This window comes from Saccopteryx leptura, chromosome 5 (assembly GCF_036850995.1).
Source record: "Saccopteryx leptura isolate mSacLep1 chromosome 5, mSacLep1_pri_phased_curated, whole genome shotgun sequence".
In the NCBI taxonomy this organism is placed as follows: domain Eukaryota; kingdom Metazoa; phylum Chordata; class Mammalia; order Chiroptera; family Emballonuridae; genus Saccopteryx; species Saccopteryx leptura.
In genome coordinates this window covers 213,271,031-213,410,936 of record NC_089507.1, presented here as the reverse complement: position 1 = coordinate 213,410,936, position 139,906 = coordinate 213,271,031, and the positions used below count along the sequence as shown (strand labels likewise).

At 51.3% G+C, this 139,906-nt stretch overlaps 5 protein-coding genes and 1 pseudogene across 9 annotated transcripts; 2 read left to right on the top strand and 4 right to left on the bottom strand.

Annotated features, from left to right (window-relative positions):
* Positions 1-20,513: 20,513 nt before the first annotated feature.
* NECAB3 (N-terminal EF-hand calcium binding protein 3) lies at positions 20,514-38,927 on the bottom strand. 3 transcript variants are annotated; one of them, XM_066384038.1, is made up of 13 exons: positions 38,751-38,927; positions 36,833-36,857; positions 33,425-33,533; positions 31,923-31,948; positions 31,630-31,727; positions 23,075-23,211; positions 22,667-22,785; positions 22,500-22,579; positions 22,341-22,394; positions 21,693-21,805; positions 21,448-21,525; positions 20,862-20,953; positions 20,514-20,766 (listed from the first exon to the last, which is right to left on the bottom strand). In XM_066384038.1, exons 1-13 carry the CDS (start codon positions 38,859-38,861, stop codon positions 20,738-20,740), a joined length of 1,071 nt encoding a protein of 356 aa, XP_066240135.1. In that variant the 5' UTR covers positions 38,862-38,927; the 3' UTR covers positions 20,514-20,737. The 3 variants fall into 3 exon arrangements, with proteins under 3 accessions (XP_066240135.1, XP_066240136.1, XP_066240134.1); XM_066384039.1 differs by lacking the exon at positions 20,862-20,953; XM_066384037.1 differs by lacking the exon at positions 20,514-20,766 and having other exon boundaries at positions 20,788-20,953.
* ACTL10 (actin like 10) lies at positions 28,820-29,693 on the top strand. Its single transcript, XM_066384040.1, has one exon. It carries the CDS (start codon positions 28,912-28,914, stop codon positions 29,647-29,649), a length of 738 nt encoding a protein of 245 aa, XP_066240137.1. The 5' UTR covers positions 28,820-28,911; the 3' UTR covers positions 29,650-29,693.
* A 1,572-nt stretch (positions 38,928-40,499) lies between the features above and the next one.
* On the bottom strand, positions 40,500-52,217 carry E2F1 (E2F transcription factor 1). The gene is made up of 7 exons (XM_066386220.1): positions 51,720-52,217; positions 44,916-45,006; positions 44,340-44,559; positions 43,345-43,497; positions 42,408-42,522; positions 42,088-42,313; positions 40,500-41,995 (listed from the first exon to the last, which is right to left on the bottom strand). Exons 1-7 carry the CDS (start codon positions 52,215-52,217, stop codon positions 41,748-41,750), a joined length of 1,551 nt encoding a protein of 516 aa, XP_066242317.1. The 3' UTR covers positions 40,500-41,747.
* A 15,576-nt stretch (positions 52,218-67,793) lies between these two features.
* On the bottom strand, positions 67,794-81,470 carry PXMP4 (peroxisomal membrane protein 4). Its single transcript, XM_066386217.1, has 4 exons — positions 81,248-81,470; positions 75,665-75,727; positions 73,753-73,951; positions 67,794-68,604 (listed from the first exon to the last, which is right to left on the bottom strand). The coding sequence occupies exons 1-4, from the start codon at positions 81,358-81,360 to the stop codon at positions 68,341-68,343; spliced, it is 639 nt and encodes a 212-aa protein (XP_066242314.1). The 5' UTR covers positions 81,361-81,470; the 3' UTR covers positions 67,794-68,340.
* Positions 81,471-90,506: 9,036 nt separating this feature from the next.
* Positions 90,507-137,408, top strand: ZNF341 (zinc finger protein 341). Of its 3 annotated transcripts, none has more exons than XM_066384035.1 (15): positions 90,507-90,563; positions 97,113-97,223; positions 98,987-99,183; positions 101,764-101,913; positions 103,739-103,987; positions 107,783-107,978; positions 109,696-109,786; positions 111,817-112,010; positions 115,535-115,725; positions 121,278-121,486; positions 125,375-125,471; positions 128,327-128,459; positions 133,748-133,859; positions 134,116-134,186; positions 135,795-137,408. In XM_066384035.1, exons 1-15 carry the CDS (start codon positions 90,533-90,535, stop codon positions 136,319-136,321), a joined length of 2,559 nt encoding a protein of 852 aa, XP_066240132.1. In that variant the 5' UTR covers positions 90,507-90,532; the 3' UTR covers positions 136,322-137,408. The 3 variants fall into 3 exon arrangements, with proteins under 3 accessions (XP_066240132.1, XP_066240133.1, XP_066240131.1); XM_066384034.1 differs by lacking the exon at positions 90,507-90,563 and adding an exon at positions 92,298-92,575; XM_066384036.1 differs by lacking the exon at positions 98,987-99,183.
* On the bottom strand, positions 116,239-119,049 carry LOC136405669 (large ribosomal subunit protein eL8 pseudogene; annotated as a pseudogene).
* Positions 137,409-139,906: the final 2,498 nt, after the last annotated feature.

Sequence of the window (139,906 nt, the reverse complement as noted above, 5' to 3'; positions counted from 1 at the left end):
GGGTCCTCCACATCCCAGTCCGACGGTCTATCCACTGTGCCACCGCCTGGTCAGGCTAATTGGTTGATTCTTGTATGTGCTTTGATCCCTCGGGGATCAAACCTGCAACCTTGATGTATGAGGACGATGCTCAAACCAACTGAGCTACCTGGGCCAGGTTCTCCCCACACTTCATTTTAATTCTTTTCCTTCATCTAAGAGCCTAGATCTTGGACTCAGATGAGTCCTCTGTTGTAGGGAGAGAGGCACAGTGAGGAAGGGGAGAGGCACTCGCCTTTCCATAATGAATTGGAGCATTGAGTGAGACAGAGTATGCTAGAGAAAGTAGTGGATAGGTTGGTACTCACTATTTTAAAAATGATTAGACCTGTGGTGGCGCAGTGGATAAAGCGTCGACCTGGAAATGCTGAGGTCGCCGGTTCGAAACCCTGGGCTTACCTGGTCAAGGCACATATGGGAGTTGATGCTTCCTGCTCCTCCCCCCTTCTCTCTCTCTCTCTCTCTCTCTCCCTCTCTCCTTTCTAAAATGAATAAATAAAATAAATTTTTTTAAATGATTATACGGTACCTTTATATATTGCAAGTTTTCATTCTGCAATGCATTCATTTATAAATATTCCACAAATATTTATTGACTATCTCCTGTGTGACAGGCACTGTCCCAGCCCTGGGGATACAGTAGTGAACAAGGCTGATAAAAATCCTTCCCTTAGAGTTGATGCTTCCTGCTCCTCTCTCCCCCTTCTCTCCCCCCCCCCTCACTCTCTCTCCTCTCTAAAAATTAATAAAAGAAAAATTTAAAAAAAAATCCTTCCCTTAGCCTGACCTGTGGTGGCCCAGTGGATAAAGCGTTGACCTGGAAGGCTGAGGTCACTCGCTGGTTTGAAAACCCCCGACTTGATGGGTCCACACAAGAGAAACAACCACCACCAGTTGATGCTTCCTGCTCCTCATCCCCATTTCTCTTTCTCTCTCTCCTCTCTCTCAAATCAATAAATAAAATCTTTAAAAATAAATAAATAAAAAGAAAAGAAAGAAAAAGAGAAGGAAAAAAAACTCGAAAAAATAAAAAAAATTCGGCCCCAGTGAAACTTCTTACATTCTAGTGCAGAAAGCAGTCAATAAGTAATGTATTTGATATGAAGTGGTGATAACCACCATGGAGAAAAAATAAAGCAGGAGCAGGTGGCAGACAGACCAACTGAAATAGGGAGGTGACAGTGAGAAAGTGACAATTTAACAGAGAGCTGAGTGACCTGCTGGCTGTCTGGGGAGGCCTGCATTGCTGGAACACTAAGATGCTATGAAATTCAAATCGATAGCATTCTCAAGTCATAAAATTCTAAGTAATAGAACTCTGGGGCCATGTAATGCTAATCAATACTTCTCTGGTACCATAAAAATCTAATCAATAGAATTCTCTGGTTGTGAATTCTAACTAATAGAACTCTGAAGCCATGAATTTCAAATGAATCAGGAACCTTTCCTATCAATGCCCCTAGGGAGCAAAATTCTCAGTGCTCCGTGGGAGTTAACCAGGTAAGGGAGGAAGAAAGCCCTGGGGAGGGGGAGACAAGTAGCACGTGCGAGGATCCTGTGGCAGGAAGGTGGAAAGGTTAGGAGCTAGGACCTGTCTTTCACCAAGCCATTTAATTGGTAAGACAGTCTATTGCAAAAGGATCTATTTCCCTACCTTTTTTTTTTTTTTTTTTTTTTCTGAAGCTGGAAACGGGGAGAGACAGACAGACTCCGGCATGCGCCCGACCGGGATCCACCCGGCACGCCCACCAGGGGCAACGCTCTGCCCACCAGGGGGCGATGCGACGCCCCGGTGGGGCTTCGCTCTGCAGCGACCAGAGCCACTCTAGCGCCTGGGGCAGAGGCCAAGGAGCCATCCCCAGCGCCCGGGCTATCTTTGCTCCAATGGAGCCTTGGCTGCGGGAGGGGAAGAGAGAGACAGAGAGGAAGGGGGGGGGGTGGTGGAGAGGCAAATGGGCGCTTCTCCTATGTGCCCTGGCCGGGAATCGAACCCGGGTCCCCCACACGCCAGGCCGACGCTCTACCGCTGAGCCAACCGGCCAGGGCCTATTTCCCTACCTTTGAGTGATAACACCAGGGTTTCCACAGCAGAGAGGCTGGTGAAAATAGAATATTCGGAGGCACACCTGGGCTGAGCCAGGCCCCATTTCCAGGTCTCCCTCCAACCAGGCCTGTGGCCTCTATAGTCCTCTCCTGCCGCAATGACTCAGAGGACTCGGACTCGGGAGTGACTGTGTTAGGGCCTCAGTTCTACCTCTTCTTAATCGTAGCTATAAAGTGGCATTGTCCTAGACTCCTCCTTCCCTCCTCCCCTCCTCCACATTTATTATTCGTTTCTTCTTTCAATATTATTATTAATAATAACAGTGGCTGCCATTGATGGTATTAGCCATAAAACCAAGTGTCAACATACAAAATGTCCAAAACTGCCTGGTGGAGTAGCTCATTTGGTTAGAACGTTGTTCCGATATGCCAAGGTTGCAGGTACCATCCCTGGTTAGGGCACACACAAGAAGCAACCAATGAATGTATAAACAGGTAAAAACAACCTGTCATTAGCCTAGCTAGATGTGGCTATTGAACACTTGAAATGTTGCTAATGTGAGGAACTGAATTGTTAATTTTTTTTTTTTTAGATTTTATTTATTGATTTTACAAAGAGGGGGGAGGTGGTGGAATGAGCAGTTGCTTCACTCTAGCTGTTCATTGGTTGTTTGTCATATGTGCCTTGACCGGGCAAATCCAGGGTTTCCAAATCCGTGACATCAGTGTTCCAGGTCAATGCTCTATCCACTGTGCCACCACAGGCCAGGCTGAACTGTTAATTTTCTTTAACTACAAATAACTACCCATAGAAAATGGCTACTGTATTGACTAGTGAAGATCTAGAGAGAAAAAGTCTGTCAAATGAACACAAAGAGAGTCTGGAGAGGCTTTGGTTAGAAATAAATGACAAAGATTTATGCCTGACCTGTGGTGACACAGTGGATAAAGCATCGACCTGGAACGCTGAGGTCGCTGGTTCAAAACCCCGGGCTTGCCTGGTCAAGGCACATATGGGAGTTGATGCTTCCTGCTCCCCCACCTTCCCCTCTCTGTCTCTCTCTCTCCCCTCTCTAAAACGAATAAATAAAATCTTAAAAAAGAAAAAAATTTATTCAAGGGTTTTAGAATTTGCAAATTCAGAACACAGCTAGACAGAAATCTTTGAAACAAGAAAGAAAAGTTAACAGTTCTTATAGTAAAAAATACATTCTGGAGACTGTAATCAGTTTTGTGTTCTTAGCCCAAGGGTTGGTCCAGGATGGTTATCAGTCAGATGTCAGCTGGTCTAGATGACAGATGCCAGGTGGTCTAGAGAATGGGTGCCGGGAGGTCTGGTCAGGTCTGGGGGTCTGGATAATGGACGTTAGGTAGATGTCAGGTGGTCTGGATACACAAGTCCTTCAGGGGGCAACCCGAGAGTTATCTGGAGGTCTGGTGTTTGTCCAGATACTGACACGACGAAATGATGTATATCTAAGCATCGATGCAGGGCCGAAAGGTTCAAATGTTTCTCCAGGAGAGTTAAAACAAGAATAGAATTATTTCCTCATGCTTCACCCTACTTGATTCTAGTAATTTAGCAGTTTGACTATAGTGACTCCATTTTATTTCTTCACTCTGTTCCTAAATCCAAACTTCTCACAGCATTCAAGACCTTAGGTTTTGGATCAAGAACTTGCAGACTGACCTCTGGTGTAACAGACACAGAATGAGGGCTTTGGAGTCGGACAGATCTGGACGCACATCTGTGTCTAGCAGCTGTGTGGCTTTGGGCACGTTACTGAACCTCTCTACACCGCCAAGTCCTGTCCTTACTAGTGGAATGAGACTAAGAAGATTTTCTACTTCATAGGCTTCATTAGATTCTACATTCAGTCCCTTAGGATACTGCTTGCACTCCGTACTCCAGGCTTCTTTGCTGCTGTTCCATCCCCTCTGTCTTTCCCTTCCCTCTGCATCTGTGCAAACGGAGTTCTTGGGAGGGTTTAACTTGCCCGAATTCCCTCAGGAAGCATCAGGCAGACTAATGTCTAAGTTGCCAGGTCTCTTTACTCTTTAGGCTCCACCGCCTGACAGCTATATGACCTTGGGCAAGTTCCCCAACCTCTCTGAGCTTGGTTTTCGCTTCTTCAAGATGGAAAGGAGAACCATCAATCTTATCTCACAGCATTATATGGTTAAATGAGACAGTGTGTGTGTGTTTAAGATAATGAGAAGTTCTCAAGGTTAGCTGTTACTGTTGTTCTCTTTTTTTTTCTTCCTGAAGTTGGAAACAGGGAGGCAGTCAGACAGACTCCCGCATGCGCCTGACTGGGATCCACCTGGCACGCCCACCAGGGAGCGATGCTCTGCCCCTCTGGGGTGTCACTCTGTTACAACCAGAGCCATTCTAATGCCTGGGGCAGAGGCCACAAAGCCATCCTCAGCGCCCGGGCCAACTTTGCTCCAATGGAGCCTTGGCTGCGGCAGGGGAAGAGAGAGACAGAGAGGAAGGAGAGGGGGAGGGGTGGAGAAGCAATGGATGCTTCTCCTGTGTGCCCTGGCTGGGAATCGAACCCAGGACTTCTGCACGCCAGGCCGACGCTCTACCACTGAGCCAACCGGCCAGGACCTGTTGTTCTCTTGTTATTAGAAATACAGGGTTCTTTCCTCTGCATTTAAAGAATGGTTTGTAGCCCTGGCCAGGTAACTCAGTTGGTTAGAGCATCTTCCTGATATGTCACAGTTGTGGGTTTGATCCCCGGTCAGGGCACATATAAGAAACAACCAATGAATGCATAGGTAGGTAGAACAATAAAATTAGTCTCTCTCTCTCTCTCTCTTTCTCCCTTTCTTTCTCTCAAATCCATTAAAGTAAAATTTAAAAAAGAATATTTTGTGGTCTGAGGCTTAATTCTAAGATCTAAACTGGCCTTCATTTCTCTCTGGTGGCCTGGAGTCTGGAGGAGGTGATAAATGGGTAGGAGACTTGAGCAGATGCCGGGAGTCCAGAGGTGGGATGTCCTGGGGCCACTTCTTGGTGTGTGTGTATGTGTGTGTGTGTGTGTGTGTGTGATGTGTGTGTGATGTGTGTGTGTGTAGGGGTGGGGACAACAAATACGGCTCTTTTATTTTATTTTTAAAATTTTTATTCATTGATTTTTAGAGAGAGAGAGAGGAAGGGAAAAAGAGAAATATGAATTTTTCATTCCACTTATTTATACATTAAATGGTCAATTCTTGTATGTGTCCTGACCAGAGATCAAACCCACAAGCTCGACGTGTTGGGATAAAGCTCTAACCAACTGAGCTACCAGGGCAGGCTCTTCTATGGACTCACCCGGGTTATCTGGTGCCTGGGCAAGGGTCTACCCGGCTTGGGGCTGGATGGGCCTGGGAGGAGGCTTTGGGGGCCCAGAAGGCCAAGGTGTAGGTCACACAGGAACACCTGGGGAAGCAAACTGGGGAAGGGGCCTCTGATGATCTCAGAGATGGCCTGCAAGTCACAACCCTGAGAGTCCCCCAACATGGTGCCTAAGGACTGGGGACAGGTCAGCGTCCAAGTCAAATGGGAATCCCTGCCCTGGGTTCTGCCCAGACTGGAAGGAAGGAGGGTTTACATGAAGGACAGCAGAAAAGACAGCCTGCTGAGAGGCAGCGCATGTCCAGAATGTGCACTGGTTCGGAGTCCGGCTCTGTTCTGGGTTTGAATCCCGAGTCTTCCACACTTAGGTAGGTGGTTGCAACTCTCCAGACACAGAGACCAGACGCTATTATTAGTCTTGTGACTTTGGGCAAATCCCCTGACTTATCTGAGACTCTTGCCAAATCTGTGAGCAAGAAGTATACCTACTCATCCACAGTGCTGCAATGACTCCTTGAGCCTACGCACGAACATTTCTGTGGAGTCCCCCCCCCCCAGAAGCGGAATCACTAGGTAGCGAGACGGGAGCATCTGCAATTTTCCTCGAGCCCTGTGCTCTTTCTAGACCACCTCCCTGCCTCCCAGCAGGGGAGAATTTCCCTCCAGGGCCACCAGAGCAGACAGCAGGAACTGCCCGGGCTTTGCCCACACCGGCTGCCTGCCCACCCGCCCACTCTCTCTTGTTCTGGCAGATTAACAGTGACCTGTGACCCTGACAGGCTGGCCACACTCCTGGCCAATTTCAGCCTATCGAAAGGAGTCCCCAGGGGCGGTCAGGGCTCAGGGATGTGTTGGCCAGATGGGCCTGGGAGGTCTTGGGTTGGCTTATCCCAGGAGGCAGAGCAGGTGGGCAGCCTCTAGCGCCCCCCTCCTCTTCCCCATCATGCATCACTGGCTGGAGCTGGAGCCAGATGGTGGGGATAGGGCGGCCTTGCAGCTTCTGGCCTGACAATGGATCCTCTATACTGCCTCCCCACCCTGACCAGCTTGGCTGGTCTAGTCTCCGACTGCCTAATCAACTCAGCCCTGGCCTGTCTAACCCTGGGCAGACTTTCTGCCAGACTGTCCCTTCCCCCATCCTAGGCTTTCTTGGAAAGCCTTAGACTTGGAAACTCACTTATCCACCTGAGAGTGGGCAGGTATGACGAAGGCAGTGTCACTCCACGGTTATCATGGGTCATAGAGCAAATGCAATGGGCCAGGAGGGACTGTGGCAAACAGTCAGACCTCATCACTGACTGGTCCCTGTGATTACTGCAGGGAGGGAAACTGAGGCCTAGAGAAGAGAGTGCTTGCAGAAGAGACTCATAGTTAGGAGAAAAGCCTTGGGAGTCAGGCCACATGAATTAATTGCAGATCTGCTACGGAGAGGAAGTCCTTGGGCGGATCTCCTAACTCATTCCTGATTTGAAATGGGGTTGGGGAGGGGAGGGTCCCTGGGCGTCAGCAGTTGATTGGGTCAGGCCTGGAGTTCTCCCTAAGGATTCCACCAGTTACAATCGTGTAACATTCTTGGCTGTGATTCAGTTTTCTTTTGTGTGTGTGTGTGTGTGTGGTGACAGAGAGACAGAGAGAGGGACAGATAGGGACAGGAAGGGAGAGATGCAAAGCATCATTTCTTCGTTGCAGCTCCTTAGTTGTCCATTGATTGCTATGAGTCCAGGTGAGTCCATAGAAGAGCCTGCCCTGGTAGCTCAGTTGGTTAGAGCTTTATCCCAACATGCCGAGCTTGTGGGTTTGATCTCTGGTCAGGGCACATACAAGAATTGACCATTTAATGTCTAAAGAAGTGGAACGACAAGTTGTTCTTATATGTGCTATGTGTTTTGAGTGGGGGTGCTACAGCAGAGCGAGTGACCTTGGGCTCAAGCCAGTGATCATGGGTCGTGTCTATGACCCCACGCTCAAGCCAGCGATCATGGGTCATGTCTATGACCCCACGCTCAAGCCAGCGACGGGCTCAAGCCAGCGATCATGGGTCATGTCTATGACCCCACGCTCAAGCCAGCGACGGGCTCAAGCCAGCGATCATGGGTCATGTCTATGACCCCACGCTCAAGCCAGCGACGGGCTCAAGCCAGCGATCATGGGTCATGTCTATGACCCCACGCTCAAGCCAGCGACGGGCTCAAGCCAGCGATCATGGGTCATGTCTATGACCCCACGCTCAAGCCAGCGACGGGCTCAAGCCAGCGATCATGGGTCATGTCTATGACCCCACGCTCAAGCCAGCGACGGGCTCAAGCCAGCGATCATGGGTCATGTCTATGACCCCACGCTCAAGCCAGCGACGGGCTCAAGCCAGCGATCATGGGTCATGTCTATGACCCCACGCTCAAGCCAGCGACGGGCTCAAGCCAGCGATCATGGGTCATGTCTATGACCCCACGCTCAAGCCAGCGACGGGCTCAAGCCAGCGATCATGGGTCATGTCTATGACCCCACGCTCAAGCCAGCGACGGGCTCAAGCCAGCGATCATGGGTCATGTCTATGACCCCACGCTCAAGCCAGCGACGGGCTCAAGCCAGCGATCATGGGTCATGTCTATGACCCCACGCTCAAGCCAGCGACGGGCTCAAGCCAGCGATCATGGGTCATGTCTATGACCCCACGCTCAAGCCAGCGACGGGCTCAAGCCAGCGATCATGGGTCATGTCTATGACCCCACGCTCAAGCCAGCGACGGGCTCAAGCCAGTGATCATGGGTCATGTCTATGACCCCACGTTCAAGCCAGCGACCCTGTGCTCAAGCTGGTGAGCCTGTGCTCAAGTCGGTGACCTCAGGGTTTCGAATCTGAGTCCTCTGTATCCTAGTCTGATGCTTTATCCACTGCGCCACCGCCTGGTCAGGCTCAGTCTTCTTACCTATAAAATGGGTTCAATAATAGTAGTTACTTCATAGGATGCTATGAGGACTGACTAAGTTATCTCCTGGAAAGTTTATGGACCATATTCAGTAAGTATTAGTTATTTTTGGGAGGGTAGGGGAGGAGTTTGGGGAAGGTCACTGCCAAGGACTTATTGGAGTGGGCCCTGGACGCACCTCTTTTTTTTTTTTTTAGAATTTATTTATTTTTTTTAGATTTTATTTATTCTTTTTTTTTTTTTTAGATTTTATTTATTCATTTTAGAGAGAGAAGACAGAGAGAGAGAAAGAGGGAAGAGCAGAAAGCATCAACTCCCATATGTGCCTTGACTAGGCAAGCCTGGGGTTTTGAACCAGCAACCTCAGCATTCCAGGTCGATGCTTTACCCATTGCGCCACCACAGGTCAGACTCCTAACTCTGGTTATGTGAGTCTCTCCTTGTCTCGGCTAGGCTTTGAAGTGTCTCCAAATCAGATGTCTTGAAGTATAGCTGAGGGGAGAAAGGGGGAAGGGAGGCCCTGGGTGGCCAGGAGCCCTGGGTCCCCTTCCAGGTGCTGCCTCTAGTTTGCTTGTGACTCTCGGGCTCTGGAGAGTGGACAGTTTGGTTCCAGCATTTCTCAGGATCAAGCTTCTCTCTGACATGGGCAAGAGCATGTGCCAGGGGAGGTGGGTGGGGCAGAAGTGGACTGTGGTGAACCACAGGACTGCAGCCAGGCCCGCTCTCCTGGGGCGGGAGAGCCTGCCTCCAGGAGTCCCTCTCCACACTTTTTTTTTTTTTTTGTATTTTTCTGAAGCTGGAAACGGGGAGAGACAGTCAGGCAGACTCCTGCATGCGCCCGACCGGGATCCACCCGGCACGCCCACCATGGGGCGACGCTCTGCCCACCAGGGGGCGATGCTCTGCCCCTCCAGGGCGTCGCTCCGCTGCAACCAGAGCCACTCTAGCGCCTGGGGCAGGGGCCAAGGAGCCATCCCCAGCGCCCGGGCCATCTTTGCTCCAATGGAGCCTTGGCTGCGGGAGGGGAAGAGAGAGATAGAGAGGAAGGAGGGGGGGAGGGGTGGAGAGGCAGATGGGCGCCTCTCCTGTGTGCCCTGGCCGGGAATCGAACCCGGGACTTCTGCACGCCAGGCCGACGCTCTACCACTGAGCCAACCGGCCAGGGCCTCCACGATTTTTGATTGGCTTCTTGATGCCAGATGAAGTCTATTAATATCAAAGTAATGAGGTAATTACTGTGATTTGGAAAAATTACTAGTGAGTGCTTTTGAGGGAATTTCAGATCAGAGAGGAGCGTGAGTGAAACATCTGTGAGGAAAGGGGTGAAAGGTTGTTCTAGATGCAGCACGAGGCTGTGTCAGCCCCGGGCCCAGGGGTGCTCCCTCCAAAGCTTGGGACTCCTGGAGTGAGTAATCATCAGTAGGGGGGCGTGGATCTCCCAGCTCTGGGTCTGTGTGTGTTTATGTTGGGTGGGGGTTGGGAGAAGGACTAGGGGGAGTGGGATTTCCAGACCCTAGGATTACCCTAGCTGCAGATTCCAAGGTGATGGACAAACCCTAGACCAAGGAGTCAATTCCCTTTTTATACCCAGCCTGTAACTCCTCTGTTAGGTCACCAAAGGAGGGACACACGGGCCTGATGAGTCTTATACAAAATTTATTTATGCATCTGCAAACAGATGGACCGAGACCCTAGTGGCTCTAACCCTGAACATCTGGAGATTCAAGCCTTTATAGGGTTAGTAACAAGGCTACTCAGTGGTTAGCGTTGGGGAGATCCTGCAGTCACGATGGTTGATCACTAAGCAACACTGTTCGTTTAAGTGATGAGAGGAGAGCTATGGGAACTGCCCTGGAGCCAAATCACTTAAAGCTTCTGCTGATTGAGGTTTTGAAGGGGTGCTGCACCTGAACCTACCAGGCTTGTAGTATCTCCAAGTGTCTGGCAGAAGCAAAAATGCAAATCCTCTAGAGAAAAATAACAGAATAATCATAATATTGCATATCAACCAATTATAAACTATTCCAAAAAGTTACTAGAATTCCAAGGAAATGAGCCACTATAAGCAAGAGTCAGCAGGAGCAATAAGCAATCAATTTAGCCTAACTGGGCGGTGGCGCAGTGGATAGAGCGTCGGACTGGGATGCAGAGAACCCAGGTTCAAGGCCCCGAGGTCGCCAGCTTGAGCGAGGGCTCATCTGGTTTGAGCAAAAGCTCACCAGCTTGGACCCAAGGTCGCTGGCTCCAGCAAGGGGTTACTTGGTCTGCTGCAGGCCCATGGTCAAGGCACGTATGAGAAGGCAATTAATGAACAATTAAGGTGTTGCAATGCTCAGTGAAAAACTAATGATTGATGCTTCTCATCTCTCCGTTCCTGTCTGTCTGTCCCTGTCTATCCCTCTTTCTGACTCTCTCTGTCTCTATAAAAAAAAAACAACACAAAAAACAAAACAGGCCTGACCTGCGGTGGCACAGTGGTTAAACCGTCGACCTGGAATGCTGAGGTCACCGGTTCGAAACTCCAGGCTTGCTTGGTCAAGGCACATATGGGAGTTGATGCTTTCTGCTCCTCCCTCTCTTCTCTCTCTCTCTCTTTCTTTCTGTTTCCTCTTTCTAAAACGAATAAACTAAACAAAAAAATAAAAAAAATAAAAGAAAAACAAAACAAAAAAAACCCCAATCAATTTAGACCTTTGGGACTTCAGATATTGTTATTATCAGGTACAGAATATAAAATAACTATGCAAATTCTAGAAAAAAATTAGCAAAAAGTAGAAGACTAAAAATAACTAGGCAGTCCTTCTGGGGCCTCTAATCTGGCATGGACAAAGCAATAATGAAGCTTAAAAAACAAAAATAACTTGGGATGGCGAACACACAATACAGTGTACAGATGATGTAAAGTTGTAAAACCTGTATAATTTTGTTAACCAGTGTCACCCCAATAAATTCAATAAAAAGGAAAAAGTTTATATATATAATATATATATAAAACTAGACAGCCTGACCAGGCGGTGGCACAGTGGATAGAGCGTCAGACTGGGATGCGGAGGACCCAGGTTCAAGACCCTAAGGTCGCCAGCTTGAGCACGGGCTCATTTGGTTTGAGCAAAGCTCACCAGCTTGGGTCCAAGGTCGTTGACTTGAGCAAGGGGTTACTGAGTCTGCTAAAGGCTTGCAGTCAAGGCACATATGAAAAAGCAATCAATGAACAACTAAGGTGTCGCAACGAAAAACTGATGATTGATGCTTCTCATCTCTCTCTGTTCCTGTCTGTCTGTCCCTACCTATCCCTCTCTATGACTCTCTCTGTCTCTGTAAAAAAAAATAATAATAATTAAAAAAATAAATAAAACTAGACATTTGAAAATAGAATCTGGAAATGACAGTCATTGAAATAAATACTAGGTGCATTATTTTTCTTAAATTTTATTTATTAATTTTTAGACAGAGAGAGGAAGAGAACATCGATTTGTTCCACTTAATTATGCATTCTTTGGTTGCTTCTTTTTTTTGCTTTTTAAAATTATAGATTTTTTAATACATTTTTTAAATTTAATTTTTTAACTTTTTAATTTTTTTTTTTTTACAGAGACAGAGAGAGAGAAAGTCAGAGAGAGGGATAGATAGGGACAGACAGACAGGAATGGAGAGAGATGAGAAGCATCAATCATTAGTTTTTCGTTGCGATACCTTAGTTGTTCATTGATTGCTGTCTCATATGTGCCTTGACTGCAAGCCTTTAGCAGACTGAGTGACCCCTTGCTCGAGCCAGTGACCTTGGGTCCAAGCTGGTGAACTTTGCTCAAACCAGATGAGCCCGTGCTCAAGCTGGCGACCTCGGAGTCTCAAAACCTGGGTCCTCCGCATCCCAGTCCGATGCTCTATCCACTGCGCCACCGCCTAGTCAGGCAAAATTTTAGATTTTTTTTTTCTTCAAAATTTTAGATTTTATTTATTCATTTTATAGAGGAGAGAGAGAGAGACAGAGAGAGAGTGTGCGCGAAGGGAGGTAGGAGCAGTAAGCATCAACTCTCATAGGTGCCTTGACCAGGCAAGCACAGGGTTTAAAACCAGTGACCTCAGCATTCCAGGTTGACTATATACACCCAAGCCACTGTGCCACCACAGGCCAGGCCACTTCTTCTTCTACTTTTTTTTTTTTTTAATTTATTTATAGAGAGAAAGGAAGGGAGGGAGAGACAGAAATATCGATCTGCTTCTGTATGTGCCCTCACTGGGGATAGAACCAGCAACTTTTGTGTATCAGGATGATGCCCAACTAACAGAGAGCCATCTGCCCACGGCTCTGCCTGCTTCTGGTATGTGTCCTGATGAGGAGTCAAACCCTCTGTCTTGGCGTATTGGGGTGACACTGTAACCAAAAGAGCTACCTGGCCTGGGCACAGTGGAACTGCTGAGCAGCAGATTCGATGAGTCTGAAAGTGAGTGAAGTATTACTGCATTGATTCAGGGAAAATCAATGGAGGGAAAGGAGATCAATGGAAAATCAAGATGGGAAAGAGTTTACTCCTGCCGGAAGGTAGGTAGTCGCTAGGGGGAGCCCTTTCAAATTTTACCAAGGAGCCTACTGACTCGTTGCTCAGTAGAAAGGATAATAATTGGCCTTAGATGATTATATAATCTCAGAATGAGCAAACACGCATCGATCTAAATGCATCTTGCCCAGCTGCGCTTGTTTTTAACTGCTGGAATTTCATGGTCGTGAATTGGGTCTATTCGAAGCCTCCCTCTGGAGGGTTGGGGAAACCCAACAACAAACCACCACCCACCTTCCCCAGGACGGCTTCATTGCCTGGTGCGGGGTGCCCCCTTGTGGAAAAATCCAGATATGCTACCTCTGCCGCCTCCACCCACAAGCTAGATTCCTAACTAGGGCACACACCCCAGCAACTTTTGCCTTCTCCTTCGCACCAGCCTTTACTGAGCCTGTCTTTCTGTCCCACGAGTTTAATTAACATTCTCTGGGTGCCTCCTAGGAAGTTCCAGACATGATCAGGACTTGGCCCCAACACCACCTACCTTCCGAGGGCTGGGCCCTGGATAGCCCACAGCAGAACTACCCTCTGCCTTGCGCTGTGCTCCCGTGGTTCGTTCTTGTTGCCCCGTCTGCCATCCTGCAGCCCCAGAGCTTGGCCCCACTCCTGCCTTTGTGATAGCTGCCATTGTCCTCCAGCTCTGAGCTGGTTTCCGTTATCAGAGGACGCCCTAGATTCGGAACTTCAGTGCTATTTACACTTGACAGCAAATAGCTATTGGTGTTGGTGTCAGGGAGTAGACCCAGCTGCATGACCCGGAGCAAGGCGCTTGCTCATGGACCTTCTGTGTTTCTTCACCTGTAAACTGGGGATGCTAATGACGCCTACGTCACTGGGTTGTCGTGAGGTGAAACGTGATCGGACGGCAGTCGCCCTAGCAACCAGGAAACCCAGGTAAGCCGAAGCTGCCATCATAGCCTGCCTCTCTCTCTGCCAATATGTGATTTCCCTGAGGACTCATCTTTGTCCCACCGTTCTGCCTGGAGCCTGGCGTCTTATTCAAACAGCATTTGTTTTGAGAATAACTTTGCCAAGTCCCACCTAATTCTCAGTCCCTTTGTTTTGCCCCTCAGAGGCTGTGTTAAGTGCACTTGGTGGGCGTTTCTCACTGAGAGCTGAAGGCCGGTGATAGTCACCTAGATTCTCTCTAGCACCTGGCCTGGCACTCGGCCAATCCCCAGGACAGGTCTGAATGGGTGCAGGTGTCACTGGCACAGGTGGGAGGTAGGTGAGAAGGCAGGTACACAGAGTGGGTGAAAGGGTGGGGAGTAGCAGCTAGCAAAAGGAGCCAGGCGTTCTACCAGCTTTCGGTGCTCTGCCTGCCCTTGACCTGGGTACTATCACCAGCCCAGGACATTTCATCATCCCTGGCACCTGCTCTGTGACTGTTGAAATGAGCTGAAGAGCCACCAAGGGCAGGATATTGAGGGCAAGGATTGGGAAAGAGAACCCAGACATGGTGGTTCTAGTGAGCAGGGGTAGGGAGGAGAAGAAAGGCAAGAGAGGGGGTGGCTGAGGTCACAAACAGCCCAGCTCATCTGGACTGTGTTTTAGGGAGAGGAGGCTGCACATACTTGTAGTGGGGACTGATTGCTAAGAGACTTGAATGCCAAGTCAAAAGATCAAACTTTATCTTTTTTATTATTATTATTGATTTTAGATCAAGAGGAAGAAACATTGACTTGTTGGTTGTTCCACTTATTATGCATTCATTGGTTGCTTCCCCCTCCCCCCAAGTTAGAAGCGAGGAGGCAGTCAGACAGACTCCCACATGCACCCAACCGTGATCCACCCAGCGTGCCCAGTAGGGGGCATTGCTCCCTTGTGGCTGGAGCCATTCTAGCACCTGAGGCGGAGGCCATGGGGCCATCCTTAGCGCCTGCGCCAGCTTTGCTCCAATGGAGCCTTGGCTGCGGAAGGGGAAGAGAGAGACAGAGAGGAAGGAGAGAGGGAAGGGTGAAGAAGCAGATGGGCGCTTCTCCAGTGTGCCTTGGCCAGGAATCCAACCCGGAACTTCCACATGCCAGGCTGACACTCTACCACTGAGTCCAGAACTGGCCAGGGCCTCATTGGTTGCTTCTTCTTCTTCTTTTTTTTTTTTTAAGATTTTATTTATCCATTTTTATTGGAGAGAGAGAGAGAGAGAGAGGAAAGAGATAGAGAGAACAGGGGGAGGAGCAGGAAGCATCAACTCCCATATATGCCTTGACCAGCAAGCCCAGGGTTTTGAACTGGTAACATCAGCATTCCAGGTCGACGCTTTATCCACTGCGCCACCACAGGTCAGGCTTCTTCTTCTTCTTTTTTTTTTAACTGAGACAGAGAGAGAGTCAGAGAGAGGGATACATAGGGACAGACAGACAGGAACAGAGAGAGATGAGAAGCATCAATCATTAGTTTTTTGTTGTGACACCTTAGTTGTTCATTGATTGCTTTCTCATATGTGGGGCTACAGCAGACCGAGTAACTCCTTGCTCGAGCCAGCGACCTTGGGTCCAAGCTGGTGAGCTTTTGCTCAAACCAGATGAGCCTGCGCTCAAGCTGGCAACCTTGGGGTCTCAAACCTGGGTCCTCCGCATCCCAGTTCGACGCTCTATCCACTGCGCCACCGCCTGGTCAGGCTGGTTGGTTCTTATATGTGCTCTGACCAGGGATTGAACACACAACTTTAATTTATCAGGACAACGCTCTAACCAACTGAGCACCCGGCTGGCAGGAGGGGGGGGGGGCATTGAAGTATCTTAGCTAAAGCGGTATGTTCACCGTGGCAATGTTTTGAAAGTCCCCTCTGGCCCTGGCCGGTTGGCTCAGCGGTAGAGCGTCGGCCTAGCGTGCGGAGGACCCGGGTTCGATTCCCAGCCAGGGCACATAGGAGAAGCGCCCATTTGCTTCTCCACCCCTCCGCCGCGCTTTCCTCTCTGTCTCTCTCTTCCCCTCCCGCAGCCAAGGCTCCATTGGAGCAAAGATGGCCCGGGCGCTGGGCATGGCTCTGTGGCCTCTGCCTCGGGCGCTAGAGTGGCTCTGGTCGCAATATGGCGACGCCCAGGATGGGCAGAGCATCGCCCCCTGGGGGGCAGAGCACCGCCCCTGGTGGGTGTGCCGGGTGGATCCTGGTCGGGCGCATGCGGGAGTCTGTCTGACTGTCTCTCTCTGTTTCCAGCTTCAGAAAAATGAAAAAAAAAAAAAAAAAGAGAGAAAAAAAAAAAAGAAAGTCCCCTCTGGCTGTTCCATTATGGGGAATGGACTATTGAGGGTTGGTTGGGGACAGGAAGTCCAGAGAAGAGGTCACCATAGTCTTCCAGGCCAGAGATGTTGGTGGCCAAGAACTAGGGGCTGGGGTGTGAGGATGGAAACGAAGGGAGGCTTGCTTGTGAGAATAATGTAGACACAACGTAAAGGTCTGGGGACCTCCTCTGTGCTCCCACAACTCCAGCTCAGAACTTTGTTCTTTTTTTTCTTTTTCTGAGATGGAGACAGGCACAGATAGGGACAGACAGACAGGAAGGGAGAGATGAGAAGCATCAATTGTTCATTGCGGCACCTTAGTTGTTCATTGACTGCTTTCTCATGTGTGCCTTGACCAGGGGGCTACAGCAGACAGAGTGACCCCTTACTCAAGCCAGCAACCTTGGACTCAAGGTGGCAACCTGGGGGTTTCAAACCTGGGTCCTCCACATCCCAGTCTGACACTCTATTCACTGTGCCACTGCCTGGTCAGGCAGAACTTTGTTCTTCCTGTGGCTCTAACTCCAGCCTCCTGTCTGCAGTCAAGCCCCCGTGCCCACCCAGAAGCCCCTGGCTCTCCATTACTGGCAAGGTACCACCCCAACCCCCTCTGGCCTGGCCATCTTGGCTCACCTCCAAACCCTTACACTTCGTGGTCCTACCTCCTGCTCCCTTTGTCTGCAGTATTCCCACTGCCTGTCCATCCCTCACATCTGTCTGGGACCCCTGCTCATCTTTCACAGTTCAAAGCAAACATCACCATCTTCAAGATGCCTTCCAGGACCCTGCAGGACCCTCCCCAGTACCTCCAAACCTTCAGCAAGTGGGGGGAGGACACATCCTATCCTTTTTATTTTTTAAGGTGTTAACTTTTACAACTCCATTGTAGAGTGAGGCAGGCAAGGGTGGGAAATTTTTTTTAATTTTTTATTTACTTATTTATTTTTAATTTATTCATTTTTTTAGAGAGGAGAGGGAGAGACAGAGAGAGAGAAGGGGGGAGGAGCTGGAAGCATCAACTCCCATATGTGCCTTGACCAGACAAGCCCAGGTTTTCGAACTGGCGACCTCAGCATTTCCAGGTCGACACTTTATCCACTGCGCTACCACAGGTCAGGTGGGAAATTTTTTTAAAGATTTTATTTATTTGTTTATTTATTTATTTATTTTTACAGAGACTGAGAGTGAGTCAGAGAGAGGGATAGACAGGGACAAACAGGAACGGAGAGATGATAAGCATCATTAGTTTTTCATTGCACGTTGCAACACTTTAGTTGTTCATTTATTGCTTTCTCATATGTGCCTTGACCGCGGGCCTTCAGCAGACCGAGTAACCCCTTGCTGGAGCCAGCGACCTTGGGTTTAAGCTGGTGGGCTTTTGCTCGAACCAGATGAGCCCACGCTCAAGTTGGCGACCTTGGGGTCTCGAACCTGGGTCCTCTGCATCCCAGTCCAACGCTCTATCCACTGCGCCACCGCCTGGTCAGACTATTTGTTTATTTACTTTCTATTTTTCTGAAGCGAGAAGCAGAGAGGCAGAGAGACAGACTCCCGCATGCACCCAACCGGGATCCACCCAGCATGCCCACTAGAGGGCGATGCTCTGCCCATCTGGGGCATTGCTCTGTTGCAACTGGAGCCATTCTAGCACCTGAGGCAGAGGCCATAAAGCTGTCCTCAGCGCCCGGGCCAACTTTGCTCCAGTGGAGCCTTGGCTGCAGGAGGGGAAGAGAGAGAGAGAGAGAGAGAAAGAGAAAGGAGAGGGGGAAGGGTAGAGAAGCAGATGGGCACTTCTCCTGTGTGCCCTGGCCAGGAATTGAACCTGGGACTTTCACACGCTGGGCCGACGCTCTACCAGTTAGCCAGCTGGCCAGGACCAAGATTTCATTTATTGAATAGAGAGAGAGAGAGGTAGTGGGGGAGGAGAAGAAAGTATCAACTTGTAGTAGTTGCTTCTTGTATGTGCCTTAACCAGGCAAGCTCAGGGTTTCAAACTGGTGACCTCAGCATTCCAGGTTGACACTTTATCCACTGTGCCACCACAGGTCAGGAAAGGGTGCAGAATTTAAGGGGACACTCGAGAGGTTACAGCTTGAGGATTTTTTTTTTTCCTTTTTTTTCCTTTTTCTGAAGCTGGAAACAGGGAGAGACAGTCAGACAGACTCCCGCATGCGCCCGACCGGGATTCACCCGGCACGTCCACCAGGGGCGACGCTCTGCTCCCCAGGGGGCGATGCTCTGCCCATCCTGGGCGTCGCCATATTGCGACCAGAGCCACTCTAGCGCCTGAGGCAGAGGCCACAGAGCCATCCCCAGTGCCCGGGCCATCTTTGCTCCAATGGAGCCTTGGCTGCGGGAGGGGAAGAGAGAGACAGAGAGGAAAGCGCGGCGGAGGGGTGGAGAAGCAAATGGGCGCTTCTCCTATGTGCCCTGGCTGGGAATCGAACCCGGGTCCTCCGCACGCTAGGCCGACGCTCTACCGCTGAGCCAACCGGCCAGGGCTCAGCTTGAGGATTTCAACATCTTTGTTCAAAGATGGCAATGGGGAGTGTTTTAGTTTTGAGGGTTTGCAGTTGCTGTTTTTTTTGTGGAGGAAGCAGAGGAATTAGCATATATATATATATATATAACAGAAAGTACAATTATTTCTCCTGGGTGGGCTTTTTCTCTGGAAAGGACAATGAACCCCCCTCAAGCCCACCCAGCCATGTGGCTCAGGTGTTGGCAACACTTTCTCGGAACCACCAGGAGTCTGGGAAGTGAGGTGGCAGTTGGACAGCCTGGCACAGTGCTGGCCAGAAAGTCACCAGGGAGTGCTGTGCCGGTCCCTCAGGTGGCCAGGTCAACGGGAGCAGCTCCGTGTGTCCCTACCCGCCTCCACCCCTGCAGAGAAACCGCCGCGGGGAAGATCCTGCCTGAAGTCCCAGACTAGGACATCTACCCTGAGCTGCGACCATCTGAGCTGCGTTTCTGGCCGTGCCACAGTGCCCAGCAAGGACCCGGCACCACCAGGGCATTCAGGAACATTGGTGAAACGTCACTCAGCCCACGGGCTGGCCACCGCGGCTTCAAACCACAGCTCCCTCTGGATGAGGCACTTTCGAGGCCCTGCCACCTGCCCGCCCTGGCTTCGGCCCTTTCCCTCAGCCTGGCCACAGCCCAGTTCTGGGCCTCTTTTAGGGAGAGGCCACTCTCCTTCCCCTGGGAGGCTGGAAACCTCCGACTCCACCCCCGGACAGTCAGAGGCCACCTGTACCATGTACCTCCCTTCAGAGCCCTTGTTCGTGTCAGTCACCGCCCTCCATGCCCTTCGTCCGCCCCCCCCAGGCGGCTCAAAGGAAGGTCCCCCAGACAGACTGGCCGTTCCTCTCCTGGAGCTGCTATAGGTCAGGTGGCAGGGCTGACTGGAAGGAGGTGAGGAGGGGCAGAGGGAGAGGTTCTGTTTGGGGACAGGTTACACAGAACCCAGCCATGCTATCTGGGAGCCTGAGAAGGCTGTGCTCAGCCCCAACTCCACTGCGCACACAGCCTCTGGAGCTAGAACCCCCAGCCAGCCGTGGAAGGGGGCTGAAAGCCCAGACCATCTTCATTCCCAGAACCAGGGCTTGTGGGGGCGCGAGAGGGCGGAGCTGAGGAAACCGGGGTCAGCAGCGGTGAAGTTCCCACCATCTGCAGGCAGGGGGCTGGAGATGGGAAATGGGTCGATTTCTGAAGAACTGCTTCCTGCCCGGAGCCTGTGGTCTGAGATGCAAACCCTCCCCACAGCTCGGATTCTTGCCAAGGGCTCTAGAGACAGGATGCCACACCAGAGGTGACCACTGCCTTTATTGTCTTTCTGCTGGGGTCACAGGCTGGGGTTCAGAGGTATCTGGGGAGAGCAGGTGACTCTAGACCCAAATTATTGCTACTTGGCAAGGTCACCTTGGGGCTTCCCACAGTGTCCTGAGTAGGGATGGGCATGAACATGCAAATGATATGCAAATGACACACAAACCAACCCAGGATCTTTCAGATGTCTCTGGTGTAGTGGAGGGTGCTGGAAGAGTTGGAAGCCTGCCAGTCCGGAGGGTGATGGGGACACTCAGGTCCTTACCCCACACTGCAGTAGATCCAGCCCAGCCTCAGGGGTCGAGGTCCTGGGTGGGATTCCGGGTCCCTGAGCATCAATCAGCCCCGGTTCTGCTGGTTGAGGAAGAGCAGAAGCTTGGCCCCCAGACAGCAGGAAGAAAGCAGGGTACCCACTAGGCAACCAGACAGCCCGAGGCCCACCCACAGAGGGAGAGGATCTGCCCTGGGGTGCACAGCAAGGCAGAGGCAGAGGGGATCGGAATCCAGGCCTGAGGCCAGGCAGAGAGGCCAGAGTGCCTCAGAGACCAAAGCTACAAACAGTAAAATACACTGATAAAGAAACAGAAAGCAAGCGGCCCAGTCCCTGATCCCTGGGCTGAGAGACTCTCCGCCAGCTGGGCTGGGAGGCCCCGAGAGCCAGGCCCGAGGTCTCGGAGCAGCAGCATCCCTGGTCGCGGCGCTGACTTGACCAGTCCAGACGCTCCAGGAGGCAGACAGGGCCCCAGGGTCCTTGGCTAACGCAGGTCAGGCTCAGTTATTATTCATAATCCACCAGGAGGCTGGGGGTCAGAGGTTAGGGGTCAGAGGCCACCAGGGGCCCACTGCCCCTCCTCAGGTCCCAGGGCTACGGAGAGGGTCAGGGGCTTCAGCACACCTGGGAAGAACACAGTGGTGAGGGTGTCTGGAGCCCGCAGGTGGTCAACAAGGATGCGCTGGAAGGCCTTACTGCAGGTGGACTGCTGGTGCCTGGGGAGGGCCAGGGAGTGGACTTGGCTAGTCCCCCAGTGAGCAAGACCACCTGGTTAAGAGCTCCCCACTCCCAACCAGTCCTGCGGCCTGGATTCAGATCCCAGTCCTTCCTCATACCGCCTCTGAGCCTCAATTTTCTCCTCGGTGAAATGGGACAACAGTGTCAACTATACTGGGATACTGGGAGGATTGCATGAAGTAAACACAAATGCCTGACAAAGGATGCGACACAGTGGTGACGCTGTGTTCATTGAGCACCTACTATGTACCTGGCTCCATGTTCAGTTCTTTGCACATCCTCTCTTCAGCTCAAACGAGGGTGAACCTGTTATCACTCCCATTTTGGAAAGAGGCCACTAGGGCTCACAGGGGTTAAATAACTCTCCTGAGGTCACACATCCAATGAATAGGAGAGGAGGATTTGAACCCAGGCCTGACTCACTCCAGGGCCCATACCCCATAAACACCAGCAATTAGACCACCAGTCATACCTTCTCCAGGAGTCCTCATCCCGCCAGAACTCATACAGGGTGAAGGAGGCATTGTCTAGCATCTTCTGGGCAGACACACTGCAGAGCCAAAGAGATGGCCAGGGCAATCCAGGCCTGGGCTGCCACGACCGCTGCCCACCCAGCCAGGGATAGCTAATGGGAGCCCTGGCCCGAGGTGCCCAGCCCCAGCGCTCCTCCCTGCCCACCCCCCACCTTGGCGGGCTGACCGGGGGCTAGGGACTCACTGCAGGCAATGGCTCTGGGCCCCTGTGAAGTCCACATAGCAGCTCAGGGCCCGGTGGAAGTCCTGCAGCGCTCCTTCTGCCACCTGCACCTGCCTCTGGGCCAGGAGGATGTGCTGGCAAAGAAAGGCAGCCCAGTCAGCTCGGCCAGGGCAGGGCACAGGTGCGGGGCTAGCTGTGGCTTCCCGGAGGACCCCGCCCTGCTTGGCTTGCAGCAGACCTGGCCTACCTTGAGGTCCTGAGGTCAGGCTCCTGCCCCAACCTGGCCCCCCAACCTCCCTGCCTCCACCCTCTTCTCCCCATCACCAGGGTGACTTCCTTGATCTAGTCATTGTCTCTCTCTCCTGCAATAGGCCACCACGGTTCTTACTGTCCCTTCCAGCCTCCATCCCCACTGCCTCAGACCCAGCTTTCAGAAATGCAGATCAGGGAAACTGAGGCCCAAAGAGGAACAGTGATTTCCGCAGGGTCACAGAGCAAGGACCAGAGCCTAGCACCTTCCTGCCAGGTTTGGGGGTGAGGGCTAGACCAAAGCTGGGAAAGGGGTACGCATACAAGGCAGAGGCCAGGGGGCAGCTGGCCCTGTGAGCCCCCTCCCTACATAATACCCAGCTTCTCATACCCAGCTGCCTGTCCCTTTCCCAGACTCACCGAGTCAGGCCCCTTGGTAAGCTCTTCTTCATGTAGGGGTTCCAGCCGGGGGGCCTGTGAGGGACACAGAGTGTGGGCCAGGCCCCTGGCATGTGCCTGTCTTGGGCAGATTCCAGGAAGGCCCGCCCCCCATGGGGCACTGCCCACTCAGCCGCTGACCTTGCACTCGAGTTGGTCGATGAGCTCCTGGAGACGGTTGACCTGGAGCCTCCACTGCATCTCAGCCTCTGAACTCTGCCCTGGGGGTCGGGGCCCATGGGAGAAGTCAGGCTGGGGGGCACTGCTCCGGGCCCTCCTCAGCCAGCCCCCCCCCCACACAGGCACACCTGTGTCAGAGGAGCCAGGAGCCCAGGTGGGTGACCGACTGATGCTGCACAAGGCCCTGCGCCCGGCCCGCCGACTGCCGCGGGGCCTGCTCTGCACCACCATTCTCTCTTCATGTGACCTAAAGAAAGTGGCGGCTCAGTCCACTGCCCGCAGGCCCTCAGGGCCAAGAACTGGGGGCCCAACACAGGGCCAGGTCTGGGTGGGGCAAGACAGGCTTCCAGGGACATTGAGGCCCAGCCTCAAAGCCAGCCACCTTCTCCTATCTGCTTGACCGCCCTGCCCCAGAACAAGAGTTTGGGCTCAAGGGTGTTGAAACTAGGAGTGCAATCAAAGCCGAGGGGCTTGGAATGTGGAGCTAACGGGTGTTCATGAACTGGACTGCAGGCCAGCGGGTCCAGGTCACATACCGTGGCCCACGGGCCTGAGCCTCCAGGGTATCTGACGCCCCTTCCAGCGAGCTCTGCAGGGCTTGTAGCTGGCTTACGGTTTCCCGCAGCAGGAAGCGAGTCACAAACTGGTCCAGCTTGGAGGCCCGCTCATACTCCTGGGGGCAGAGGGGGCAGCGTCAGCACCTCTGGGCACCAAGCATATGTTTCTGAATGGGGAGCCACTCCGCGCTCCTCCACTCCCTCCCCATCGGAGCAACAGGGGCAGCATAAAAGGACCTGCAGACCTGGCATAAGCAGGAGGGCACAGGGACGGGGAGGCGGGCCTGGCCTCCCTTCCTGGGAAGTATGTTGCCAACTTACAGGGAGGGATTTGCCATTCGCTGGGCCCCAGGGCCACTTCCATATTGGGGCCACCACCTTGAGCCAGCGAGGCCCCTGCAGTTAGGCTGGTGGGGGGTTAGGGGTAGGGGAGGTCACAGGACATCCAAAGACCTATTTTGACTTGTGAGGGAAAATGATGGTGTGATGTGGCTCCATACTCAGCAGCTGGCCACAGACTCACAGTCTACATGTGTTGGCATTCATCCACATCACAAACATTTACTGAGCACCTTTTACTAGGAGCTGCAGACACAAGACAGCCAAGTTACTATCCTAACACACACACCCCAGCACAACTCAACCTCCAGCTCCACAACCAGCCTCCCCAACCCCTTCCAAGAAGGGCAGAGAGAGAGTGGCAGACCATATGCCAGGCCCTTGGGAACCGTGGTCCAGGTGCCTGCCTTCCCTGCACCATCCATCAGGGGTTTTGTCTCCTGCGAATGACCTGTCTTGTCTCACTTATCAGATGGAGCCTGCATGGCCAGGCTTAGGAGGAGGCTTGTGGGAGGCAAGGACAGAGGGGAGGATGAGACTTCTCATTCTGATTGGCCAGTGGTTTCTGGTTTCTCTAGACTTCTGTCTAACTCTAGATTTTCTGGTTACAATCTGAGCCCTCTAAAATCCTTCCAAAAAATTCCCTTTTAAAAGGACACTTTAAAAAATAAAATAAAATAAAATGGCACTTAAAATGATTGGTCAGTTTCTGTTGCTTGCAAGCAAAGAACCCAACTGACACAATCACCCACTGTATGCCAGGCCTTATTTTTAGCAGAATTTCATTTAATTCTCATAACTTACAGGAACCATAACTGACCTAATTTTGCAGATGAGAAGACTGAGGCCTAGAGTAGTTGATTACTTTGGCCACTGTCACACAACTAGTTGGTGACAGAGACAGAATTCAAACTCAGGCTACAGAAATTCCTCTGTACTCATCACTAAGCACCTTCATGATTGCCCACTAATGAAACCACATCATTTGTGATCACTAGCCCTCTACAGCTGAGAAACCAAGGCCAGAAGTCACAGAGTGAACGGGGAGCTCAGAGCCTGGAGCTGGTGATGTCACCCAGTGAGGTCACAATGTGATCTCTCTGGGACAATGCTAGGGCGGGGACCCCAGCCAGAAGGCAGGGTAGAGTAGCATGGGTGGTGGATCCCAGTGTTGACCAGCTCTGCCATGGGAAACAGCAATTCTCACAAGAGAACCAAAGTGCCCAAGCAGGTGGGCAAGGAGAGGCCACCTGATGTGGACAAGGCCCAGGGGAAACATCAGTTCTTTGGCCACCTCAGGCAGAAGCCAGGCGTAAGTGCCAGGGGCTGAGGGGCAGGTGGGGGTCAGGGGAACATGGACAAGGTAGGCAGGAGGTGGTGCTGGGACTCTTGGTCTTATGGGCAGAAGTCCTAGGGGCATGGACTATGGGGTCAGAAAAACCTTCCTCAGGATGAGGGTTCCAGAAATCCACGTGGGTGTGGATAGCGTCCTAAAAGCCCAGAAGGGAGGGTAGGGATTCCAGAAACCAGGAAGTGGATGAGACTTGGGAGTCAGAAGGGTGGGCAGGAGCGGATTCTCATAACCTGGATGGGTGGGTGGAGTCCTAGCATGGTTGGTAGGTGACACTAAGCTATGAACATCAGGAGTTTTCTTATGCCCCCTATCCAGCCCCCAGCCTCAAAACATGCTACTTTTGCCCTGGTTGGTTAGAGCTTCGTCCTGAAGCACAGAGGTTGCTGGTGGGATCCCCTCTCAGGACACATATAGGAATGGATGCGTCCCATCTCTCTCGCTTAAATTAATTAAAAAAAAAAAATGCTACTTCTCCCCTCTTCAAGTGGGCAGACGATCTTGGTGAGGGTCCCGTGAAGGCTGGCAGGCCAAGTATCCGGGATCGCATTACTATGGACAGAGCAAGGTCTCAGGTCAGCCTGGGTGAGGGTTTCCGGGAGTGGAGGGGTGTCCCTGGAGATGGGGCAGGGTAGGGATCTCCCTCCCGGGCAGGGAAGGATGGCGGGAGACCTGAAAAAGTAGAGGGCAGAGTCTAGGGAGACAGGTCCTGGGTGGGTGAGGGTCCCGAGGAAGAAGGCGGGGTGCGCTCTTTCTCCTCACACCGCTGCTCTATCCCCAGACCAAGATCGTACTGGTTGTCCCGGTGAGCAAGCGGCAGCTGCTAGCTGAAGAGGCGGCAGGCCGGGGCGCGAGGCCCGGGCAGCCGAGCGAGGTTGCAATGGACTCCCCAGCGGAGCCACCCATGATGCGGGGAGCAGGCGACAGCGTGGAGCTGCACCGGGGTGCGAGTGAGATGGAGGTCCTGCTTCTGCAGCTCTTACGGGACACCGGGCTGCATCCCGGGCGACGCGCAGCAGGCGGGACCTGGGGCGGGGCCAGTGCGGGGGCGGAGCCAAGGCCCCGTGGAGCTGGCGGCCGCGCTACTCGCGACTCGGGAAGCGACGCTGACTCTACCCAGGACCTTCTGCGCGGGCACTTCGGCCCTCGCCTGCGAGCCTGAGCACCGAGCCGGGTCTCCCGGTCCCCGGCCCTGGGCCCAATAAAGAGCGCATAGCAAACCTGGCTCTGTCTGAGATGTCTTGACATAAGAGCAAGACGGGATAAACAGGTGAATTGAGGGCTAAGCAAAGGCTGTGGTCTAGAGCCAATGCTTTCTCCTTCCTTGTGACTCAAGGGTCAGGCCCCCTGCCCCTGAGGATAGGGCATCCTACCACAGTGGAGAAGAGAGGTGTTCCCCTTCCCGCACAAGGCCTGGGGGAAGGCCGGGGCCTTGCCAGGTCTGCAGGCCCAAGGGAGGTGAGTTCGGGGAAACTTAGGCTTTGCCACGCTGGGAGGAGGGCCTGCTTCAGCAGAAGCATGGTATCTCCAAGAGTCCCGAGAATTTACAAGCCCTTCTTAGGCAGAGGGTGAGTCCCAGGCAAACAGCCACCACCTTGGAAAACTGAGGGTCCTACTGTCAGCGGGGGGGTAGAGGGGTTGGGGGTGGGTTTGAGACTCATGTTCTGCCTGTGAGGGCACCCAGGAGAGGCTGGGGTTCTGGACCTCTGAGCCCTCACTCCTATCCACTCTGCTTGGTAACCCACAAGGCAATTCAGTCAGGTGTCTTCCAGCCTACCCTGACCCATCCCCTCCTCCACATGGTAGCCAAAAGCTTCTTCACTTATCTGGAGGGCAGTTCACCCTGCTCATAAGCTCACACTGGTTCTCCACTGTCCACAGGGAAATACCCAAACCTATTCCTGGAATGTGCAGGCGCTCCCCCCAACCTGCCTTCCTCTGTAGGGCTTCTCAGTGACTTCCACCGTCACCCCTGCTCCGGCCATACGGCCCCTTGTGGTCTTCAAGTGGAGGCTCACCTCCCTAATTCACCCACGAGAGGCCCAGCACATTTTCTGTGTGCAGCTGCTTCTCTTCACTGTCCTGGGTCCCAAACCCAGCTCCAGAACGTAGAACCTCCCCAGCCCTTCCGAACCTGCAGCCTGCTTTCCACTGGCGACCACCATTAGAATGTCACTTTTGAGAGGCAAATGCAGCAGGTGAAAAACCCCAGCTCGCTAAAACTACAGGTCCGGCTGAAGATGCACTTTCGTCACTGTTGATGTCCCCTCTAGTCACCTATATCATGCTGGAGGTTCCGCAACCCATCCCATCTCCCTTGCTATTTGTAAGAACTGACCCTCCCTTACCGTCCACAGGATTACACCTCCTGGCCATCAGCCATTGGCCCAAGCAGGTCCTATCAGTCCCTTCCCTGGGACTGTAATTCAGGAGCTATAAGAGACTGTTTTCTATATGAACATGCACAGGCTGAAGCCAGTCTTCAGAATAAACACACAGTCAGTCCAGAGCCAGTACACATCCTGCGTTCCCCACAGCCCCTGGAGTTCGGCCTTGCTTCCAGTCTGTTCCTGAAACCCAATTTCTCTTTTGTCATTGGTATCCATAATACATACAAGATCCTTATAATAAAATCCTTATTTTAGCTTATGTGTGTCTTCAACTTAGCAACCAAAATGGTCCTAAAGGGAACGAGACTCTACAGAGAGCACAAACAGCCTCTTCCCTGAGTGTGAGGATTACTACCTTTTGAGGAAGAAACTGAGCTCAGAAAGATATGACTTGCTCGCACAAGGAATCAGCTTCAGAACTAAGTCACAAACTCAGGCCCACGTGAGTCCACAGGTGGAAGCCCCTGAAGGCAGAGTTCCTCTGTGGAACTCTGCAGCTGGGCCCCTCAAGGATAAGCACACAGATACTCAGAGTGGCTATAGGTCTGATTCAGGGCTTCCTCTTGGGCACTGAGAGGGGAGAAGCCCCACATCTGGCTAAAGTACATCAGATCATCTGAAGTGGTTGGGGAAGGTGTCAGATTAGCTGTGTTGGGCAGCTGCAGCCAGACCCCTGGATGCCCAAATCACTGCCCTTGACCCTGTCCCAGGAGAGAGGAGGGGTTCAGGGAGTTTTCACTGGGGGAGGGGATGCGCAGGCACAGCAGGTGCTGAGGACTGAGGTCACAATTAGATGGATCTAAGTTCTTTTCCTTCCTTCTCGGGATGACGCCCTCCCACCTCCACACCCAGGAACTATTTCCAGTCAAGCGCAGGTGAGAGGTCCAAGGCACTGCCTGGGCTCAAGGACTGGGCTGGACTGCTGGGTCCCCAAGGAGGGCATATATGTCCAGATGACATTGGCAAAAGGCCCCTTCGTTCCCAGAGCTGCTCCCTGCGGCTTCTGAAAGGATTTGGCCCGGCCCTCTCACTATCCACCTCTGAAAAGGCTGAGGGGTCTCTGCCGCCGCAGAGGGTGGGGCCTAGTGTAAAGGTAGAACCTTACCCTTTGAACCAGAGGCGGAGCCTTAGGCCTAAGAGCGGAGCCAAGAGAAATCCACTCAGACCGGAAAAAGCGAACTGGAGCCTTGAATTGAGAAAGTAGTAGCCCATCAGGGTAGGGATTTGGGCCCAAGGCGCAGAGCCAAGAGCTGAAAGGCGAGCCTCCATCTAGGCTAGCTGGGGCAGAACAGAGTCTCTGGGGACGGAGCTGAGACCAGAAGGTGGCGTCCGCATCGGGAAGTCGCAGGGTCCGCCGGCCGCCCTCACTGGGCCGCATCGCCATCGTGGTGGACCAGGGCTCGGGCTTCACTAAGGCAGGCTTCGCGGGCGAGAAACAGCCACGTCTGGAGCTTAAGACCTCCAGCCTGGTGCCCAGCTGGGACAGGCCCGTGCTGCCTGGGTCCCCTGGCTGTGAGTTGGCGGGCGGCGTGGCGCGGGCGCACCCCATCAAGCATGGTGTGGTGGTGGACTGGGAGGCGCTGGAGGGGTTGTGGGAGCGCCTGCTGGTAGGAGGTCTCCAGGTGTGCCCAGAACAGTGGCCCGTGCTGGTGAGCGACTCGCCGTCGGCGCCACCATCAAGCCGCGAGAGGGTGGCCGAGCTGCTGTTCGAGGCCCTGGCGGTGCCTGCGTGCCAGATGGCCAGCACTGCGTTGTTGGCTCTCTGCTCCACTGGCGCGTTCAGTGGGCTGGCTGTGGAGGCAGGCGCAGGTGTGTGCCATGCCACGCCCATCTACGCAGGCCACTCCTGGCACAAGGCCACCTTCCGGCTGGAGGTGGCAGGCACTACCCTGTCCCGCTACCTGCGGGATCTGCTAGTGGCAGCGGACCCTGATCTACCGCTGCAGAACTTACCCCGCAAGGCCATCACACGGCTCAAGAAGCGCTGCTGCTACGTGTCGCTGGACTTCGAGGGAGATCTCCGTAACCCTGTCCGCCACCAGCCAGCCAGATTCTCCGTAGGCAATGGATGCTCTGTCTGCCTCAGCAGCGAGCGCTTCCGCTGCCCTGAACCCATCTTTCAGCCTGGTCTGCTAGGCCACGCCGAGCCAGGACTGCCCACACTGGCCTTCTGGGCACTGCAGAGGGTTCCTGAAACGCTCCGGAGGAGGCTGGCTGACACGGTGGTTCTGGCCGGTGGCTCCACACTCTTCCCTGGTTTCACTGAGCGCCTGGAGCTGGAGCTGGAAGCCCAGTGCCAGCAGCATGGCAACGGGGCACTGCAGCCACGTCTGGTGGCCAAGCCTGGGCGCGGCACAGCAGTGTGGACAGGTGGCTCCATGATGGCCTCATTGTATAACTTCCAGTGCCACTGGATGACCCGGGCCATGTACCAGGAGTGTGGCTCCAGACTGGTGCACCAAGTCTTCAACTGAGTCACATTGGACTGGAAGGGGTGGTGTGACCAAGGGGCTGCAGAGGCAGAGGCTTGGCGGGCTGAGCTGAAGCTCTATCAGAAGTACTGAGTGCCAGATAAAAACCTCAGGTGTTTGGAGCTGGCAGAGTCATCAAGATGGGTCATCCTTATCCCTTTCTGGGCCAGGAGGAGGTGGGCCGGGGCTCTCACTCTGACCTGCAGTTTGAATTCCCCTAACCAGCTCAGAGACTGCCATTCCAGCTGTCCATACCCAGAGCCCTGTTTCCATGGCAATAGGGAAGGTGAGGACCACACTTGTGTACAGGCCACAGAGCCAGAAGTCACTGCAACACACCAACCCCTCACCACGTACCATTTGGAATCTCATCCCAGGCCGGACTGCAAGGGGTGACCCTCTGAAAAGCTACTAAATCCCATGTGAAAACAACCAGAGGGGAAGCGCTGTCCTCAGCTGATCATCCACTGGCTGAGGGTATCAGTTTCCCCTCCCATATATAGGTCAGGCACAATCCCAGGCTTGCTCACTGCTGTCTCCTTGTCCCCTTATTAAAAGCTATGGGACAGCCTGACCAGGCGGTGGCACAGTGGATAGAGCGTCAGGCTGGGATGCGGAGGACCCAGGGTCAAGACCCTGAGGTCGCCAGCTTGAGTGCAGGCTCATCTGGTTTGAGCAAAGCTCACCAGCTTGGACCCAAGGTGGCTGGCTCAAGCAAGGGGTTACTCAGTCTGCTGTAGCCCCCCCCTCAAGGCACATATGAGAAAGCAATCAATGAACAACTAAGGTGTCGCAACGAAAAACTAATGATTGATGCTTCTCATCTCTCTCCGTTCCTGTCTGTCCCTGTCTATCCCTCTCTCTGACTCTCTCTGTCTCTGTTAAAAAAAAAAAAAAAAAAAAAGAGCTATGGGACAGAGGGAAGTGGAGACAGCTCTTTTTTTTTTTTTTTTTTCCTGAAGCTGGAAACGGGGAGAGACAGTCAGACAGACTCCCGCATGCGCCCGACTGGGATCCACCCGGCACGCCCACCAGGAGCGATGCTCTGCCCACCAGGGGGCGATGCTCTGCCCCTCCAGGGGGTCGCTCTGCCTTGACCAGAGCCACTCTAGCGCTTGGGGCAGAGGTCAAGGAGCCATCCCCAGCGCCCAGGCCATCTTTGCTCCAATGGAGCCTCACTGCGGGAGGGGAAGAGAGAGACAGAGAGGAAGGAGGGGGGGAGGGGGGGAGAAGCAAATGGGCGCTTCTCCTATGTGCCCTGGCCGGGAATCAAACCTGGGTCCCCCGCACGCCAGGCCGACGCTCTACCGCTGAGCCAACCAACCAGGGCCGAGACAGCTCTTAAAAGGAACACATAAAGGCAAGGGTAGCATGAGAATTTTTTTAAGTCACCATACAAAGGCCTGGAGCCCTGACTATGGGCACTGTTTATGCTTGCACGCGCAGTTCCACACGTGTACACAAACATGGGTGCACACACGACTGCCTACTCCTGAACGTCCTCAGAGCAGGGTCCACCCCAACTAGCCTCTGCACAGCAGCACGGGCCTGTGGACACATGCAGGCACAATGTCCCCAGCCCGTTCCTGCTGGATCCTGGGCCGGTACCCCGTAAGAGTGAGTTAGGTCTGGCCAGTAATAAAAACAATAGCAACAGCAGCTCCAGGTATTAAGTGCCTACTGTATACCAGGCATAGTTTAGGTGCTGGGGATGGAGGACAACACAGACAAAAATCCCTGCCTTCATTCTCATTTAATTGTCACAGTAAGTATGGAGGCAGGCTTTATTTTTACCCCCATTTTATAGATGAGGAAACTGAGGCCCGGAGAAGAAAATGGGCATAAACAGAAGGTGGGAGAGCCAGGATTTGAACCCAGCCCTCTAGCTCCATAGTCCTAAGACAGTGCAGGTTCCCATAGCACAGCAGGCACCCGTGGTGCTCATTTTGGGCCTCCACCTATTGTATCAGCTCTTTCACTCACCAACTTGGTGGTGTCCATGGCAGTGAGCACTGCACGGTTCAGGGACTCCAGCGCAGCCAGCACAGGCCGGTAGACACCCAGGTGTTCTGAGAAGTAGTCTGCAGACAGAGCGGGTGTTCGGTTTCCACCCCCCCCCCCCCCCATCTACCCAACCCAGAATTCCTCAACAGCCAACCAGGCCTTATATCCTGAACCCAGCCCATCCCACTCTATCAGGAGACCAGCAGCAGCCCCTCATCACACCCACCTGCCCAAGGGTTCCAGGAGAAAAGAGCTCCAGCGGGCCTACTTACCACACAGTTTCTCCGTTTCCAAGTCGCTGCAGGGAAAGGAGAAGATACCTTTCAGACCCATGTATTTGAGTCTGGTGAACTGAGACTTTGAAGCCAACATTTCTCCCCCTCCCCAACCAGCTGAGTCTGAAATGAGACAACTGCTGCCTCTACCCCGCGTTAAGTTGTTCAGTGGGCAGAGGCTGTGGGGCAGGGGGTTAAGGGATACAAGGATATTACTGCCCCATCAAACACTCTCTGAGGGCATGCCTGACCAGGCGGTGGCGCAGTGGATAGAGCGTCGGACTGGGATGCGGAAGACCCAGGTTCGAGACCCTGAGGTTGCCAGCTTGAGCGCGGGCTCATCTTGTTTGGGCGAAAGCTCACCAGCTTGAGCCCAAGGTCGCTGGCTCGAGCAAGGAGTTACTTGGTCTGCTGAAGGGCCGTGGTCAAGGCACATATGAGAAAGCAAACAATGAACAACTAAGGTGTCGCAATGCACAACAAGAAACTAATGATTGATGCTTCTCATCTCTCTGTTCCTGTCTGTCTGTCCCTGTCTATCCTTCTCTCTGACTCTCGCTCTGTCTCTGTAAAAAAACAAAGAAAAAACAAAAAAAACCTAATGATTGATGCTCCTCATCTCTCCATTCATTCCTGTCCCTGTCTATCCCTCTCTGACTCTCTGGCTCTGTTTAAAAAAACAACAACATTCTCTGAGGGCAAAAACTCAGACCCACTCTTAGCTTCCAAAGGAATTTCAGGCTAAGAGAGACAGATGTGGACACAAGCCAGACAGGAGTGGTCAAGGCTGGGAAGGGGAAGCCAGGGCTGGTCCAGTACACAGAAGGCATGGGATATTACTTGATAGGTCAGGGAGGGCTTCCTGGAGGAGAGGCTACCTATGTCAGGCCTTGACAAGGACTTTAGAGCATCTGGTGGGGGGTGCAAAGGGTCCAGCCAAAGCCTGAGAATGGGAGGTAGGGGACACAGGGGCCTTGAATGTCGACCCAGAGCCTCATTTATTCTAAGGAGGCAGGAAGGGAAGTGAGAAGGAAGGACAGCTGTGTACGTATTGTACCCGTGTGAGAAGGCACGGGGAGGAGAGCACGCAAACTCGTGCTAAGACCCGCCGACATAGGAGCGCACGTGGGGAGAGGAGTGTGTGCTCATGCACTTGCATCCATGGGTGGAAGCAGGCAACGCCCAGCTGTCCCCAGGCGTCCTCTGGTCCCTCCAGGGAGCGGGAACGGAGGCAGGGCATCTGTGGGCTGAACCATGGGTGGTGACTAAGGCCTGGATATTTTAGGGTCCCAGCTGGCAGCAGTGTGACGGGCAAGGCTGGAGCAAGGGAAGCAGTGAGTGGGCGGGTAAAACCTGGCACTGAGCCCTGCCACCCCTCTCCCACCCGCCCTCCTCCTCCAGTCCTCCGTAAGGAACCAAAGCAGCAGGGGACACAGTGGGGTTGGGACCACCGGGCCTCACATCTACCCACGGCTCTTCCCTCTCCCTCTGGTACTCACTTGGTGGAATGTCCATCAATGCCTCTGAACAGCTCCCGCAGCTCCCCAGGGCTGAGAACCCCGTCAGCAAAGTAATTCTGGAACTCCTCAAATGAGAGCTTACCATCATCTGGTGAGTGGACAGGGAGCAGAGTCGATATCCCTGACCCCTGGCTGCACGCCTGCCACTAAGTCTGGGTTTTCCAGGGGGCTTCACAGCATTCCACACCCACCCAGCCAGGTGCAATGCGATTCTGAGCTTGGTGGGGGGCCTGGCTATTGGGAACAAAGGGACTGGCCCCCAGAGATGCCCACTTAAGGCAAAAAGGACCACTTTGCATGCACCCAAGGGACAGGGTGTTACACATTTGGCTCTGGGTAGGGACTCAATAAATGTTCGTCAAATGAAGAAATACATGAAGAGCTTGGGACACAAACAGATCATGGCAGAGCCCAGATTATTCTGGAGGATGTGGAGGCTGAGAGTCGGCCAGCCTGGCCCTAGGGTGGAGGGGACTTTCTTGCTGTGGACCCAGGCCCTCCACAGAGAAGCCTTCCTGAGGGTTGGGCCCCTGTAAGAAGCAGCAGGCTGGCTGCAGAGGAAATGACCTCCCTGTCACAGGGGGCATGCAGCACAGGCTGAGTACTACGTGGGGTGGCCAAGGAAACTGGGGGCCTGGCCTGTACGGTCTCTAAGCAGGGAGAGTGGACAGAAGACTCTGATCCAAAGGAGACTGTGAGTCCTAATCAGTGGGTTGGGACAAACGGTCTTCACCAATTTGAAGAAACCCAGGCTCTGGCTGGTTGGCTCAATGGTGCAGCATTGGCCCTCTGTGTGGATGTCCCGGGTTTGATTCCCGGTCAGGGCGCACACAGGAGAAGCGTCCATCTGCTTATCCACCCCTTCCTCTCTTGTCCCCCCCTTCTCTTTCTCTCTCTCCCTCCCCCCTGCTCCTGTAGCCATTGCTTGCTGGGTGGATCCCAGTCGGGGCGCATGCGGGAGTCTGTCTCTCCCTCCCCTCCTCTCACTGAATAAAAATAAACAAACAAACAAACAAATGCAGAAACCCAAGGAGAAGGGCCAAAGGGTGGGGACACAATCCTATCTCAAGGAGGCTAAAACACAGAGGGTCTGAAAACCCCAGAGAGAGGTGAGGTCAAGGCTGACTGGCTGCCTCAGCTCACAGCCTCAAGTGGCCACTCGGGGTATATGTTCTGGGTCACCCACGGGTAGTAACCTGCTTGCAGGGTCCCCTGCTTTAGCTTTTTAAAAAACAACATTAAGCTCTTACTTTATTTATATTACTATGCTTATGTTACATGGAAAGGACAACAAGCAGTTCTGTCTCATTTCAGGAAAAGTTTCCAATCAACACCAATTTCGCGGTGACAAATAATTAGGAATGGCGACATCTTTGGGTCAAGACTGACAAGGAAGAAAGAGCTCTGGTGCTACGGATAATCTCCAACAAGAATATGGCACAACGGGCCGGACCTGTGGTGGCGCAGTGGATAAAGCGTTGACCTGGGAACACTGAGGTCGCCGGTTCGAAACCCTGGGCTTGCCTGGTCAAGGCACATATGGGAGTTGATGCTTCCTGCTCCTCCCCCTTCTCTCTCTCGCTCTCTATTACTCTTTCCCTCTCTCTCTCTCTCCTCTCTGAAAAATTAATAAAGTCCTTAAAAAAAAAAAAGTTAAAAAAAAAAAAAAGAATATGGCACAACAGCCTGCACAAGCCATATTAACACTGACCCTCCAGCGCTGGTCACAAACTGGATTTCTTCTCTGAAGCTAGCACAGCAAGTGAAATAACTGGGTTAAAAAGAAAAGTTTTGGCCCTGGCCAGTTGGCTCAGTGGTAGAGCGTCGGCCTGGCGTGCAGAAGTCCCGGGTTCGATTTCCGGCCAGGGCACACAGGAGAAGCGCCCATCTGCTTCTCCACCCCTCCCTTCCTCTCTGTCTCTCTCTTCCCCTCCCGCAGCCGAGGCTCCATTGGAGCAAAGATGGCCTGGGCGCTGGGGATGGCTCCTTGGCCTCTGCCCCAGGCACTAGAGTGGCTCTGGTCGCAACAGAGTGACCCCCCCCAGGGGCAGAGCATCGCCCCCTAGTGGGCAGAGTGTTGCCCCTGGTGGGCGTGCCAGGTGGATCCCGGTCGGGCGCATGCGGGAGTCTGTCTGACTGTCTCTCCTTGTTTCCAGCTTCGGAAAAATACAAAAAAAAAAAAAAAAAAAGTTTTGACATGAAGCTCAAGGAAGTTTAAAAACCATGCCCTTGACACATTTTCTTTTCAGCGTTTACACTACTGCATTCTAACAGCCCAGATCGTTTTCCTCACACAGCTGCCTACCGTGTAGCTGCAGACAGACTATTCTGCCTCGAGATGTAAACCTTGCTTTAGTTTTCAAGGTTTTCCCAGACCAGGGTCTGAGACTGCCCAGGGTCCAGGGCAGAAGGAGCCAATCCCTTGGAGCCGGCTTTATTGTGCCCAGGCCCTCCTTGGCTCCAGATGGCTGGTCATGTGGAAACTTACCGAAACTTCTAAAAATCTTAAGAGTAAAATCCCCCACAGGGTCTCATACCCATTAGCCCACACTTCCCAGACTCTCAGACAGGGAGCCTGGGACCAAGTATCATCCAGGTCTACCAATTAAAAGCTGTGTGACCTCAGCCCTGGCCAGAGAGCTCAGTGGATTATAGCATCATCCCAAAGTACAGAGGTTGCAGGTTCTATCCCCAGTCAGGGCACATATAGGAACAGATCGATGTTCCTGTCACTCTCTCATTCTCTCTCTCCCTTCTGCTCTTCTAAAGTTGATAAAATAAAAACATTAAAAAAAAAAAGCCTGGCCTGTGGTGGCACAGTGGACAGAGCGTCGACCTGGAAGGCTAAGGTCGCTGGTTCAAAACCCTGGACTTGCCTGGGCAAGGCACTTATGACAAGCAATCAATGAACATCTAAAGTGAAGCAACTATGAGTTGATACTTCTTGCTCCTTCTCCCCTTTCTCTCTTCCGTCTGTAAAAATCAATGAATAAAATAAAAAAAATAAAAAAAGCTGTGTGACCTCAGACAACCTGCTTCCCCTCCCTTGGCCCCTGCGCCTTTGTCTGTGAAACGGGGTGAAGAACATGAGGTCATATACAGCAAGGTATTCATCCCTGTGCCAGGGCACTGCATGAAAGAAAGGCTCCACTTTCAGCCTCTGGCTAAACCACATCCCTTCCACCCTCCATCCTGCCTAACTTGGTTCAAAAAACCACTTCCTCCAGGAAGGATGCCTTACTTGAGTCTATTGATTTGGGTCCTCCAAAACTTTTCTCCATCCCAGACTGTGCCCCCAAAGCCCCAACCCTCCTGAGCCTCCATCATGTTCCCCACCTTCCCCCCCACACACACACACCACTGCGGGACCTAGGGGAAGCCACTCACCATTCTTGTCTGCTCTGCGGAAGACCTAGAGGACAAAGGGGCATAGATGGGAGCGTTGAGTGGGGTCTGGGAGGTAGAGCCCCACCCAGCTCAACAGAACTGCAGCTTGCCCATCTGCCCCCTGCCTAGCCTTTGCTCATGCCCAGCCTGGTCCCAGCTCCCTGCTCAGCTCAGCCCTGCAGGAGCTTTTCCAATGGGGTGAGGGCGGGGGGGGGGGGGAGCAGAGGAAGAGCACACAGCGGGTCCAACCGCTGGCTCTTCTCCTGTGGGGCCTGGCCTTACAGGGTGGTGCTGCAGGCCGGCTCCGGGCACCTCCATCTCCCATACTGCGTCTATCCTGATTTCTGTCTAATGCACCAGCCCTTGGCACAGTCCCAGCTTGAGGAAGATGGGGAGATAGGCCAAGATGCGGCCTGAGAATTCCGGGCACCCATCCCAGACCTGGACCCCCAACTCTGTTGTGTAGTTAAGGTCCACTCCAGACTCCGCCCACTCTGGGTTCTTTCCCTGTGGGCCTGTCCTTCCTTTGCAGGTGTGTCCGTTTTTGCCCTGGGACATGAGAGAGCGGGGGACTGGGGTTAAAACTTCCAGGACTGGGGCTTCCTATGAGGCCAACTCAGTGTGTGTGTGCATGCGTGTGCACGCAAGGGGGTGTGAGTGTGGCAGAAAGCAAGAGTGGATGGATGGGTATTTATGGAGAAGCAGAAACAAAGGGCAGCAGATGCAGATAAACAGAAAGCAGAGTCAAGACATGGTTCTGCCTCTCCCAGGAACCAGAGACTCCCAGGTCCCAAAGCAGCCCAGCAAAGGCGGCCAACAGCCCAGAGCCTGGACTGAGAGCGCTCAGCAGCTCCATGTTCTGAATGCCACGCCCCTTCAGCTGTTTTCTCAGTATAGATGGAGCTCAGGGATGAATCAACTCAGAGGTCTGCCACTGGCTCGGGGTCACACAGCAGCCTGGTGTGGCCTGGCTGAGGCAGATGGAGATACCTGGTGGAGGGGAGTAGGGGTGCTAAACTGGGAATCAGGATACCTGGGGCCACAATCTAGCATGTCCCTGCTTCCATGTGTGATTTTGGACATACCCCTAACCCCTCAGGCCTTAGTTTTTCCACCTGGGTTATGGGAGGGTCAGGTACCATCCAGCTAGAAGGGCTGTAGTCAAGGTGCTGAGTCACCGAGGGCAGTGGGGAGGGGACAGTACAGCCTTTCCCACAGGCAGGGACGTCTGGGAGTAGCAGCATGAGAGAGCCAGGTTGGGGACTAAGTGTGGGGATGAAAAGTGGGGAATGGTTCAGGGCAGTAAGGCCAGGCCAGGCTGCTCCATGCTGGTGCACATGTTGGCTTCAGGGCCACCTACCACCCCAAAAGGGAGTGCACAAACTACAGAGGATGATTATGGGCAGCCCTGACCAACTGTGGGACGCCCAGAGCCCCGGGTCATTTATAAGGGACTCTGGGGTAAACACAGCCTTATTCTTCCAGGCCCCCTGGCTGGCTCGGCCCAGCCAGCGGCTGCCATAGAGGGGTACTGCACCTGCTGCTGTGATTAAGTGTTGATAGCCTCCACCTCACCAGACACAAGGGGCACTGGGGCGGTGACACTGAACCAGAGACAAGCAGGTGAGCGAGTGGAAGACACAGAATGGGACACAAAGGCAAGGAGAAAAAGAAGGGAGGCGTGGAAACAGAAAGAGCAGGGTCAGAAAGATACCAACAGAGACCCAGAGACAGCGAGGGCCCCAGACTTGGAAAGACTAACAGAGACAAGGAAAAGACAATGAGAGATACAGAGACAAGGGCAAAGAGAGACAGAGACAGACAGCCCAGTGAAACACAGGGAGAGGTAAGACCTGGAGAAACACTGCCAACCCCCAAAACAAGGAGAACCGTGGCCCCCTACCCGCTCCCCACTCACATCCTGGAAGAGCGCATGTCCGGTAGACCCGGTGATTGGCGTGGGAGACCGCGAGGGCTGGGGCGTGGGCTGCCGGATGAGGCACACAGTGAGCAGCCCCGCGCACGCCATTGTACCGCCACTCGCACGGCTCCAACCCAGCTGAGATCTGGGCTCTGGATCCTGCCGCCGCTGCCAGGGACTGGAGAGATTGGAGGGGGCGCCCACCTATTGGCGCCGGCGCAGATGCCCAGGGCCCAGGCCCCGCCCCCACAGCCCCGCCCCCTGCCCCGTACGGTCGCAGAGGCCCCACCCCACCCGCTCCCGGAGCCCTCTGCAAGCCTCTCCAGGGCGTTTCTCAGTCTGGAGAAGGGGAGCCTCTAAGTTAGTAAAAGCCACGTAATGGAGACGGCTAAACCATTCCCCGTTGAGGTTCTGATACCAGAGGCTCCTGGAGGGGTGGCCACCGTGAAGTAACCATGCAGTTATTTCTACTGGGGACTCGCTAAGAAAACTTGGGAGTACTACACAGCCAGGAACAGAACGTGAGGGGCTGCACATGCCCACCAAGGTAGTTCCCATACTACAAGGTCATCAAAGCAAACTGCAACATACTGTGATACCTTGTAGGCAGAACCCACAAGTGACTTCACCTGTTTTTTGCAAAATGGGGGGAATAGAACTCCATAGGATTATGATTCATTGACTATACAGGGTTTAAAATAGGAACTGGTTCAAAGCCCACATAACGGTTTGTTAAACAGGTCTGTGTGGACAATTTCCCAGTCAACTCTGCCCTCTGAGGAGGTCCCAGACTCGAGGCCCAGAGATTGTCAGCTTCAGCCTGGGCACATCCAACTTGAGTGTGGGATCATAAACATGATCCATGGTCACTGGCTCAGCTGGACCCCCCCCCCCCCCCCCCAGTCAAGGCATATATGAGGAGCAATTGAGGAACTAAAGTGACACAACTGAGTTGGTTTTTCATCTCTAATAAAAAAACCCTATGAAGACATCACTCCCCAGGTTCATCAGTAAGTCCTTGTCCCTTGAATGAAGCACAACTGACCTTCACTCTAGCCCTCAACTTAGGACTCCAGCCACAGGTTCTGTGTCCTGCCCCCTCCTGGCCCAGGGCCTTTGCCCATACTGTCCTCTGCTCAGTGCATTCATGTTTCCCTCCTCAGTTAACTATTAACAGCTCTCAGCCCAAGTACGGTCTTTCAGGAAACCCTCCCTGGTTTTCTTATGTCTCTTCCAGCAGACCTTGAAAGCCCAGCTGTGATGAGAGGGAACACATGTCTCCAGACTGAAAAATCCTGACAGAGTTGGCCAGTTGCAATTATGTTGCATGTTTACAAATGCTCAGAAACATTGGGAAGGAACCCTTTCTGGGGCTGGAGAAAGGAGGGGAGTTCCCTATTACTTTATTGGATCAGTTTTTAGGTTGGAACAAAAAATGGAGCCTGACCAGGCGGTGGTGCAGTGGATAGAGCATCGGACTGGGATGCGGAAGGACCCAGGTTCGGGACCCTGGGGTTGCCAGTTTGAGCACGGGCTCATCTGGCTTGAGCAAAAAGCTCACTAGCATGGACCCAAGGTCACTGGCTCGAGCGGGGGGGTTATTCAGTCTGCTGAAGGCCCGGGGTCATGGCACATGTGAGAAAGCAATCAATGAACAACATTGTGAATCAATGTTCACAAAAAAAACAAACAAAAAAACTGATGATTGATGCTTCTCATCTCTCTCTGTTCTTGTCTGTCTGTCCCTCTGTCTGGCTCTCTCTCTGTCCCTGTTAAAAAAAAAAAAAGGTAATGAAGCCTACCTCTGTTGGAGGCTATGAGGCTATGAGGTGCGAAGGAAGTGAAACCAAACGGACACAGAGAAGGGAGGCGAGAACAGGCATTTCCCAGCCCCAGATTTGCTCGCAGCACACAGTCCCAAAACCCAGCCCAAACACCATCCAAAATATTTATTAAAACTAAAGCAGGAGAAAACAGAACTGTTAGGAAGGCAAATCAAAGTGCAGATTGGAGAATGGGGCAGAGCAAGAAGTGGGGTAGAGGGGGCACTTCAAATGCCACAAGAGGCACCCCAGTGGGCTGGGGTCGGGGGGAGGCCGTTCACCCACCCCTCCTGCCCACCCTGTCAGTGAAGGTCCCCTACTCACCTCTCCCAGCTCACATCCATCCTGGGGAAGCTGGAACCCTGCAGTGCGCCCCTGGGGACACCCCCTGGACCCACCCATGGCTGTCAGTCAGTCTGTCTCCCTCCCTCACTCTCCCAATAAATAAAACTGCTCAGGCCCTAGTTCCTTCAGAGTGGGGCAAAGAACAGCTCAGGGACCCCTGCCCTCACTCAGGGGCACTAGGGAGTTGGGACATCAACCCCATATCCCTTCTACCCTTTGCTGGTGCCCCAGGCTTGCCAAAGAGGCCTTGATAAATAAATAACGCTCCATTAAAGCTTCGGTCAGAAAAACCTTTAAGACGACAGAAGTGCTCTCGCTGTCCTGCAAACAAGCAGGCCAAGGCCTCACCACCGGGCCTGGTCAGCACGCAGTATACTGGGGGCAGGTGGCCACCCTGGGCCTGTGGGGCCCCTGGAGCAAGGAGACCAAAAGTGCAGTTAGAGCCCCCACCACACACACACACATTCATGCACACATGTGGACACACACGTGGACACACTGGGGCGTGTTTTCAGTGCACGCACAGTTGTGTTCACCTTCATTCCCCGGTACATGCACACACACATGCTCACACACCACTCACCCTGTGTACACACATGTTGGGTGCTGGGTGCATGCACATACACACCACAAACAGAGTCTTTCCCTTCCTGGCTTGCTCAGCCTCTTGGCAGTAGCCAGACTCCAGAGCTAGAGCTTCTGGAAATGGGAAAGGGGTATAAATTAAACGTTTCCAATCAGGCTGGGAGGGTGGCCAGGGACAGGGGCTCCAGGACTGCAGAGACAGGGCGGACATCTCAGAAAGCCCTGGCCCCCAAAATCCCTGTCAGAAATCCAGGGGGGTGAGGTCCCCAAAGTCACAGTCGAAGAGGTCTCTGATGCCCTCGCCCTCCTCAAGGCCAAAGTGGTAGTCGAGGGCCTCGTGGGGCGGAGACAGGCTGATGAACTCCTCAGGCAGGAGGCTGGAGAAGTCCTCCCGCACATTCTCCAGGAGCGAGTCGGCTGCCACCAGGGGGGACAGGCGGTCCTCGTCCATGGGGGCCCGCAGGCCACCCGTCCGGGAAAGCAGAGGTTCTGGGGAGATGGGGGAGCATCACAGGCCAGGGATACTCCGGCAAGGAGGGCAGGAGGGGCTGTCGTGACTGTCCCACCCCCTCATCACCCACCTTGCTCCAGGCCGAGCAGGGACTGGCTGGGATCCGTGTCGGGGGTGGACGGGAAGGATGATGATGGTGGCACTGTGGTGGTGGGGTCCGTGGCCCTGTCCTCCTCCCCCCCAGAAGCTGCCTCCTGGGATGGGGTCTTCCCAGGGCTGATCGCATCTGGGCTCTCCTCAGGGCACAGGAAAACATCAATGGGGCCTTGCTTGCTCTTAAGGGAGATCTGAAAGGTCTGCAATGGAGGCAGTAGGCTGGGTAAACTGAGGCTCAGCTGATCAACTTCCCAGCCAGCCTATCCTGATGAGGGCTGGAGTCCTACATCTCACCTCTGATGAGTCCACGGCTTGAAGCTGAGTCTCGGGAGGGGCCTTGATGACCATGACCATCTGCTCTGCAGGGTCTGCGATGCTACGAAGGTCCTGGCAGGTCACGTAGGCCAGGGTTGGTGGAGTTAAGAGCCACATGACCTTTAACCTCTGAGGGGTTATCCACTCAGATAGCTAAAGCAGAACCCACAATTGTTTAGTCTCTCCTGTCCTCCCCATCCCTCACCTGGAACATAGTTAGTACTCAAGCCTATCTTGTGCCCTTGAACCTCCCCATCTACCGTATAAGCATCAACTTATAGTAGTTGCTTCCTGTATGTGCCTTGACCAGGCAAGCCCAGGCGACCTCAGCGTTCCAGGCCACCACTTTATCCACGGCACCACCACAGGTCAGGCTCATTTCCCACATCTGTCTGAGTCCATTCTATCCATCTAATCTGAAGGTAATGATGACTGCCTGCAGTGACTTCATGTAAGTTACTTAACATAACTCCAGGCCTGGTGCTGAAACATTTCTGACTCATGATCTTGGTACCAAATTAGTGGCTGTCTCCAAAATTTATATACATAATTTGGGTATTCACTTAAAAAAACAAACTTATTTTAAAATCGTTTCTCTTTTTGTAAATGATAAAAACTTGTATCGCTAACCCTGAAGCTACAACCAAATACTGAATCGCTGTACTAAAGGTTTGCCACTGCTGTACTAGCTTTTCTTGTTTTAATTTAGCCATTCTGGAATTTGATTTTTTCCCTCCTTTTACAAATGAAGACGAGACTCAGAAGTAACTTATTCAAACGTCAGTGAGTAAATGCTGAGCAAGGACTTGCTTGCAAAGCCAGGGTCCTCTCCTGAATCCGGGGCCTAAGGCAGCCTCTCTAGTCCCACTGGGCAGGGCCCAGCCCACTAGGCCCGCCATCCACAGCCCAAGGATATCGCTGGCTGTCAGCATCCTCGGAGAGCAGCCGGCGCTGAGTGGTACAGATGTGGATCAGGTGGTCCAGCTGCCGCTCATTCTCCTGAAGTTGCTGGAGGTCCTGAGTCAGGCCCTCGAGCCGCCCACCAAGCCCCATTGCTGCATGGCTGCCTCTGTGGGGAGTACAAGGAGGGTTAACAGCCCTTGGGCGCTCCGCCCAGGAGCCCTGGCCCTCTGCACCCAGTCTGCTGCTGCCTCTGCTCGGAGGCGAGCCCTTGCTCCTCTCTCGGTCTGGCTCCTCAACTGGCCAACAGCAGAGGGCCGAAGCAAGGCTCCGAGTCGGGCTGGCACAGGTTTATTTACTTAATTTATTTATTCATTCATTCATTCATTTTTAGAGAGAGAGGAGAGAGAGAAAGAGCGAAAGAGGGGGAGGAGCAGGAAGCATCAACTCCCATATGTGCCTTGACCAGGCAAGCCCAGGGTTTCGAACCAGCAACCTCAGCATTCGAAGTCGATGCTTTACCCACTGCGCCACCACAGGTCAGGCCAGACTGGCACAGGTTTAAAGTCAGATGGGAGTATCTGTAAACACCTGCCTGTCCCTCAGAGTCAGGTGGATAAGTAAATTATGGCACAGACATGCCATGAAATACTACACAGTGCACGAAACGTACAGACAGGGAAGTACTTCTAAGACGTTGTCAAGTAAAAAGAAAAAGATGCAGAATGGAGTGATCTATCAAAAAACTGAAACAGCATATGACACAGCAATTCCACTTCTGGGAATAGATCCAAAGGAACCTAAAACACTAATTCAAGGCATGTATAAGAAGCAATCAATGAACAACCAAAACTGCCACAACTACGACTTGATGCTTCTCATCTCTCTCCCTTCCCATCTGTCTATCTCTCTCCAAAAAAAATAAAGCCACCACAGTGGGTCTTGCCATCAACTCCTCCAGGCCGACCCGGCCCAGGCCTCTGCCCATCCTCCTGTTCGGCGGGTACCTACAGCCACTGGATGTGGTTCTTGGACTTCTTGGCAATGAGCTGGATGCCCTCAAGGACATTGGTGATGTCGTAGATGCGCCGTTTCTGCACCTTCAGCACCTCAGCTGCCCAGTTCAGGTCGACCACGCCATCGGCCGAGTGGCGCAGCAGCTCCAGGAAGCGTTTGGTAGTCAGATTCAGGGATGTCTCGTAGCGTGACTTCTCCCCTGGGGATTTCACACCTGGAGGAGAGGACACGCAGGGCAGGGTCCCTCAGCCGGGCCAGCCTCCCTGGCAATGCAGGGCAGGAGGATGAGGCTGGGGTAGGCAAGTGACTCCTTCCCTGGGTGCAGCCACGCAGGGAGGCCCTGTGGCTGCCGCCTGCCGACAGCAGCATTCCTTTTCCGGCTGGGGAACTCCCACCCCCAGGGCCTGGGGAAGCCATGCCAGGCAGCCACTCCAGCTGCCCTTTGGGGCCCCAGAGGCCTGGCTCAGGCCCAGGCCTGACAGAACTCAGTTTGCAAACATGTTTGTCGTCCACACCCCCAACCTGGGCCCAGCAGTCGGGGGCCTGCTCTAGCCTGAGCTTCGTGGGTACCTCTTCCTGGGTGGCGGCCTCTGCCCCGGACTGGCCCGCTGCTCTCAGCCAGGTACTGATGGTCAGTTTCCAGGTCCAGCCTCCGCTTCACCTGCAGCAAAAACAACAGGAGGAGACCCAGTAACAGGAGAGGCCACAAAAGACCTGGCTGAGGCTCTTGGGCCATCCCATCTCAGTTTCCCTGCTAGGGTGCCTATGCGTGTGAGGGGAGACCCTATGGGACACAATGCTACCACACACGACAGACCACTCAACTGGAAGGCGAAGACCCAAGTTCTAGTCCCAGCTCTACCACTACCTACCTGGAGGTTAAAAATATGTCTGTAAATTTTTTTTTTTAATGTGGCGTGTAGTAGCACAGCCAGAAACTAAATTTGTATATCTTAAAGCTAGGGTTTTCTTTTATTTCTTTATTCAATTTTAGAAGAGAGAGAGAGAGAAAGAGAAAGAGAAAGAAGGGGGAGGAACAGGAAGCATCAACTCCCATATGTGCCTTGACCAGGCAAACCCAGGGTTTTGAACCAGTGACCTCAGCATTCCAGGTGGACGCTTTATCCACTGTGCCACCACAGGTCAGACTGTCTGCAAATTTTTTTTTCTTTCCCTTTTTTTTGTATTTTTCCGAAGCTAGAAACAGGGAGGCAGTCAGACAGACCAGGATCCACCCAGCATGCCCACCAGGGGGCGATGCTCTGCCCATCTGGGTTGTCGCTCTGCTGCAATGAGAGCCATTCTAGCGCCTGAGGCAGAGGCCATGGAGCCATCCTCAGCACCAAGGCCAACTTTGCTCCAATGGAGCCTTGGCTGTAGGAGGGGAAGAGAGAGACAGAGAGGAAGGAGAGGGGGAGGGGTGGAGAAGCAGATGGGCGCTTCTCCTGTGTGCCCTGGCCGGGAATCGAACCCAGGACTCCCGCATGCCAGGCCGACGCTCTACTACTGAGCCAACTGGCCAGGGCCTGTCTGTAAATTTTCTTATACTCCTCCTTTCAAAAGATGGAGCGTAATTCTCCTCCCCTTAAATATGTGCCAGATCTGATAACTTGCTTCTAATGAACTGAGTGTGACACAAGTGAGACACTGTCACTTCAGAGACTGGATCAGAGGCCCACTGGAACTTCCTCCTTGCTATGCTATTTTGGATCACTCACTCTGGGTGGAGCCAGCTGCCATGTCATACAGGTCCTCAAATAGCCCTGAGGACAGGCCCAAGTGGCAAGGAACTGACACCACCTCCCAAGGGCAATATGGGTGAGTTTAGAAACAAAGCCTCCAACCCTAGTCCTGCCTTTTGACTACTGGAGCCCCTGCCAACATTTCAGCTGCAGCCTCAGAACACACCCGGAGCCCACTAAGTCTGTCCTGAGCTCCTGATCTGCAGAAACAGTGTGATAACAAATGTTTGTTTTAAGTCTTTCGGATACAGGACCCTTGGGCAAGTCGTGATCTCTCTCAGGTTTCTGACTGCCTGTGAACATGGCAGCAGCTGGTGCTCACCATGTGCTTTGCACATAGTGGTAGTTCATTCCATACCGTGGACTAGCAGCACAATGATGGCCCCATTTTACAGATAAAGCAATCGAAGCACAGCTAGGCCCAAGGTCACAGAGCCAGGGATCCCTGATTTGGTCGCACGCACACAATGGGAATTGCCCCGTAAGTCTCACAAGGCGTCTCAAACACATCCAAAAGGAGATGTCCCTCCCGGCCCCACCCACATGGTTTCCCAAGCTAGCAGCTCCTTGAGCCCTGCCACCGACCTCATCACACCAACTTGCCAAGAAATCCCATCGCCAGTCACTACCGCCTCCGGCTGGACCTTCCGGCTGTCTCCCCAACAATTTCCCCGCCTCCACCTTAGAGTCTTCATCTGTCAGTTTCTCCACGTGACCCTCCGCTGAGGCATTTTCCTTCACAAACCTGCGCTCCAAGCCTTGGCCTGGGATGGTTCCCTCCCAGGCTGCTGACTCCTTCCTTCCTACCCTTCACACCCCCACGTCCACGGGCAGGCACCTTCCCTATCACCTAAGCCGTCTGATCCTGCAACAGACTGCACCTCTCCTCCCTCTGAAATGCCTCTGACCCAATCTTCCCCCACACTGTTCCTTACTACAGATTTCTGCAGATGTTTGTCCCACCAAGGAGCCAGGGAGCCCCTCAGAAGCAGGTACTGGGTCTAAATACGCTACACACAGTGTCTGGTATGGGAGCCTGGGCATCAGCAAATGTTTGCTTAACTAACCTTCCACATGCTGATGGGCCCGGACAGCATCACGCACCTGGATTCCCTCAGGTGTCCTGGGGGCAGAAGAGCCAGCACGTGCTGGGTGCTTCCTGTGCACCGAATACCACTAAGGAACTGCTTCATCTGCATCCGCTCACCAGACCCTCCGCCCACACCCTGCGGTCCGTGCGACCATGCCCTCCATTCACAAGGAGTGGTCACCCGAGACAGTGCGAGGTGGAGGCTGGACTTCAACCTTCAGGGGCTGGCACAGAGACCATGTCAATATCCACCTTAGGTCCTGCCTTCCTAGAACCTAGTCCAGAAGCCCGGCCCCCAAAGCCAAACAGAATGTTCCTTCTTTAGCATTTCCCCTCCTGCCTGAACCCTAGCAGTCTCCTGACAAGTGCACCCCTAGCCTTCTCTGTTCCCCAGGCCCCTGCCCACCCCGAAGGCAGGGCAATGCCAAGCAGATGGGCAGACATCTCCAGCAACACTCTCTACAGATAGTGGCACCGAGCCCCCTGAAAGGCACAGAACACTGGTAAAAAAACAACCGGGACTGCTCAGATACCCATCATGGGAGCAGGCTACGGACTGAGGGTCATCCACACCCTGAGTACCACCCAACTGCCAAAGACGGGGGCAGGTCGGCAGAAGCCTCTCAGACCCCAACAAAAAAGATTGTTTTAGGGCAATGCATGTATATAATCCCTTTCTGGATTAAAAAATTCACGAACCATTTTTTCTGTGGTTGTTTCTATCATTATAGAATGCATTTCCGAGGCTACCTACGTAGGGGGCGAGGGCCATGGGGGATTACCTTATCTATCAACTGTGGATGGTACACTGTTTGAACATGGATATTTAAAAAAAATTACATTTTTTTAAATTTTAGAAAAAGCCCTGGCTAGGTAGCTTAGTTGGTTGGAGCATTGTCCCAACGTGCCAAGGTTACAGGTTCAATCCCTGCCTGGGCACATGCAAGGAGCAACCAGTGGATGCGTGGGTGAGCGGAACAGTGAATCAGTGTTTCTCTCTCCCTCTCCCTTCTGCTCTCTATAAAATCGATTAAAAAATAATAAGATTTTAGAAAAAGAAAGCTGTCACTACTTTAAAGTAAAAAAAAAAAGTGTATTGCATTTATTTTTGAAAGCCGTAACAATAGGGCAGAGGTAGACAGGAAGGGCCAGGAGAAATGGCTGACTTGCAGAGCCTTGTAAGCAGGTGCTCAACGAATGCTCGCTAATGTACAAGCTGAGCCTGTAGCTTGTTTCAACTACCCCCAGCCTCGGCCAGATGCTCAGTCAGAGTGTTGTCCCACACGCCAAGGTTGCACGTTTGATCCCCAGTCAGGGCACATACAAGAATCAACCAATGAATGCATAAGTAGAACAACAAATCAATGTTCCTCTCTTTCTAAAATCAATCAATTTAAGTTTTTTTTTTGTTTTTCTTTTTTACAGAGACAGAGAGAGTCAGATAGAGACAGACAGGCATGAACGGAGAGAGATAAGAAGCATCAATCATTTTTTTGTTGCGACACCTTAGTTGTTCACCGATTGCCCTCCCATATGTGCCCTGACTGTGGACCTTCAGTAGACCGAGCAACACCTTGCTGGAGCCAGCGACCTTGGGTCCAAGCTGGTGAGCTTTGCTCAAACCAGATGAGCCCGCGCTCAAACTGGTGACCTCGGGGTCTTGAACCTGGGTCTTCTGCATCCCAGTCCGACGCATTATCCACTGTGCCACCACCTGGTCAGGCCAATTTGTTTTTTTTTAAAAACTGCCTCCCCAGTGGCGCAGTGCATCAGACTGGGATGCGGAAGGACCCAGGTTCGAGACCCCAAGGTCGCCAGCTTGAGTGCGGGCTCATCTGGTTTGAGCAAAGCTCACCAGCTTGGACCCAAGGTCGCTGGCTCCAGCAAGGGGTTACTCTGTCTGCTGAAGGCCCGCGGTCAAGGCACATATGAGAAAGCAATCAATGAACAACTAAAGTGCCACAATGAAAAACTGATGATTGATACTTATCTCTCTTCGTTCCTGTCTGTCTGTCCCTATCTATCCCTCTCTCTGACTCTGTCTAATAAATAATAATAATAAAACCTTAAAAAAAAAAGAGGAAAAAAAAAACTGCCTTCCCAGCCCTGGCCAGTTGGCTCAGTGGTAGAGCATCAGCCCAGCATGTGGAAGTCCCATGTTCGATTCCCAGTGAGGGCACACAGAAGCGACCATCTGCTTCTCCACACCTCCCCGTGTTTCTCTCTCTCTCTCTTTCTCCCCCTCTTCAGCAGCCATAGCTCAGCTGGTTCCAGCCACCACCATCCTGGAGCTGGCTTCAGGCGCAGGCTGGTGCCGGTGGCCATTGCCTCAGGCACTAGAAAAATGGCTCTGTTGCTGAGCAATGGAGCAACTAGCCCCTGATAGGCAGTTTCACCCTACAGTGGGCTAGCGGGGTGGATCCCAGTCAGGTGCATATGGGAATCTGTTTCTCTGCCTCCCCTCCTTTCACTATAACTAAAAAAAAGCAACAAAAACAAACTGCCCCCCCAAAATACCAATGCAGTGGGTCAGTCGAGGCTTTAGCTCACATGCAAGTGGCTAACCACAGGTATAAGTTGGGGGGCGCTGGAGGGCAAAAGCCGGGCCCATTTTTCTGGCCTTCAGCTCCAGGATGGTGGTAGCTCCCATCCCTACCCACCAGCAGGAGATGCCCACCAGCCCTAAGTACTGTGAGGGCAGAGGCCGCTCACTTGCCTCTTGGCCTAGTACCTCGCGGATGCTCACTAACTGAACTGTGAATGAGTGGGATGCTCAGGCCCCCTTGAAGCTGCTTCAGACACCACTTGGGATGAAGCAGAGGTCATGTTTCATGTTTCCCAGTCCGTGGCAGTCTCTCTGAGCCTGGAATTTAGCTCCCTGAGGGCAGAACCCCAGGGCCTGCTGAGTACCTGTAAGTCAACTAAATGGAAGTTATTTTCCAGGCCCCAAGCTGGTACCCAAAGGGACAGGCAACTAGGGTATATGTGACAAGCCAGGGGAACCACCCCCCAAACCATCACTCATTAGGAGGAAGAACCCCTGGGCTTCCTTCAACCTTAATTAGCATCTCCAGGAGGCGATTCACCCAATGGTTAGGGTAACAACTCAGTTAATTTCTACTGGTCCCACCATTCACTAGTTGAATTGCCTAGTTCTAACATCTCTCAGCCTTAGCTTCCCTATCTGTAAAAGGGGAAGGTTGTTGAGAAGGTTAAATGGGTTTTAATTGGGTACAGTGCTAGGCCCAGAACCTAACAAACAAAACAGTCGTAAAACAATGGTGCCATTATCATCATTATTATTAGCATCTTGATGATTCCGGAAGGAAGGCAGCACTGGGCATGGGGCCAAGGGAGTTAGGGGATGCCTCAGGGACCAGCTGCCACCTAGGCCTCCACTGGCAGTCGAGTAGCTTCCACCTCCTTCCCCTAGGCCCTGCCTCACCTCTCCCACTTGCTTCAAGACCCTGCTGAGACCCTACCCTGCCTGGCAGTTGCCTCTGCCTGCCAGTCTGTGCCCCACCTTCACCCACAGGCTGTGCCAGTCAAACTGGTCTCCGCACCCTGTCCTGCAGCCCACAAGTCCAAGCTCCAGGCCTCCACTCCCTTCTTCCCATTTAATTCAGCCATCTCTTCTTGCCCCCCCCCCCCCCCATTTGAACTGATCTTAGCCTCTTGTTGCTCAGGAGATGTCTTTATCAAGACATCTCCTCGGGATGTTTACTCTCTCCTGGCACTGAGGGCCTCTTCTCCAGCTCCCAGAGGCCCAGCCACCCAGTACTGCCACAGGGCCCAGGGGTCTGCCTGCCTGATTAATGAGGTTCCATGGCAACCAGAGCCTGGGAGGGTGGAGGATGGCAGATGGAAGGACAGGCAGAGGGAGGGGAATTAGCAGCTGGCCCAGCCACCCCGCCCTGCAAAGAAGGCCTCCCAGCCAGGCCAGTCCCCAGAGCCCCAAGCTTGCACCTGGCAGTCCAATATCAAGGCAGAAAGGAGTGCTGCCTCAATGACTCTTCCACGGTCTGGCCCCAGGACGCCCCTCTTCACCTCCCCAAGCAGCCAAGCCCACTACCCAGCTACAAGTTCTGGTTTGAAGTCAGCAGGCCACAGTTCAAATTCCAGTCCCACCACTTGCAGCCGTGAGACCCAGGGCAAGTCACTTCCCCTCTCTGGGCCTCAGATTAGATGGGCACAGTGACAACTCCGAGCTCACACAACCCGGCTTGGGAGTTTTAGCCGGCTTGAAGTCGGCCAGAGGTCTGGCATGCGGGCAGCACCAGCTGAATACATGTGGGCCATTATTAATGACTCTGACCCGCTCCGGTGAGGCTCAGAGCACAGAGGAACAAACAGGGACTGGCCCGAGATCACCCGAACCCCGGGGCGGGGCCCGGAGGCTCAACCCAGGATCGGCACCGCCCAGTCCGGGCTCCATAGCCCACCCCTCCCCCTCGCCTCCAGGCCCCACACCGCGCCCCGCCAATGAGTGCGCGGGGGTCTAGACAGCGAGCACACTCGGCCCAGTGTCCCTGGTGTCCGTACCGGCGGGCGGCCGAGTGCGGGGCGCGGCGCGCTGGGTGTGGGCCGGGGTGCCTGCGGCGTGGCGAAGAGCAGCAGGTCGGGGTCACGGGGGCCCGCGGCAGGCACGGCGGGGCCGGCGGGAGCCGGCGGGGCGCTGGCCTCCTGCGCCGTAGAAATGATGACGATCTGCGAGGAGTCGAGCAGCCGCAGCGCGCCGGCCCCAAGCAGGGCCTCCAGCGCCGGCGCGCATGGGCCGCCCGCGGGGGCCACGGCCATGGCGCTCACGGCCCACGCGGCCCGGGTGGCAGGCGCCGGCGGCGGCGCGGGCCCATGACGGCAGGCCGCGGCGAGGGCTCGATCCCGCTCCGGATCCCGCTCCGCCCCCGGCCGCCGCTGCCTGCAAAGTCCCGGCCACTTTTGCGCGCCAAATCCTTTTTGCCGCGAAAGAGCCACGAGCCGCCGAGCGCTGCTACTATTGGCTGTCCGGGAAGTGACGGAGGCGACGGCGACAGCACCCATTGGCTGCAGCGCGCCGGACCGGCTGCGGAGGGCGGAACAGGGCAGCGGTGCGAGGAAGCACGGCCAATAGTAGAATGGGGCGCGCGCAAGCTTTGTCGGGGCGGTGCCAGGCGCGTTCGCAAGCCCCGCCCCCTGCCGGGGCGTCAGCTGCGCGAGGCGTGGTGTGCCGGCTCCGCTCCGATACCGCTCACCTTGCAGGTCTCTCTAGGTGCAGACCTTGAGGACGCGAGGTCCTGCGTGTACATCACACGGCAGATCCCACTTGACCCCAAGTACCCCCCCACACACCTGTATCCCCAACGCTCTCAGCCCAGATATCTAGGAACTCTCCCTTCCCTTTTCTCGGTTCGCAGGCCCACCTAAGCCCCAGACACATCTTCCATCCTAAACTTGCCCGCGTGTGCCATTTACTTTAAAATCCTCCGCTGGCCCAATCCCTCTCAGCCCGAGCCCAAGCAGAAGGGGGCTGCCAGGAGATGGGGAGGATGTATGTCCCAATACAGTTTGGGATTTTCCTGCAAGCCCTCTTTTATCTTCAATGGCAAATGCACAGCTGATTGAACTCATTCATTTTACAAACGTTTTTGAAAGCCTTCTCCGTGCCCCATCCTTTGTTCAGACCTTGAGGAGCTCAGTCTAGTGAAAAAGGGAGTAGGAGGGACAGAGAGGTAACATGTTTACAATATGATGAGGAATTTACACCATTACATTAACTCCATGTTAGGATCTCACAAAGGGGAGAGTTGAGGGTGCTGAGCATGAAAATGCGTTTATTCTGGAGGCCGTGGGACCTCAGCTGATTTGAACAACATTGTCCTTTCCTCTGTGCCAGCACTGAGGGCAGAAATGTGGAAGGCTTGGTAATTAAAAAAAAAAATTATGTATTGATTTTAGAGAAAGAGAGAGAGAGAAACATCGACTTATTGTTCCACTAATTTATGCATTTGTTGGTTGATTCTTGAATGTGCCCTGACTGGGGATCAAACCTACAACCTTGGCATATCCAGTGGATGCTCTACCCAACTGAGCTACTGGGCCAGGGCAAAGACTTAATCGTTTCTACGAACTCGCCTGCCATCTGGTGGGGATACCCCACAAAAGAAAGAAAAAAGTAGCTAAGACACGAACAAGAAGTCCCTAGGCCCATTAGAAACACCACTTCCTCCACAGTGCCTGATGCTGCCTCTGTTCCAGCGCTGACCACGCCGTCGCTCCATCTGCCTACCCTACCAGATTTCTCCCAACACTGGGCTGAGCACAGCTCAGAGCAGGTGCTCTGAGGGGTTATGAAAGGAAAGCAGGCTGGTGATGCCAGCGGTTATGTAGAATATGAGACCCTGGTTCTCCAACAGTCGTCCTTCAGCCCCTGGCTTCAGAATCACCCGGGCACTTTTTTGGTTTTTTTTTTTTCCAAGAGCGAGGAAGAAAGAGAGATGAGAAGCATCAACTTGTAGTTGCAGCACTTTAGTTGTTCATAAATTGCTTCTCATTCGTGCCCTAATCAGGATGCTCCAGCTGAGCCAGTGACCTTGAGCTCAAGCCAACGACCTAGGGCTTCAAGCCAGTGACCATGGGATCATGTTGATGATCCCACACTCAAGCCAGTGAGCCTGTGCTCAAGCCAGATGAGCCCGTGCTCAAGTACGGGCACTTGTTCATTTTGGTCCCATCCAGCCCCTTCCAGTTTAGATCTCTAAGGGCTTAGGAATACACATTTGCACAAGCAATCCCCCACCTCTATTCCAGGTGACTTTTTTTTTTTTAACAGAGACACAGAGAGTCAGAGAGGGATAGACAGGGACAGATAGGGACAGATAAGGACAGATAGACAGGAAGGGAGAGAGATGAGAAGCATCAATTCTTCACTGCAGCTCCTTAGTTGTTCGTTGATTGCGTTCTTATATATGCCTTGATGGGGGGGGGGGCTACAGCAGACTGAGTGACCCCTTCCTCAAGCCAGCGACCCTAGGCTCAAGCCAGTAACCTATGGGCTCAAGCCAGCGACCATGGGGTCATGTCTATGATCCCACGCTCAAGCTGGTGAGCCAGTGCTCAAGCCAGATGAGCCCACACTCAAGCCGGAGACCTCAGGGTTTTGAACCTGGGTCCTCCGCGTCCCAGTCCGATGCTCTATCCAGTGCATCACCGCCTGGTCAGGTTCCAGGTGATTTAAATGCACAATCACATTTAAGAACAGATTGGGCCTGACCAGGCGGTGGCGCAGTGGATAGAGCAACGGACTGGGATGCCGAAGACCCAGGTTCAAGACCCTGAGGTCGCCAGCTTGAGTGCGGGCTCATCTGGTTTGAGCAAAAAGCTCACCAGCTTGGACCCAAAGTCGCTGGCTCAAGCAAGGGGTTACTTGGTCTGCTGAAGGCCCGCGGTCAAGGCACATATGAGAAAGTAATCAATGAACAACTAAGGTGTTGCAATGCACAACGAAAAACTAATGATTGATGCTTCTCATCTCTCTCCCTTTCTGTTTGTTGGTCCCTGTCTATCCCTCAATCTGACTCTCTCTCTGTCTCTGTAAAAAAAAAAAAATAATAAATAAAATAAAATTTTAAAAATAAATAAATAAATAAATAAAAGAACAGATTGGTATACCTGTATAATCAAAATGTGTGGTGCAGTCTCAAATTACAGCCCCTTGAAGACATTTCTCAGCTTCAGGTCCTGAGCTGTAAGACTGCACGTTGCTTTGGCCTCTTCCAGGGTTGCCATGAGAACGAAGAGCATGAGATCTGAAAGTGTTTTATAAACTATGAAGTGGTTTAGGAAAACAGTAGGAGTTTCCCAAGCAGTTTGTGAAATCACTCATTGCAAATCCTAGACTGTGTCCACATTAGAAAAGGCCATAGAGACTACATAGCCTCATAGCCTCTTGCTATAGAGGAGAAAACTGAGGGCTGTTAGGGGTAGGGACCTGTGAAACTAGCCAGTGATAGAATCTAGCCTTCAATGGATTTCCAGCTGCGAGGTCAGCCCATCCCCTTTCTCCTCCCCAGATAGAGAAGCTACGACCTTTAGAATGATAGGTCTCATTCAAAAAAAAAAAGCCAGAACCTGACAGAGGGAGAGAAAATCCAGCAACATTCCCATTCCAGTTGGAGTTCCTTTTTTTCACATTTTCCCAAAGGGTCTCAATAACAGTAATAGTCATCTTTTTTTCCCCCTCCTGCAAGTAAAGGAAGGCCTTATTGGCCATGCAGGAGGAAAGTCAGGAAAAGGGGGCCTTGGAGAGAGCTTCGGGGGGTTAAGCCCAGGACAGGAGCTTATCTAGCAGGTGAAAAGTCTATTATTCGGTCTTGGTCGCCCAAAGCCAGGGGTTTTCCAAAGCCCTGCCCTCCTCAAAGTATCTGAGTACACACCTTCCCAGGTAGAAGCAGATGCCCTCCTTGCCACAATCCCTCTCCTGCTCAGCAGAAAGGAGTGAAGACCAGAATTCCCAGTGTGGAAGCAAGGAAGAGATAAGGGCCTTCTGTATCTATTAATACCCACTTGAAAATAGTCAAGGCCCGATAGGTGGGGTGCCTTGGCCCTAAGCCTGGTTGATCCTGATAACGCTGTTCTCAATGTCAACAGTTCTCCTCTGGCTGGTAGCTTTCCAAAAAACCCACAATTACTGGGCAGCCACTTCTATAGAGGATCTGCTTTCAAACCAACAGTTCCATAAGGAAAGTTTTTTTATCCACAGGGTTCAGGAAGAAGGAGAGGGGCACTCAAAGGTCAAGGTCACACAGCAGAACTGAGATGGGAACGTCACCTGTTCCACTGCAAAACAGAGGACCAGCCCTCCATACCCTGACACCCTCTGGAAATACCCTAAGAGCCAGGCTCAGGGCTGTCAAGATTATAATGCGTGATTTTCAAAAGGTATTAATGCTAGATAATAGCTTAATAAGTAGGTGCTTACCCCCATCAACACTTCCACCAACTCCTTACTCTGCAGGAGTCCAAAGAAGTGGAAGCTCCTGGACCCATGATTCTTGGCCTGAAGACATCTCTCCCGTGATTCTTTTCAAGAGGGAGGATGGTGGAGAAGTGATAGCATGAGCTTCTAAATCAGGGGAGCGTAAACAGGAACCTTGGTCTCTATGACTGTGATGAGTCAATCCACTTCCTCCGAGCCTCGCTCATTTAGTCTACAGATATTTATTAAACAACTACTGTGTGTCAGACGTTGTGCAAGGTGCTGAGGAGACAGCTGCAAGCAAAATAGATTCATCTCTGATACCGGGAGCTCATAGTCAGTGGGAGAGTCAGAATTATTTCTATGGACTTGTTAAAAAGTTTGACGAATGACACAAATAAGTCAAAGCTGTTTATTCCACATAAAGCACCTCCCCTAAATTCTTAGCTTAAAAAAAAAAAAAAAGCCCATGGCCCTGGCCGGTTGGCTCAGCGGTAGAGCGTCGGCCTGGCGTGCAGGAGTCCCGGGTTCGATTCCCGGCCAGGGCACACAGGAGAGGCGCCCATTTGCTTCTCCACCCCTCCCCCTCTCCTTCCTCTCTGTCCCTCTCTTCCCCTCCCGCAGTGAGACTCCATTGGAGCAGGGATGGCCCGGGTGCTGGGGATGGCTCTGTGGCCTCTGCCTCAGATGCTAGAATGGCTCTGGATGCCCCAGAGGGGCAAAGCATCGCCCCCTGGTGGGCATGCCGGGTGGATCCCGGTCGGGCACATGCGGTAGTCTGTCTGACTGCCTCCCCGTTTCCAGCTTCGGAAAAATGAAAAAAAAAAAAAAAAAAAAAAAAAAAAAAAAGCCACCCAGCCTCGACTCAATGGCTTGGTTGGTTAGGACTTCGACCTGAAGTACGGAGGTGGGCAGTTCGATCCCTGGTCGGGGCACATACAGGAACAGATGTTCCTGTTTCTCTCCCTTTCTTTCTCTAATACCAATAAAATAAGCATTAAAAAAAAGAAGCCCTCCGGCCTGACCTGTGGTGGTGCAGTGGATAAAGCGTCGACCTGGAAATGCTGAGGTCGCCAGTTCGAAACCCTGGGCTTGCCTGGTCAAGGCACATATGGGAGTTGATGCTTCCAGCTCCTCCCCCCCTTCTCTCTCTCTGTCTCTCCTTCTCCTCTCTAAAAAAAAAAAAATGAATAAATAAATTAATTAATTAAAAAAAAAAAAAAAAAGAAGCCCTCCAAACATGAACCCCCATCCCATCATTATAAGGAGTACATAATTGGGAGAGATGATTCTGCAGGGACTTAACTTTATTAAGGGCACAGAGACATCCATTGTGGAGTTCTGGCAGAGGGAGGGGGGAGCTTTATGTCTGCAACATTACGTTTGTCCTGAATGATCCCTTGTTGCTCCACTGAGTTCTCTGTTTGACTGACAGTTTACTGTCTCTGGACATGTTCTGTCCCGGTGCCAGTTCGGGCTGTGTCTGAACACAAACCACTTTCTCTACCAAGAGGCCGTCTATCATAGGATCAAACCTTGGGAGTCATATAGATCCCACCTGTGTGGCTTGGCTAAATGACCTTGAGTAAGTGAATGAACCTCTTGAAGAGCTTAGCTTGCTCCATCAGCAGAACAAGGTTCAAAGTCTCTTTTATAGGCTGTCAGGGTTAAATGGGAAAACGACAAGCAGAGCTTGCAAACTGGCGCACAGGTGTGATTTAATTTGCCTACAAAGTACTTATTCTGAATTAGTTTAAAATTTTTAAATTATTTTGTTATTGATTTTAGAGAGAGGAAGGGGGAGAGAGACAGAGAAACATCAGTTCGTTGACGCATCTATCCATGCATTTATTGGTTGATTCTTTTTTTTTTTTTGTATTTTTTTTTCTGAAGCTGGAAACGGGGAGAGACAGTCAGACAGACTCCTGCATGCGCCCAACTGGGATCCACCCGGCACGCCCACCAGGGGCGATGCTCTGCCCCTAAGGGGCATCGCTCTGCCATGACCAGAGCCACTCTAGCGCCTGGGGCAGAGGTCAAGGAGCCATCCCCAGTGCCCAGGCCATTTTTGCTCCAATGGAGCCTTGGCTGTGGGAGGGGAAGAGAGAGACAGAGAGGAAGGAGGGGTTAGGGGGTGGAGAAGCAAATGGGCGCCTCTCCTATGTGCCCTGGCCAGGAATCGAACCCGGGTCCCCCGCACGCCAGGCCGACGCTCTACCGCTGAGCCAACCGGCCAGGGCCTATTGGTTGATTCTTGTATATGCCCAGACCAGGGATCAAACCCAAAACCTTTGCACATCAGGACGATGCTCTAACCCACTGAACTACCTAGCCAGGGTTCGTTTAAAATTTTTAAAAATTGGGAAATGCTATATGAAAATGCAAACAGCTGGCTTTCTTTGAAAACAATAGGATCTGGGAATACTAGCCAGGCCATCATGGTGCTGAGCAGTTGCTGTCCCCTATTGAACCAGAGCCTGGACCCTCCAGACCACCCTAGTCCCTGCCTGGCTTGCCTCACTCAGTGACCTTCCTTGCCATTCCAGCTATCTGAACTTGCCTGGGCCTGGCAGAGAGTAAACACCCAATAAATGTTAACCACTGTTACTGCCACGGAATTGACTGCCACCAGCACAGCTCCTCTGCCTTGCAAGGAACTAAAGAGATGTGGGCATGAAGAGTAGGAAAAGTGGCCATTCAGGGTGAAACAGGAGAGGTGGGGCTTAGCGCCAGCGGACAGCTGCCCGGCTGCGTGGCCTTGGGCAAGCGCTTGGACATTAGTTCGGTCCACATGTTCAGTGGGGTGTAGGCCAGAGGGCCCAAGGTCCAGTGGAAGCACATAGGTCGTATGTCCTTAAGCAAGCCTACCTTCCCCAAACCCTCATTAATCCCCGAGCTCACGCTCTGGGGACCTCTCTCCTCTCCAAGGCTCACCCAGTGTCACTTCCTTTCTTTGCATCACCCCAGCTTGTGAGGAGGGGTAGTGCTTTTCCCAGGAGAGGGGGGAAAGCAGACATAGTAGCCGCTCCTGCCCCAATCAGGGGTGCAGGAACTCGGTAGGGGGCCCTCGGGGCCGAGGCGCTCTGCTTTTTCATCTATAAAATGAGGATGATGATAAGTGTCTGGTTAGCTTTGATAGGGGTGTTGGGACATTAAAGTGCTTAGGACAGGACCTGGCACATAGAGAGTACTCAATAAATGTCAGCTGTTATTAAGAATGAAAGACAAGGCGCTGGCTGGGTGGCTCCGTGGACAGAGCACTGGCACTGTCCCCACATGCAGAGGGTGCAGTTCCATCTCTAGTCAGGGCACATAGGAGAAGCAACCAGTGCGCGCAAAACGAAGTGGAATAATGAGTTGATACTTCCCTCTCCCCTCTCTCTCTCTCTCTCTCTCTCTCTCTCAAATCAATGAAAAAAAACAAAAACAAAACCAAACAAACGTTTTTTAATGATTGAAAGGCAAATAACTGAAGCAGCTGGCCTACATCTGCTGGTTTTTCCAAAGCAGACATGGACAAACTGTTGTCAGGCTGCAGCCCAGGAGAGCTCTCCTGCAGTCGCCCTGCGCTGCCTCCCGAACTCCGCCGGGCAGAGACAAGGAACCAAATCCCCCGAAGAGCAAGGACGTGGGCAGGTGACACAATCCCATGTCCCACTGATTCTAAGACTTTCTTTCCGCATTTGAACATCTCTGATTTGAGGTGCCTCATGCAATCAAGGGCATGATCCTTTTTGCTCAGTAGCTCTTTTCTTTCTTAGGGTTTCAAAATAATGTCATGCCTCATCTTTTATTTTCGGACCTCATCTTTGACGGTCTCTTAGAAGTAACGAGATAATGGTGTACAAGAAATTGCTGGGCACAGTGCCTGCCCTGTCACAGCCGTGGGATTATTCTCATGATCTTCAGCACCGCCAGCACGTTCGCCGTTGGCCGTGGCGGAGCGAGCGGGCTTTTCTTTCTTTTCCTCATTTTCTCCCTGACACCTGCTGACCAGCATTTAGTCCCTGGGTTGACAGGCACATGGCAAATGCGGTCAGGAAGGGGCCCAGGGAGGGCTCAAGATGGGAACAGAAAGCCTTTTTATAATATATTAAGATTCAGAAAGGAGAAGGCAGAGATTTTTTTTTTTTTTTTTTAACAACAACAACAAAAAAAATCGCTGCTGCAAGCCAGGGTTCTATATATGCCGAGCAGGCCAGGAAACCCTGCAGGCCTCATGGAGCTGGCAATGAACCGAAACAGGGGCCTTGTGTCCAGGCCACTGGCTGGCTGAGGGGGCATTGTTAGGGCCTGGCCGTGTCTGGGGAGAAGGGGGTGGAGGGGGCAGGGGGAGTGTGTTCCCATGGCTCCCTGTGGAGTGACAACAATCAGGGCCAGCTGGGCAGCCCGAAGGCCAGGGGCCTGGTGGGCGGGTGGCAGGCCCCAGGGGGCCATTGAGGGCTGCAGGGGGCTGAGGAGGTAAGGCAGGGACAAGGTGGAGGGGGAGGCCTAAGGAGGGGGAACATGAGGATTATTCACTACACCCCCCCCCCCTCAGCCCCATAGCTCTGAGCGGCTGAGTGTCTCCACATTATACCCCAGCTCTGCCCACTTCTCTCCACCTCGTGGCCCCATCCTGGTCCCGGCTGCCACGGTCTCTCACCTGGACCCCTGCGTGGCCTCCTCAGTAGGGCTTTGTGGCCAGCCTACACTCTTCTGCACACAGAGCTGGAAGGGTCTTTCTAAAATGTAAATCACATATCACTCCCCCGCTTAAACCTGCCAAAGGCACACTTAGAAGGAAAACCCAAACCCCTTACTCTGGCTCACAAAGCCTGCCTGACGGGCCCTCCAGCCCCTTGTCTCCGAGGCTCCAACGAGCCCCACCCTGCACTGTGTCCTGGCCCCGCCAGCCTCCTGCCAGGCCCTGGAATGCTCTCGACTCCTGTGCACTTTGCACATCCTATACTGTAAACGACTCTGGGTGCTTTCACTGTAGCATATTTGTGGCAAACATTTCTGCCACAAACATTTTTGGTGCATAACTCATTGACCATAAAGCAATTTTGCTGTAAAAAAAAATAAATAAAGCCATGACAAATAAGAGGAACATTAAAAAGGACATAATGAGCCCTGGCCGGTTGGCTCAGTGATAGAGCGTCGGCCTGGCGTGCAGAGGTCCCGGGTTCGATTCCCAGCTAGGGCACACAGGAGAAGCGCCCATCTGCTTCTCCACCCCTCCCCCTCTCCTTCCTCTCTGTCTCTCTTCCCCTCCCGCAGCCGAGGCTCCATTGGAGCAAAGATGGCCCGGGCGCTGGGGATGGCTCCTTGGCCTCTGCCCCAGGTGCTAGAGTGGCTCTGGTTGTGACAGAGCGACGCCCGGGAGGGGCAGAGCATCGCCCCCTGGTGGGCAGAGCGTCGCCCCCTGGTGGGCGTGCCGGGTGGATCCCGGTCGGGCGCATGCGGGAGTCTGTCTGTCTCTCCCCGTTTCCAGCTTCAGAAAAATACAAAAAAAAAAAAAAAAAAAAGGACATAATGAGCCCGACCTGTGGTGGTGCAGTGGATAAAGCATCAACCTGGAATGCTACGGTCCGCAGTTCGAAACCCAGGGCTTGCCCAGTCAAGGTAAGTGAAGCAACTAAGTCTCAGTCTCCCTAAAATCAATCAAAATCTTAAGCCTGACCTGTGGTGGCGCAGTGGATAAAGCATCGACCTGGAATGCCGAGGCTGTTGGTTTGAATCCCCCGGCTTTTCCGGTCAAGGCACAGACGAGAAGCAACTACAACAAGTCGATGCTTCCTAGGCCTCCCCTGCCTTTCTCTCTCTCTGTCTCTCCTCTCTCTAAAATCAAGAAATAAAATCTTTAAAAAATAAAATAAAAAGGACATAATGAAACATGAAGAAACGAGCAACAATATTAAAAGGACTTTATTTAAAATGTGTGTAGACACAGAGGTGGGATATACAACTGAGACTCACAGACCGAGACAAAGCTGATGTCGGACACGCTCTCTCCCTAAGAATCTGGAACTAGACAAGGGGAGGGGGAAGTAATGACATTTCTTTTAATAAATACGCTCTCATTCGTGTTAAGAAAGCCACCTCTCTGAAGTCACAGACGGGCTATACGAGTGTGTTCCAGGAGGAGGAGCACAGCACAGTGTTCCGGTTCAGGATTAAACCTGATTCTTTTTTTTTTTTTTTTTTTTATAGAGGCAGAGATAGACAGGGACAGACAGACAGGAACGGAGAGAGATGAGAAGCATCAATGCGCGTTGTGACTTCTTAGTTGTTCATTGATTGCTTTCTCACATGTGCCTTGACCGTGGGCCTTCAGCAGACCGAGTAATCCCCTGCTGGAGCCAGCGACCTTGGGTTCAAGCTGGTGAGCTCTTTGCTCAAGCCAGATGAGCCCCACGCTCAAGCTGGCGACCTCGGGGACTCGAACCTGGGTCCTTCCGCATCCCAGTCCGACGATCTATCCATTGCGCCACCACCTGGTCAGGCTAAACCTGATTATTATTGTTGTTGTTGTTATGTTTTTTCTTTACTGATTTCATTGGGGCACAGGTTCAGGCGTGCAACTCAGTAAAGCATCATCTATCTGCACACTGCATCGTGCGCCCATTGCCTCCGGCCGCCTCCTGCACCCCCACCCCCACCCCGTCTCTCCCTGGCTCTCACCACCGTGTTGTCTGTGTCTATGTGTTTTATATATGTATATGTATGTATATATATTTTCTAAATCCCTTCATCTTCTATCCAGCCCCTCAACACCCTGACAGCTGTCAGTCTGTTCCATTTTCTAAGTTTAATGTGTTCATTAGATTCCACCTAGAAGTGAGATCATATGGTATTGGTCTTTCTCTGACTCGTCCAGTCTAATTCTTTTTTTTATTATTATTCATTTCAGAGAGGAGAGAGAGAAAAAGAGAGAGAGAGAGAGAGAGAGAGAGAGAGAGAAGGGGGAGGAGCAGGAAGCATCAACTCCCACATGTGCTTTGACCAGGCAAGCCCAGGGTTTTGAACCAGCACCCTCAGTGTTCCAGGTCGACGCTTTACCCACTGCACCACCACAGGTCAGACCAGCCTAATTCTTATAAGCCCACAATGCACTCACGGGGAGAAGTGACCAGTGTAGAAAGAAACCCCACCCTCAGGGTCCCTCTGGAGCCAGCAGAAGGCAGGAGCGGCGGGATCAGGAGGGCTTTCTTGGCATCTCAGCCTGGGAATCATTGATCTCACGTAGGCTCACTGAACGGTCTCTAATTGGGGAGCAACGCAGCAGCAGGGTCCCAAAGTAACTTCGGTTTTGTCCTTCCCCGTTCCCTTGGAGTCCCATGGGCCTGGCTGTTGGGCATCTTTTGTGATAAGGCTCAGGATATCCAGGGTGGTTCATCTTCACGTTCATCACAAGAATCTGCCCAACATGTTTGGGGGGCAGGGGGTGCAATTAGGGGAGCCAGCTCAAAGAAAGGACTCATATATCAGATTATTTTTATTATTTCAGAGAGAAGCATCAACTTGTTGTTCCACCTAGTTGTGCCACTGATTGCTTCTCATATATATATGCCTTGACCGGGGCTGGAACCAGCAAGGGTTGAGCCCTGACCTTGGGATCGGCGACCCTGGGCTCTAGCTGGTGACCCTGGACTTAAGCTGGCGGGCCTAGCCTCAAGCCAGCGACCTCACAATTGAGCCAGAGACCCTGGGCTCAAACTGGTACCCTCTGAGCTCCAGGGTGGTTCTCTATCCACTACACTATCGGCCAGGGCTACATACCAGATTAATCAAAGAGAAACTAAATATGCTGAGGACAGAGAGAAAATGCCAGGGCTGTTGAGATGACAGTGTAATGTAAAAGGTTCTTCTAAGATAGTACCTGACTTGCCTGACCAGGCAGTGGCACAGTGGATAGAGCGTCGGACTGGGATGCGGAGGACCCAGGTTCGAGACCCCGAGGTCGCCAGCTTGAGCGCGGGCTCATCTGGCTTGAGCAAAAAAAAAAAGCTCACCAGCTTGGACTCAAGGTTGCTGGCTCGAGCAAGGGGTTACTCGGTCTGCTGAAGGCCCACAGTCAAGGCACATATGAGAAAGCAATCAATGAACAACTAAGGTGTTGCAACGAAAAACTAATGATTGATGCTTCTCATCTCTCTCTGTTCCTGTCTGTTCCTGTCTATCCCTCTCTCTGACTCTCTCTCTGTCTCTGTAAAGAAAAAAGAAAAAAAAAAAAGATCTTAAGATAGTACCTGACTGGTGGTGGTGCACTGGATAAAGTGTTGACCTGGTATGCTATGGTTCCAGATTGAAAACCCTGAGGTCCCCAGCCTGAGTGCAGGGTTGCTGGCTTGAAGCCCGAGGTCGCTGGCTTGAGCAAGGGGTCACTGGCTTGGCTAGAGCCCCCCGGTCAAGGCACATATGAGAAGCAATCAATGAACAACTAAAGTGCTGCAACTATGAGTTGATGCGTCTCATCTCTCTCCCTTCCTGTCTCCGTCTCTGTCTAAAAAAAAAGACAAAGATAGGTGCATAGAACAGCTCTGGAAGGCTGTATTATTGAAAAGTGCATATAGTGAGTGTCCCTGGCTAGGGAGGGGTCAGAGGTAGAGCTTGGGTGTAAGAGGAGTTCTGTACTATGTGTATGCATTAATTTAAAAGTCATTGTTCACAGCCTGACCTGTGGTGGCACAGTGGATAAAGTGTTGACCTAGAACGTTGAGGTCACTGGTTCGAAACCCTGGGTTTGCCCGGTCAAGGCACATATGAGAAGTAACTATGAGTTGATGCTTCCCACTGCCCCCCCCACCGCCTTCCCCCCCTCCCCCCTCTCTAAAATCAATAAACTCTTAAAAAAAAGGTTCTTGTTTACAGTCTTGCATGTCAGAAGGCTTTGTAGGAATGTAGCAGGTGCTTAATAAACAAACGTATTAAACCACTGTGCTATTTAAGGAACTAGCATTTATGGACTGCCTACTGTGTGCCAAGGGCCCTTTGGCAATGCCTGTTTCACTGATCTTAGAAAACGGAGGCTCAGCCGAGCGGGGACTCCTTCCCGGCCTGCTGGAGGCCAGCACTCTGCTCCTCGGCGGACCACACTGCCTTCCTCCCTGGGGTGAGCAGTTGGAGGCACCAGATGCTCTGGCAGGATCCAGAGAGATGCCATCTGCAGGGAAACCTATTCTTAGAGAGCAGAGACAGTCGGTGGTGGAGCTGGCCAACCCACAGCGGCAGTGCGGCCGGGAGGCGGGGAGGTGGGGGGGCGGGCAGCCAAGGCTTTACCTTCAGCTGGGGGAGGGCGGGGAGGGCAGACTGAAAGCAAGGTATACTCACTTCTCAGGACCATGCTTTCTTCTACATTCGGACGCTATCAGAAATAACAGCGAACATGTACTGAGTGCTTACTTCACGTGTCATATCATTTAATCCTCCAGACCAAACGCAGAGAAGGCCTACTTTACAGAAGATGAAACAGAGGCACAGCATGGTTAAGTCACTCGTCCTAGGAAACAGCAGCACCAGAGCTGAGCCCCGACACCGGCTACAAAGCCTGTGTCCCCAACCACCGCGTTATACTGTCTCTCAACCTGCTATACAGCAGAGGCCACCTTCAGTCTGGGTTTTCCCATCAGCAGACGCCCCCCAGACCAGGATGCGTTCCGGGGGTTTACACAGGAAGTGGTCCCAGGAAGCACGGGCAGGGGCATGAGGAAGGGTCACAAGGAAGCGGGTATTATCAAGCAAGTGATCACTGTGGGCAACCGGAGCTCAGTCCTGCTGGGGCCCCGTGGGAGCCGGAGTGGAGTGGAGCAGCCACGGGGCGAGGAGTCCGTGAGTGGGGTTCTTCATCAGTCCCTGGTTGAGAGCTGCTCCCTGGATGTGTTAGTCCTCCAGCACGGCAGGTCAGCTGCAGGGTGGCAACGCTGGTGTGTGTGTGTGTGTGTGGGGGGGGATGGGACGACAAGAGAGAGCCCCCGGCAGAAAGACACAGAGGTGGCAGTTGGAAAAGTTGGCTGGTGTCCGCTATCGTGGTCAGCTAGAGGGGATCTGGGTAGGGCACCCCCAGCATCTGCTATAAGAGCCGCTTGCTGCTGGCCACCTCCTCCTCTCCCCACAACCTGGGGATCTAATGCCCTCACTCAGCCTCCACTGAGGGAACTAAGGGACCTTCCAGATCACTTTCTCCAAGTCTGCAGTACAACAGCGCGGCTAGGAACACAGCTGTTAGAATCAGAACTAACCCCTCCTCTGTTGCCTAACAGCTCTGTTTAATTCAGCTTCCTCACTCGTCACATGGGATACCGGTTGGCCCCACATCATCCCCTACCACCTTGTTATTCAAGAGATGGCTCAGGCCACCAGCAGCAGCAGCAGCAGCAGCAGCGGGCGTCTGTGAGACATGCAGAATACTCAGGCCACACCCCAAACCCACTCAGTCAGAATCTGCATTTTAATAAGCTCTCCAGTGACTCATATGCACCTTTCTACTACTGACTTCTGCAACATAAGAAGAGACTGAAATATTCCTATTAGGTTAAGGGACTCCAATTGGTGAACCATGGACCAAATCTTCCTGGAGACCTGATTGATTTGTCCAGCTTGGTTTTAAAAAATCAGACTGGCACAGGCGTCTCCAGTTCGCCAGACGCCATCAGTCACTACTACACAGCACCCGGAACATGACCATTTATGCCCCGGCCTGGCCCCTGCAGGCAGTTGAGCTTGTGCCCCCACCCCGGGAACAGACCCTATAACTAGCTAACATTTGCATAGCTTAGCTTAGGTCTCTAAATTTAAAAGGAAGGCACTGAAAAACACACAGTCTTTGAAGTCAGAGAGATCTGGGTTCAAACCCTGATAGGGCTACCATACGAGCTGTCTGTATACCTTGGGCAAGTCACTTCCCTTCTCTGAGTCTCAGTCTCCCGTCTGCAGAACGAAAGTAAAAATACAGACCTGCAAGGAGCTTGTGTGGATGAAAAATAATATGTGCAAAGCACCCAGGAGGAAGCAGGGGCTCACAAGGTGGAAAGGATCAGCTGTAGTTACACAATTTCAAATCCAATTATTACAATTATCCTCATTTGATAAGACACTGAGGCGCTGGGAGGTCAAGAACCTCCCCCCAAATTACACAGTGGTAGAATGGGAACTCAAACCCACGTCTTCAAGCTCTCTACGTGCACTGTCCACTAGAATTTTGTGATGACAGACGTGTTCTATATCTGTATATTCTAATATGGTCACCACGAGCCACACACGGCTACTTACTAAACCCCTGAAATGGGACGGGTCCAAATTGAGCCGTGCTGTAAGTGTAAGGCACACACCTGATTTTGAAGACCCAGTATAAGAAAAAGGAATGTGAAAGGTTGCCTTTTCATACTAATTCCATGTTGAAATGATAATACTGCCTGACCTGTGGTGGCGCAGTGGATAAAGCGTTGACCTGGAACACTGAGGTTGCCAGTTCGAAACCCTGGGCTTGCCCGGTCAAGGCACATATGGGAGTTGAAGCTTCCTGCTCCTCTCCCTTCTCTCTCTCGCTTTCTCTTCCTCTTTCCCTCTCTCTCTGAAAAATTAATAAAGTCCTTAAAAAAATAAAAGGAAAAAAAAAAGAAATGATAATACTTTAGAAACGTGGGCTAACGTATAGAATTAAGGTTAATCTCATCTGTTTCTTTCCACCTTTTTTTTTTTAATGTGGCTACCAAAATTTTCAATTACATAAATGAGTGTCATTGTGTTTCTATTGGACAGTGGAACTCCAGAGCGTCTCCAACAGAACATCGGGGACAAGGGACTTAGTACTTTGTAAAAAACGTATTTACAACCCCACTCAATGCCTGCCAGCATAAGAACAGTCCAAGGAAAGAGATTTCAGGGCTGTCCTTAGAGTTCCATGTCCCTTGAGGCCTGGGGCGAGGGGGGTACTTTCCCTGATCTCACAGAAGTGAGCAGCACAGCTGGGACCTTGCTCACGGCTCCTCAGCCTGATTTGGCCACTAGTCCCATCATTCAGGAGTACCTAATGGGACCCGACTATTGGTGCTTTTGCTTTGGGCAATGCAACCCTGGGATAATAAAAGCTGGAGCCTGAGGGCCATGGTCACGAGAAAGCAGGATCCAGCGGGAGGTTTCACGGGTGGAGCCGATCTCAGGCCCCAGCTGGGTCCCACCTGGAGCAGCCCACTCAGGCAGAAGCCCCCCCGAGCACCTCCGGCCGTGTTACTTCGCGGGACGCCTCTTGTTGTAGAGGAGGAAGTCTGAGATGTCGTGCCACACGTTGCTGTCCTCGTACAGGTAGGTCATGGAGGACTGCAGCGAGGGCTGCAGCGTGGGCCGGTGGTGCTCAAAGAGCCACAGCACCAGGCCCCACACGAGCGCGGTGAACAGCGGGAACGGGTCCCACGTGGGCTTGGGGAGGTAGCCCTTCTCCACGCCCAGGCGGCACAGGGCGAACAGGACACGCGACAGCAGGTACATGTTGATCTGCAGGGAGGGAGGGACAGGGGTCACGGATGTGCGCAGCCCCCTGGGAACCTTCCGCCCACACCCACGCACGCACGGAGCAGTGTTTTTCACATTGGTGTGCAAGATGACTTGAAGTGGTGTCAGACATTTGAATATTACTATTTTGCATCTTCATTATTTTTTTATTAAAATATTTTTAAAATTAATCCAGTTAATGGTTCAAAGCGATAAAGTAACTTGACACACACACAAAAATCCATAGGAAGAAATTGTATAAACTGGATCTAATCAAAAATTAAAATTCAAATTTTTAAATTTATTTTCTATTTAAAATTTTTTCTCATTGATTTAAAGGGGTGGGGAAAGGAGAGACAGAAAGAGAGAGGGAAATGGAGAGAGAGAGAGAGAGAGAAGCATCAACTTATTGTTTCACTTAGTTGTTCCATTTATTGTATACTCATTGATGGCTTCTCATATGTGCCCCGACTTGGGATCTAACTGGTGACCTTGGTGTGCCACCTGAACAGGACCTATTTTTATTTTATTTTATTTTTAAAATTGTATTTTAATAAAAAATTTTTTGGTTGTGAAAGCTCATATAAAAAGGCTGAAAATGCCGGACCAGGAGGTAGTGCAGTGGATGGAGCGTCGGACTGGGATGTGGAGGACCCAGGTTCGAGACCCCGAGGTCGCCAGCTTGAGCTCGGGCTCATCTGGTTGAGTAAAGCTCACCAGCTTGGACCCAAGGTCGCTGGCTTGAGCAAGGGGTTACTCGGTCTGCTGAAGGCCCGTGGTCAAGGCACCTATGAGAAAGCAATCAATGAACAACTAAGGTGCCGCAACGAAGAATTGATGTTTCTCATCTCTCTCTCTTCCTGTCTGCCTGTCCCTCTCTCTGTCTGTCTCTCTCTCTGCCTCTGTCACCAAAAATAAATAAATAAACCAACCAGTGAATACATAAATACATGGAACAACAAATTGATGTTTCTCTCTATTTCTTTCTCCCTTCCTCTCTCTCTCTAAAAATTCAATAAAGAAAAATTTAAATTATAAAATAAAACTAAACATGCATGACCCATTTGACCCAGCAATTGCACTTGGGCATTTAGCCCAGAGAAATAAGAACTAATGTTCACTCAGTGTACAAGAATGTTCTTAGCAACTGTATTCCTAATAGCCAAAATCTGGAAACCACTCAGATGTCCTCCCAGGGGTGAATGTTTAAATAAACTGGCCCATCCATGCAATGGAATGCCACTCAGCAATAAAAAGAAATGAATTATTGACCAATGCAACAACTTGGATGAATCTCTAGCAAATTATGCTGAGTGAAAAAAAGCCAGTCCCCAAAGGTTACAAACTGTAATGACTCCACTTGTACAACATTGTTAAAATGACAAAGTTTTAGAAAGGGAGGCAGAATAGTTGTTGCTAGGAGTCCAGGAGAGGAGGGGAGAGGGAGGAAGCGGTGCAACCAGGATTCTTAGCCTTTGAAAGTGAAATTTCTAACAAATATAAAACTGAGGAAATTTTCTCAAAATACAAAGTGCTCATATCCACAGGCTGACCGCACAATCCCATACCTAGAACCTTTCAGACAGACTGACACACGTGTAAGAAGACAGCCAAACAGAGATGTAGACTGCATGTGCATACTGGCAAAAGGCTACAGACCTCCTAAATGTCCATGCAGAGGAGACTGGTGAAATCAAGGCTGGTCCATGCACTTAGCAGTGGGAGCTCTGACATTAAAAAGGATGAAGGACCGATAAAGGTCTCCAAGATACATTGTTCCATTAAAAAAGAAAAGTGCAGCCTGACCAGGCAGTGGCGCAGTGGATAGAGCGTAGAATTGGGACACAGAGGACCCAGGTTCGAGACCCTGAGGTCGCCAGCTTGAGCGCAGGCTCATCTGGTTTGAGCAAAGCTCACCAGCGTGGACCCAAGGTCGCTGGCTTGAGCAAGGGGTTACTCGGTCTGCTGAAGGCCCACGGTCAAGGTACATATGAGAAAGCAATCAATGAACAACTAAGGTGTCGCAACGAAAAACTGATGATTGATACTTCTCATCTCTCTCCATTCCTGTCTGTCCCTATCTATCCCTCTCTCTGACTCTCTCTCTGTCTCTGTAAACAAAACAAAACAAAACGATGAAGGACTGACAAGAAAGGTCTCCAAGATACATTGTTCCATTAAAAAAGAAAAGTGCAGCCTGACCAGGCAGTGGCGCAGTGGATAGAGAGTCGAATTGGGACACAGAGGACCCAGGTGCGAAACCTTAAGGTTGCTGGCTTGAGCACGAGCTCACCAGCTTGAGCGTGGCGTGGGATCACAGCCATGACCCCATGTTCACTGGCTTGAGCCCAAAAGTTTCTGGCTTGAAGCCCAAGGTCACTGACTTAAGTAAGGGGTCACTCGCTCTGCTATAGCCCCCTATCCCGTCAAGGCACATATGAGAAGCAATCAATGAACAACTAAGGAGCTACAACAAAGAATTGATGCTTCTCATTTCTCTTCCTTCCTGTCTGTCTGTCCCTCTCTCTGTCTCTCTCACTGCCTCTGTCACACACACACACACACACACACAAAAGTGCAGGATAAGTTCATTGGTGGAAAACTCCTGATATTTACATGGACACACTTGCAGAAGTTTCTGAAGGGCTACACAGACACAGTTCAAGGGACTGTTCCTGGAGAACGGCTGGGCAACTGGAAGGGACAGGACCTTCCTGTTTATTCTCTACTTTTAGCACCATGTATCCCGAGCACCTAGAAGTCTGCCACCAGGCACATAGAAGCTGCTTAGTATGCATTTCTTAAAATGTAAAAATAAAACTATTCCTATAATTTAGAAATATTTAATAAACTTGAGGAAGGCAAATAGAGTGGCTGCCAACTTTTCATGTTGTACAAGAAAGACTTTAAAACAACAAGTAGCATTTAGTTTCTTTGAACGAAAAAACAAAAGAACAGAATCTGGCCTGGCTCGGTGGCTCAATGGTTAAAACATTGTCCCCACACACTGTGATCACGGGTTCAATCCCTGGTCAGGGCACATACAAGAAGCAACCAATGAGCCCTGGCCAGTTGGCTCAGCGGTAGAGCGTCGGCCTGGCGTGCGGGGGACCCGGGTTCGATTCCCGGCCAGGGCACATAGGAGAAGCGCCCATTTGCTTCTCCACCCCCCCCCCTCCTTCCTCTCTGTCTCTCTCTTCCCCTCCCGCAGCCAAGGCTCCATTGGAGCAAAGATGGCCCCGGGCGCTGGGGATGGCTCTGTGGCCTCTGCCTCAGGTGCTAGAGTGGCTCTGGTCTTGGCAGAGCGAAGCCCCAGAGGGGCAGAGCATCGCCCCCTGGTGGGCGGAGCGTCGCCCCTGGTGGGCGTGCCGGGTGGATCCCGGTCGGGCGCATGCGGGAGTCTGTCTGACTGTCTCTCCGTTTCCAGCTTCAGAAAAATACAAAAAAAAAAGCAACCAATGAATGCACAATTAAATAGAACAACCAAGTGGAACATGGTCTCTCTCTCTCTCTCTCTCTTTCCCACAATTCCCTTCCCCCCCTCTCTCCCTCAAATCAATGGAAAATTTTTAGAAATAATAAATGGAGAAAAATTTTTAAAAATTAGAAAACAGAACTTCAGTCCAGAAAAGGGGCAAGCTGCAGAATAAAAGGTAATTCCTTTTTTTTTTTTTTTTTTCATTTTTCTGAAGCTGGAAACAGGGAGAGACAGTCAGACAGACTCCCGCATGCGCCCGACCGGGATCCACCCGGCACGCCCACCAGGGGCAACGCTCTGCCCACCAGGGGGTGATGCTCTGCCCCTCCTGGGCGTGGCCATATTGCGACCAGAGCCACTCTAGTGCCTGAGGCAGAGGCCACAGAGCCATCCCCAGCGCCCGGGCCATCTTTGCTCCAATGGAGCCTTGGCTGCGGGAGGGGAAGAGAGAGACAGAGAGGAAGGAGGGGGTAAGGGTGGAGAAGCAAATGGGCGCTTCTCCTGTGTGCCCTGGCCGGGAATCGAACCCAGGTCCTCCGCACGCTAGGCCGACGCTCTACCGCTGAGCCAACCGGCCAGGGCCAAGGTAATTCCTTTTTTTAAGTTCTTTTTTTTTTTTTTTTTTAGAGAGGAGAGGGAGGTGGGGAGAGAGAAAGAGAAGAAGGGGGAGGAGGAGCAGGAAGCATCAACTTTCATACGTGCCTTGAACAGGCAAGCCTGGGGTTTTGAACCAGTGACCTCAGCGTTGCAGGTTGACGCTTTATCTACTGCAACACCAAAGGTCAGGCAAGACAATTCTTAAATAAAGTTTGTTTTTGCTTGACCTGTGGTGGCGCAGTGGATAGAGTCAACCTGGAACCCTGAGGTGGCCAGTTCGAAATCCCGGGCTTGCCTGGTCAAGGTACCTACGAGAAGAAGCAAAAGCAACTACTATGAGTTGATGCTTCCTGCTTCTCCCCCACTTCTCTCTTTCTCTATCCGTCCCCCTCTAAATAAAATCAATACCTAAAATCATAAAGAGAAATAAATTTTGTTTTACAAAAATCATAGTCCAGGATTACTTTTCATTTCTATCATTCCACTGCAGAGTAGTTTTCTTTAAAAATTAAAAAAAAAATCTTTGCCCCAGAGAGCAGTACACACATTGATTTTGGGAACCATAAAATTCCAACAAGCTGCCTGACCAGGCGGTGGCGCAGTGGACAGAGCATCGGACTGGGATGCGGAGGACCCAGGTTCGAGACCCTGAGGTCGCCAGCTTGAGCGCAGGCTCATCTGGTTTGAGCAAAGCTCACCAGCTTGGACCCAGGGTCGCTGGCTCGAGCAAGGGGTTACTCGGTCTGCTGAAGGCCCACGGTCAAGGCACATATGAGAAAGCAATCAATGAACAACTAAGGTGTCACAACGAAAAACTAATGATTGATGCTTCTCATCTCTCTCCGTTCCTGTCTGCCTGTCCCTATGTATCCCTTTCTCTGACTCTCTCTGTCTCTGTAAAAAAAAAAAAAAAAAAAAAATTCCAACAAGCTGCCTGATTTACAGATGACCTTCCTAAGGTTGCAGGGGGACTGGTGACCTTGGAAGGGAGCCAAGAGCTCATCTTCTTTGATCCCCGCCTCCAATCATACCACATCCCTCCCCAGCCCACACCCACCCCTGGGGAGGATCTTTACCTGACTGTTGATGTTATTGTTATCTCTAAACACCAGCCAGCCCCCGATGCAGGCAGCCAGGAATGAGTGCATCTGGTGGGTCTCGCCCTGCACGTAGGACTGCAGGGCACAGAGCCCCTTGTAGGTGAACACAAAGCAGGCCAGGTTAGAAGAGTGGGTGTATGTGGCATGCAGGATGGCTCGAAGCTTCTCGCGGAGGCTGTACAAAGACAGAGAGCCACCATGAGTCCAGGCCCAGCCATACCAAGGGCATTCACCCACTGAGCATGCAAAACTAAACTAGACAAGCCTGACCAGGTGATAGCGCAATAGATAGAGCATTGGACTGGGATGCAGAGGACCCAGGTTTGAAACCTTGAGGTCCCCAACTTGAGCATGGGATCATAGAAATGACCTCATGGTTGCTGGCTTGAGCCCAAAGGTCGCTGGCTTGAGACCAAGGTCACTGGCTTGAGCAAGGGGTCAGTCATTTGCTGGCGTCCCCCAGTCAAGGCACATATGAGAAAGCAATCAATGAACCACTAAGGCGCTGCAGCAAATAACTGATGCTTCTCATCTCTCTTCCTTCCTGTCTGTCTGTCTCTATCTGTCCCTCTCTCTGTCTCTGTCACACACAAAAAATAAATAAATAAAATTAAATCACTCGGGGGCAATGAGGAAAACACAGAGAGAAGGGCAGCGTGTACTCTGGGAGATCAATTCAAGAAAACCCAAGTGCCCTCAAGGCTAGATGAGGACCTTGGAGTGGTTCTACCAGGACGTGAGGAAATCTGTCAGGTGAGGGGGCATCGCCAGAAGTCAGCTGGTTCTTGTCCCATGAGAACATGGGCCCAGTGTTGCCAGTTTTAAGACAAGTAAGATTTTCCAGTTTTTTGTTGTTTTTTAGTGAGAGAGAGAGAGAGAGAGACAGACAGACAGGAAGGAAGGGAACATTAATGAGAAACATTAATGCTTTGTTGTGGCACCCAAGTTGTTCATTGATTGCTTTCTCACATGCGCCTTGACAGAGGGGGGGGGCTCCATCCGAGCCAGTGACCCCTTGCTTAAACCAGCGACCTTGGGCTTCAAGCCAGTGACTTCTGGGCTGAAACCAGTGACCATGGGTCATGTCTATGATCCCACGCTCAAGCCAGCGACCCTGCGCTCAAGCCAGATGAGCCTTCCAAACTCAAGCCGGCGACCTCGGGGTTTGGAACCTGGGTCCTCTGCATCCCAGTCTGACACTCCATCCACTGCGCCTCCGCTTGGATCAGGCTCTTTCTCTTTTTAAGGTGGTAACTGCGCCTTGGATTATTGGCTACAATACTGCCACTGTGCAAAGCTCGTGTGTTATCTTCTAAGCTCCGGAAGAAACCACATACAGTAAAAACTAGAGTACAAGGTAGTTTCTGAGAATGCCTTGAAGGAAGACTTATGAGAGATCAGAGGAAGGCCAAGAAGTGTGAGCAAAGACAGGAGGCCATGGACAGTTTTACGAGAATGTGATCCTCTGAGAACTGGTATGGGTTGCCAAAAAGGCAATAAAGGTGGGGGTAGAAGAGGAGAGGGCACTCCTGGCAGGACGTCCTGCAGGAGCAAGTGTCTGGAGGTAGAATTACACGTGGCATGTGCTTGGAATGACAGGAAGTCTTATGTGCCGAAGGCACCCCGGGTTGAACACGGGGGAAGAGGCTGGGGATGCAGGAGGCCCGACTGCAGAGGGCCTTGAAGGCCACACCTGGAAGCTGGGCTTCTTTGGAGGGTGTGGGGTCAAGAGGGCTTTTCCAGCAGGGATAAAAGAATCCGAGTGGTACTTTAGGAGGTGGTGGTGGGGACAGGCTAGAGCCAGCTAAGGAGCTGCTGCACCAGCCCTGGCCCTGAGGGTGGACCACATTCTCTCCCAGCCTGAGGAGTGTGCGGAGGGGGTGGGTACCTGCCGTTCCGGAAGAGAAAGGTCATGACCAGTGCGTGAGGGGCCCGGATTTTGGCTCCATAGCTGTAGAAACAAAAGAAAAATTACTAACAGCATCAATGTATTCGTTTTTCCCCCTGGCTATCATTTTGACTCCTTGTCCCCTCTCCCTATACCTAATCCTAACATCATTTTGGGAGGAAAATAAGGCTAGTTTTTGAGGTAGGTCTAGGTTCAAAGTGGGTTGTAGAACCCTGGCCAGGTAGCTCAGCTAGTTAGAGCATCATCCTGATACGCCAAGGTTACGTGTTTGATCCCCAGTCAGGGCACATACGAGAATGAATGAATAAGCAAGTGGAACAACAAATCAATGTTTCTCTTTCTCTCCCTTCCTATAATTATAATCAATTAATAAAATTATAATCAAATAAATAAAAAATTTAAAAAGTGGGTCATGAAAAGGAAATAGTATTTGGTGTCAAAGTCCAGCCAAGTTTGCTGTATAAACTTGGACAAATCACTTCACCTCTATAAGCCACGCTTTTCCCATCAGTAAAAAGTATTCTCCATTTCAGAGCTGCTGCTGGTAGATAAGGACATAGCACATGTGGAAGTTCCTAGTTCAACCAATGTTAATGTCTCTCATTTTCTTCTTTTTTTTTACTATGTTTATATTTATTTATTTATTTACTTTTTCTGACAGAGAGGGACAGACAGACAGGAAAGTGAGAGAGATGAGAAGCATCAATTCTTCACTGCAGCACCTTAGGTGTTCACTGCTTTCTCATATGTGCCTTGATGGGGGGTGGGGAGGGGTACAGCAGAGCGAGTGACCCCTTGCTCAAGCCAGCGACCTTGGGCTTCAAGCCAGTGACTTTTGGGCTCAAGCCAGTGACCACAGGATCATGTCTATGATCCCACACTCAAACTAGTGACCCTGTGCTCAAGCTGGAGGAGCCCGTGCTCAAGCCGGTGACCTCAGGATCATGTCTATGATCCCACACTCAAGCTAGTGACCCTGTGCTCAAGCTGGAGGAGCCCGTGCTCAAGTCGGTGACCACAGGATCATGTCTATGATCCCACACTCAAGCTAGTGACCCTGTGCTCAAGCTGGAGGAGCCCGTGCTCAAGCCGGTGACCTCAGGATCATGTCTATGACCCCACACTCAAGCTAGTGACCCTGTGCTCAAGCTGGAGGAGCCCGTGCTCAAGCCGGTGACCTCGGGATTTCGAATCCGGGTCCCCCGAATCCCAGTCTGACGTTCTATCCATTACGCCACCACCTGGTCAGGCTGTCTATTTTTACTTTTTAAATTAATTTTTAGAGGGCTAGAAACCTTGATATGTTGTTCTACTTATTTATGCATTCACTGGCTGATGAATGTTCATACAATGTCCTGTATGTGTCCTGACCGGGAATCAAACCGCAACCTTGGCACGTCAGGACGACTCTAACCAACTGAGCTACCTGGCCAGATCTTGTTCCTCTTTATTGGACGCCCCTTCCCCCTGCCAGGCACTGATCTAACCAGACTACAAGGTCTAAAAATCCATGGCCGCCTCCCTGAAACGATGGTCATGAGCCATATATAGCTGTCACCTGAATATCTGTGAATGCTCACTGTACACTTGTTCGAAAGAGCAAAAGACAAAGCAAACCAGTGTCTATCTGCAGGGGGTTACTGGGTAAATAAACCATGGCCCCTCCATTCAGCAGAATACTAAACAGCAGTAAAAGAATGAGGTGGCTCTATGGCACCGCAGGGTTTTCTAGAGCAAGGTGTGCAAAATGGAAAATTGTGCAAAACAAGGAAATTCTTCTATAAATCTAAAAGTGTTTCAAAAGAAATTCTTGTTTAAAAGGTGTAGGAGGAGACTTTATGTTTGTTTTTTTTACAGAGACAGAAAGAGAGTCTGAGAGAGGGATAGACAAGGACAGACAGACAGGAACGAAGAGATGAGAAACATCAATCATTAGTTTTTCGTTGCGACACCTTAGTTGTTCATTGATTCTTTTCTCATATGTGACTTGACCGTAGGCCTTCAGCAGACCGAGTAACCCCTTGCTCGAGCCAGCGACCTTGGGTCCAAGCTGGTAAGCTTTCATTCAAACCAGATGAGCCCGCGCTCAAGCTGGTGACCTCGGGGTCTCAAACCTGGGTCCTCCGCATCCCAGTCTGATGCTCTATCCACTGTGCCACCGCTGGTCAGGCTTTATGTATTTTTTTATGCAGACAATATTTCTGGAGGGAGACATAAGACTGGATAAAGTGGTCACCGCCAGGGATGGGGATTACATGACAGAAGGATACAGTGGGTAGAACTTTCTAGCATTTAACTTTTTATGCCTAACTAAGAAAATATACTAACAAAATAAAGATGTTAACAAGCTAAAACTGTTGTTATTGTTGCGGTGGCCATGCTGATCTCCCTGCCTGGCAATGGGGAGGACACCCCACCTGGCCCCGGAAAGCTCTTCGCCCCACCTCCTCCAAAGTCATCTTTCTCTTCTGAACAAAGAAGCCCTCAGCCTCTTCCAGGTGACCAGGGTCAAAGGACCCTTCCTTATGCCCCAGACACAAGCAGAACAGTGTCCCCAACTCCTTACATCTGCCAGGCCTCCTTCCCAGTCTTCAAACTCGGGGGGATCTGATTACTACCGTTCGCAGGACTATCCTGTGTCCTGAAGAAAGGGAAGCCCTGGATTTAAAAGGACTTAAAAGACATGACGACAGATGCAGTGTCATGTCCTGAAGGATGACATTTGGGGGACAACTGGGACAATTGTAGTAGTGACTGGACAGGACTCAATATTATAGGATTAATATTAATTTATTAAATGTAATCATGATGCCGTGGGCAGATAGCTCAGCTGGTTAGAGCATCGTCCAGAAGCACAGAGGTTGCCAGTTTGATCCCCGGGCAGGGCCCATACAGGAACAGGTCAATGTTTCTGTCTCTCTCTCTCTCTCTCAAATCAATATTTTAAAAATTTAATGTAATCATGATAAGTTAGTCATATAAGAAAATGCTCTTATTTGTTGAGCTGCACACTGATCTATTTAGGAGTGGAACATCAAAATGAGTTCAATTTGACAAAGTTCACATGTCTCCGTCATCCAGGTGCCTCCCTAAAAGGATGTCTTTTCTTCACAAACAGCATATTCTTCCCCACCTGCAGGCCGTTGTTCAAACCATTCCTTCTACCTAGGATGCCCTTCTCTCCCTGGCACGCTCCAACTCAGCCTTCAAAATATCACCACCACCCACCTCTTCCGTACAGTTCTCCTGATTACCTGGTACTGCCACGACAGTTTAATGATCGGACCGCACCGTGGACTCCAGATCCATAGAGATGGGCGTGGCGTCTCAGCACTAACCAGTCAAGGGATCAGTGCTTAGAGAACGCCTGTATAGGTAAGTTTGTTTTGATTTTATAGAGGAGGAAACTGAGGCCAGAGGAGATGAGGGTCACTCAGCTTTCAAATGAAGGAACTGGGATGTGGACCCCAAGGGCCTGACCATATAGCAAGTACCTGCCCTGGCTGGGAAGGTTCCTGAGGTCACAGCAAGAGCTGAGAGGGAGCAGGGTTTACAAAGCCAGCATTGGGCAATGCCCGCTAGCACTGGGGCCTGTCCATTCCTATTCCCTCCTGCTTCGTCTCGAGAATAACTCGGCAAAGGAAAACTGATGTTATCTCAGGGTCCACCTAGTCACACCAAGGCATGGCTGGTATGATCTGGCTACACTTAGCAGGAATCCACTTCTACCTGAAACTCTGGGTGCCCAGGGAAGCCAAGAGCCTGGTGTTGGGGGTCAGGCATCCTTAGGTTTAAACCTTGGCTTGGAACCTGACCAAGTAATGTAATCATGAGTAATGAGCTTACCTCTGTGAGCCACAGTCCTCTCCTCTTGGAAAATGGGGACAATGGCAATTCTTACCTTGTACACTTATTGTTTCATTCAATACATACTATTTGAAAGCTTACTAAGTACCAGGTACTAGGAATACAGCAAAGAACAAAGCAGATAAAAAGTTCTGTTCCCATGCAGCTCACTTTCTAGAGAAGGACAGTATAAAGTATAAAAACAGGATACATGAAGGGGTGGGGGGAGGTGGAGGAGGCTATGGGGGGGGGGACATGGGGGGTACATGCTGATGGAAGGAGACTTGACTTGGGGTGGTGAGCACAACATTCAGTGTACAGATGGTGATGTTTTGTGGAATTGTGCGCCTGAAATCTGTATAATTTTGTTAACCAGTGTCACCCCAATAAAGTCAATAAAAAGGAAAAAAAGTAGGATACATGAGTGAACTACTCAGTGTCAGGTGGTGACAAGAACTATGGAGAAAAATTAAGTAGGGAAGAAGGTGGGGAGGTCAGGGATGGCCTCACTGAGGAGGTGACACAAACAGAGGTCTGAAAAAGGTGAGGAAAGTGAGCCAGACGGAATTCTCACGAATATAACAGCTAAACACATGCATCAGGCACTGTGCTAAGCATTACACGCATACAGACTCAGTCCTCTGACAGTGTAAGTACTATTATCATCCCCATTTTATAGAGATCGAGGCTCAGGGAGGCTAAACAACTTGCTCAAGATCACACAGGTAGATGGGAGCAGATTCAAACTGAGGCAGTCCACATCCTTATCACCTTGCCAGGCTGCCACTAAGATGCCAAGTCCAGGGGGACAGAGGGCTTTCTTCCGGTTGTTCCCTGCTGCATTCCCAGTTCTGCAACAGTAGTCTCTCAATAAATGTTAGCTGTTTCCCATGAGTTTTAAAGGAGGCTGAGCACCAGGCTCCAGGCTCCAGGCACCAGGCTGGGGAAATAACCCCAAGACCTTCTCTTCTACAGGTCTGATGGCTGGGGTGGAATCAATTTGCCCAGTAAGTACTGTATTTGCAGCTTTTTTTTTTTTTTTAAAGCATGTATTTATTTAGAGAGAGAGAGAGAGAGAGATTGAAACACCGATCTGTTTCTTATGTGCCCTGACCAGGGATCCAACTGGCGATCTGTGCGTATCAGCACGACACTAACCAATGGAGCTATCCGGCCAACGCTGTATTTGCAGCTTTTTAGAACATTCGCTATCACTCCTGAGGCTTATGCCCCTGGAGTCCCCTGTGCCACGTGAACACTTAGCGCTAGAGTTATAGAGATGGGGAGTGAGAAATGGGATGCGAGCCCAAGGGCAACTTACTGGGGGGAGCACTGGCAGAGGTCTGCTAGAGGCCAGAGGCCAGCTTCCTGCTGTGCAGATGGGGCCACCGGAGTCAGAGAGGGCCAAGGGCACACAGCGGAGGGGGAAGGGAAAGAAAAACTGAACCCAAAGGAGAGGATACAGAGACTAGTATGGGAGGTGGTCCAAGCTGCAAAGCACGAAGGACCCAGAAAAAGTGTAGTGGGGACCCGGTCTCAGAAGGCCCTTGGGACCCAAAATCCAGCGTCCACTGCGCAGACGGTGGACACTGAGACTTCGAGACACACTTCGGCTGAAGGGCACACAGCGCAGTGGCGCCAGGCCGGGAACCCGCGCCGCTGAACCCCAGACAGTCCCGTCACTCAGCCCCCGCCGGACCTGACGGCCCCACTCACACTGCCCCGTTCCGGAAGCCTTTAAGCACGGCCAGCGCAGCGTGGTAGCGGCGCTTGCGCAACAGTGCGTTGACAGCCAGAAGCAGACCCCGCAGCTGCGGCGGGGCGGCCATCGCGAGGGTACCGCGGGGAGCAGGAACACCGATTCCGACCTACACTGACAGCCCGGGGTTCCGCCTGCCCAGCCCTGAGGGCCAGGCAGCAATAAGCCTCACCACCGCACCTTTGAGGCCATAGGCTGTGACTTCTGTCACCCAGACACGAAACACCAATCACAGGGCATATTCGCCTGACAAGAGGAGTGCGACGCACTCACGCGCTCGAGGAGAGTTCTCATTGGACGAGAAGGAGAGTCTGTAGCCAATCACAGTGGGCTCCGCGCAACTCTACCTAAGTAAAGTTAAAAGCTCACACCTGGATTTGTCCATTTGGGTTTGGAAGGAGGTAGTTTCCAAAGTTTTCTGAAAAAGGGGCTGAGCTATCTAGAGTTGGGGCGGTGACACCGGAGGAACACCTGACAGTTCTGATTGGGTAACCGTCATGGCGATCCTCTCTGAGCATAAGTCACTTGGCAGCATCAGTGTTTTCCTTTCTTTTTCTTTTTTTGGACTTTATCGATTTGAGAGAGAGAGAGAGAGAGAGAGAGAGAGAGAGAGAGAGAGAGAGAGAGAGAGAGAGAGAGAGAGAGAGAGAGATGGGAGTGTGTACGGGCAAGTGTCAACTCCTAGTAGTAGTTGCTTCTGGTATGTGCCTTGACCATGTAAGCATGGAGTTTTGAACTGGCGACCTCAGCATTCTGGGTAGAGGCTTTATCCACTGTGCCACCACAGATCAAGCTGTTTTTCATTTATTCTTTTTTTTTTCCTTTTTTTTTTTTTTTTTTTTTTTTGTATTTTTCCGAAGTGAGAAGCGGGAGTGGGGGGGGGGGGGGTGCGAGGGAGGCAGACAGACTCCTGCATGCGCCCAACTCGGTATCCACCCAGCTTGCCCACGGGGGGGGGGGGGGTGATGCTTGGCCCTTCTGGGGCCTTGCTCCGCTGCAATTGGAGCCATAATAGGGCCTGAGGCGGAGGTCATGGAGCCGTCCTCAGTGCCCGGGCTAACTTTGCTCCAATGGAGCCTCGGCTGCGGGAGGGGAAGAGAGAGACAGAGAAGAAGGAGAGGGGGAGGGGTGGAGAAGCAGATGGGCACTTGTCCTGTGTGCCCTGGTCGGGAATCGAACCTGGAACTTCCACACGCCCAGCCGATGCTCTACTGCTGAGCCAATTGGCCAGGGCTCCATTTATTCTTAAAATCCAAACTCCTCCCCACAGTCCACAAGATTCTGTATAATCTGGCTCTTACTCCCTACTTCCCTATCTAAACTCATGTCGAGTCACTTGCCCATCCACCCCCCTTTCATTTCTCTCCAGCGAAACTGGCCTCCTTGCTGTTCCTTGAGCATTCCAAGAATGCTCCAGCCTCAGCACCTTTGCACTTGCTATTTCCCTGCCTGTAATGCATTGCTCCCAGTTCTCCCCATGGCTAGCTCTTTGTAAACCTTCAGGATTCGGGTCAACTGCCACCTCCTCAAAGAGGTCTTCCAAAAGGCAGGCTCTCTCTCTCTCTCTCTCTCTCTCTCTCTCTCTTGTTCTCTCTCTCAAACTAAGTAAGTATATAAATAAATAAGTAAACTATCCTCTGAGCCCCGGCTGGATAGCTCGGTTGGTTAGCATCATCCCTGGTCAGGGTACATGCCGGAGCAGATCAATGTTCCTGTCTCTCTATCTCCCCTCAGGTATTGTAATTCACAGACACAGGTTTTTAAAAATTGTGCACACACGATTTAAAGCTAGAAAATAGCTACAGGGAACAAAAAAAAATGATAAAAATATGGAAAAGTTAAAAAGGAACCACACAGAACCTCTGGAAATGTCACTTAATACTCCCATGAAAAGCCACTCACCAAGCCCTGACAAATGGCCCATATCAGGAGAGGGTGTTTGGAAACTGTTTGGATCAGCAAGTTCTTCCAGGATGCTATCTTTGCTAAGCTATTTCTCATGGAGATAAGGTTCTGCCCTGAAGGAGCTGAGGGTAAAGAGTTGCCACATGGGAACACTAATCCCCTGAGGACCCTTTTTAATTGTACCTAACTGAATTCTTCAGGGCAGAGCTTTTTTATTAACCTTACACAAGTAATCAAATTTTCTTATTTAACAAACACCTATAGAGTACTGGCTGTATTCCAGAAACTGTTTGCTAAGTACTTTCTTTTTTTTCTTTTTTTTTTTTTTTTTTGTATTTTTCTGAAGTTGGAAACGGGAAGGCAGTCAGACAGACTCCTGCATGCACCCTACCGGGATCCACCCGGCATGCCCACCAGGGGGTGATGCTCTGCCCATCTGGGGCGTTGCTCTGTTGCAACCAGAGCCATTCTAGTGCCTGAGGCAGAGGACATGGAGCCATCCTCAGTGCCCGGGCCAACTTTTTGCTCCAATGGAGCCTGGAATGCAAGAGGGGAAGAGAGAGACAGAGAGGAAGGAGAAGGGGAGGGATGAAGAAGCAGGTGGGCGCTTCTCCTGTGTGCCCTGTCCAGGAATCGAACCCGGGATTCCTGCATGCCAGGTCGACGCTCTACCACTGAGCCAACCGGCCAGGGCCAACTTTCTTAAACATTTCATTCTTGCAGCAACCCTATGAGGTAGGAACTATAATCATTCCTACTTAATGATTGGGGAACTGAGATGCAGAGATACAAAGTCACTTGCCCAACATGACATAGTTAATAAGTCATAGTCAGAATCCAGATTCCTGGTTCCAGAGTCTTTTTTTAAAGATTGATTTCAGAGAGAAGAAGAGGTAGGGGGAGTGGGAAGCATCAACTCACAGTAGTTGTTTCTCATATGTGCCTTGACCGGGCAAGCCCAGGGTTTTGAACCGGCGACCTCAGCATTCCAGATCGATGCTTTATCCACTGCGCCACCGCAGGTCAGCCTCTAGAGTCTTTGATCTTTATCATTGTGTTAGTTTGCTAGGGCTTCCATAACAGAGTACCATGGACTGGGTGGCATAAACAACAGAAATTTATTTTCTCACAATGAAGCTAGACACCCAAGATCAGAGTGTCTATAGGTTTGATTTCTTTTGAGGCCTCTCTTCTTCACTTTCAGATGGTCAGCTTCTCACCATGTCTTCACATGGTCGCCGCTCTGTCTATGCAGTCAAATCTCCTCTTCTTAAAAGGACACCAGTCATATTGGATTAGGGCCCACCTATATGATCTCATTTAATTTTTTAAAATTTTTATTGATTTTAGAGTGAGGAGAGAGAAAGGGGGAGAGGGGAGCAGGAAGCATCAACTTGTAGTAGTTGCTTCTGGGGTGTGCCTTGACTGGGCAAGCTGAGGGTTTTGAACCAGTGACCTCAGCATTCCAGGTTGATGCTCTATCCCAGTGGTCCCCAGCCCCTGGGCCGCGGACTGGTACCGATCTGTGGGCCATATGGTACCAGTCCGCAGACAAAGAATAAATAAATTACATTATTTCTGTTTTATTTACATATATTTAAGTCTGAACGATGTTTTATTTTATTTATTTATTTTTTTAAAGACTTTATTCAATTTTCAGAGAGGAGAGAGAGGGAAAGAAGGAGAGAGAGAGAGAAAGGGGAGGAGCAGGAAGCATCAACTCCCATAATGTGCCTTGACCAGGTAAGCCTGGGGTTTCGAACCGGCAACCTCAGTCTATGCTTTATCCCACTGCGCCACCACAGGTCAGGCGATGTTTTATTTTTAAAAAATGACCAGATTCCCTGTTACATCCGTCTAAGACTCACTCTTGACGCTTGTCTTGGTCACATGACACATTTATCCGTCCCACCCTAAAGGCTGGTCCGTGAAAATATTTTCTGACATTAAACCGGTCCGTGGCCCAAAAAAGGTTGGGGACCACTGCTCTATCCACTGTGCCACCACAAGTCAGGTACCTCGTTTAATATTAAGTATGTCTTTAAAGGCCTATCACCAAATACAGTCACATTCTGAGGTGCTAGGGTGTCGACATATACGATGTCAATGTATGAATTCTGGGGGACACTTCATTCCATAGGAGGCTTTGCTGCCTCCTATCAGTACCAACGAATCTAACACGATGTCAGGGCCCAGCATTGCTGTGTGTATCCTTACTTTCTCCCCCTTGCAGCTGGGAATCTAGTTTAAGCTGCTCAGATTTCCCCTTTCCCCTCAGGGAAGTTTACTTTCCTGAAGTGGCCGACGCTTCTTGTGGAGTGGGACACTGAAAGTTTCTCAAATGTCCCCTCCTTCCTGCTTGGCTCTATGCCTAATTACTACATTACTTACTCCAACAGTCTCTCAGCTGTGATTGGATTTGCTTCAGTGCCAACCAGCTGGCCCTGAGAGAATGAGACATAGGACTGCTAGATTTTGGTGGAGGAAGAAATGGAGGCAAGGAGTCGAAAGTTTGAAGCAGGAGAAGCCTGACTGAGGAACCTTCTGGAAAACCTCCCTGAAAGCTCATTCAGTTGTTCCCATCAGTCATTTAGTCAGTCAGCAAGCATTTCCCAGGTACTTTTCAACTCCAGGTCCTGAGTTCCAACCAGCAGGGATGAAGCACCTCCCCTGCTCAGAGGGCTCCCTATTGAAGGAGTAGGGAAAAGGCAACCTTCCAAAGGCTAAAGATGATCACATGATAGGGGTAGGGTTACGTTCAGGTCCAAGTCCCCTTACTGAAAAACCTCTACTAAGCCAGGTTAAATTTTAAGTAATCCAGAGCCAGGGCAGTTCCTGTAACTCTCCACTTGAGCAAACCTGACTGACACCTCACATCCCCTCACCCCACCCCAGAATTTCACACCAAAACTAATCTCCTGGCTAAGCCTTGCTCACTAACCCTATAAAAGCTTAAATCTTCAGATAACTCAGGGCTGACGCCACTAAGGTCACAGCCCATCTGTTCGTAGATGCATAAACAAATTTCTTATAAAACTAATCAGGCCTTCTGTGTTCCCCGCTTTGGCAATCTAACAGGTAGTAAAAGAAACTGGAATAGCTAGGGAAGGATGGGATCTCATCCAGAGAAATCAGGGAAAGCTTCTTAGAGGAGGCAAGAAGGCAAGCTTCTATTGTTCCAACAAGGGTGGAAGGCTGGCATTTTGATAAAAGAGCACAGCAAGTGCAAAGGCCTGAAGGGCAGATAAAAATCAACTATTTGTGTATGTACCTGGATATATAAAAATGGGAAGCAGTCAAAGCTTGCATTGGTAGAATCTTTTACTGTCCAGTGCCCCCCTACCCCCGTCACCCTCAGAACTAAACCCAAGCCCTGACTGGCCCAGCTCACTTCTTTGTCCTCATGACCCTGTACCCATACTGCACTCATTACTCTATTACTCCTTTCATGGTCCTTGGATTCCTTTCATTTTGACCGTAGGACCTTTGCACTTGCCTGAGATGTTATAACTAATAAACTCTGCCTTTCTGTTCCCTTTTTCCCAATTCATTCTCATTTCTCAGGTCCACCTCCTCATAGAGGCCATCCCTAAAGCCAGCCTGTCTAAAGTCATGGAATATTTCTCTTTTTCTTGTTTACAGCCCATCTCGCCCACTGAACTATGCCTCCATGAAGCAAAGATTTTAATCTTTTTGTTCGTGGACATGTTCCCAGCATCTAGAATAGTATCTAGCCCACAATAGGTATCCAATAAATACAATGTGTCCGTAAAGTCATGGTGCACTTTTGACCGGTCACAGGAAAGCAACAAAAGATGATAGAAATGTGAAATCTGCACCAAATAAAAGGAAAACTCTCCCAGTTTCATACCTATTCAATGAAGTTCGATGTGGGCTCACGCACAGATTTTTTAGGGCCCCTTAGGTAGCTATCCCGTATAGCCTCTAGAGACTCGTCACTGACTGATGGCCTACCAGAACGGGGTTTCTCCACCAAACTGCTGGTTTCCTTCAACTGCTTATCCCACCGAGTAATGTTATTCCTATGTGGTGGCACTTCGTTATAAACGTGCCAATATTCACGTTGCACTTTGGTCATGGATTTGAATTTAGTGAGTCACAGAACACACTGAACTTTCCTCTGTGCCGTCCACATCTCGACTGGCATGGCCGTGGGCTGCTCCACTGTATACACGGTGTTACATCATCATCTGCGCATGTGCACATTCTGCCACATCATCCTACAGAAACTAGGAGGGTTTTCCTTTTATTTGGTACAAATTTCACATTTCTATCATCTTTTGTTGCTTTCCTGTGACCGGTCAAAAGTGCACCATGACTTTACAGACACGCTGTATTTCAACAATTAATTAAATGAATATGAATGTGCTAATATATTACCTGAATCATTTTTTATTAAGTTTTTAAATGTACTGATTTTAGAGAGAGAGGAAGGGAAAGGAGAGAGAAAGAAACAGATTTGTGTTCCACTTTTTATGCATTCATTGGTCGACTCTTGCATGTGCCCTGACCAAGGATCAAACTCACAACCTTGGCGAATGGCAGCAATGCTCTATCCAAATGAGCTACCTGGCCAGGGCCAATAATTTTTTTTTTTCTTTCTGAAGTTGGAAACCGGGAGGCAGTTAGACAGACTCCCATATGCGCCCAAACGGGATCCACCCAGCATGCCCACCAGGGGGCGATGCTCCGTCCATCTGGGGCGTTGCTCTGTTGCAACCAGAGCCATTCTAGCACCTGAGGCAGAGGCCACAGAGCCATCCTCAGCGCCCGGGCCAACTTTGCTCCAATGGAGCCTCGGCTGTGGGAGGGGAAGAGAGAGACAGAGAGGAAGGAGAGGGGGAGGGGTGGAGAAGCAGGTGGGCGCTTCTCCTGTGTGCCCTGGCCGGGAATCGAACCCGGGACTCCTGCACGCCAGGCCGACGCTCTACCACTGAGCCAACCGGCCAGGGCCCCAATAATTTTTTTTAAAAATATTTTATTTATTGATTTTCAGAGAGAGGGGAGAGAGAAAGGTGGAGGGAAGGAACAGGAAGCATCAACTCATAGTTGCTTTTTGTATTTGCCTTGACTGGGCGAGCCTGGAGTCTCGACTCCTGGTCAACACCTTATCCACTGTGTCACCACAGGTCAGTCAATACTTCTTTCTTTTTTTTTTTTTTTTAAAGAAAAGTTATATGTTGAAACTCTTGCAGGGGAGAGATGATGAGAGTCTGAGGCCATTGGAGCAATGTGGCTGTTAAAGGAATGACAGGGAGAGGGAACACTGGCCTTACTCCTGCTAGAAAGGCAGTGGGAGAGGGGGTTCAGGGCTTGAGATGGGGCCTAGGCGTCCAGGGTTCCTAAGAAAGAGGGTGGGCATGGAGTCTGGGAGGAGGGTAGGTTTTCTGTGGGGATGTTTGCTCAGGGCTCACGGTGCAGGGGGGAAGGGAAAGGAGGTAGCAGTGGGGGGCACAGGGTAGTGTCAGCTCAGAATGGGGAGGGTTTTTTTTGTTATCCTTGCTCGAGCCAGCGACCTTGGATCCAAGCTGGTGAGCTTTGCTCAAGCCAGATGAGCCCGCATTCAAGCTGGTGACCTCGGGGTCTGGAACCTGGGTCCTCCGCATCCCAGTCCGATGCTCTATCCACTGCGCCACCGCCTGGTCAGGCTCAGAATGGGGAATTTACTGGTGGGAATAAGCCTACAGGCATGTGTACTCGGAGGGGCTATAAGGCAACTTATCAGGAACAGTGGCTGGTTGTGTTCCAGAAGGACAGAGAAGCTTTGAACAAATATATATATATTTTTACTTTTAGGAGTTATACATTTACTTAGTGACTGTAAGAAAATAAAAATTGTGATTTTTATTATTGCTTTGAATGAGGCTAAAATACAATGAAAACATTTACAGTCAACTTCCTGGTAGCCTAGTTTTAGGAGAATTTGGCTTCTAGGAGAAATTATGATTGATGGCACCTTCCTGTTTCCCTCCCCAACACTTCCTTGTCGTCCAAGTGTACTTCTTTGAAATCACTATCACACCTTGTAATTAAATAATTCTAAAGATTCAACGTTTGTCTACCCCCACCACCCCTAACTCCTTGGGGAAGCACCACTGTAGTCCTGGAGGTATGACGAGACTTGGTGTGTAGCAAGCTCTTAGGAGCAGCTGATGAAACAGGGTCACAGATGGGTGTGTTTGACCCGGGTCTGAGGAATCTGGGCTGGGAGGATCTGCGAGAGCTGAGTAGGTTCTACGAGGCAGGGCTGGAGGTTGCTGAGACGAATATTGGGGGTTTATGTAACCGAAATGGGGTCCCTGAGAGGCAGGGATGGAGGTCTGTGTGAAGAGGTAGTGGAGATCCCCAAAAGGTGTTAAGTGGGGTGTTAAGCAATAGCCACTGGTGAATCTGAGATGATGGATTAAGGCCAGGCTGAGATGGGAGTCATAGGCGGCACCCAATAGGCAGATGGGGCTCACTGTGGGAGGGGAGAATGAGAAGTCTGTGACAAGGGACAGTACAGAGCTATTGTTGCACAGTTGGGGTGGGAGTCCTGTGCTACTGTATTTCCCCAGGTATAAGACGCATTTATTTTCCCCGAAAAATTTGGGGTCTATAAACTGGGTACATCTTATACAGTGGTTGTGGCATTTAAAATGCCATAGATGGACCTGAGGATGAGGCAATATATGAAGACAGTGATTTGTCATCAGACACAGATGAGGACAAGCTAATGGATGGGAGTTTATGACAGTGATGAGGAGTTGTATGAATTTTATGATGAATAAAACTTGAGTTCAGTAATTTTATGTAATACATTTTTTTTTCAAAGTTCGGGCCCCCAAATTAAGGTGCATCTTATACATGGGAACATCTTATACATGGGGAAATACGGTAATTGGAGGCCCTTGTGACAGAATTGGGTGGTCCAGGTGAGGTGGGAAGAGGGGTTGCAAATGTGGGGGATACTGTGTGCATTGGTAATAAGGTCCTAGTTGCAGAGTTGGGGGGTCTCACATGCAGTGGAGACGTGTGTGACAGAGTTGGGGAGTCAGGTCCAGTGTGACAGCGATAGGACGGTGTGTAAAGTTGGGGGTTCAAATGAGGGGGGAAAGGGGGCCACATAAGCTGGTGACTGTACGATAGAGGCGGATCTGGGGGGAGCCCGCTCGGGAATGCTGGGGTTCCTGCGGGCCACTGCGGGGCTTCTAGGACTGAGGGTCGGCGGCGGCTCCCGGGCGCCCCCTGGCGGCCCCGACATCGCCGCCGCCGTCGCGGCTCCCACAATGCTCGCGTAGCCCCGCTTCGGCTCCCGTGGCGGCGGCGTCTCCAAGATGGCGCAGACGATCTTCGAGGCCCTTGAGGGTGAGCGGCGGCGGTGCCGAGGGAAGCGGCTGTTCCGCGTTGCGCCCCCTCCCGCCGCGCCCTCGCAGCGCGGGGCCCAGGGCGCCGGGCGGCCGCGGGGCGGGCGGAGGACGCCGGGGCTGGAACAGCCCGGGGGGAGGGGCGCGCGCGGGAACAGCCGCGGGAGCCGAGGCCTGGCGGCGGGGTGGGGGCAGCGAGACCGAACAGCGGGCTCGGGCACCGGAGCAGCGGGGACAGAGCCCTGGGAGGGAGGGAGGGAGCAGCGGGACCGGAACAGCCGGGGAGGCCGGGCCCGGTGGGAGGGGGGCCTCGGGCCGGAACAGCGCCAGCTGCGGGCGGGCGCGGGCGGGCTTTCCTGGAGGGAACAGCCGGCGAGGGTGGGCCGGCGGGGCCCGGACCGCGCAGGGTGGAGGCTGGCAGTGCTGTGGGCGCTGCTGCGGCCCGGGCGGGCCCTAGCGGTCTGCGCGCTTGTCTCGAGCGCCGACTGTGTGCCCTGTGCTGTGACCCAGTCTCAGATTCACACCGAGAAAGGCGTGCAAGGCCAGGACGTGGTGCCCACAAGGCTGCACACGCTGGCGCCTATTCTGGGCACCCTCCTCCAGCGTTTTATAAACTAAGACCAAGAAGGGAAGGGTACCAAAGGTGTGCCTGGCTGGGACGGGATGCTCCCAGACCCAAACCAGCAACCACGGGTCACGGGCTGATGGTTCGGTGCTCTGCAAGACCCTGGAGTGGGAGTGGGCCTGGGGCGCAGGGGATTGCGGAGTTTGGAGACAGCGGACCCCGAAGGCCTGCTGGAAGTCGTGGAGGAAGCCTCAGCGACTTCAGGGTTAGGGCATGATGTTGGGGGCATGCAGGCCCACAGATGTTTTTGGAAGGATAACATCTGTGATAGGATGAGCACACACACAGTAATTCGAGTGCAGACTGAAAGGAGGACAGACGAATGGTATGTGGCTTGGGCCGTGAGTGCCGCAGCCCCCCAGAAGATCTCCGTCTGCCACATGCCTTCACTTCTTAGAGAATCAGGTCTTCACCCTGAAGTGGGGTGTACCCTTTCCCCCCATTAGAAAGGTTCTGTTTCAGGAATACTCACTGAACCAACAGTCTCTGCCCCACAGTCCGGTGGGCAGCAGATAGAAATGATAGAACGAGCAGTTGCAGAATTACAGAAAAGGCAAACAAGGCAAATCACCTCAACTGCGGCATTCGCTGCGATGATGGTGATAGAAGCGGAGGGCCAGGGTCGGTGGTGGGACCGTCTGGGAGGCCGATAGGATGCCGCGAGGTTTTTCTTTAAGTTACACGCGCTTCCTCAGTGTTTGAATTTTTACTGCAAGAATGTGTCTGTGCCTGACCAGGCGGTGGCACAATGGATAGAGCGTCGGGCTGGGATGCCGAGAACCCAGGTTCGAGACCCCAAGGTCGCCAGCTTTTGCGCCTGCAGCTTGGACCCAAGGTCGCTGGCTCGAGCAAGGGGTTACTCGGTCTGCTGAAGGCCCGTGGTCAAGGCACAGATGAGAAAGCAATCAATGAACAACTAAGGTGTTGCAATGTGCAACGAAAAACTAATGATGCTTCTCATCTCTCTGTTACTGTCTGTCTGTCCCTGTCCATCCCTCTCTCTGACTCTCTCTCTGTCAATGTAAAAAAAAAAGAATGTGTCTGTGTATTGAGTGATGAGGAAATGAAAGGAAAAGCCCGTTCCTGGGGCAGTGTGATGCATGCTGGGGGAGGAGGAGGGCAGCAGAACAGTGGCGTCTATCTAGAGATGGCCCAGGCGGCGGGTGCTATGTCTGCAAAGCTCTGGGGGCAGAGAGGTCTTCTAGGGCTCACAGAGGTTCATGTGGGTGAGCAGCTAGAGATGAGGCTTCTGAACTTGATCTTGGATTCAGTGTGGAGCGAGGAAAAGGTTTTCAGCAGGGGAGCAAAACAATGTGATGTATATTTCATAAAGTTCACCCCGGCTGCTCTGAGAACACACCGGAGGAGGCCAGAGTGGCAGCAGGAAGGTGAGTGAGGTGACAGCGCTTGTCTTGCTGAGAACTGACGGTGGCATGGGCCGAGGGGCAGCTGTGAGGATGGAGAGAAAAGGCATCTGAATGGTATTTGGGAAGCAGAATAGGCGAGATTTGCTGAAGGACTGGAAATGGAGGGAGTGAGGGGAGATAGGGTGAGGGAAGAAGCAAGGGGTGCCCCGGGGGCTGTGCTGGGTGGCCAGTGGTGCCCTGTCCTTACCGACGAGGATACTGGAAGAGAAACAAACTTAGGGTGACACATTTAGTTTAGCTCAGTTTAGATAGGCAGCATTTTTTTTAAAAGATTTTTTTTTTTTTTTAGAGCAGTTTTAGGTTTCTAACAGAGTTGAAAGGCAGGTGTACAGGTTTACTGGATACCTCCTGACCCCACACAGGTGCAGCCTCCCCACTACTGACCCAACTCACCAGAGGTGAGCCTGTATTGACGCGTAACCACCCCAAGTTCATGCTTTACCTCAGGGTTCACTCTTGGTGTTATGCATTCTAGTGGACAGATGTGTAATGACATGTGGCCATTATAATACCACAGACTATTTTCTGCCCTAAAATCCTCTATCTTTTTATTGTTTCCATACTTTTGACAGGCAGTATTTTTTTAAAATTAAAATATTTATTTTGAAATAATTTTTTCCTAAGGATTCACATGCACTTATAAGAAATAATAGAGTTCCCATTTACACTTTACCTATATTATATTATCAAGGTAGTATCTTGAAAAACTATCCTGTCATATACAAGCTGTCAACACACAAAGGTTCTTTCACAACAAGATGTTGCCCTTTTATAGCCACACCCACCTCCTTCTCTGATGCCTGCCAACCACTAGTCTGCTCTCCATTTCTTTTTTATTTTTATTTTTTTATTTTTTATTTTTTTCATTTTTCCGAAGCTGGAAACAGGGAGGCAGTTAGACAGACCAGGATCCACCCGGCATGCCCACCAGGGGGCGGTGCTTTGCCCCTCTGGGGCATCACTCTGTTGCATCCAGAGCCATTCTAGCGCCTGAGGCAGAGGCCACAGAGCCATCCCCAGCGCCCGGGCCATCTTTGCTCCAATGGAGCCTCGGCTGCGGGAGGGGAAGAGAGAGACAGAGAGGAAGGAGAGGGGGAGGGGTGGAGAAGCAGATGGGCACTTCTCCTGTGTGCCCTGGCCGGGAATCAAACCCTGGACTTCTGCACGCCAGGCTGACGCTCTACCACTGAGCCAACCGGCCAGGGCCCTAAGATTTTGTCATTTTAAGAATATGATGTAGCCCTGGTGGGTTGGCTCAGTGGTAGAGTGTTGGCCCAGTGTGTGGAAGTCCTGGGTGTGATTCTGGCCAGGGCACACAGGAGGAGCGCCCATCTGCTTCTCCACTCTTTCCCCTTCAACTTTATTTCTCTCTTCCCCTCCCGCAGCCAAGGCTCCATTGGAGCAAAGTTGGCCCGGGCGCTGAGGATGGCTCTCTGGCCTCTGCCTCAGGCACTAGAATGGCTCTGGCTGTAACAGAGAAACGCTCCCTGGTGGGCATGCCGGTGGATCCCGGGCGGTCTTGTGTGGGAGTAGGTCTCTGCCTCCCTGCTTCTCACTTCAGAAAAATACAAAAAAAAAAAAAAAAAAAGAATATGATGTAAATGGAATCACAGTATATAACCTTTGAGATTGGCCTTTTTAAACTTACCATAATTCCGTGCAGATTCATATATGGTTGTGTATATCAATAGTTTTGTTCCTTTTTATGGCTGAGTAGTATTCCCTGGAATATAAACAGTTTTTTTATTTTTAAAATTGATTGGTTTAGAGAGACAGAGAGAGGAAGGGGGTTGCAGAGAGGAGAGAGAAACATTCATTTGTTATTCTACTTATTTGTGCGGTCAGTGGTCACTTCCCACATGTGCCCTGACCAGGGAGGAACCTGCAGCTTTGGTGTTTTCTGGACAGTGCTCTGACTGAGCTAACTGGTCAGGGCCTTTTTTTTGAGAGAGAGTATGTTGATTAAAGCTGGGGACAGTGAAATAAGGAAGGGCTTAGGACAGAAGCAGCAACAGGAGCGACAAGACAGGGCTGCTTTGGCTCTCTAGAAATGTGATGGGAAAGAAGTGAACCAAGGCGGGGCTGCTGTCGCTCACTGGAGAGTCAGAGAAAAGGGGGCCTTGGGGACAGGTTCACGATTAGCCCAGGAGGAGCTGCCGCTGCCCATTGCTCCCCTGGTTGCAAGTTTCCTGGGGTCCCTTAGAGTTTAGGAGAGGCCCGCTGTGAGGGAAGAAGAGGGTGAAGGAAAAGGGGAGGCGTGTTCCTGGGAGGGACAGTGTACCTGGATATTACCAGTTTAACCGTTCCTTGTTGAAGGACTTGTGAGTGGGTTCCATTGTTTTTTACTATTATAAGTAATACTGCTATGAATGTTCATGGACAGATTTGCACACAAACGCTAACATACAGTTTTGCCTAAAACAGTAGACGATTTACTGAAACTCAGGAAAGCATGAACTGCGATATTAGGGAGAACTGATCTAGGGGTGAAGGAGGCTGCCCAGGGAGTATAAGAGGGAAAGGAGAGAGAGTCCAGATGGAAGGAACCCTTCAAAATAGAAATATTGAATATTTAGGGATGCCTGACCTGTGGTGGCGCAGTGGATAAAGCATCGACCTGGAAACGCTGAGGTCGCCGGTTCAAAACCCTGGGCTTGCCTGGTCAAGGCACATATGGGAGTTGATGCTTCCTGCTCCTCCCTCACCCTTCTCTCTCTCTCTCTCTCTCTCTCTCTCTCTCACTCTCTCTCCTCTCTAAAAATTAATAAAAAAATTAAATTAAATTAAAAATAGAAATATTTAGGGGATGGACAGGAGAACCAGAGAGCAAAGGAGGCCGGGAAGGAGCGAACAGAAAGGCGGGAGAAGGCCTGGCCTGGGAAAGCCCTGGCTGAGTAGCTCAGTTGGTTAGAGCGTTGTCCCTGTTCGCCAAGGCTGTGGGTTGCATCCCCGGTCAGGGCGCATACCAGAATCACCCAGTGAATGCATAAATAAGTGGAAGCAAAGAGATGTTTCTCTCTCTCCTTCTTCCTTTCTCGCAAATCAATTAAAAAAAGAAAAAAGTTGACCCAAGAAGGGTGGTGTCCTAGAGCCAAAGAAGGGGTGTTTCTGGAAGAAATGTCCGGTGCTGCCAGGTGGTCTTTGGTGATATTGGAGGAATGGTGGGGCTTGAGCCCCCCTGGAGTGAGTGAAGGAGGATGGGCAGGGGGAGGGTGTGGGACAGCTCTCATCAGATGTTTGATGTGTTGAGAAGAGGAGAGATGGGAACATGGGTTTGGGGGAGGGCATTCTAGAGAGACCTGAGCGTGCGTCACAGCTCAGCGGGAAGTAGTGGCCCAGTGTCAGCGGAGGGGCTAGCTGGTGGCGAGTGGTTTTTGAGGAGCAGGAGGAGAGCCAGGGGAGAGAGCTGGCTTCAGGGGGGATACAGCCTGCATGGTGACAGGGAAAACTCTGGGTTCACTTGGGCTGCAGGAGCTATTGGCTGTAACTTGCATTGCAGTTAGATGCCCAGGGTGGGCACCTAGGTGAGAGGTGAGAGGTGAGAGGTGGGAGGCAGAGCATTGGCTGTGGAGACAGAGAAGGAGGCACTCACTGGTTCATTTGGGAGGTAGCAGTATGCTGTGGTTCCATTTAGGTGTGACTAAGCCTGTCCTCCAGCTAGTGACGTGGCTAGAAAAGTGTACTACTATGCACCTCAACAGTGACAACTAATTGGAAAACACGAAAGTAGTGCGCTTCTCAAGAATCCCCTGAGTACAAATCAAAACGATGCTATTTACTGAGGAACAGAAAAGACACGCACGCCTTGGAAAACAAGGGAGGCAAGGACCCCAGAGTGCAGACGGGTTTGTGGGATTTGTGGATGTGGATGGGGAAGACTTGGTAACGTGACTTTCAGAGGGGCTGTGTCACTTAGAATTAGACTCAGCCATGATTAAGAGAGCAGGCAGCACAACCTATCAGTGGCTTAAATAGGCTTAGAAATTCACTTGTCTCATATCGGAGTTAGGGGGAAGACAGTCCAGAGCTATGAGCGTGACTGTGTTCCACAAGAATCTCAGAGGCTCGGGATTTTCCCACTTTTTCGCCCTGTAATCTCTAGAGTATGTCCCTAGTCCTTGTGATCTGGGATGGTGGCTAGAATTCCCACCGTCATATTTTTGTTTTCGGAAGCAGGATGGAGGATGGGACAAAGAACAGGGTCACGTGCCAGGCAGCTCTTAAGAAAACTGCCCAGAAACTGCCATATACATCCCATTGGCTGGACCTTAGATGTTTCCTGGCTGCAGGAGTGGCTGGGAAGTGTCATCTTTCTTCTGGAAGCGTGTTTTCAGCCGAAGTCTTGGGCTCCATTGCAGTGGAAACAGGAGAGCATGTGTATCGGGGCATAGCCAGCTGTCCTTGCCCTCGGGACCTCGCAGTGGGTCTGGCTTGTAAGGGTGAGGTCAGAGCAGGATGCTGGGCCCACCTTCCAAAGAGGCTGCGTTTCTCTCCTCAGGAATGGACAATCAGACTGTCCTGGCCGTCCAGTCGTTGTTGGATGGCCAGGGAGCTGTCCCTGACCCAACGGGCCAGAGTGTCAACGCACCCCCTGCTATCCAGCCACTGGGTGAGTATCTGCTCAGGTTCACCGGTGGGAAGGGTGAGTGGCTGCTCATGAAGAACGAGTGGTACTCGTGCGGGGATGTGGGAGCGGACTGCCCACTGTGGTCCCCAGGGTGTCCTCCGGTGTCTGAACCTTCGCGCCTTCCTCCTAGCCTGGAGCCTCAGGCTAGTGCTTTCTCTGCTTACCTCTGAAGACACCCTCTCTCAATCACTTACCGAACGTGGGGATCATGGCCCCGGGAAGGGCTAGGAGTCCTGATGCTGGGCAGTGCTTGTACCTTTGACCCAGAAGTCATGGCTTAGCCTTTTCTCAGGAAAGAACAGGCTGAGCGTGAATCTCTCCAAGCTGTAGGCCATGCCCCTGAGACACAGAGAGGGCAACGAACCTCCTTTAGAGCCCTGTGTGAGTCTTTGTGTTCAGTTCTTTATTCCGCAAACGTATCTGACTACCTTGGGAACCACGCTGGGGACAGAGAGATACACACCTAAGTTTGAATCGTTGTGTCTATAGTTCCTGGCTCTGTGATTTTTGGCCAAGTGAGTTAACCTCCCTGTGTCTTGAGTTTTCACCTCTGTAAAATGGGGACAGTTGTCCTACCTCATAGGAATCTTGTGAGGATACTCAGGAATACGTTTTTAGCTATTATAAATAAGAAATGTAAGTTTCTTGTGGTTTGTACAAGATTAAAGTTTATTTTCCCTTTACAGGAAGTACTGGTGGGCATTTGGGGTGGGAATGGCGAGACTCAGACCCCTCTCTGCGGCTGTGCTGCCTTCACCACGCGGTCTCAGGTGGCTGCTCCAGCCTCTCGTTTCTGTTCCCTCATTCCAGCCAACGTGCAGAGAAGGAAGCAGTAGAAGTCCTACTCCTTCCCTTTGAGAGAAAGTTGCATAGTAGACTTCCGTCCCTTGTCCTGTTGGTTAGAGTTCAGTCACACGGCATGTCTAGCTGCAAAGAAGGCAGAGACATATAGTCGTTAACTAGACAGCCATGTTTCCCACTAAAATTTGTGCTGAGAGTGAATATTGAATGAGATGATTAGACATTTCTGCCAAGTGCTTAGTACAGTGGATGGCCTGGGATAGGCCCTCAGTAATGTGGTGTTTACTGTAGCTAATCATTCATTTAGTTTTTCATTCATTCAACAAACATCCACTGAGGGCCTTCTGTGTGCCCAGGGAATACTGCAGTTATGGTGAAAAAAAAGTAAGACATATTTCTTCCTTTAGGAGATTCACCGTCTGGTGGTGATGGGAAATGCGTCATACGAGAGGCATGCCTAGAGGAAGGAACTGTGACCATTGCTTTAGGAAGGCTTCCTGGAGGAGATGACATCTGAGCTGAACTTTGTAGAATGAGTTGGTCTGAGTAAGGCAGCGTGACAGGGAAATGGGATGCAAAGTCACAGAGGAGTGTGATCATATGGCCTGTTTGGCGACTAATAAGTACATTCAGGCAGGATAAAGATTCTGAAGTTCTCAATTTTGCAGCAAACTCACGTGGCTGTTTCCTGATTCTAATTTTTGTAGACCTTCATGCACATGGCTGGAAACTCCCACAGGTCCCTATATGGTTTTGGAAGCTCCTAGGAAGCACAGAGTTGGCGCTTGACCCATGCTCATAGAATCTCAGATCCAGAGAATACTGGTAGATCTGCTGTTCTCCTTGTCCAGATGCAGGTCTCCCATTTCTCACTGTAATGCCCCCTCCATTATTCTTGCTTTTTTCTATTCCCTCCTTCTGCTACTCTGCGTTGTGACCCCGAGATGATGAGGATGTCTTTCTCTGCGGGAAGTGTAAGAAGCAGTTCAACTCACTGCCGGCATTTATGACCCACAAGCGGGAACAGTGCCAGGTGAATGCCCCCCCCCTGGCCACAGTCTCACTGGCCACCAACAGTATCTATACGCCTTCAGCAGCTCCCACAGCCGTCCAGCAGGCCCCGCCTCCTGCAAATCGCCAGGTATTCATTCAATTTATTAATTCACCCATTCAGCAAGTCTCTTGAGCACTCACTTTGTGTCAGGCACTAGGGGTACAGAGATGGACACACAGACCAAGTCACCGCCCTCATGAGTTGAGTGAGGTAGTATTCAAAAAATTTGTAGATACACTTTTTTTTCAAAATGTTAAATGCAGAGAGACAGGGAATGCCAAGATAGGGGTGAGCGTTTTTTTTTTGCCATTTTCATATATGACATTGGCGAAAGGCTCTGTGGAGAAGTGACATCTGAGCAGAGACCTAAGTGAGGTGAGTCTAGCAGCCAGTTTGGGGAAGAGCATTACAAAAGTGTGGTTAGCAAGTGCAAAGGCCCTGAGGGAGGTGTGTGCTTGGTTTATCTCTGGAGCAGCAAGGAGGTGAGAGTGGCTGGAGCCGAATGAGTGAGGAGGACGAGAAACAATAAGGTCAGCGAGGCAACAGGGCATCTCAGTAGATCATGTGGGACTTGTGGACTTTTGCTCTGAGAGATGAGAGCCTTTGGAAGATTCTGAGTCAAAGAGGGATAGGGTCTGATTTACACTTTAACTAGGTCACTCTGGATGCTGTGCAGAGAATAGATTTTGGTGGTAGTCAAGAGAGAAAGCCAGGAGACCCATTAGGGGGCAGAGGATGGTGGTGGTAAAGGTCGCAAAAAGGATGGAATTTTGGAAATATTTTAAAGGTGGAGCTATGAGAGCTTGTGGATAGATTGGGTATGGGCTGTGAGCTCAAGAGGAGTCCCATGGGTGACTCCAGAGTTGGAGTTTCCGTTAACCAAAGTGGGGAACATGGCTAGGAGAAGATTCGGGGAGTGTCAGGAGTTCAGCTAGACATGTTGGATTTGAGGTGCCCATCGGACCTCTAAGTGGAGAAGGTGAAGATGCTGACAGGTACACACAACTGGAGGTCGGGGGAGAGCACCAGGCTGGAGGTTGTCTGGAGAAGCTTCCAGATTCCTCAGTCAAGAACACAGTTCTGGAGCAAAGACACCCAGGGTAGGGTCTCTTAGGGGGAATAAAGAATCCTTATAAAGGGAGCTGGGCGTGTCTCGGGATGCCAGGTCAAGGAGTCAAATTTACCTCTCACTTCCTCTTGTCTATTTATTTCTTTAAAACATGATCTTCATCTATTGTGTAGACATAGTCCTGTCATCATAATAAAAGTGACCCTGGCTGGGTAGCTCAGTTGATTAGAGCGTTGTCCCAACATGGCGTGGTTGCGGTTTGATCCCAGGTCAGGGCACATACAGTAATCAACCACTGAATACATAAATAAGTGGAGCAAGAAATTGATGTTTCTCTTTGTCTTCCTTCTTCTCTCTTTAAAATCACTCAATAAGGCCCTGGCTAAATGGCTCAGTGGTAGACTGTCGACCTGGCGTTCAGGAGTCCTGGGTTCAATTCCCGGCCAGGGCACACAGGAGAAGCGCCCATCTGCTTCTCCACCCCTCCCCCTCTCCTTCCTCTCTGTCTCTCTCTTCCTCTCCTGCAGCCAAGGCTCCATTGGAGCAAAGTTGGCCCCGGCGCTGAGAATGGCTCTATGGCCTCTGCCTCAGGCGCTAGAATGGCTCTGGTTGCAACAGAGCGACGCCCCAGATGGGCAGAGCATCGCCCCCTGGTGGGCATGCTGGGTGGATCCCGGTCAGGCGCATGCGGGAGTCTGTCTGATTGCCTCCCTGTTTCCAACTTCAGAAGAAAAAAAAAAAGAATAAAATTACTCAATAATAATAATAAAAGCAACAGGTAAACAGAACACCCTTTCCATCTACTGAGAGGAGCAGTCACTGCATATTTGACACTCTCTTGTAAGGTTTGCCTTTCATCCTATTAACCTGAGAGTGTATTACTTTTATTATCCATTTGTATGTCTGCAGTGTTTGCAAGTAATACATGTATGTATTCTCCTTTGCAAAAGAACGTTACAAATCAAGGTCCCTTTGGCACTATTCCTCTACTGACATTAACTACTGATGGACATTCTCCTCAACTGCTTAAGATATGTCCACCTATTTAAGTAGCCACAGGAATTATATAGTAGTATTGTTTTAGATTTTTAAAGAGTATATATAATACACATGTTATTATATAATTTGATTTTTTCATGCAATACCATTTACTTGCTAGATAGTATCTAATCCATGACTATATTATATTTTTTAACTCGTCCCCTTATTTATGGACATCGAGGCTATAAGAAACAACACTGTGCAGAATACTCTTGTTCATGAGCTCCCTGTGAGCATGTGTGTTTCTCTGGGATAGATGTCAGGAAGTATTATTGCTGGATCATAAAATATGTGCCTTACAGGGAGGTGTGACTTATTCTTCTCATTTGATAGATGGGAAAATGGAGGTTCAGAGAGGTGGAGTGACTTGCCCAGGGTCACACAGCAGCAGGGAGCATCAGAGGTGGAAATGAAATTCAGGTCTGTGGGACTTCGGAACCCAGATCTTTTGCATCATGCCCTCTTCTTCTTTCCAGACCCTCACACATCATTTTTTTTCCTTTCTCTCTTTCCCCCACCCCTTCTTCCTCTTCCCCACCCCCACTTTTCCTCTCCAGATCTCCACATATATCACAGTGCCCCCGTCCCCGCTGATCCAGACTTTGGTGCAGGGGAACATCTTGGTGAGCGATGACGTGCTCATGTCTGCCATGTCGGCTTTCACGTCCCTGGACCAGCCCATGGCCCAGGGACCCCCGCCTGTGCAGGTAAGGAGGAGACTGGCTTCCCATGAGATCTTGACTCGAGGCCCGCATGTTGACTCCTGCAGATTCAGAGTCTTGTAGAAAGCGGGCAGCGTGGCCCCAGCTCTTCCCGCACAGAGGAGATGGTGAGTCTCCCTGGCCCAGCCGTGCTGTGGACGGGAAAGCTGCCGTAGGCATGGGGGCCCGGATCATGACTTCGGAGTTTCATTGTTTGTGCAGACAATCTAGACAAGTTGATAGCGTATGGTCAGTGCCCCAGGTTGGCAACAGAGCCTCATCAACACAGGGAACCTTCTACAGGGTGGGTTCACAGATGCCAATCAAGAACCAGTCCCGCCCTGGCCAGGTAGCTCAGTTGGTTGGACATTGCTCCAGTATGCCAAGGTAACGGGTTTGATCCCTGGTCAGGGCACATATAAGAATCAGCTGGTGCCTGACCAGGCGGTGGTGCAGTGGATAGAGCATCAGACTGGGATGCAGAGGACCCAGGTTCGAGACCCTGAAGTCGCCAGCTTGAGCGCGGGCTCATCTGGTTTGAGCAAAAAGCCCACCAACTTGAACCCAAGGTCGCTAGCTCCAGCAGGGGGTTACTCCGTCTGCTGAAGGCCCGCGGTCAAGGCACATATGGGAGGGCAGTCAATGAACAACTGAGGTGTTGCAATGCTCAATGAAGAACTAATGATTGATGCTTCTCGTCTCTCTCTATTCCTGTCTGTCTGTCCCTGTCTATTCCTCTCTCTGACTCACATTCTGTCTCTGTAAAAAAAAAAAAAAAAGAATAAGCTGGTGAGTGCATGAATAAGTGGAACAGCAAACTAATGTCTCTTTCTCTTAAATCAATTACAATAAAAAGAACAATAAAAAGAAAAAAGCCTGACCAGGCAGTAGCGTAGTGGATAGAGCTTCGCCCTGGGATATTGAGGACCCAGGTTCCAAACCCCGAGGTCACCGGCTTGAGCGCAGGCTCATCCAGCTTGAGTGTGGGCTCACCAGCTTGAGCGCAGGGTCGCTGGCTTGAGCGTGGGATCGTAGACATGACCCCATGGTTGTGGGCTTAAGCCCAAAGGTCATTGGCTTGAAGCCCGAGGTCACTGGCTTGAGCCCAAGGTTGCTGGCTTGAGCTAAGGGTCATTGGCTTGGCTGGAGCCCCCCGGTCAAGGCACATGTGAGAAAGCAATCAATGGACAACTAAGGTGCCGCAACTATGAGTTGATGCTTCTCACCTCTCTCTCCCTGTCTGTTTGTCCCTGTCTGTCCCTCTCTCCCTCTGTCTCTCTCTTGTGTATGCTCTAAAAAACACCCCCCAAAAACAAAGAAACCAGTCCTACAGCCAGGCCTTTCTACAGACAACTACATTAGGCCTGCGGTATGAACTCATTCCTGTGCAAACTGGGTCATTGCCGACTTTCACAGAGAAAAGGAATAGCAGCCTGACCTGTGGTGGCACAGTGGATAAAGCGTCGACCTGGAAATGCTGAGGTCGCCGGTTCGAAACTCTGGGCTTGCCTGGTCAAGGCACATATGAGAGTTGATGCTTCCAGTTCCTCCCCCCCTTCTGTCTCTCCTCTCTCTCTGTCTCTCCCTCTCCTCTCTAAAATGAATAAAAAAAAAAAAAAAAAGAAAAGAAAGGAATAGCAGCACCTGGCTGATGACTCCTCTAAATTCTCCCATAATTTTGTTTCAATGCCCTATCTCAGCATCGTCCTCTGAGCTGCCTTGAGAGTAGCTGTTTTCCCCAAATAGCAAAGGCAAATGTCCTTCCTCACTGATAAACAAGACAGCTGGTGTTAAGAGTCTATGACACTGTGATTTTCTCTTCTGATTTCAGAGCAGCCTGAACATGCATTCTGCGCCCAGCTACCTCCCCCAGCCTCCGCCGCCCCCTCCCCCCCCTCCCCCTCTCCCGCCACCCCCGCCCCCCCAACCCGCCCCGCCCCCACCTCAGAGCCTGGGCCCGCTGGGGCGTCCCAGCCCCGGGAGTGGCGTGGTGGAAGTGTACAGTGCCGCGGCACCCCTGGCCGGCAGTGGGACGGTGGAGATCCAGGCGCTGGGGATGCAGCCCTACCCTCCCCTGGAGGTGAGCAGAGGCTGGGCGTTGGGTGGTGGGGGAGTAAGAATGGTCACATCACGGGTAAGCTGGACTTTTCCTGGGCACCAGCTCTGTGCCAGGCACTGTGCTGGAGATACCACGCGGGGGGTTGCAGAATCAGGTCATGAAGTGTACCACATCAGGGGAGAGGGACTTGAACCACGCCACCGCAGCTATCATATAAGTGTAAAATGCAAACCATGTGACGTAGAGGGTGCAGCATAAATACAAGCTGCCGTGGGGAGTGCTCAGAACAGAGAACACCTGTGTTTTGGGGAGAAGATTCCAAAAATTATCTAGACATCTCATATTTATTTATCAAAGTAGATCTAGTTGTTGGCTATGGCTCTGTAAGAAATATACACAACATTTCAGTGGTATGTAGCAAGAACTGTTTCTTGTTCTCACATCTGTGGTGGTCGGTGTGGCCCCTCTGCTGATCCCGGCGGGGCTCCCCCTGTCTGGAGGTTGGGGGCTGTCGGCCACTCTAGCATGGCCCCGGGGTGGGATGAGTAGGGTGGCCCAGTTCCGCTCCACACACCTCTCATCCTCCCGCAGGCTGGCCGGGCGGGTTCTCACGGCACTGGTGGTGGAGGTGCAGAAACACAGGCGGAAGCAAACGCTCACGGCTTCTTGAGGCTTAGCTTGGACGTGACACAGTGTCACTGCTGTTGGTTAGAGCAGGTCCAAGGCTAGCTTAGGTTTAAGAAATAAGGAAATCGGTGCCATCTCTTAATGGGAAAAGCTGCAAAGTCACACTGCAGAGGGGATGGGTGCAGGGAGAGGCATAGGACTGAGGCTGTTATCCAGTCAGTGCACCGTACGAACCAGACTAACTCCCTGCTGAGGAGCTGAGCTGTAAGTCATCTCAAGGTGGTACGAGTTCAGAATCTTCCTAGACACAAGTGCTAAGGACATGGTTGTGACCGAAAGAGCCTATGTGCATTTGAGGTCATTTTATCCCAGAATCGCCCGACGTATTTCTGGCAGAGGAATTGAATGCAGTAAGTTCGGTGCTTACGAAGCTGGTGGAAGAGCTAGAGAAGCAGAAGTCAGGGTTGCTGGGCATCCCTGATGTTCAGGATTACGGTTAATGCTTGGCCTCACCCAAAGGTGAGGACACCGTGGGGTTCTGTGCTGATGTCCCCGCTGCCCTGCATCCTTGGGGCTGGTTGTCAGGAAGGAGATGGACAGCTCCGCCAGCCGCTCCAAACTCATGACCAAATCCACCTCTCTCTCACCACGGCAGCCGGAGAACGGTTCCTACCTCCCTCTGCCTTCCGCATCTCATGCTTCTTGTGAACAGACCCTAATCTGTGTTCAGAACCGTGCTGGCAAGATAGCTGGGAATGTGATTCCAAGCCCCCCTGTGTTTCAGGGGGGAGCACGGAGGGATGTGGGAGTGGTGTCAACAGCTACTGTTTATTGAGTGCTTACTATGTGCTAGGCGCTGTTCTAAGCCCTTGTTAGCTCATTTAATCACACAACAGCCCGATAAGAGGGTTGCTATGATTAGCCTCGTTTTACAGATGTAGGAACTGAGAGAAGTTTAAAGACTTGCCCAAAAACTCTTAGATTTTTTTTTTTTTTAACCAATGGCAGAGTCAGGATTTGAACCTAGGCAACCTGGCTCCATAGCTGCTTCTAGCCTGTGGGGGTCAATGCAGAACATAACCTTTCCTCTTCCCAAGACACTGGACGGACAGCTTCTGGCCAGCAGCCATAAGGAGGGAGAAACACCGCATGGCCCCGGGGAAGTTCTTCCTGAAGTGTGTGTACGGAGGGAAAGACCAGGCTTTCCTGTATACAAGCCTGAGCGGATTTTGGGTTGTTTTTTTTTGCTGTTTTTCGTATTGCTCACTCCTCCCTCCTTTGGGGTATAAGTAGGAGGGATGGAGCTGCTTAGGTGGGGTTCTTATTGGCCCGGTCAGGGCTTCCTGTGTAACGTGAGTAACAGTTATGTCCTCTGCCTCTGGTCCTCCTGGTGGTTTTTCCAGAATATCTAGTTACCGGGTTGACATCTCTGGCTTGGAACCCCTGCACTGCAGTTGGCGTAGTCGGCTGCTGACCTGCCGTCTGGGGGATCGCTGGGGTGGGAGAGCATGTGTTACAAGGTGGCAAACCTCTTGGACTTGTGGGTTCTACTGCAGGACTGGGAGGACGGCCCCCAAAACACTCTCAGGTATGCTGCAGACCGTGCAAAGGGTTAGCAAATTGTGGATTTCACCTAAAGAGGAAGATCTGTGCCTTGTTGCCGCGGCTGGTGGCTGGCCGTTCTGTCAGGCGCTGGCGACAGTCACTGCCAAGCAGGATGCCCTGGAAGTGTGCGCTGCCAAGCCGGAGGGCACTTTGCAGTCAGAGCAGGACGGCAGGTTAACGCGTGGAGACAAGGATGTTTTCTTCAATGGCAATTAGAGCAGAGGGGTGGACAGTTACGGAATTTGGCATGCCGCTTTGCATTTATATTTTTCTCCCTGCGTGATCCCTCCAAAACCTGGCAACTCTTAATAAATAAATATTATTGTGATGGTAATATATTTGTTTTTGGCCCTGGCCGGTTGGCTCAGCGGTAGAGCGTCGGCCTGGCATGCAGGGGACCCGGGTTCGATTCCCGGCCAGGGCACATGGGAGAAGCACCCATTTGCTTCTCCACCCCTCACCCTCTCCTTCCTCTCTGTCTCTCTCTTCCCTTCCCGCAGCCCAGGCTCCATTGAAGCAAAGATGGCCCGGGCGCTGGGGATGGCTCCTTGGCCTCTGCCCCAGGCACTAGAGTGGCTCTGGGCAGAGCATCGCCCCCTGGTGGGCAGAGCATCGCCCCTGGTGGGCGTGCCGGGTGGATCCTGGTCGGGCGCATGCGGGAGTCTGTCTGACTGTCTCTTCCCATTTCCAGCTTCAGAAAAATACAAAAAAAAAATAAATATATATATATATATATATATATATTTGTTTATGTAAATCAAATAAAAATTTGTTCTCTTTATAAGACACAAAACCAGTTGTAGTGTTATTAACTAAGACTTTGACTGGAACGTCATGTCTAAAAAGGACGTGCCTGGACTCGGGATGTCACCAAAAAGCTTTAAGAAATTAAGACTAATTTTAAAGCCGATAAGAGTCAATAAAGCCTGACCAGGTGGTGGCGCAGTGAATAGAGCATCAAACTGGGATGTGGAGGACCCAGGTTTGACACCCTGTGGTCACCACCTTGAACGCGCTCATCTGGTTTGAGCAAAGCTCACACCAGCTTGGACCTAAGGTCACTGGCTTGAGCAAGGGGTTACTCGGTCTGCTGAAGGCCCACGGTCAAGGCACATATGAGAAAGCAATCAATGAACAACTAAGATGTCACAACGAAAAACTGATGATTGATGCTTCTCATCTCTCTCCGTTCCTGTCTGTCTGTCCCTATCTATCCCTCTCTCTGACTCTCTCTCTGTCTCTGTAAAAAAATAAAAAAGTCAATAAAAAAAAAAAAGAAGGCCTCGCCCCTTGTTTACACATGGTTCATGACATTTCCAGGTAAGGAACAAAGGAGGTCCCGGTGGGTATTTCAGAATATCCAGGTATTGGGTTGACATCCTGGCTTAGAACGGCGTTACTCCTGACTTCATGAAGTCCAGGGGGGTCATGGGAGTGGGTGGGGTGACCGAGCGATGTGGAGGAGTTAGGACAGTGCTGTAGGTAGAGAACGGTGAGACCAGCCAGGGTCGCCGTGAGGGTCCTGGCCGGGACGGGTTTCCCCTCCTTCCCGGAGCTGTCCCCCTGACTCTGCTGTCCTTCTAGGTGTCAAACCAGTGTGTGGAGGCTCCAGTGTACCCCGCACCCCCGGTGTACAGCCCTGGCAAACAGGGATTCAAACCAAAAGGGCCCAACCCCACGGCCCCCATGACCGGCACCACGGGGGGCACGGTGGCAGCCTTTGACTCCCCGCCAACGCTGAAGACCCGACGGGCCAAGGGGACCAGTGGACTCCCGGAAGGTGGGCCTGCAGCCTGAGCGTCTTCCCTCAGCCTTGGCCTGTCCGCAGGCTGCGTAGTTCTAGGCCTCCCTTTTATAAGGGTTGGGATTAGGTTTGGTTGCGTGTAATGAAAAATTCAAAATAGGAGTGACTTCAAAATGATAGAATTCTGTTTTTATTCCTGTGCAGAACAAGGCCAGAGGTAGGTGATCAGGAGATCGTGTGCCCACACGGTCCCCAGGAACCCACATTGTATCTGTCTTTCTGCTCTGCCATCCCTGGTGCCTGGCTGCTGTGGTCAGGGTGCTTCATGGTGTAAGATGGCCACTGGGGCTCCAGCCATCGCTTTCATATTCCAGGTGGCAAAGTGGATAAAAGGGGCATCTCCCAGCTTATCGCAGTTCTTTTTTTCTAATTTATTTATTGATTTTAGAGAGGAAAGGGGGGGTGGAGAGAGAGAGAGTGACAGAAACATTGATCTGTTTCTGTATGTTTCCTGACTAGGGGATCAAACCTGCAACCTTTGTGTTTGGGACAGTTCTCTAACCAACCAAGCTATCCGTCCCGGGCTCTAGCAGTTCCGCGTGATGCTGTTGCTTATATCTCATTGGTTAAAACGTAGTCACACAAGCATATGTAGCAGCAAAGGAAGCTGGGAAAGGTCTCTCTTTTTTAAATTTATTGATTTTTTTAAAGAGAGAGAGAGAGAGAGCAAGGGAGGAGAGACAGACAGACAGGCAGTAACATCCATCTGTTCCTGTATCTGCCCTGACTGGGGATCGAACCAGCAACGTCTGGGGTTTGGGACGATGCTCTAGCCAAGCGAACTCTCTGGCCAGGACTGGGAGATGTCTCCTTTAGCCAGGAATATTGATGTTCCCCTTAGGTAGAGCACCTGTGAGGAAAGAAGGGAAAATGGGTATTAGGCAGACAAGCAGCAGGGTCTGCCGCGGCTCTGCAGATGCTATGTATGGGGCTGGGCAGGGTCAGAAAGTGCTGTGGGGGGTGGGGGGCAGAGAAATGGAGAGTTTTTCAGAACCTTCTAGTCAACAACTTCCACACTGACTTTCTTCCGCAAATACGTGTTGAGTTTGGTGTCAGGCACTGGGGACCTAGCATCTTGGTCCAGGATTTCCCTGTCCTCAGTTATCATAGTTTAATGGGAAAGGCAGATAGGGAATAAATATTTATGGGTTACTCTGGGGAGGAGATGAACAGGGACTACGACGGAGAAAACTGGGGAGAAGCTGGAAAACGACGCTGTCTTTATCTGGGGACGAGAAGGAAAGACCTGGTGGCTATGTGAGGGACAAGCCTCCCAGCCAGGAGCGAACAGCAGGGTCAAGGATCGTGAGGGGGGACCATGTCTGAAGTCCTTGAAGGTCGGCAGGGTCTGCTGTAGCTAGGAGAGAAGGATGAGGCTGGCAGGAAGCGGGGAAGGCAGAGCTCTGTAGGCCACCGCACAGAGGCTGGGTTTTATCCCAGGGCAGAGGGGACACTTGGAGGGGTTTGTTCTGCTCTCCCTGCCAGAGCATGCCCCGGGCTCCCCCCCAGCCCCCAGCACTGCGACAGACTCAGCTGTGCCTCTTCCCCTGCCTGCCTGTCCGTGTGTGTAGACTCCCGGGGCCGGAGACGTCTGGCCTGAGGTCCAGGGAGTCGAGTGGCTGGAGGCTGCCCATGGCATCCGCAGTTGTACCCCCAGCCTCACCCCCCCAACTCCTCCCACTTTGTCTTTCAGTTGCAGGGAAGCCGAAGGCTCAGAAACTCAAGTGCTCATACTGTGACAAGTCATTCACCAAAAACTTCGACCTGCAGCAGCACATCCGAAGGTACCTAGGAAATGGTGGGGCGGGGGGCTCCCGGGCAGCCCCCTGGCCTGGGTGGTGACCAGGGCCCCGTCTGTCCTGTTGTGGTTCTTGGACTTCAGTCCACGTCGGGATGGCTTGCCCTCCTCTCTTCCAGGATCAATGGGGGGGATCTGTGAAAGCTTTCGGGCCTGCACACTATTGTGGAGAAGGTCTGCATGGGGTGAGGGAGGGGGAGAAATGTACTTGAATCGGCGGGGGCTTCGCACGCACGAGGGGTCCCTCAGCCCTCACCCCTGCAGAAAGGGCTGGGCTCCAGGGCTGCTGTGCTCTGCTCACTCAGGACTAAGCACAGCGCTGCTTGTCCCAAGGACATGCAGGGAACCCCTCTGACCCTCAGGTTCTTCTTCTGTGGAGTGGAGCGGTGGGCTTGTTCATTGTTTCTCAGAGTGGGGTAATTGGTACACGACATGATATTTGGTGGCTCATGGATGTGGTTTTGAAAAGTTCTGAAAGACACAGTGAGGAAATTATCCTCTTTTCAGTTTCTTTCAGTCCTTGGAGACTCCAAGGAGAAAGCTTCCATTTGGCGCTGGTCTGGCCTAACGCCTCTCACAAGCTTGCTCCCGTTTTATGAGAGAGAGAGAACACGCGAATGTATCACAGGCTCCAACCCCGGCAGGCCGTCTTTCCTTTAGAGCGGGGTTTCTCCGCCTTGGCCCTATTGACGTTTTAGATCACGTCATTCTCTTCCGTGGGGGTCTGACCTGTGCCTGGTGGAATGTTTTAGCAGCATTCCTGAACTGTAACCATGAAATGCCAGTGGCACTCCTCATTCCTCAGCTGTGACAACCAAAAATGTATTGTAGTACTGCCAGGTGTTCCCTGGAGGGCAAAATCAATCACAGTGGAGACCCACTGGTCTGCACTGGTGCTGTCCAGGGAACTTTGCAAAGATGGAAATACTCAAATGGCACTGTCTAGTAGTGTACCATGGCCATATACAACTACTGAGCCCTTGAAATGTGGCTAATATGATTGAGAAATTGAAATTTTTAATTTTAACGAATTAAAATTTAAATAGTCCATGTGCTCTAGATCTTAATAATATTGTTTTATACATTATTGCATTTTTGGTTACTTCATATGTATGACAAGTGGTTTTCTGTATACACAGCAAAAGGAAGCTTCATTTTAAAATATATATATATATTTTTTTTTTTTTTTTGACAGAGACAGAGAGAGAGAGAGTCAGAGAGAGAGACAGATAGGGACAGACAGACAGGAAAGGAGAGAGATGAGAAGCATCAATTCTTTGTTGCGGCACCTTAGTTGTTCATTGATTGTGTTCTCATATGTGCCTTGACTGGGGGGCTACGGCAGAGCGAGTGACCTGTTGCTCAAGCTAGCGACCTTGGGCTCAAGCCAGTGATCTTGAGCTTTAAGCCAGCAACCTTTGGGCCCAAGCCAGTGACCATGGGGTCATCACTATGATCCTTCACTCAAGCTGGTGACCCCGCACGCAAGCCAGATGAGCCCTGGCTCAGGTCGACGCCCTAGGGATCTCGAACCTAGGTCCTCCATGTCCCGGCCCGACACTCTGTCCACTGGGCCACTGCCTGGTCAGGCTCATTTTAAAATATTTTAAGTTTTAAAACACAGAATTGATGTGAAGGAAAAGGTTAAATAATGATACAAGTGCTGTGCTAGGACAGCTAGGATTTTTCTCTCCTTCAGATAACAGAAATCCCCATTGAAATGGGCTTGCACAGTTAGGAAATGTTTCGTCTCACACTGTGAGATGGCCACAGGGAGGGTCAGCTCCGGGGCAGCTTGACTCAGCAGCCCAGGACTGTCACCAAGGGCACAGGGTGTTTCTGTCTCAGATTTGCCTGCCTCAGTGAGAGGGCTTGTCCCTATGGTGTTAGAATGGCGGCCAGCAGCATCTGGTGGCCAGCAACATCTACATGTTCGGTGTGGCGGCCGTGAGCTCCAGGGCTGAGGCCACATCTCCGTGCCTGCACGAGGGTGCTGACGAGCCTTGTCTCCCGCAGCCACACCGGTGAGAAGCCCTTCCAGTGCATTGCATGTGGCCGTGCCTTTGCCCAGAAGTCTAACGTCAAGAAACACATGCAGACTCACAAGGTGTGGCCTCCAGGGCGTAGTGGTGGCACCGTCTCTCGCAACTCTGTGACCGTGCAGGTCATGGCTCTGAACCCCACCAGGCAGGAGGACGAGGAGAGCACAGGTGGGTCGAGGGGGGCAGTGCCACTCTCCCCACACCTCTCCTCTGCGGCTTCATGGGTTTGTTGCTTTATGACCTTGGGCAACCTTCTTGACCTCTTTGGGCTTTAATCTACTTCATTTATAGATAGAATGAGGCATAAGATAAAAGGAGGGATGCCATATATACAATATGTATGGTGTTACTCTAATGCTGTACCCATGACAGACATCACTAATCAATAAATTTTTTATTTTATTTATTCATTTTTAAAGAGGAGAGAGAGAGAGAGGAGAGGGAGACAGAGAGAGAGAAGGGGGGAGGAGCTGGAAGCATCAACTCCCATATGTGCCTTGACCAGGCAAGCCCAGGGTTTCAAACCGGCGACCTCAGCATTTCCAGGTCGACACTTTAACCACTGCGCCACCACAGGTCAGTAGCCTATCCTTTTTGCTGAGCTTGGATACTACCTCAGAATATATTTTCAATATATTGCTGTAGGCAGTCACTCTCAGTTAGTTGATCAGAAATTGAAATCTGTTTGGCTTCTATGAACGGATGATTTCCAGAGCTCTTTATAGTTTGTAAAATTGTCATCAAAGCCATTACTTGTCTCTGAACTAATGACCTTTTCCCTGATATTGGTTTAATTCAGTGGTTCTCAAACTTTTTGAAGTCGGGGCGCATTTAAAATCTTACAAATAATTGTAGGTGCACTATATACAAATTTCTGAGAAATATATCATAATAATTAAGTCAAATATTAAAGAAAAACATAAAGTCCAAGCGTGTTTTTATGGTAATTAAATGAAATAAATATGACAAAATTCAATTTATTCTGACATTAAAAAAAATTTTTTTAAGCAAACTTTTTTTAAAAAATTTTTTATTTATTCATTTTAGAGAAGAGAGGGAGAGACAGAGAGGAGAGACAAAGAGAGAGAAGGGGGGGAGGAGCTGGAAGCATCAACTCCTATATGTGCCTTGACCAGGCAAGCCCAGGGTTTCGAACCAGCGACCTCAGCATTTCCAGGTTGACGCTTTATCCACTGCGCCACCACAGGTCAAGCTAAAAAAAAAAAAAAAAAAAAAAAAAATTTATGTTACATTTTTTGTTATGCTTTTTAGAATTCGTAAAAAAGAGGGGTTAAAAAATTTAAAAAATGACAAAAAAGTTATCTTTTTATATATATAGATACATTCTTAGTAAAATTTAGTAAATTCAGCAGGTCCTGGTGAGAATGTATTAAGTATTTTCATTCATATATATCATCTTAACTTGACACCAAACAAAGGATAGAAGAAACTTGCCTCCAGTCTTTCTGGGGAACATGGGGGGTAGTGTAAACAATCCAGCTTAACAGCCTTTTGCAACCTAATCAGTCAAATGAGGTGGGGGGTTGGGCAGACTGTCAGCTTACAGCCAATTCCCCACACCTCTGTCCCCCAAAAATCTAAACTCCAAAAATCCTATTGGTTTTTGGTCCCCATCAGGCACATATTTCTCTGGAATACTATAGGGCGCACCTGGAAATCCTCTAGGGCGCACCAGTACACCCTGGTGCACACTTTGAGAACCACTGGTTTAATTGGAGCAGTACTGTCCAGCAAAAATATAATATGAGCAACATATGCCATTTAATTTTTTTGTTGTTGTTAAGTGAGAGGTGAGGAGGTGGGGAGGCAGGGAGGCAGAGAAACAGACTCCCGCATGCACCCTGATCGTTATCCACCTGGCCCATCTGGGGCCACTGCTCTGTTGCTAGGCAACCAGCGCCTGAGGCGAGTCCATGGAGCTATCCTTAGTATCCGGGGCCAACTTGCTTGAACCCTTCGAACCATTTGAGCCATGGCTGTGGGAGAGGAAAAGAGAGAGAAAGGGGGAGGGAGTAGTTGGAGAAGCAGATGGTCGCTTCTCTTGTGTGCCTTGATAGAATTGAACTCAGAACTTCCACATGCTGACCTGACACTCGACCTCTGAGCCAACCAACCAGGGCTAAAATTTTTTAATAGCTACATAGAAATAGTAAAAAAAAGAAGGTGAAGTTAATGTTAATCATATATTTTATTTAGTCAATAATATTATCATTTTAGCATGTAATAGAAAAATATTTTAACTTTTTTTATGATTTCATTTATTTATTTTAGAGAGGAGAGAGAGACACACCCACACACACACACGTACACACACACAAGAGAGAGAGAAGGAGGGTTGGAACGGGAAGCATCAACTCGTAGTAGTTGCTTCTCGTATGTGCCTTGACCAGGCAAGCCCAAGGTTTTGAACTGGCAACCTCAGCATTCCAGATCCACGCTTTAGCCATTGCGCCACCACAGGCCAGGCGTAAAGAAATTATTAATGAAAAACATTCTTTTTTTATGTTAATTTTCTAAAATCCAGGATGTGTTTATATTTGTAGCACAACTGGATTTGGACCGGCCACATTTCGAGTTCTCAGTTGCCACATGTGGCTCTTGGCTACGGTACTGGACAGTGTAAGGCCGGGGCTTTCCTCTGCAGCCCCCTGGGTGAGCAACACCTGCCACATGCCAGCTACCGAACGGGGTGTTTTTCTGTACAAATAACATGACCACTTTTATACAACCTCTACTGGAACTAGCCCTACTATGTATTTAGCCATTCTGTGTGTGCACGCTGAGTCCTTGTGAGTTTCTTGGAAAAGAAACCATTTTTTATTTCTTTTGAAACTCCTGCAGTACCTAGAACTAAGTGTTCAACGAACATTTAGCAGACGTTTATGGAGGCCTACTACAGACCAAGCCCCTGTTCTCAGGGAATGTGAAGGATGGGCAACTAAACAAATGAGTGTAATTAGAACAAGGACGAGGGCCCTGGCTGGTGGCTCAGTGGATAGAGTGTCGGTCTGGTGTATGGACGTCCTGGGTTCAATTCCTGGTCAGGGCACACAGGAGAAACAACCATCTGCTTTAACCCCCTCACTCTCTTTCTACTCTTCTTTCTCTTTCTCTTCCCCTCCCGCAGCCAGTGGCTCAGTTGGTTTGAGCGTGGCCCTGGGTGCTGAGGATAGCTCTGTTGGAGTGCATCAGCCTCAAGTGCTAAGAAAAATAGCTCAGTACTGGAGCATCTGTCCCAGATGGGGTTGCCAGGTGGATCCTGGTTGGGGCGCATACGGAAGTCTATCTCCCCTCCTCTCACTTAAAAAAATAAAAAAGAACAAGGATGAGTAGAGCTAGGAGCAGAGTTCAGGGTTTTTAGCAACCATGGAGAGGTCTAGGGTGTCTGAGGTGAAGACCAGGGAGGGGAGACTTGAGGCAATAACAATTCATCAATCAGAATGTAACTATTTCAGTATATTAGCAGCTGAAAGGGAGGTATCAGTGCACACCAGCTCGGTGTGAGTGCGGTGCCCTGAGTACAGTGTCTGACACCAAGCATGTGGCAGGTGGTGGCGTGTGCCCAGCGGAGCACACAGAAGTGTCCCATGAATCCTTCCTGAATGGGGTGGCTCTCTGTCCTGACTCTTTCTGCCTTTCACGGTGACTCCTCACTCTGACTTTCTCCATAGGGTTGGGCCAGACCCTGTCAAGTGCACCCCAGCCCCAGCCCTTGCCCACAGCAGGCGAGGACGAGGGGGACAAGCTGGAGGCCAATCAGGTGGTGCTCATCGATAGCTCCTACCTGTGCCAGTTCTGCCCCAGCAAGTTCAGCACTTACTTCCAGCTCAAGTCCCACATGACCCAGCACAAGAATGAGCAGGTGAGTGCCTAGTGGGCAGTGGTTGCGGCATTTCTGTCTCAGTCATGAGCCTTGGCTGGTGCTGGGGCCTTGAACATGACTAGACAGGGACAGGAGTGGGCCTCCTTTGGTCTGAGTTACTGTCTAACCACTCGTGAGTGGCCAGGCTTCCCCTCGTATTCTGTCTGGGTGGGTCCAGCTGAGTGGGCTATTATGGTGCTGAGGGAGGACATTTGAATTATTTCTATTTTTTGGCTTTTGTGGGTAATGTGTTATGGACATTCACGTACAAGTTTTTGTATCATATGTTTTCAATTCTCCTGGGTATAAACCTAGAAACAAAATTGCTGGGTTATGTGGTAACACTATTCCAGTGTTTATTTTTTACAATAACCTTTTTTCTCCTTATAAAAGTATCATGTGCCCACTATAGATTTAGAAAATTCAGAAAGTCTAAAGATAGGTTGATGTGTGCCATTTATTATATGTTGGGTATCGTGCTAAATGCTTTACATTCAATATTTTATTTACTCCTCATAGGAACCTTAGAAATAGGCATTTTCAGTTTATCCAGAGGCTCAAGGGGGTGAAGTGACCCATCTAGAGTCACGCTACCAGTAAGTGACTGAGTCAGGGTTCAAAGCCAAGTTCATTTGACCCCAAACCCCATATCATTAGCCCAAGAATTCAGTACACTCTCCCAAGAATAGAGCACAAAATCAAGTATATTTTGTGAAGTTTCTGTAATTTAAAAAAGTTATAATTGGGATCTATATACATATATAATTTGTTATTGTGCTTTTTAAAAATATTTATTTTATTGATTTTAGAGAGAGGATGGGAGAGACAGGGAGAGACAGGAACATCAATCTGTTCCTATGTGTCCTGACTGGGGATCAAACCGGCAACCTCTGTGCTTTGTGATGATGCTCTAACCAACTGAGCTATCTGGCCAGGGCTGAATTGTGCTTTTTTTTAAGATAGCTTTTTTTTATTTCCTTTAATTTTCTATTTTTTAAAAAATACATAATCACGTGAAGCTGCAAAGATAGTGCCTTATACCTTTCAGTGAGTTTCCTCAGTGGTTATATCTCATATAACTACAGCATAATATCAAAATTAGGGAACTGACATTGGTATCAAGTGTCCCTGTAGTTCTGTGTCATGTTGCCACCCGTGCAGGTTTGTGTGGCCAGCAGTGCGATCACAGTGCAGGACTGCTTTGTCAGCACAGAGATCGCCCTTGTGCTGCCATTATTAGACACACTCATTCTTCTCCCCAACACACTTAGCCTCTGAACCACTGATCAGTGCTCTATCTTTATAAATTTATCATTTTGAGAATGTTTTTTTATTTTTATTTATTTTATTTATTTATTTTTTAAAAAGATTTTATTTATTCATTTGAGAGAGAAGAGAGAGAGAGAGAGAGACAGAGAGAGAGAGAGAAGGGGGGAGGAGCAGGAAGCATCAACTCCCATATGTGCCTTGACTGGACAAGCCCAGGGTTTTGAACCAGCAACCTCAGCGTTCCAGGTCAATGCTTTATCCACTGCACCACTGCAGGTCAGGCGAGAATGTTTTATAAATAGTTATCAGGTATGTGGCCTTTTGAGATTTTTTTTTTTTTTTTTTTGTATTTTTTCTGAAGCTGGAAACCGGGAGAGACAGTCAGACAGACTCCCGCATGCGCCCGACCGGGATCCACCCGGCACGCCCACCAGGGGGCGATGCTCTGCCCCTCCGGGGCGACCAGAGCCACTCTAGCGCCTGGGGCAGAGGCCAAGAAGCCATCCCCAGCGCCCGGGCCATCTTTGCTCCAATGGAGCCTCGCTGCGGGAGGGGAAGAGAGAGACAGAGAGGAAGGAGAGGGGGAGGGGTGGAGAAGCAGATGGGCGCTTCTCCTGTGTGCCCTGGCCGGGAATTGAACCTGGGACTTCTGCACGCCAGGCCGACGCTCTACCACTGAGCCAACCGGCCAGGGCCGAGATTGGTTTTTTTGATTCAGCATAAATTCTCTTGAGACTTGTGCTTTCTATTTTTTTTTTTTAAGATTTTATTTATTGCCTGACCTGTGGTGGCGCAGTGGATAAAATGTTGATCTGGAAATGCTGAGGTCGCCAGTTCGAGACCCTAGGCTTGCCTGGTCAAGGCACATATGGGAGTTGATGCTTCCAGCTCCTCCCCCGTCTCTCTCTCTCTCTCTCTCCTCTCTAAAATGAATAAATAAAATAAAATAAAAGTTTAAAAAAAAGATTTTATTTATTGATTTTAGAGAGAGGAGAGAGTGAGAAAGGTAGGGGGGAGGAGCGGGAAGCAGCTCGTAGTTGCTTCCTGTATGTGCTGTGACCGGGCGAGCCCGGGGCTTCGAACCAGCGACCTCAGCATTCCAGGTCGACGCCTTATCCACTGCGCCACCACAGATCAGGCTGTGCTTCCTATTTTTTTAACCTAATTTTATATTCTGAGTATTTTCTCATGTCACTATTTTTTTTAAAGGCAATTTTTATTATTTTTATGTACAGAAAACTCAACAGTGCACACTTAGCCAGTTTGGTGGCCAGTTCTTTAGCCTTTGTCATTTCCAGCTTGGCAGTGTGAGCTACTGACTTGGATGCAGGACATGGCCTCCCCATGGTGACGGGTCTCATCCTGTCTGTCGCTATAACTGGTACAGATAGATTCCACATGCTCAGCCAGACTTCCTTTGTCTTCCAAGTTATCAACCTGTGTGCAGGCGATGGCGGGGCCGGTCCTCCTGTGACTAGACGCCCCAGCCTGGTCTTCCCCTGGATAATGTCGCGGGGAGCCCCCACCTGACAGCCCAGGGCAGGCGGGGAGACAGTCAGCTCGACGGGGTCCACCTCTGTGCAGTCTCCACCAGCCGAGCCCTCTTGTCTCTTGTTCTCCACCAAGGTGGTGACAGGGTTAACCTCTGCTCAAAGGACAGGCAGCCTCTTGGTGGGGACATCCTCTTGGCCAGCAGCTTTTTTCTCAGCCCGGGCCACCATTCTCTGCTTCTTCTCTTGCTCTGTCTCTGGTCTGTGCTGTGGGCCTGCTTGAGCAGTTGAGTAGCTGTCTGGTGATCCTAGGCCTGGGCGAGCTGGTTAATGGCAGGAGGCTCTTTCCGACACTTACAGAGAGGAGCCCGTTGCTGCTGCAGCTGGCTGTAGGGGGCGGTTGGACAAAGCGTGTGAGGTCCCTTCTGAGCTGGATGTCCTGTCCAATGCCCGAATTCTTGGGCCTTTTCTCACATGGGATTTGCCACCTTCTTGGTCTCCACTCCTTCGTGACAGCAGGGACTGACGCCATCTTCTTCCCCTTAGCTCTTCTTTCTTTTGGCATCTTGGGCAGCAGGAGGAGGAAGAAAGAAAGGAGAATTATGGGAAATCTATATCTCACATTACTATTTTAATTTAATTTTATTTTTTTCCCATTGATTTGAGAGAGAGAGAGAGAGAGAGAGAGAGAAAGGAAGGTGGGGAATGGGGAGAGAGAAGCAGCCACTTAGTATTCCACTTAGTTGTTCCATTTAGTTGTGCACTCATTGATTGCTTCTCCTATGTGCCCTGACCAGGGATTGAACCTGCTATCCCTGAGTGCTGGGACAATGCTCCATCCACTGAGCCACCTGGCCAGGGCTCACATCACTATTTTTAAAAAGTTTTAATGGCTATGTTTTTTTAAAATCTCCTATTGTTGAACATTTAGATTATTTCCTGAGTTTTACTGTTATAAACAAAACCATGATAAGATCGTTGTAATCAAATCTTTGTTCACATCTCTGGTATTTTCCTTATGATAGATTCCTAGTAGGGGGTTGATGGAAGTTCATTAGCATATCCTTGGGGAAAATTACAGAAAACTTTGACTCAAACTGGCTTAAACAGAAAGTTTGTCATCTCACATAACAAGAAAACCCAAGATAGGGTAGTCGCAGGCCTGAAGTAGTCAGTTGACTCAACCTAGCATCAAGGACCCTATGTCTTTCCTGCTCATCTCTACTATCTCTGCCATGTGGCCTTGTTCTCTAGTGACAGCTCACATGTGATCCTGGGATACTTGGTACTATTTGGGTCCAGACATAGTCTTGTCCATGAGCAAAAAAGGGCTGTGTTATCTGTCTTTTTTAGGTAAACCTTTCCTTGAAGACCTCTCATTGGTGAGAGCCAGTGCGTGTGCTCTGTCCTTTAGGAACGCGTTATTCTGCTACAGATAATGGAAGACTGGCTTACTTGTTAGGGTGTTGTTTCTCTCACATCACAGGGAGACCATGAGTAGGCAGTGTTGGGCTTGTATAACAGGTCCAGTGCATCCTCACCACGGACTCAGGAGGCTTTTCCTGGCATTCTGTTCTGCTAGCCTTCATTCTGCTAGTTCTTGGGGCTTTCATGATCAAAGTTGCAAGATGATTGTTTTAGCTCCAGCCATCACACGTGTATTCCAGGCAGGACAAATATAAAATGCAGAGATTTCTCCTAGGAAGCTTTTGCCTTTTTGTTCTGGGAATGATGCCTTCTTGAAAGACTACCACCTACCGTACATACCCTTGCTAAGAAAGGGGTCACATGGCTGACACTAGATGCAAGGGAGCCAGGGAGGGGGGATCAGATGTTTTAACTGGGCATGTTGCCACCCTGAGCAAATCGTGCTTCACTTTGTTAGGAGGAAGGAGTGTGTGGAATTGTGTGGGAAGAAGGAGTGTGTACCGCTTGTCAAAGAGTAATTTTCAAAATGTTAAAAACGTAATTCTCACGTAAATAACACAGTGAACATGAGTCAGAATTTTAAGTGACTCACTCATGAGGGAGCTGGAAGGTTGACAGAGTTCAAAAGAGGATATGAGACACTCTTTATACTTACATATACCTGTTAGGGAAAAAAGGAATACTGAAATAAGCTTGCTAAGTTAGATACAGACCTGGTTAATGTCCTACAGGGCAACAAAACCCATGACCTTTGGGGTTATCTTTTCTAACTCACAAAAATAACTTATATCAGGTTATATACTAGTTAATGTTTAACTTCAGAGTCTGGATCCTAACCAGTGGTAACCAGTCACAACCGGTGCGTACGTCCCCGACAGCGAGATGAGCCCCGGCGGGCTTGTCAGACAGCAGTCCTCAGAGTCAAGTGCCTAAGCCAGCATCACCTGGGTACTCGTTCGGCTGCACAAGTTCAGGCCACCAGACCTGCCAGATCAGATGCTCTGGGGGTTGGTGCCCAGCAATCTGTTACTGTTACGTGCACTCAAGTTGGAGAGCCACTCCTCTTAAGTATGACATTGGAAGGACACAATGTCATCTTTTCACTGTATTTTCAGATATTGGATAATTTTTCTAAAGATGCCCAGGCCACTCAGAGCCTGGGGAAAAGGTAGTGGGGTCATTGTGACTGGCCAAGAGGAGAGGACCCTCCATTCAAAATAATACCAGGGCACCAGCAGCAGGGAGGCAGGGAAACAGAGGCAGGGCCACTCCCGGGCAGTGTGCCAGGCAGAGGCCACAGGGCGGGGGGCAGCGGGGAGGCAGCTCCCCTGCCCCCCCTTACCTGCCCCCCCGTCTGCCACCAAGGTGTACAAGTGTGTGGTCAAAAGCTGTGCGCAGACCTTCCCAAAGCTCGACGCGTTCCTGGAGCACATCAAGAGCCACCAGGAAGAGCTGAGCTACCGCTGCCACCTCTGCGGCAAGGACTTCCCGTCGCTGTACGACCTGGGCGTGCACCAGTACTCCCACAGCCTCCTGCCGCAGCACAGCCCCAAGAAGGACAGCACGGTCTACAAGTACGTGTCCTCCTGCTGCCTGTCCCGCTGGGCGCCCGGGCTCCGCAGCCGGGCTGCTTCTCGTGGCTCAGGGCCAGTGAGCCACCTCAGAGGAGAAATGTGTCTCCAGACTGGGGTCCACCCTGGTCCAGTGTGTTCTGGGCCTTGGCACTGGCGGGGGAGAAGATGCTGGCTGGCCCTCCTTATAGCATTCTTCAACTTGGCAGACATTTATCCTAAAAAAGAGTCCTAAAAAAGGGAAACCGGTCTTTCCTATTATAGTGGAAATAGATTTGATTTTTTTCTATACTAAATACACCATATGCTATGTATTTACTTTTTCCTTTTAAAAATAAGATTTTCTGTGGCCGGTTGCCTCAGTGGTAGAGCGTCAGCCTGATGTGCAGGAGTCCCGGGTTCGATTCCCAGCCAGGGCACACAGGAGAAGCGCCCATCTGCTTCTCCACCTCTCCCCCTCTCCTTCCTCTCTGTCTCTCTCTTCCCTTCCTGCAGCCAAGGCTCCACTGGAGCCAAGTTGGCCTGGGCGCTGAGGATGGCTCCATGGCCTCTGTCTCAGGCACTAGAATGGCTCTGGTTGCAACAGAGCGACACCCCAGATGGGCAGAGCATGGCCCCCTGGTGGGCATGCCGGGTGGATCCCGGTCGGGCGCATGCGGGAGTCTGTCTGACTGCCTCCCGTTTCCAGCTTCGGAAAAATACAAAAAAAAAATAATAATAAATAAATAAATAAAATAAAAATAAGATTCATTGATTGGTAAGTGGTGATGGACAAAGACTTGACTTGGAGTGTGAACACGCAATACAATGTACAGAGATGTGTTGTAAACTTGGACACCTGAAACCTTTATAATTAATTTTAACCAATGTCACCCCAATAAAATTCAATTAAAAAATTTTAAGCAGTTACTTAGTATTCCATTGTACGTGGATGTGTTGTAATTTATGGAACCTGTTTTTTATTGTGGGATAGTTGAATTATTTCCAATTTGTCATTATTACAAACAACGCTACAGGGAACAGCTTTTGACGTATGTACATCTTCATGCATTTGTGAGTAGGTTCCTGACTGCGATTTTGCAGGTCAAAGAGCAAAAGTGGGTTTAAAAAGATGAATTACCTACTGCAAAAAATAATTGTTATAGGCATACAATGCACTACGTAAAAACTACAGAAGGCGCAGGGCGAAGGGATTCCCTGTCCACCCTTCCCCCCTTCCCCGTCGCACACCCAGCTGCTTTCGGGAAGTATTCTTTTGAAACTTATTTTGACATCATGTCAGACTTCCAGAGAGATTATAAGAATAGTACAGAGAATTCCCACAGATACTCTTCACCCCCACTTCCTGAGTGGTAACTTTTTATGACATTTGCTTTATCCTCTTCTGAGCCTTTGAGAAAAATCTGCCGATATGCTGCCGCTTTACCTTTCTCCTCAGGGTGTATTTTCTGAAAACAAGGATAACCTCTTACGTAAGCATGGTGTAGTTATCAAAATCGGGAAGTTAATTTAATACGCTTCTGTAATCTATTCTGTGGACCTTACTTGAAAATTTCTGATTGTTCCAATAACATCCTTTACAGACAAAGAAAACAGTGAGGTGTTTTTTTTCCCCCTGGCCCACAATCCAATCCAGGATCACACATTTCATTCAGTTGTCATGTCTCTTGAGTCTTCCTGGAGCTGGAACAGGTCTTCATTCTGTCTTTGTCTTACATGACCTTGTTATTTCTGAAGCGCTTTGGCCAGTTATTTTGTAGAATGTTCTCAGTTTGGATTTGTCTACCTCCGAGATTGGCACTTTGGGACAGGAACATGACAAAGTGACGCTGTGTCCCCAGTGCTGTGTCTCAGGAGGCATATGACGTTGGCTTACCCTGTGGCTGGGGATGTCATCGTGGATGACTTCATTAGGGTGGCGTGTTTAATTTTAGTGGTGATTGCTGAACTACCTCCCACACACACCTGTGTCTCCTCGCTGCTGAAGCTGGTGCGGTGCTTGTCCTCTCCCTCCCCCCAGCTTGCGAAGGTCCTGCCGTCCTGGTGGCTCTCTTCCCACCCCGCCTCCTCTTCCTTCTGCCCCTTTTTTTCTGGCTTGCTGTGGAAGCAGGTAGCCTGTCTTCAGTGTGTGGTCCGAGGGCTCCCCTGGGCCCTGCTCAGGTACAGCCTGCCTGCGGCTTTCCCACGGTGGCCCTGCTGTGCAGATGGCAGAGCCTATGGTTCTGGTGGTTTTGTTTTTGTCATGAATCGCCTACTTTCCTCACCGGTACTACACCGCGCATGGATATATTTGCTGGCAAATGTTTTCATGGTGGGAAGACAATGGGGACTATTTTAGGTTTGTGGCCTGAAACTACTATTTTTTTTTTTAATTGATTGATTTTAGAGAGATGGAAGAAGGGAGAGAGAGAGAAAAGCTTTCGTTTTGTTGTTTCACTTAGTTGCGTATTCATTGGTTGCTTCCTGTTTGTGCCCTGACTGGGGATCGCGCCCACAACCTTGGTGTTTCGGAGCGACACTTGAACCCGCTGAAACTGCTGTTTTGAAGGCACGTGAGCCACAGTGATGCAAAGGTGGTTACAGTAGAGGCCGTGTCTGCAGTGCTTGCTGTTTGTGGACTGTAGAACACAGTTGTGTCCTTTGACTCTCATGACAATCTTCAGAATGAACAAGGGACAGATCCATTTGGGATTACCCGTTTTATGGATGAGGAAATTGAGGGTTGTAGATTGGAAAGAACCAAACCTGGACTCTTTTCTTTCTGACTCTTTCCTGTAACGAGTTGTCCCTGGTACTGAGAGCAGTTTGTGAAAAGAACAGATATGGTCCCTGCCTCTGGTTGAGGGGACAGATAATAATAATAAGCAAACAAATAAAATCATTCCAGGTAACAAGTGCTGAGAAGAAAAGAAGCCTAGGTGAGATAATAGGAAGAGGTGGGGGGGGCACATGGGGGGCAGCTTGAGACAGGGTGGTCAGGGAGGGCCCCTCTGAGGAGGAGACGTTTGAGCTGAGACATGAAGGATGAGAAGGTGCTGCCCAGGGGAGGACTTGGGGAAGAGTGTTCCAGATCATAGACACAGCAAGTACAAAGGCCCTGCAGTGAGACCAGGCTGGTGTGTCTGAGGTGCACTCAGGAGGCTAGTGTGGCCCGAGGAGAGGGCAGTAGAGAAAGTCAGAGGTGGAAATAGAGCAGGCCAGAAGGGCTTTCAGACCAAGACCAAGGTGGGGACTTTTTTTTTTTTTTTCCAGAGACAGAGAGAGAGTCAGAGAGAGGGATAGACAGGGACAGACAAACAGGAACGGAGAGATGAGAAGCATCGATCATTAGTTTTTTGTCGCGACACCTTAGTTGTTCATTGATTGCTTTCTCATATGTGCCTGACCAAGGGCCTTGCTCGAGCCAGCGACCTTGGGTCCAAGCTGGTGAGCTTTTGCTCAAACCAGATGAGTCCACGCTCAAGCTGGCGACCTTGGGGTCTCGAACCTGGGTCCTTCTGTATCCCAGTCTGACGCTCTATCCACTGCGCCACTGCCTGGTCAGGCCCAAGGTGGGGACTTTTAAGCAAAGGTATGACCTGGTCCGATTTTGATTTTTCAAGGCACTGCTGGCTCCCCTGTGGGCAACGGACTTGACAGAGGGCGGGGTAGGGCAGGGAGGCCAGTGAGGAGGCCACTGCGCATGTCCTAGTGAGAGAGAACGGCAGCTGGGACTAGGATGGAGGCAGTGGCCAGCAGGAAGAATAGACTGCCTTGAGAATGAATTAAATGTAGGATCTTGCCTCCTAATGTTGGCCCTGGTGGAGGGGAGGGGCTGATCCCCGGGGCTGCTGGGCAAGGTCGGCCCCCACACACAGCACTCTCTCACTTTTCCTGCTCCTTCCCCTGTAGATGCCTGAAATGTGTCAACAAATACTCTACCCCTGAGGCCCTGGAGCACCACCTGCAGACTGCCACTCACAACTTCCCCTGCCCGCACTGCCAGAAGGTGGGTACCCTGCAGCAATAGGGCTCCGGGAAGGTGGTGGCGTGAAAACCTCACTCTTTCCTTCTCCCCTCCTCCCCTCCTAACCCCGTGCAGGCAAAGCTTGAGGTTGTCTCCACGCTTCATCTTTGGGGAGTAAGAGCTCCACCGGGCCTTTCCCACCGGACACTGCACATGCCCGTCTGGGCTGCCCCGGGCTGAAGCGTCTCCGAGGCCCAGGCCCAGCATCTCAACTGTGGCCTCCAGTCCTGATACATTCTTTTTTTTATTTTTCTGATACATTCTTATGCTTATTACTGGTTCTTCTTTTTAGCAAATCTGGAAAGCGTCATTGAAGCCTGTCCCTTCATATCATCAAATATCCAGGCCGTATTCCAATTTTTTTTTTTCCCTTTTCTGTATTTTTCTGAAGCTGGAAACAGAGAGAGACAGTCAGACAGACTCCCGCATGCACCCAACCGGGATCCACCCGGCACGCCCACCAGGGGGCGACGCTCTGCCCACCAGGGGGCGATGCTCTGCCCCTCCGGGGTGTCACTCTGCTGCAACCAGAGCCACTCTAGTGCCTGGGGCAGAGGCCAAGGAGCCATCCCCAGCGCCCGGGCCATCTTTGCTCCAATGGAGCCTTGGCTGCGGGAGGGGAAGAGAGAGACAGAGAGGAAGGAGAGGGGGAGGGGTGGAGAGGCAGATGGGCGCCTCTCCTGTGTGCCCTGGCCAGGAATCGAACCCGGGACCTCTGCACTCCAGGCCAACGCTCTACCACTGAGCCAACCGGCCAGGGCCTCCGTATTCCAATTTTTAATTGCTTCAAAGACAGCATAACTTTTGTAAAGTAAACTTGTTTGAATCAGGTCTGCATATTGCAGTTGGTTGATATGACCAAAGTTTCTTTTAATACATAGGTTCCCCACACCATTGGTCCTTTCTTCCCCTGTCCATTTATTTGTTGAAGAAACTGGGTCAATGGTCCTGTGGAGTTTCCTGACGTGTGAATTTTGCTGATTGCACCCCCCTGGTGTGTTTGACTTCTTTCTCTGGTCTACTCATTTTCTTACAATCTTGCCTGGCAGATTCTCCAGACAGCCCTGGTTTTGCTTTAGCCTCGCTGTAGGTGTTTCTAATTACATAGTCTAATTTGGAGCTTTGGAAGTTGTGGTCCGAGTAAAAGGTATCACGAATTGAGCAAGAACCTTGTGCCAGATGTTGTGCTGAGCATTTTCCCTGACTCATTTAACCCTAGGAGGCAGGCACATTATTACTCTTCCATTTTACAGATGGAAGAAACCAAGGCACAGAAAGGGCACCCAGTTAGGAAATGATAGAGCTAATGAATAGTGTGGAAATTGAGTCTCTGCCTTTGACCACTTTGGGTTATTTTTTGGTTTTTGTTTGTGACAGAGAGACAGACAGACTGGAAGGGAGAGAGATGAGAAGCATCAATTCTTTGTTGCAGCACCTTAGTTTCTCAGTGATTCTCATATGTGCCTTGACGGGGGGGGGGGGGGGGGCTACAGCAGACTGAGTGACCCTTTGCTCAAGCCAGCGACCTTGGGCTCAAGCTGGTGAGCCTTGCTCAAACCAAATGAGCCTGCGCTCAAGCTGGAGACCTTGGGGTTTTGAACCTGGGTCCTCTTTGTCCCAATTCGTCGCTCTATCCACTGCGCCACCACCTAGTTAGGCCCCTTTGACCACTTCTTTATACCAAATAAATAGAAAAACAAATGAATGAATGCCTGTCTCTATCTGGTAGGAAGGAGGTTTTGGTTTCTGTGTTTTCTGGCTCTTTGTTATATTCTCTCATTTCCTTAGTTGTTTGTTCATTTTTTCATGTGTTCTTTACCTTGTCCGTTACTTGACTCAGGCCCTGAGCTGGGGGGTGAAAGCCCCTTTCTGTCCTTGTGGAGCTCCCCTGCAAGCAGAGAGTTGCAATTCGGTGCATTAAATGATGACTTTAAAAACGTGCATGGATATTTAAAGGCGGAATTTGCTTTGTCTGTTGTGGCACTGTGGATGGAGTCAGAGAGGGCTTCACAGAAGCAGTGACACCTGAACTGGGTCTTGCAGGATAAGTAGGAGTTTGTCCGGCTAAGAGGGAAAGGCCACTGGGTAGGAAAAACAACCTGGGCAGGAGCTCAGAGCAGGCTTGTTTTGACCGGGCTTATGCGTGAGTAGTGGGAGCCATGATGTTCCAAACCAGGGGTCGGGAACCTTTTTGGCTGAGAGAGCCATGAACGCCACATATTTTAAAATGTAATTCCATGAGAGCCATACAACAACCCGTGTACATTACGCATTATCCGATAAAAATCTGGTGTTGTCCCAGAGGACAGCTGTGATTGGCTCTAGCCACCCGCAACCATGAACATGAGCGGTAGGAAATGAATGGATTGTAATACATGGGAATGTTTTATATTTTTAATGTTATTATTTTTTTATTAAAGATTTGTCTGCAAGCCAGATGCAGCCATCAAAAGAGCCACATCTGGCTCGCGAGCCATAGGTTCCCGACCCCTGTTCTAAGGGCTATGCATGACATTATGGGTTCTCTAGCCTAGCGGTTCTCAACCTGTGGGTCGCGACCCCGGCGGGAGTCGAATGACCAAAACACAGGGGTCGCCTAAAGCCATCAGAAAAATGTATAATAAATATGTATTTTCCGATGGCTTTAGGCGACCCCTGTGTTTTGGTTGTTCGACCCCCGCCAGGGTCGTGACCCACAGGTTGAGAACCGCTGCTCTAGCCCCTGGTGAACGGGAAGGAAGTTGTTTCTATGAATAAAAGCTGGAAATGTGGGGTGCCTTGAGGGCTAGTCAGGCTAGGGTTAGTCAGACCCAAAACCAACTTCTTTCTTCTCCCAGGTGTTTCCTTGTGAACGCTACCTGCGGCGTCACCTGCCCACTCATGGCAGTGGGGGCAGGTTCAAGTGCCAGGTGTGTAAGAAGTTCTTCCGGCGGGAACACTACCTCAAACTACACGCTCACATTCACTCAGGTGGGTACCCAGCTCCCCGCCACCCCCAGCCTCCTCTTCCTTCTCCTTCCCACCCCGCTCTGGCTTTCCTCCCGTCTCCCTCTAGCCCCCTTCCCCATCCCCCTCCCGTCCCCTTTTCTTCCATCTCTTCCTTGGCCCCCTACTCACCTGCCCTCTCACGTGAACAGGGGGTCCCAGCAGCCCTGGAGCAGAGATCAGCCCCTGGCCAGTGGGGCTTCTCTTGGCTCTGCCCCTTGGGAGTCAGTCCCCTCAGACCATTGTGAGTGCCTGGAGTTTGGGTGTGTCTCTCACCTTAAAGTTAGCACCCAGGCCTGACCTGTGGTGGCGCAGTGGATAAAGTGCGTTGACCTAGTACGCTGAGGTCGCCGGTTCAAAACCCTGGGCTTGCCTGGTCAAGGCACATATGGGAGTTGATGCTTCCTCCTTCTCCCCCCTTCTCTCTCTCTCTCTCTCTCTCTCTCAAATGAATAAATAAAGTCTGAAAAATATTTTTTTAAAAATTAGCACCCAAACCTGGACAAAACCTCTTTTTATTGGTTCCCCAGTCAAGATACATTGGCTTTTTTATTTTCATCTCTAAAATGGTTTTGTTTTTGTTTTGTTTGTTTTTTACAGAGACAGAGAGAGAGTCAGAGAGAGGGATAGACAGGGACAGACAGGAACAGAGAGATGAGAAGCATCAATCATTAGTTTTTCATTGCGCATTGCGACTCCTTAGTTGTTCATTGATTGCTTTCTCGTATGTGCCTTGACCGCGGGCCTTCAGCAGACTGAGTGACCCCTTGCTCGTGCCAGCAACCTTGGGTCCAAGCTGGTGAGCTTTTGCTCAAACCAGATAAGCCCGCGCTCAAGCTGGTGACCTCAGGGTCTCGAACTTGGGTCCTTGGCATCCCAGTCTGATGCTCTATCCACTGCGCCTCCGCCTGGTCAGGCTAAAATGTTTTATTATTTGAAAAATTCTAGTTTTCTTTTTTATTGAAAAGGATTAAAAGATTGAGAAAACATTAGAAGAAAATCTTTGAAAATGCAAAAGCCTATCTAATGCCTTGAAGAGGGAGGGACCCCAGCGGAGCCAGTGACCCCTTGCTCAAACCAGCGACTTTGGGCTTCAAGCCAGTGAACCATGGGATCATGTTGATGATCCCACGTTCAAGCCAGTGACCCCGCACTCAAGCTGGTGAGCGCACGTTCATGCCAATGACCTCGGGGTTTTGAACCTGGGACCTCAGCGTCTCAGGTCAACGCTCTATCCACTGCGCCATGGCTGGTCATGCAGATCTTAATCTATTTAATGACTACAGAGCATTTTATTGTAAGGATTAGAATTTCCTTACTTGCTGGGTGTGTGTGTGTGTGTGTGTGGCATTTTTCAAAAGTACTTTGCCGGGGTCCAGCCCCAGGGGGAATCCAGGGGTCCCACAGGAAGAGACGGCATCAGTGAATTGAGTGAGAGAGCCGAATTCTTTATTTTCTCTTTATTCTCTCATTAGCATTTACTGCCAGGCATCTCTGCCAATGGCTGGTCTAACTTTACTTTTATACACACACACTAAGTTACAATCACATGGTATTCAGAATACATTGATTAATCATTGTTTTTGTTTCACTATGGTTACATTTCCTAGGTAACAGTTAATTCATTTCTATAAACTATAAATCAGGTGGTAAGTCATTCAAAGTACAATTATACAATAACTTGAACAGCAATAACAATATTGGTACAAACTTCCAAAAGGTCAGTACTGATTAATAACTCTACCTTACCTATGATGCTATTGTCTAGTCAAATTTTATTTATTTACTATATTCATACACTACTTAAGTTCTAACTTTATTTTTCTCAGAGTGTTCCACCACCTGCAGGTCAGGTATGCAAGAAGAAAGGAAAGTTTCTTTACTCTACCACATGAAGAGGTTAGCGAGGTAAAGTGATGAATTAAGTGAAGGCTGAAAGATGCTCTGTGTATAGTTACTGTTTCCTACCTATTCATAAGTCACAATCTATTCTTTCTAACATGATTAATAAGAAGAAATTCTCCTACAAACTTAACCCTTTACGAGGGATATCATAGCCAGCCTCTTATGTCTGTGAGCCCAGTTCAAGGGGCTTACAGGCTTTTCTGTGGAACGCATACCCTCTGTCTCATTTCCAAAGAAATTACTACGAATCTACAGGGAAAGCATGGTACTATTATCCCTGTGCCATAAATGATAGCACACACCCAGAAAAGGGGGGATATAAGGCCAGATTAATTCAAAAGATCAAAGGGGGAAGTATCGTTATGCCTTTCTTTTGCAGTGACTTTGTCAACCAGCAGCCATTGGTCTTCTCTGCTGTGACTTTGTCAATCAGCAGTTTTTGATCTTCTGCTGTGACCTTGTCAGCCAGCAGTTGTGGATCTTCTCTGCTGTGACCTTGTCAGCCAGCAGTTGTGGGTCTTCTCCTGTTGTGACCTTGTCAGCCAGCAGTCGTTGATCGGCTCCCGACAGTACTTTATTCATACCAGAGGGAGAACAAGGAGAAAATAATGGCAGGAAGGTAAAACAGCCTAGTAACAACCTTTCCCTGAGAGCAGGGTGTGACCCCCTGACCCCTGTCCGGTGAGAGTTGTCCCCCCACCCCCAGTGGGTCTGCAGCAGCACAGTCTGGGACTACTAAGGTGGACTCCACATCACACTGCTGGGCCAGAACCGTAACTCCCCCGAGTACTCGGTATAGACCAGGAACTTCAGTTTTCTCATCTATAAAATGGGATAATAGTACTTACCTCATGGTTTGTTGCAGGAATTTAATCGGATAAGGTATAATTCCGCCTTCCTCCATGGCGGGCCTCATGTCAGTAAATGCCAGGACCACCCATCCTCTTACCTGGCCCACCTTAGTCTCATCCTGGTCTCTCCTTCTTCTTACGCCCCACAGCCAGCCCATTGGCAAGGGCTACCAATTCTGCATTCCAGGCGCAGACTGTGTGTGACCTCTTCCCGTTTCCTATATCAGCTTCCTTCCTTTCCCCACCCTCACACCCCCTCAGCCTGTTCTCTACAGCCAGCCGGAGGGAGCCTGTGACGCTCTTCAGGCGGATGCTGTCCATCCCCTGCGCAGCTCCCCTGGTGGCTTCTCTGGCCCGTACGAAAGCCAGAGTGCTTCCTCGGCCTTCTGGGCCCTCCCCGTGGGGCCAGGAAGCCCCGCTGACCTGGCCTCTTCTGCCTCGTTCTCCACCTCTCCGCTCAGTTCCAGCCACAGCGGCGTCCCTGTTGTTCCTCAGACACCCTGAGCACCCCCTCCTTTCCTTCTGTCTGGGGCCCTCACTCCCTGATTGCCACCTGGCTCGCTCCTTGCTCCCTCAGGTCTCACCTCCATGTTGCCTGTCTGAGAGGCTTTCCTGACCACCCTATCTAGAATGGCTCCTTCTTGGCAAAACAGTCCTGAGGAATGGGAGTGGCTGTCCCCTCCCAGGCCCCCTCCCTAGAGGAGCTGCGGCCCTTGAGTGGAGACGCCCGTGTGCGTGTTCAGCCTCTGTCTCATGGCATCCTCATCCTCACACTGTGTTCAGCCTCTGTCTCATGGTATCCTCATCCTCACACTGTGTTCAGCCTCTGTCTCATGGCATCCTCATCCTCACACCCTGTTCAGCCTCTGTCTCATGGTATCCTCATCCTCACACTGTGTTCAGCCTCTGTCTCATGGTATCCTCATCCTCACACTGTGTTCAGCCTCTGTCTCATGGTATCCTCATCCTCACACCCTGTTCAGCCTCTGTCTCATGGCATCCTCATCCTCACACTGTGTTCAGCCTCTGTCTCATGGTATCCTCATCCTCACACTGTGTTCAGCCTCTGTCTCATGGTATCCTCATCCTCACACTGTGTTCAGCCTCTGTCTCATGGTATCCTCATCCTCACACTGTGTTCAGCCTCTGTCTCATGGCATCCTCATCCTCACACTGTGTTCAGCCTCTGTCTCATGGTACCCTCATCCTCACACTGTGTTCAGCCTCTGTCTCATGGCATCCTCATCCTCACACTGTGTTCAGCCTCTGTCTCATGGCATCCTCATCCTCACACTGTGTTCAGCCTCTGTCTCATGGTACCCTCATCCTCACACCCTGTTCAGCCTCTGTCTCATGGCATCCTCATCCTCACACCCTGTTCAGCCTCTGTCTCATGGCATCCTCATCCTCACACTGTGTTCAGCCTCTGTCTCATGGCATCCTCATCCTCACACCCTGTTCAGCCTCTGTCTCATGGCATCCTCATCCTCACACTGTGTTCAGCCTCTGTCTCATGGCATCCTCATCCTCACACCCCGTTCAGTCTCTGTCTCATGGCATCCTCATCCTCATCCTCACACTGTGTTCAGCCTCTGTCTCATGGTATCCTCATCCTCACACCCTGTTCAGCCTCTGTCTCATGGTATCCTCATCCTCACACTGTGTTCAGTCTCTGTCTCATGGTATCCTCATCCTCACACTGTGTTCAGCCTCTGTCTCATGGTATCCTCATCCTCACACCCTGTTCAGCCTCTGTCTCATGGCATCCTCATCCTCACACTGTGTTCAGTCTCTGTCTCATGGCATCCTCATCCTCACACTGTGTTCAGTCTCTGTCTCATGGCATCCTCATCCTCACACCCCGTTCAGTCTCTGTCTCATGGCATCCTCATCCTCACACTGTGTTCAGCCTCTGTCTCATGGTATCCTCATCCTCACACTGTGTTCAGCCTCTGTCTCATGGTATCCTCATCCTCACACTGTGTTCAGCCTCTGTCTCATGGTATCCTCATCCTCACACTGTGTTCAGTCTCTGTCTCATGGTATCCTCATCCTCACACTGTGTTCAGCCTCTGTCTCATGGCATCCTCATCCTCACACCCTGTTCAGCCTCTGTCTCATGGTACCCTCATCCTCACACCCTGTTCAGTCTCTGTCTCATGGTATCCTCATCCTCACACCCCGTTCAGTCTCTGTCTCATGGTATCCTCATCCTCACACCCCGTTCAGTCTCTGTCTCATGGCATCCTCATCCTCACACTGTGTTCAGCCTCTGTCTCATGGTATCCTCATCCTCACACTGTGTTCAGCCTCTGTCTCATGGTATCCTCATCCTCACACCCTGTTCAGCCTCTGTCTCATGGTATCCTCATCCTCATCCTCACACTGTGTTCAGCCTCTGTCTCATGGTATCCTCATCCTCACACTGTGTTCAGCCTCTGTCTCATGGCATCCTCATCCTCACACCCCGTTCAGTCTCTGTCTCATGGCATCCTCATCCTCGTTGTCTGCCTGCAGGTGAGAAACCCTACAAGTGCTCAGTGTGTGACTCCGCATTCAACCGCAAAGACAAACTGAAGAGACACCTGTTGATCCATGAGCCATTCAAGAAATACAAATGCCCCTTCTCGTGAGTAGAGACTGGCATGGCGGGGGCGCAGGCTTACCCCGTGGCGGAACAGAGGGTTTCCGGTCTGAGGACTGATGGCCTTCTCTCCTTTTATCCCATCCTGAGCCCCGCCTGCCAGCTTCATTCCTTATCTCCTTCTTCTTTGCCCAGCTGTTAGGATAGACGAGAGGGTCCTCATGCCTAGGGCTAGCAGAGGGGCCAGGAGGAGGGTCCTGACCTTGGTGAGCACCCCCTGACCCGTGGTTTGGGTTTCTAGGACACACACAGGCTGCAGTAAGGAGTTCAACCGGCCAGATAAGCTGAAGGCTCACATCCTTTCCCACTCTGGTAAGTGGCTCTTAGACCCGCCCAGGAGGGTCTGGTCCAGGAGGGTCTGGTCCATTCCAGCCAACAGACTATCGCTCATGTGAGTCGTGAGCCAGGCCTGTGTTAGGGTCCTCAGGGTGCACAGAGGTGAGTCCGACACAGTTCCCGTCCCCTGAGGGGGACGCTGACCTGAGAGGAGGTAACTGTAAGTCCGAGAGGTCCCCAGTGTGACAGAGGTGTGGATCAGGTGTGGAGGGAGGTCACATTCTGACAGGGCCCCAGATAAAGCCAGGAAGGTTCTTTGGTGCCCCTGGCAGAGCCAGGCTGCTGGGATATGGCTCAGGGGTCGCCATACCACCCCTCCGTTCCCCGGGGCTTCACAGAGCCTCCCCAGAGCAGCTTGGCTGGCTTCCCACATACTGACTGGTCTAGAACAGGGTTTCTCAACCTCGGCACTATGGATTTTTTGAGCCAGATAATTCATTGCCATGGAGGCAGCCCTGTGCACTGTCGGGTGTTGAGCAGCATCCCTGGCCTCTACCCGTGAGGTGCCGGTGGCATCTCCTCCACATTTATAGAAACCAGAAACGTCTCTAGGAGACAAGCCAAAAGTCTACTGGGGGAAACTGCCCCTGGTTAAGAGCCACTGATTTACAGAAAGGATTTAGGGGCTGAAGAAAGTTTGAAAACTGCAGGTTGATCAGGGGCCTGGAGACAGACGGCTGTGCTGGAGTTTGGCACTGCCACTTGCCTCGGGCACGCCACTGCCTCTCTGTAAGCCAGGGGGGCCGAGGGGGCTCTGGCGGAGGCTGAGCGAGGGCTGGAGGTGACTCCCCGTGTACCTGATGTATTCAGTGAGCCACTGTTGAGAACCCAGCCTGTGGGAGGCCCTGGGGGAATTAGACGAGCAGGACCCCACTCTGCCCTCCTGGGGAAGCGGAGATTTGGTAGCAGAGATAGAAAATGAACTTCAAACAAGTATGTAGCTGCAAAGTGTACGGAGTGCAAAGGCGGAGATCAACGGGGTGACAGGGCAGAGCGTGAAGAGAGGAGGTGACAGGAAGAGGCCTTCCAGGGTGAGGGAGCAGCAATGCAGTGCCTTGAGGGCAGAGACTGGGGGGACAGGGGAGGTCGGGGGGAGGCCTGCAGCTCAGAGAACAGGCGTGGGGAGGCGGAGACGGTGCAAGAGGCAAAGGGCGTCAGACTGGGCGGGCTTCGTGGGACACTTGGGGAATCATTACAGGGTGTGGAGCAGGACTAGCATGGCCCTTTATGTGTTTTACTGAGATGTCCTAGCGGCCCTGTGGGAAGTGGGCTTCAGGGGTCAGGGTGAGGCCGGCCGGCCAGAGAAGAGAGCGACGGTGGGCCGGGAAAGTTGGCTGAGGTTAGGGGCTGAGCAGGGTTCCAGGCAGACAAACCAGCACGTGTGCAGCCCCAGGAGCAGAGCCAGCTTGCTGCACTGAGGAGAGAGGCGGGGAGGGTGGGAGTGAGACGGGGCGGCGGGGCGGGTCGCACGGCGGGCGCTTGCAGGTAACCACAGACTGGGTTCCGTTCCGAGTGCAGGGGCACGGTGGCAGGGTGGCAGGGTCGTGGGTCTGGGGACCTCTCTCTGACTCTCCTCCCCGCCAGGCATGAAGCTGCACAAGTGCACCCTGTGCAGCAAGTCCTTCAGCCGCCGCGCCCACCTCGCCGAGCACCAGCGCGCCCACACGGGCAACTACAAGTTCCACTGCGCCGGCTGTGCCAAGGGCTTTTCCCGCCACAAATACCTCAAGGATCACCGCTGCCGCCTCGGGCCGCAGAAGGACAAGGACCTGCAAGCCCGGCGACCCTCCCGGAGGAGGGCGGCCCCCCGCAGCAGCAGTGCTGGGCACAAGGGCGTGACCCCCCTGCCCGACCCCCTGGGGCTGGAGGGCTTGAAGGACACAGGGGCTGGGCCAGTGCCCGAGGCTGCCCCAGGCAAGCCGCCCTTCTCTGAGCCAGATGCTGTGCTGTCCATCGTAGTGGGTGGCACGGTGGGCAGCGAGCCTGAGCTGGTAGTGCCCGGGCATGCTGAGGGCCTGGGCCCCAACCTCGCGCTGGCAGAGCTGCAGGCGGGAGCCGATGGCCCGTGTGCCATGCTCGCTGTGCCTGTCTACATCCAGGCCTCGGAGTGATGGACCCGTGGTATTTGCTCTCATGGTCCAGCCTGATGCACACCTTTGGGTCCACGATCTCTGGGGACAGTCTAGAGATCTTTCCTGATGGAGCGAGCTGTCAGGGGAGAAGCTTTTGGAATGTTAATTATGAACACTGGCCCGTGGGTGCCCTGTGGTGGCCTCTCCTTCTGTCCCCTCTTCTCCTGGAAAGCTCTGCAGCGTCTGGGACCTGGGACATGGCTGCCTATGGCTTCCAGACAGGGTAGGTGAGATGGCAGGCGAGATGGGTGGCCCAGGGTCTGGCTGGTCCAGGCTTGTGGTTGGGCTGCCTAACCGAGAGGGCTGACCGGCCCTGCTCACCCACTCCGGGGTCTTCGGGGGCGCTTGCCTGGCGTGGTCAGAGCCCTTGTCTGCCGTACCTTTTTACACGTGGCTCCTGACAGCATCCCCAGATGACTGCGGTGTAGGCAGTTAGGAGGCACTCAGAGTGCTATGGTCAGAGTGCAGCTATTGGCCAGATCTGCCTTCAGATCCAAGCGCTGCCACTCACTGGCTGTGTCACCTTGGGTAAGTCACTTTACCTCTCTGAGTCCCATGTTCCTCATCTGTACAATGAGGCCTATGACCATGCTACCTCATAGGGCTGTCGCGGGGATCTGGTATGATCAAATATGCAAAGGGTTCACATAGTGAGCAGCACTTGGAAAGTGCTCAATAAAATGTTTTTTATCAAAATATGTGTCCACATGCCTCAGGCCCTCGCTTTGGCAGTTTGCTTCTTAGTCCCTACGTGGTAGCATTCTCCCCTCCAAGGGGATAAGAGGTCCATGGCCCCTCATGTAGGGCTGTGCTGCCCCAGTAGTCAGGAAGAGGTTTTGTGCTCCCAGAATGGCTATTTCAAAACATAGCCCTTGGAAACATCAAGAAGAAGGAGTTTCTACTCACTTTTGAAAATGCAGGATCCTGAGCCTTGTCCCCAAGTCCTTTGGAATCAGAAACTGACTGGACGCAGAGGTTCATCTTGAGCAGGCCTTTGGATGGCCATAGGTGCCCCTGCACCCAGCATTCCCTCCCCCTTCCCCATCCCATCCCCTTTCCCGTCCCTAACCCCTTCCCTATCCCCATCCCCTTCCCCATCCCCATCCCATCCCCATCCCATCCCTTTCCCCATCCCCATCCCATCCCCTTCCCCATCCCCATCCCCATCCCATATCCTTTCCCGTCCCCATCCCATCCCCTCCCCTTTCCTTTCCCCATCCCATCCCCTTCCCCTTCCCCATCCCCATTCCCATCCCATCCCCATCCCATCCCCATCCCCGTCCCCGTCCCCTTCCCCATCCCCGTCCCCATCCCCTTCCCCATCCCTATCCCCTTCCCCATCCCCGTCCCCATCCCCTTCCCCATCCCTATCCCCTTCCCCAACCCCTTCCCCATCCCATCCCGTATCCTTCCCCATCCCCGTTCCCTTCCCCATCCCCATCCCCGTCCCCATCCCTATCCCCGTTCCCTTCCCCATCCCCATCCCCTTCCCCGTCCCCATCCCTATCCCCGTCCCCATCCCCGTCCCCGTCCCCGTCCCCTTCCCCATCCCCATCCCCATCCCTATCCCCTTCCCCGTCCCCATCCCCATCCCCGTCCCCTTCCCCGTCCCCATCCCCATCCCTATCCCCTTCCCCGTCCCCATCCCCATCCCCGTCCCCTTCCCCGTCCCCATCCCCGTCCCCGTCCCCTTCCCCATCCCCATCCCTATCCCCTTCCCCGTCCCCTTCCCCGTCCCCGTCCCCATCCCCATCCCCTTCCCCGTCCCCGTCCCCATCCCCTTCCCCGTCCCCGTCCCCATCCCCTTCCCCGTCCCCATCCCCATCCCCTTCCCCATCCCCTTCCCCATCCCCGTCCCCTTCCCCGTCCCCATCCCCATCCCCTTCCCCATCCCTATCCCCTTCCCCATCCCCTTCCCCGTCCCCATCCCCGTCCCCTTCCCCATCCCCGTCCCCATCCCCTTCCCCATCCCCATCCCCGTCCCCTTCCCCATCCCTATCCCCTTCCCCATCCCCTTCCCCGTCCCCATCCCCGTCCCCTTCCCCATCCCCGTCCCCTTCCCCATCCCCATCCCCTTCCCCGTCCCCTTCCCCGTCCCCGTCCCCTTCCCCATCCCCTTCCCCGTCCCCATCCCCTTCCCCGTCCCCATCCCTATCCCCGTTCCCTTCCCCTTCCCCATCCCCATCCCCTTCCCCGTCCCCGTCCCCTTCCCCGTCCCCATCCCCATCCCCGTCCCCTTCCCCATCCCCTTCCCCGTCCCCATCCCCTTCCCCGTCCCCATCCCCATCCCTATCCCCGTTCCCTTCCCCTTCCCCATCCGCATCCACATCCCTATCCCCATTCCCATCCCCTTCCCCGTCCCCATCCCCTTCTCATCCCCTTCCCCGTCCCCATCCCCTTCCCCGTCCCCATCCCTGTCCCCTTCCCCGTCCCCGTCCCCATCCCCTTCCCCGTCCCCATCCCTATCCCCGTTCCCTTCCCCATCCCCATCCCCTTCCCCATCCCCATCCCCATCCCCTTCTCTTTCCCTGTCCCTGTCCCCGTCCCCATCCCCATCCCCATTCCCATCCCCTTCCCCATCCGCATTCCCATCCCCATCCCCTTCCCTGTCCCCGTCCCCGTCCCCATCCCCATCCCTATCCCCATCCCCTTCTCTTTCCCTGTCCCAGTCCCCATACCCTTCCACATCCCCATCCCTATCCTCATCCCCTTCTCTTTCCCTGCCCCAGTCCCCATACCCTTCCACATCCCCATCCTCTTCCCCAACCCCTTCCCCCTCCCCATCTTCATCCTCATCCCCTTCCCCATCCCCCCCCCCAATCCTCATCCCCAGCTAGTCCAGGGGAAGCAGACCAGGCTCATTGGCAGGCAGGGAGAGAGAAAAGGGGCCTCGGCTGAGTTTCCTCGTTTATTGTCACAAACACCCTGCTGGGCCATATTGCCCAAGTTACAGGAGAGGAAACTGAAGCTCAAGAAGGGACAGGGCAGGATGTGGCAGAACTGGTGGACTCAGTTTGTTAACTTAGTTTTCTTGAGGACTGGCCCATCCCTCAGACATCTGTGCTGGCGCTCAGGACAAGCCCAGCGTCCCCCATGTCCTCAGGAAGGTAGGATGCGGTGGGAGGGGCATCTGAGGCAGAGGCATAGGGCCCAGCTGAGGGGTGAGGGCTATACGTGTACTCAGTCCTCATAAAAGCCAGGAGAGGGACTAGTGGAGATAGGAGGTCTCTTTGGAGGGAGTAACATTTGAGCTGGGCCTTGATGCAGAGTATTTTGATGGGTGGATAGTTACAGGAAGGCAAGGTATGAGCAAAGACTTCCAGGTATGACAGTACAAGGCCTGTTGTACTCCGGTGCCGGTGAGTGATCCCGGGTGACCAGCGATCTGGAGGTAGATCCTGCTAATCACTAATACGTTCAAGCCTCCACATGGACATATTATGGATACTATACTAAGCCTTCTATTTCACATCACCTCAGCCCCATTTGCTGAGAATTGTTACTGTCCTTATATAACAGATGAGAAAACAAAGACACAGAGAGGCCAAGTTCCTTCCGTAAGCT

Coding starts and splice junctions, on each gene's coding strand:
- ACTL10 (XM_066384040.1), top strand. CDS start 28,912: ATGGCCAGCACTGCGTTGTTGGCTCTCTGCTCCACTGGCGCGTTCAGT.
- NECAB3 (XM_066384037.1), bottom strand. CDS start 38,861: ATGGCGTGCGCGGGGCTGCTCACTGTGTGCCTCATCCGGCAGCCCACG. Junction 33,534..36,832: donor CCGCAGAGCAGACAAGAATG/GTGAGTGGCTTC, acceptor TCCACTCACCAG/ATGATGGTAAGCTCTCATTT. Junction 31,949..33,424: donor ATTGATGGACATTCCACCAA/GTGAGTACCAGA, acceptor CTTTCCCTGCAG/CGACTTGGAAACGGAGAAAC.
- E2F1 (XM_066386220.1), bottom strand. CDS start 52,217: ATGGGTGCTGTCGCCGTCGCCTCCGTCACTTCCCGGACAGCCAATAGT. Junction 43,498..44,339: donor AAGAACCACATCCAGTGGCT/GTAGGTACCCGC, acceptor TACTCCCCACAG/AGGCAGCCATGCAGCAATGG. Junction 42,523..43,344: donor GAGGATGCTGACAGCCAGCG/ATATCCTTGGGC, acceptor AACTCCACCAAC/CCTGGCCTACGTGACCTGCC.
- PXMP4 (XM_066386217.1), bottom strand. CDS start 81,360: ATGGCCGCCCCGCCGCAGCTGCGGGGTCTGCTTCTGGCTGTCAACGCA. Junction 73,952..75,664: donor TTTCTCTTCCGGAACGGCAG/GTACCCACCCCC, acceptor GTCTTTGTACAG/CCTCCGCGAGAAGCTTCGAG. Junction 68,605..73,752: donor ACAATAACATCAACAGTCAG/GTAAAGATCCTC, acceptor CCCTCCCTGCAG/ATCAACATGTACCTGCTGTC.
- ZNF341 (XM_066384034.1), top strand. CDS start 92,335: ATGGCCCAGGCGGCGGGTGCTATGTCTGCAAAGCTCTGGGGGCAGAGA. Junction 109,787..111,816: donor CTGCAGCAGCACATCCGAAG/GTACCTAGGAAA, acceptor TGTCTCCCGCAG/CCACACCGGTGAGAAGCCCT. Junction 112,011..115,534: donor GGAGGACGAGGAGAGCACAG/GTGGGTCGAGGG, acceptor CTTTCTCCATAG/GGTTGGGCCAGACCCTGTCA.